The sequence below is a fragment of the Notothenia rossii genome, assembly GCF_949606895.1.
Source record: "Notothenia rossii genome assembly, chromosome: 4".
Lineage (NCBI taxonomy): Eukaryota > Metazoa > Chordata > Actinopteri > Perciformes > Nototheniidae > Notothenia > Notothenia rossii.
Window position 1 is genome coordinate 58,396,303 of NC_136902.1, and position 144,179 is coordinate 58,540,481.

The 144,179-nt window shown below is 40.8% G+C and overlaps 7 protein-coding genes and 1 long non-coding RNA gene across 11 annotated transcripts in view; 4 read left to right on the forward strand and 4 right to left on the reverse strand.

The window, feature by feature from the left end:
• Positions 1 to 3,651: 3,651 nt before the first annotated feature.
• ppp1r13l (protein phosphatase 1, regulatory subunit 13 like) lies at positions 3,652 to 43,115 on the reverse strand. 3 transcript variants are annotated; one of them, XM_079674308.1, is made up of 13 exons: positions 42,975 to 43,115; positions 29,973 to 30,035; positions 29,766 to 29,872; positions 28,918 to 29,440; positions 25,993 to 26,085; positions 25,744 to 25,832; positions 24,008 to 24,380; positions 22,547 to 22,989; positions 21,219 to 21,350; positions 20,534 to 20,667; positions 9,817 to 9,983; positions 5,864 to 6,057; positions 3,652 to 4,721 (listed from the first exon to the last, which is right to left on the reverse strand). In XM_079674308.1, exons 2-13 carry the CDS (start codon positions 30,007 to 30,009, stop codon positions 4,686 to 4,688), a joined length of 2,328 nt encoding a protein of 775 aa, XP_079530434.1. In that variant the 5' UTR covers positions 30,010 to 30,035; positions 42,975 to 43,115; the 3' UTR covers positions 3,652 to 4,685. The 3 variants fall into 3 exon arrangements, with proteins under 3 accessions (XP_079530434.1, XP_079530435.1, XP_079530436.1); XM_079674309.1 differs by having other exon boundaries at positions 29,973 to 30,032; positions 42,975 to 43,069; XM_079674310.1 differs by lacking the exon at positions 25,993 to 26,085.
• LOC307035227 (uncharacterized protein) lies at positions 7,537 to 9,802 on the reverse strand. Its single transcript, XM_079674311.1, has 2 exons — positions 7,612 to 9,802; positions 7,537 to 7,551 (listed from the first exon to the last, which is right to left on the reverse strand). Exon 1 carries the CDS (start codon positions 8,742 to 8,744, stop codon positions 7,731 to 7,733), a length of 1,014 nt encoding a protein of 337 aa, XP_079530437.1. The 5' UTR covers positions 8,745 to 9,802; the 3' UTR covers positions 7,537 to 7,551; positions 7,612 to 7,730.
• Positions 43,116 to 47,532: 4,417 nt separating the features above from the next.
• On the reverse strand, positions 47,533 to 48,440 carry LOC307035811. Its single transcript, XR_013807215.1, has 2 exons — positions 48,057 to 48,440; positions 47,533 to 47,857 (listed from the first exon to the last, which is right to left on the reverse strand). It is a non-coding gene; the product is annotated as an uncharacterized lncRNA (long non-coding RNA).
• A 135-nt stretch (positions 48,441 to 48,575) lies between these two features.
• On the forward strand, positions 48,576 to 51,216 carry opa3 (outer mitochondrial membrane lipid metabolism regulator OPA3). Its single transcript, XM_079675521.1, has 2 exons — positions 48,576 to 48,779; positions 50,326 to 51,216. The coding sequence occupies exons 1-2, from the start codon at positions 48,638 to 48,640 to the stop codon at positions 50,652 to 50,654; spliced, it is 471 nt and encodes a 156-aa protein (XP_079531647.1). The 5' UTR covers positions 48,576 to 48,637; the 3' UTR covers positions 50,655 to 51,216.
• A 2,899-nt stretch (positions 51,217 to 54,115) lies between these two features.
• Positions 54,116 to 73,056, forward strand: hnrnpul1 (heterogeneous nuclear ribonucleoprotein U-like 1). Of its 2 annotated transcripts, XM_079676102.1 has the most exons (17): positions 54,116 to 54,270; positions 54,756 to 54,992; positions 55,534 to 55,733; positions 55,764 to 56,049; positions 56,395 to 56,593; positions 56,702 to 56,775; positions 57,976 to 58,115; positions 59,835 to 59,934; positions 61,308 to 61,420; positions 61,843 to 62,109; positions 66,920 to 67,042; positions 67,129 to 67,257; positions 69,318 to 69,486; positions 70,260 to 70,541; positions 70,940 to 71,082; positions 71,182 to 71,472; positions 72,232 to 73,056. In XM_079676102.1, the coding sequence occupies exons 2-17, from the start codon at positions 54,788 to 54,790 to the stop codon at positions 72,343 to 72,345; spliced, it is 2,835 nt and encodes a 944-aa protein (XP_079532228.1). In that variant the 5' UTR covers positions 54,116 to 54,270; positions 54,756 to 54,787; the 3' UTR covers positions 72,346 to 73,056. The 2 variants fall into 2 exon arrangements, with proteins under 2 accessions (XP_079532228.1, XP_079532227.1); XM_079676101.1 differs by having other exon boundaries at positions 55,534 to 56,049.
• Positions 73,057 to 73,096: 40 nt separating this feature from the next.
• Positions 73,097 to 117,273, reverse strand: rasgrp4 (RAS guanyl releasing protein 4). Its single transcript, XM_079676104.1, is given in 18 exon segments — positions 73,097 to 74,587; positions 75,899 to 76,128; positions 76,219 to 76,350; positions 76,438 to 76,474; positions 76,560 to 76,707; positions 76,826 to 76,935; positions 77,065 to 77,169; positions 77,447 to 77,527; positions 77,653 to 77,928; positions 82,443 to 82,559; positions 82,652 to 82,825; positions 84,335 to 84,476; positions 84,605 to 84,736; positions 84,834 to 84,940; positions 84,942 to 85,013; positions 85,015 to 85,205; positions 86,471 to 86,628; positions 116,787 to 117,273. Coding segments are annotated over 18 exon segments (2,334 nt in total). The 5' UTR covers positions 116,804 to 117,273; the 3' UTR covers positions 73,097 to 74,482.
• LOC307037235 (general transcription factor II-I repeat domain-containing protein 2A-like) lies at positions 103,915 to 106,569 on the forward strand (the record flags this gene model as incomplete). Its single annotated transcript, XM_079678015.1, has 3 exons — positions 103,915 to 104,329; positions 104,816 to 105,595; positions 105,797 to 106,569. The coding sequence occupies 2 exons, from the start codon at positions 103,915 to 103,917 to the stop codon at positions 105,589 to 105,591; spliced, it is 1,191 nt and encodes a 396-aa protein (XP_079534141.1). The 3' UTR covers positions 105,592 to 105,595; positions 105,797 to 106,569.
• A 12,317-nt stretch (positions 117,274 to 129,590) lies between the features above and the next one.
• ryr1b (ryanodine receptor 1b (skeletal)) overlaps positions 129,591 to 144,179 on the forward strand; it is a 145,438-nt gene continuing 130,849 nt past the window's right edge. The window contains 1 exon segment of the mRNA XM_079673789.1: positions 129,591 to 129,930. Coding sequence (XP_079529915.1) covers positions 129,883 to 129,930 — 48 coding nt within the window. The 5' untranslated portion in view covers positions 129,591 to 129,882.

The following is a 144,179-nucleotide window of genomic DNA, read 5'->3' on the forward strand; positions in this document are numbered from 1 at the left end:
TTCCTCTGGGATTGTGATGAAGCGTTGGTGCTTTCCTGATACCAGCGGGGCAGAGATAGTGAGCAGATCAAAAGGCTCGAGTCAGACTTAATAAAAAAAATATGAATAATGTGTGGGCACTGTGTGAGTTTTTTTTCTCATGCATAATAGTGCTGCTAATTGATTCATTAGGAATCACATCAGTCGCTTGGGTGCTCATGGTGTGAAGAAGAGGAGGGGGGGAGAACATGAGAATAAATATAACATCAAAGAAGAAAAAAGAGAATACTAACAAGGTTTAATATACAACAGCAGACTGATGCTGCACTAAACAGCTTGATAAAGAGTGTTTTATTGCATATTTGTTTATATTTGCTGGTGACAAATGTCAAAGTAAATAGTACTGAGTGTTTACTTGTTGTGTAGAGACACCTGCTGGTAAGTAAAGGTAATTTCACAATATTTATTATTCATTTATCTTTTCATTATTATTTTTCTATTTGCTTGTAAAGCATCTTCACAATGTGTATTCTTAATATCATTATATATAGAAACAAATAGAAATCATTCATATTTATTAATTATTTTCTTTATTGATTTAGTGGGAATGGTGTTAACAGCATTCCAACTAACTGTTCTTCTACGGACGAATTTTTTATTATTATTCCGCCGGGTTATTTTGGCCCTCTTCTCCTCCCGCATTGAACATCGCAGAAACTCCGTTCAAACATCAAAACGTTCAGCTCGGTCGGGAATCGATTGTTATTACTTTTCTCATTCATAACTTTCATAATTCCAGAGATACATCCAATCTTTAACATTGAAGTCAATGGAGGAAATCTTCAACTTCAACAAATCTTCATGCGACTTCAACTGCTAACTGTTCATTCATACTTTCACTCAGAAACCTCATTCCAACTTTAAAATGTTACACATCTTTCTGACATTATTCGTGTAGAACAACTTTTAAATCTGATTCTTACTTTTAGAGATATTAAACATTGTTCAGATCTTGTTTTAGAGATTTTCTTCACATTTTAACATTAACTAGAGTGCGTGATGTCACAGCTAGAGTGGAGGACAGCTTGAAATTCACATTCATATATTTTTTTTAACTGCCATAATTCCCAAACCCTACATTCCTGAGACACAATTTATCATGACAAACGTAGGAAAACATCTCGTAGCTTAAAAAATGACAAATAATTAAGCAAAAAATAATTAAACAAAATGCTTTTTGAGGGCATGAAGTGACAAAAACGTTCAACATTCCTCCATTAAACCCCATTGTAATTTCAGGCAGATATTTCCTCACGGTAGCAGCCGCCCACCTTTAGTTAAACTGCCAAAAAGGCCACATTATTAACCCGAAACTACACAAAAATTACACTTCAGATACTCAACTTCCTTGACATACTTCACGTTTTGAAATTTCACATCTGTTACGGTTCTTCCACAAAACGTTCACATGTAAGAGGTTCATCTCCCATTCAGAACAATGAAGCCTTTAAAGTCTAGGCACCTCGTTAGCTCAACTATAAACACCTGTGCAATGGAACACGATGATGTCATCACTCCAACTGACAGCAGTCAGTTCTAACTGTTCATAACAAACACACACACACACACACACACACACACACACACACACACACACACACACACACACACACACACACACACACACACACACACACACACACACACACTCTCTCTCTCTCTCTCTCTCTCTCTCTCTCTCTCTCTCTCTCTCTCTCACAAACTCTCTCTCTCTCTCTGCCACACTGGTCCATGCGTCAACAGCTCTACGCCAAATGTGTGCTAACAGTCCAGCCGTGAAGACATCTACGAGACTGTTTTGAGATTTCTTCAAACGCCGTTGCCATGGAAACGCATCCCTCGCCATAAAACATGATGTTGCTATGAGTCCAATCATGGACACGGTCCAATCGTCCCCCAATCCTCACTTGTATATCACCGGTTCATGCCTCAACAGCTCTACGCCAAATCTGAGAACTCACCATGCCGTTTCCATGGAAACTCGCCATAAAACATGATGTCGCTGTAAATCCAATGGACACGGTCCAATCGTCCCCCAATCTTCACTTGTATATCACCGGTCCATGCCTCAACAGCTCTACGCCAAACCTGAGATCTCACCATATGCCTTTTCCATGGAAAAGGCATATGGTGTAAAACATGATGTCGCTATAAGTCCAATGGACACGGTCCAATCATCCCCCAATCTTCACTTGTATATCACCGGTCCATGCCTCAACAACTTTACGACAAATCTGAGATCTCACCATATGCCGTTTCCATGGAAACGCATCCCTCGCCATAAAACATGATGTCGCTATAACTCCTATGCAAATGTTCAAAAAGTGCTCAAACTTCACAAGTGTGCTAAAAGTCCAGCCGTGAAGACATCTATGGGACAGTTTTGAGATTTCTTCAAATGCCGTTGCCATGGCAACACAATGCTCGCCTTGAAACATGGTTTTCTCATAACTTCAGTGAAAATACTCCAAAAAGCCCAGAACTTCACAGGTTTGGTAACGATGCAGCCATCAACGCATCTAAGCGTATTATGGGGTGTCATCAAATGCCGTTGCCATGGCGACAGACCACTCGCCATGAAACACGATGTGGCTTTAAGTCCCATCGACACGGTCCAATCGTCCCCCATTCTTCACTTGTATATCACCGGTCCATGCCTCAACAGCTCTACGCCAAATTTGAGATCTCACCATAAGCCGTTTCCATGGACACGCATCCCTCGCCATAAAACACGATGTCGCTATAACTCCTATGAAAATGTTCAAAAAGTGCTCAGACTTCACTTGTGTGCTAACAGTCCAGCCGTGAAGACATCTACGGGACAGTTTTGAGATTTCTTCAAATGTCGTTGCCATGGCAACACAATGCTCGCCTTGAAACACGGTTTTCTCATAACTTCAGTGAAACTGCTCCAAACGCCCCAAAACTTCACAGGTTTGGTAACGATGCAGCCATCAACGCATCTAAGCGTAGTATGCAGTGTCGACAAATGCCGTTGCCATGGCGACAGATCATTCGCCATCAAGTTAGTTCAGAAGTTTGCAGTTCAAATATTCTGCTGATTTTCAAAGCCTTTTTACTTTCTTTTCTTCTCTCATCACACATTCAAGCCCCCAGTGTTCATGTATCATTTCAATCTAAATTATTCACTTTCTTCTTACACATTACATTTCAGCATAGCAGTTTAGCATCAGATTTTCAGCACAAAGCATTCCCACTAGCAATTTCTTCAGGAATTGCATTCTCTAGTTTTTTGTTGTTATCTTTTATTTGCAAATCATCTTTAAACACTGTGTATTTTTATTATTATATTTATGATAAGCAAAAAAGTTATTATAGAACTTTTTTACAATCTGTATGAATTCATATATTTATTTTTTAAAACAGTCAATTTGTTTTTTTATTTGTATTTCAGTATATATTATATTTAAATAAAAAGTCAGCCAGTGAATTTAAGCAACATTTTATGTATTTTTTTTTAATCCTTTGTATGATTCAAAGCTCGAACCGTTTCAATTATTATTCTTATTTTATTTGTTTAATTGTTGTTTTTATTATTGTAAGCCATAAACACCAAGCTGTGACAAACAACATCCAAGGAAAGCAAGAAGATCTGAGATAGTTATTTATTTGTCTTTTTGTATTTTTTTTGTTTTGTGTCCCGTTAGAGGGGTTACAGGTTACAGCAGTCCCTAAAAGTGTTGATAAAAATACAAATGCATCAACAAACATTCATTTCATTCTACCCCTGTGAATGTGAAAACACGCACATCCACCAAACAAAAAACACTTTTAATGTCATAGAAAACATCTCTCTCTTCCAAAGAAATACGCTTATTTAAGGCAGGATTAAGAATCATGTACACGACGAGAACTAAGTAAATAAAAAATGAAGTTACGTTACTGCTGTGGCTGATTTAAAAAATGTAAAACTAAACATCGCTCTTTAAACTCTTCACAGGTTTGATTTCTTTCTCTGGATCCATTGGACAAACATTGATATGTACACAGAAAATATTTTAATAATATTATAAAATAAGCAGAATCGTTTTCACTTTTCAGTTTGACGCTTCTTTGACGACTCTCCTCCAGGAATGAGGAGGTTAATGTGTTAGAAGGAGCCCTTTTCTAAATGGAGCCACCATGGCTTGTTAACAGCGTACATTGACCTCTCTAAAGAACATCCACAGTTTGCCTTCTTATTCCCAACCAGGCAATGAGCCAGAAATGTCAACGCGGGACAGCAGGGAATCTGGCCTGCTCTCTAACATTTGGATAATAACAGTTGTACTAGAAATTATTTTCCTACAGCAGAGAGGATACAAACAATGTCTCGGATTTATCTTGGTCAGTGACGGCCGAATAAATACTTCTCCTGCAACTCTTCTCCACTGATGGATCCAAACCATCCCTCTCTCCTTTCGTAACCACACACACACACACACACACACACACACACACACACACACACACACACACACACACACACACACACACACACACACACACACACACACACACACACACACACACACACACACACACACACACACACACACACACACACACACACACACACACATCCTGACGCTGTTAGCTTCATTTTTTACAAGACAGTCCTCTGCACCAGTTTGACCGTCGTCAGCTTAGCAGAGAGATTTAGGTCGAACCTTCGGGAAGAGCTGAAAACAAGAAAAAAAAACGATTAAAGTTTTCTGATATGATTCAGGAAATCAATCCTGCCAACAGAAATAACCCTCCACAACAATTCTCCAATTTGGGTAACTATTCTCACTTCTGTACATACGTTGCTTTGATTTATTTGAAGCTAATGCAGTAATCGTCCAGTGGTTTGGCTTTGAGAAGTCTTATGTACTATCAGGATTTATTATTTTTGGAGTTTGTATCTTCATTGTTGAATGCATTTATTGTGAGTCACCCTCGATAAAAGCAACAACTAAATAAAATGTAATCTAATGTTATTTATTATTCTTAATTTTTCTGCATTATGGCGAGAGAATGCAGAGCTAAAGTCTTAATATTGTTTATGAATTGGTGTCTGGCAGTGCAAGGTGCTTCAGAGCCCATTTCACCAATGCTAAATTGGCCAAAATATTTCCACGACAGCGATGCCTTTAGTGCCTGAAAACAGTCCCCGGCCAACCTTGTCCATATGTTTTGGTCCTGTCCCATCAAACTGTCTTCTGGTCCAATCATTTTAAAACTATTGAACAGGCCCTCAACACAATTGTAGCCCCTAACCCCCTGGCTGCTTTATTCTGTGTCCCCCAATTCAGAGTGTGCCAACTACGACTCAGTGTGCCATCGCTTTCACAACCCTGCTGGCAAGAAGCTCCATCCTTCTTAAATGGAAACATGCCTCCCCCGACATATGACAGGTGGATACAGGAGCTCGATGCATTCAACTTGAAAAGATTCTCACTAAAATGATCTCAGAAATCCTTTCACAAAACCTGGATACTCATCCGAGGTAGCTCACTGAATGGAGAGAGAGACCCACACTCTTCCTTCCCCATGTTCCTTTTCAGCATATTACTTTGTCTTTTATATTTCTCCCATGTTGACTACAATATTGTTTTCTACTTTAGTTAATTGCTGTTTTTAATGTTTTCATTGATTGAGTATTTCATTGCTGTTTGTAATAGTTATTTGCTTTCATTACATGTTGTGACCATGACCAATAATGGGTGGAAGAGTGGATATTTTTAATTCTTTGAAAGATTACAATATAGACAAATGATCTTGTACTGAAAATTCTATGTTCAAATTGACATGTCTGTAAAAAACAGAATTGCCGTCTTACCCCAAAGTAGTTATTTGGAACGAAGCCCTCCCTGCCGCAGAGCGAGGCCCACCACCAGTCGGACCCCTCAGGTCTCTGCAGGATGGTGACCATGTCGGCCTCTTTGAAGCTCAGCTCATCGGCTAGCTGAGCCGGGTAGCTCCACAGAGCGTACAGCACCCCGCTGTTCTCCGTGCCCATGGCCTCCTCCACCCCTGGTGTCACAGGAGAGACAGGAGCAACATGCATTTATTATTAGGATCATTTTTGCGAGAGACAGAGTTGAAAGGGAATGACACGCGCAATGTAATTTATTTTATATATGTATTTACATTTCGGATTAAGGTTATTAATACAAGCTAAACATACTGTATTTCAATATATATAAAAAATATATTGAGAAAGTTTACTGTTGGAACTGAACTTTTTTACTTTTACTTAATGTAAGTATAATTTTGAATGCAGGCTTTTACTTGTAACTTAGTATTCTTAATTTACCATGGGTAAGTCTGTACAAATAATGTCACGATCTGTCTGTGTTGTGTTTTGTCTTGTCTAGATCTGTCTTTAGTTTTCTGTCTGCGTTCTGTCTTGTCTAGATCTGTCTTTGGTTTTCTGTCTGCGTTGTGTTTTGTCTTGTTTAGATCTGTCTGTGGTTCCCTGTCATTAGTTTCCCTGGTGTGTCTAATTTACCCGATTGTGTTCACCTGGTGTCCCTGTGTTTTCTCCTCCCTCATCACCTGTGTCTTGTTTGTATGATTAGTCTTGTGTGTATTTAAGTTCTGGTTTTTCTGTCTGTCTTTGTCGGTTCGTCTTGTGTAATGACTTGGTCTGCGGTGAGTGTTCTGTTCAGTCTTTGTTAAATAGTTTAGCCTTGAAATAAAGGAGTTATTTTTGTCACTTTAATCTGCATTTGGGTCCTGCTTCCTACACACATCGTAACATTACGAACCGACCAAAGATATGGGCCCAGCAGATCCGTTTGAGCAGTAACTATTTGATTATACCTTTTCTTTGTCTGCCTGTGCTCATCGATGGATGGGAGCGGTCAGGGTTCAGAAACGAGAGGCTGCTCTGGCAGATGCATGCAAGCTTACGATGAAGAATCAAGATTTGGTTAAATTCTTACCTGCCTGGCTTTTGGATTACCTCACGGTTTGTTTTCCTGATCCTGATCCCCAATTCCCTTTTTGATACCACACGCATCGGTGTGGTCCGTCTGGCGTCAGCCACTGCTTCTCACCCAGTGTTTGCTCCAGAACCGGTCCCAGCAGCCATGGTTCCGGCCCTGGTTCCGGCCCCAGCAGCCATGGTTCCGGCTTCAGTACTGGCCCCAGTAGCCATGGTCCCGGCTTCAGTACCGGCCCCAGTAGCCATGGTCCCGACTCCAGTTTCGGCTCCATGACTGGCTTACCGGCCAACGCCAGCTCCCCGAGTCCTGTCGGCGTACCGGCCGACTCCAGCACCTCGTCTCCTGTTGGCTGTTCAGCCGACGCCAGCTCCTCGAATCCTGTCGGCGTACCGGCCGACTCCAGCACCTCGTCTCCTGTTGGCTCTCCAGCCGACACCAGCTCCCCGTGTCCTGTCGGCGTACAAGTCCCCTCTCGAGTTCCCTCTCGAGTCATCTCTCAAGTCTCCTCTCGAGTCATCTCTCAAGTCTCCTCTCCAGTCACCTCTCGAGTTCCCTCTCAGGTCACCTCTCGAGTCCCCTCTCAAGTCCCCTCTCGAGTCCCCTCTCGAGTCCCCTCTCGAGTCCCCTCTCGAGTCACCTCTCGAGTCACCTCTCAAGTCACCGCTCGAGTTCCCTCTCGAGATCCTTCTCAAGTCACCTCTCAAGTCAACTCTCAAGTTTCCTCTCGAGTTCCCTCTCAAGCCCTCTCTCGAGTCCCTACTCATGTGCCGTTGGAGGTTCCGCTGGGGGTCCTGTTCCGTTGGAGGTCCCACCGACTACTCTTCTACCGGGGGTCCTGCCAATCCCTTGTCCTGTTCCGTTGGAGGTCCCGCCGACTACTCTCCTGCCGGGGGTCCTGTCAACCCTATGTCCTGTCCCGTTGGGGGTCCCGCCGACTACTCTCCTGCCGGGGGTCCTGCCAACCCTATGTCCTGTCCCGTTGGGGGTCCCGCTGACTACTCTCCTGCCGGGGGTCCTGCCAACCCTATGTCCTGTCCCGTTGGGGGTCCCGCTGACTACTCTCCTGCCGGGGGTCCTGCCAACCTTATGTCCTGTGCCGTTGGAGGTTCCGCTGGGGGTCCTGCCAAGCCTGTGTCCTGTCTTGTTGGAGGTCCCGCTGACGACTCTTCTGCCGGGGGTCCTGCCAACCCTGTGTCCTGTCTTGTTGGAGGTCCCGCTGACGACTCTTCTGCCGGGGGTCCTGCCAACCCTGTGTCCTGTTCCGTTGGAGGCCCCGCCATCTCCTGTCCTGCCGAGGGTCCTGCCAACTCCTGGTCCTGTTCCGTTGGGGGTTCCGCCGACAACTCTTCTGCCGGGGGTGCTGCCAACCCCTAGTCCTGTTCCGTTGGAGTCCCCGCCATAATCTGTCTCGCGGGGGGTCCTGCCAACTCCTGGTCCTCTTCCGTGGGGGATCCTGCCGAGGCCTATCCCTCCGGTTCCTTTTCGGCCGACACCGGGCTCTGTTCGGCCTCTGAGCTGTCTGGTTTTCGCCTTCGAGCCCGGCCTCCTGAGAGCCGCGGTCTTCGCCCTCGAGCCAGGCCCCCTGTGAGCCGCATTCTTCGCCCTCGAGCCCGGCCCCCTGAGGGCCATGGCCTTCGCCCTCGAGCCCGGCCTCCTGACTTTCCCGGCCGCGGTCCTCGCCTTCATGCTCGGCCCCCTGACTTTCCCGGCCGAGGTCCTCGCCCTCATGCTCGGCCCCCTGACTTTTCCGGCCGTGGTCCTCGCCCTCATGCTCGGCCCCCTGAATTCGCCCGCGGTGGCCTTCGCCCCTCCATAACCCCCACCTTGGACTCTGTCTTGCCCCCGGGCCGTCCGCCCGAGTCCCCCTTCTCGGCTTCTGCCTTGCCCCCGGGCCGTCAGCCCGAGATCCCTTCCTGGTCCTCTGCTGTGCACCTGGGCGGTCAGCTCAGTCCCATCCTCCTGACCCCCTCCACCCACCCTGGTGGCCTAGTGATGCGTCCCTCTTCCGGACCCCCTCCACCCACCCTGCTTGAGGTTTTGGACTTTTGTGGTTTTGTTTTGGGACATCTGGGATCCGTCCCTTGAGGGGGGAGTAATGTCACAATCTGTCTGTGTTGTGTTTTGTCTAGTCTAGATCTGTCTTTGGTTTTCTGTCTGCGTTGTGTCTTGTCTAGATCTGTCTCTGGTGTGTCTAATTTACCCGATTGTGTTCACCTGGTGTCCCTGTGTTTTCTCCTCCCTTCTGTCTTTCTTGGTCGGTTCGTCTTGTGTAATGACTTGGTCTGCGGTGAGTGTTCTGTTCAGTCTTTGTTAAATAGTTTAGCCTTGAAATAAAGGAGTTATTTTTGTCACTTTAATCTGCATTTGGGTCCTGCTTCCTACACACATCGTAACAAATAAACAGGGAGACGAGTGGTGTTTCTTGACCAAAGCAAGAAAACAGTTTTTTGAAAAAGCCTCAATCGGTGTAGCTATTTAATTTTCTTACATAAAAAGCCTGCCAGTAATATTTAGCAATATTTTTTTTTTTTTAAAGGCTTTATTTTATATAGGATGCAAATGCTAGGACACCAAAAATGTGCTAAATAAGAATAAAGTGTAAACATTGATCACACTGTGTCCTGTTGAGGGTCATTAATATAAAGTTTATCATGGGTATTTCAGCATCAGCTAATTGATATATTTGAAACTCAACTGTCATATTTACCAAGCAGATGGAAAGTTCAGAGCCCAGTAACTGTCAGACTATGTTTCTTTATGATTCATCCTATTATGTTTGACGTTTAGCATTTAATAGTGCTGTGTCACAGGGTGTGTGTGAGTGTAGGTGTTATTGCCTCACCTCTGAGGAAGGTCTCACACTCTTCATAGCCGACAGCGTAAGGATCACACTTCAGAGAGGAGGTGGCGCTGTCGCTCTCCGTCATGGCCATGACCGCCGCTCCGTTCCTCACCAGGAACTCACACAGGGGCCGGTCGTTACACGAGGCGGCGCAGTGCAGCGGGGTCCTGGGGGACAGAGAGATGGCAGTCAATACATGCAGGTGATAGCTGAGACACATTTTGTCGTCTTGGACAATGTCTCCCACCTACTCCATGACTCCAAAAGTCTCCATAGTGGAAGACTAATTTCACAATGTTGCCCCACAGAGCGCCAGACTTCACCATCAGCAGCTAAACTCCTTTAAAGTGAGCTATTTATTTATATATATATCTTTTCAATACTAATCCAACACTGTATATATTGTAATATGCCGAATGTTATATTTGCAGTATGATGTGCACATTTTAATTTTATATAAATATTTGTTTCTTTTCTAAATTAATTTTCTAGTTTTTGTAGATTTTACTCAAACGTTTATCTTTACATATTTTTATCTTTTTTGTATTCTTTTCTAAAATGAACAACAGTCTCAAAACCCAATTTCCCTCAGGATACATTTTTGTAGTATTCTGATTCTTGACTAAATAATTTTGCATACATGTGGAGGAAAAAAGTACGGAGCCCCTAAACGGACATGAAAAAAAACAGAGAGAAAAAAAAAAGTCAGGATAACGGGTTTGTATCTCGTGCACACGAGATACTAACTCGTGCGCACGAGAAACTAACCCGTTATCCTAACTTTATTTTTATTTTTTGAGAAAGTTACCGATGCACCAAGGAGGAAGTGGAACACACAGGAGACAACCATTTCACTGCAGACTGTTAGGCTAAGTTTACGTGGGGAAATGACAGTGCATACATTATTTGAGATATATTTCAAACTCAGACTTAATTTTATGGACATTTCGGCCAGGGGTGTAGAGCTATTTGTTTAAGCACCGGATTGGCAAAACAGGAGAGTGTGTAAACCAGTCTGCTTTGATCTATGAATTAATGTCCGTGACTCTAAGAGAACCTGCTGCACGCAGCTGTTTTAAAGGGAAACAAACACTCAGAACACACATACACACAGACCCAGTGGCGGACTGGCCATCGGGACGTTCGGGACGAATCCCAATGGGCCGGAACCGAAATGGGCCCGTTGGGCCATTAGGTCCACCGTTTCCCCGCAGCGAGGCTCCCCCCGTTGACAGTTCACTAGCCCCCCCCCCCCCCCGTTGACAGTTTACATGGGCTGGGCTGGGTGAGATTCCCGAGATGATTTTTAGTCCCAGTCCGCCCATCATGCGCCCTGGTGACCGGACATCTCCTTCATAAAACTAATAAAGGAGGGAGTAATCGGGCTGGTGTGTGTGTGTGTGTGTGTGTGTGTGTGTGTGTGTGTGTGTGTGTGTGTGTGTGTGTGTGTGTGTGTGTGTGTGTGTGTGTGTGTGTGTGTGTGTGTGTGTGTGTGTGTGTGTGTGTGTGTGTGTGTGTGTGTGTGTGGTTAAGACGTAACAGCCTGTGGTCACTCTTTATAGCTGTTCAATGAAGGTAAACACAGAGTAGGCGTAAGTAGTAGACCCTCCAGAAAAACGCGATTCTGCGATCGCAGAATTTACCGCATAATCAGCAAAACGGCGCAGATTTTTAAAAGGTCGCATATTTATCAAAAGGCCGCATAATCCCCGCATTTTTCCACACAAAGTTGAGGGGAAAAAAGTTAACTCGTCTTGACGTGACGTCATCAGCTCGCGCATCACAGAATGTAAACAACACTGTATAGAGTGAACGTGTGGAGCTCAGTCGAGAGAGAAAACACCAAGATGAAAAAATCTAATCCATCTCATTTACCGACGAACATTTCTGCTAAAGACCGGGCAAAGCAGTACCCCGATGTCTTTCACGAAAGTGGGGGGAAACTATTCTGCACTCCGTGCAACTGTGTGTTGGAGCATAAGAGAAAATCGACGGTGACGACCCACTTTGATTCATTCAAACATTCGAAAATGCTTTCTGCTGCTGCGGACAAGAAAGCCAAACAACTCACGTTCACCGAGGCATCAACCTCCAAAACGCTTTCGAGGGCTACAAGAAACGAAGTGAGTAGCCTACAAGATTGAAGCTGGTCAGATAACGAACGAGTAAATGAAAACAGAATGAGGCGGAGAAGTGTGTGTGTGTGTGTGTGGGGGGGGGGGTGGCGGGGGGGTGTGTGAGATTAAAATAGCCCAATTGCTTTTACAATAAATAAACATTGAATGTGTTTAATTGAATAGTACAGTCGTTTAACGTTAGTGGCAGGTTGTGTGTGAGAGAATAAATAAGACAGCCCAATATTTTTAAAAATTGTTATTCTTTTTCCCCGCATATTTAGCATATTTCGCAACTTTCCGCATATTTCGCAACTTCCCGCAATTTCACCGCATAAAATCACATAAAAACCCTGCATGTTTAATCGCATAATCAAGGATTTTTGCCCGCATAATCAAGGATTTTTGCCCGCATAATCAAGGATTTTTGCCCGCGTTTTTCTGGAGGGTCTAAAGTAGGTGCGGAAGAGCTCTTTGAGCGCTGGAGCTGCTCTTCTCTGAGTTACACCTCCCGCTGCCTCCTGGAGTGACCACACACCCCTGGCCGAAATGTCCTTAAAGTGAAGTCTGAGTACGAAATATATCTCAAACAATGTATGAACTTTCATTTCCCCACGTAAACATAACTGTCTGCAATGAAATGGTTGTCTCCTGTGCGCACGCAAAACTTTCTCGTGCGCACGCAAAACTTTCTCGTGCGCACGAGATACAAACCCGTTATCCTGACTTTTTTTAATCTGTTTTTTATTTCTTTTCCATGTCCCTTTAGGGGCTCCGTAGGAAAAAAGGTTTTTAAAAGGATCAAACATGGAACTATTAAAATAACTATTTTAAGATTTAAAAAAGTCCATAAATAATGTGAAAAATTACCATGAAAAAGATAGACAAATTAAATAACGTGGCTTTGAACAGAAATGTGTAAAATACACAGTAGAACTGGCAAGGTGAACAGTATTTTTCGCAAGAGGAACAAACCTAGTAGTAGAAGAAGTATCGTAAAATGTGAATACATAAATAGTTAATTACCTGGAATTTGTTCTTAACTACTGTACTACATCACTACAACACACACAGTTACAGACAAATAGCTACTGCACTTCTTTATTTAGTGGGAATGCTGTTAACAGCATTCCAACTAACTGTTCTTCTACGGACGAAATTTGTATTATTATTCCGCCGGGTTATTTTGGCCCTCTTCTCCTCCCGCATTGAACATCGCAGAAACTCCGTTCAAACATCAAAACGTTCAGCTCGGTCGGGAATCGATTGTTATTACTTTTCTCATTCATAACTTTCATAATTCCAGAGATACATCCCATAATACATCAAATCTTTAACATTGAAGTCAATGGAGGAAATCTTCAACTTCAACAAATCTTCATGCGACTTCAACTGCTAACTGTTCATTCATACTTTCACTCAGAAACCTCATTCCAACTTTAAAATGTTACACATCTTTCTGACATTATTCGTGTAGAACAACTTTTAAATCTGATTTTTACTTTTAGAGATATTAAACATTGTTCAGATCTTGTTTTAGAGATTTTCTTCACATTTTAACATTAACTAGAGTGCGTGATGTCACAGCTAGAGTGGAGGACAGCTTGAAATTCACATTCATATATTTTTTTAACTGCCATAATTCCCAAACCCTACATTCCTGAGACACAATTTATCATGACAAAGGTAGGAAAACATCTCGTAGCTTGAAAAATGACAAATAATTAAGCAAAAAATAATTAAACAAAATGCTTTTTGAGGGCATGAAGTGACAAAAACGTTCAACATTCCTCCATTAAACCCCGTTGTAATTTCAGGCAGATATTTCCTCACGGTAGCAGCCGCACACCTTTAGTTAAACTGCCAAAAAGGCCACATTATTAACCCGAAACTACACAAAAATTACACTTCAGATACTCAACTTCCTTGACATACTTCACGTTTTGAAATTTCACATCTGTTAAGGTTCTTCCACAAAACGTTCACATGTAAGAGGTTCATCTCCCATTCAGAACAATGAAGCCTTTGAAGTCTAGGCACCTCGTTAGCTCAACTATAAACACCTGTGCAATGGAACACGATGATGACATCACTCCGACTGACAGCAGTCTTGTTCTTCTTCTTCTTTTCTTTAATGGCGAATCGCTTCCACTTGGAGCATATATCGCCACCTACTGTTGAGTTATTACATGTTCATATTAAATCCTTATCCTCAGACCAGTGCTTTTGAGGAATTTGAAGATCAGCTTGTTTGCTTCATTTCTTGATTTACTTTCATATATTGCCTTGAAATCCATGTCCTTGATGTTAAGTTGTTCCAGTGCAGTTTTCAGAATGAATCTTTGTCTGTTATAATCCGGGCAGCTAAAAAATACATGATGTATTGTCTCTGGTTGTTGGCAACCATCACAATTGCCATTTGGATGTTTTCCAATCAGATGCAGTGATGAGTTTAGTCCAGAGTGTCCCAATTTTATCCTGCTGTTAATGCTCTGTTCTCTTTTACTACTCCCCCACGTGCTTCCTGTTCCTACTTCCCTTTGTATCTGATATAAATGTCTTCCTTTGGTGTTACTGTCCCATAGTTTTTGCCATTGTTGCTTGATAACCACTTTTGTAAAAGATTTGACTTCTGCTCTAGTGATGGGTACCATAATATCAATCTGGTTTGCTTTCAAACCACATTTTGCCAGTTGATCCACTACTTCATTCCCTCTAATACCCACATGCGCTGGAACCCACACAAATTGAACAACAATTCCCAGATGAACTAACCTAAACATGCTTTGTAAAATTTCATGTAAAATATCCTGACGACATTCTGAAGAGAAGTTGTTTATACTCTCCAGAGCTGCACTGGAGTCAGAGCAAATGACCACTCGCATTGGCTGTATTTCCTCTACCCACTGAAGTGCTAGAGAGATAGCCATCATCTCTACTGTATATACTGCAATGTGATCACTTGTACGCTTTCCCACTTTGACTTTTAACTCAGGAACATAAAATGCACAACTAGTTAGACCATTTTCTGGATTTTTGGATCCATCAGTAAATATTTTTATAAACTGCCCATATTGTTCATGTAGAACAGTGTTCACATAAGCCTGTACATTGAATTTGTTTTTCATTGAATGTACCCGTTTCACTAGTGACAAATCTACTATAGGTTGAGGTAGCAACCATGGTGGAAAAGCTGATAACAACACCGTCGGACTAATATTCCATTCTTTAACTTTGAATTCCTTACATATTTCCGAAACACAAAAACTAAAACTTTCTTTTTTATTTTGTTACTTTCCCAACTTGTTTGTACAGTTTGTTTAGTAGGGTGATTATCTTTATGACCCTGTAGATTTGCCCAGTAATTAACAATTAACTGCTTTCTCCTCAAAGAAATAGGTACTTCTCCGACCTCTACCTGAAGTGCCGACACTGGTGTAGATCTTACTGCCCCACAGCATATCCTTAGTGCTTGTGCCTGGACTCTATCTAATTTTTTAAGAGAAGAATATGCAGCTGACCCATACACTATTAGTCCGTATTCTATGGCTGATCTTATTAAGGCCGTGTATACGTTCCTCAAAGCAGCTTTATCAGCCCCCCACTTAGTGCCTGCCAAGCACCTCATAACATTTAAAACGCTTTTACATTTATCTACTACCTTATCAATGTGAGTTCTCGATGTGACTCTCTCGTCCAACCATATTCCCAGAAATTTAAATGTCTTCACTTTCTTTAGATCTTGTCCATAAAGTTTTAACCTAACCTCCTCACCTATCCTTTTCCTCGTAAAAAATAAAGTTTCAGTTTTTTCCACCGACAATCTAAACCCCCATGTCAGAGACCAGCTTTCAATTTCCGTAATGGCTTCCTGAATCTTAGCTACAATATATTTTACATTTCTGCCCCTTTTCCAAATAGCTCCATCATCTGCAAAAAGTGACTTACCAATATCAGATCCTACTTGTGTATATATATAATTGATCATGATAGAAAATAAAAGAGGACTGATGACACTCCCCTGCGGGGTTCCATTTTCAACTTCATGCCTGCGAGAATATGACTTGCCAACTCGGACTCTGATGGCACGGCCAAACAAAAAATCCATAATCCAATTATATACATTACCTCCCAGACCCATAATGTCCAGTTTTATTAATAATCCTTCCTTCCACATCATATCGTAAGCTTTTTCCACATCAAAGAATACAGCTACAACACACTCCTTGTTCGCTTGGGCTTTCCTGACTTCAGACTCCAGGCACAGCAGTGGATCTAAAGTACTCCGCCCTCTTCTAAACTCACTCCGATAAGGAGTCACTAGTTCATTTTTCTCAATATAGTATGTTAGCCTTTATGTTATCATTCTTTCCATAACTTTACACAAGTGCGATGTCAGAGCTATAGGTCTATAACTGCCTGGACTGGCTGGATCTTTCCCAGGTTTCCTAATAGGAATAATGACTGACTCTTTCCATATTATTGGCAGCTTCCCTTTCTCCCAGATCTTATTTTACATCTCCAGCAGCTTTCCTAATGCAAAATCACTTAATTTGATCAACATTATATAACATACATTATCTTTCCCAGGAGCAGTCATTTTACACTTACTTAATGCTCTTCTCAACTCTTGAATAGAGAAAGGTATATTTACAACACTCTGCGACGAATGTCTTTCTTCATATAAATTAGGATGCTCATCTAACACTTCCTGCCTCCTGATCTTACCTTCTTCTGTCAAATTTTCCGAAGAATGAACTTTGACAAAATTTTCAGCTAGAATTTCTGCCTTCTCCAAAGCACCAGTGGCAACTTCCCCTCCAATCTCTAATACTGGCAGGTTACTCTGATGTCTTATTCCCCTCATTTTCTTAATCATTCCCCATACTTTATCTAATGGTGTAGTTCTCCCAATACTTGAACAGAATCCTCTCCAACACTCACTTTTTGCTCTTTTAACAATGTTCCTTACCTGAGCCTTTGCCTTTTTATATTCTAATAAATTATGTAATGAATGTGTCTTTCTTAGCTTTCCAAACAGCCTGATTTTGTTTCGGATTGCATCATTACAGTCTTTGTTCCACCACGGTACCATCTTAACACATTTACCAAGTTTCCCAGTTTTATTCCCAATAGTTTGATTAGCGCTTTTAATTATATTTGAAGTAAATTGCTCATTTATTTCATCAATACTTTCTGCCATATCAATCTGATCCAATTCATTATCGCACAATTTAGCAAACATCTCCCAATTTGCTTTAGAAAAAGTCCATCTCATGATACCGTCTAGCTCAACCACATGATTTATATCAAACTTGATTATAATCGGAAGATGATCACTCCCAATACTGTTATTTGCCAATACTTCCCAACTGCTACCAGAAGCTAATTCACTTGTTACAAGAGTTAGGTCGATCGCAGACTCTGTTCCATCTCTAAAATTGATCCTTGTACCTTTCCCATTATTTAAACAAACTGATTCCTTTGCCTCCATTAAATCCTCCACCACCTGTCCGTTGTAATCTGTTGATCTCCCTCCCCACATTGTATTATGTGCATTAAAATCACCACACCATATTATTTCATTTCCTTGCCAAAGACTGTCTAATTCCTCTATTTTGAGTTTATTACATGGATTATAAAAATTCAGGACACTAATTTTCCTTTTATTAATCCAAACTTCTACACCGACTATTTCTAAATCATGACTGTTCTTAAAAGTTAGCTTACTATAAGACATGACTTCTCTGATAAAGATTGCACATCCCCCTCCCTGGCCATCATTTCTATCTTGTCTTATAGCAGTATATCCCCCAATTATGAAGTCCAAATGAGTCTTCAGCCATGTTTCTTGAATATAAATAACGTCTGGTTTTTCTTTTAACTGATATATATAGGCCTTGAATTCTTGTCCATTTGCAATAAGGCTTCTAGCATTCCATTGCAGAATGAGAAAAAACATTCATCTACTCACTAATCTGTGAATCATCATTATTGGTGGCTAGCATTTCATGTATAATTTCAACGGTTAGATCCTTTATCCCCAAAAATTCACCTGCTGCTTCCACTATTGTTTTCAGTCTTGACCTCTTTTTTGTCTGTTGTAAAGCAACATTCACCACTTTTCCAATAAAGGCCACAAATTTGTACTTATTAACAATCAATGCATCCTCTCCTATCACACACTTATGTGAACACTTTGTGGAGCTTTCCTTTGCCTGTGGAAGTTTGGGAAAATCTTTTGAAGAGAACATACTTGATGCTACTTGGGATTTCCTAGCTATGTTTAGTGAAACCTTTTCTGTTGCTTCAGCATATGAGAATTTATTTTGCACTTTGTATCTCTGCACCTCCTTGGCCTTTTTCTGCACTTCACAGCCCTGATACGCAGCACTATGTTCCCCATCACAGTTACAACATTTCACCTGAGCACCTGCAGTACAACTACCATATTCATGTTCCCCCGCACATGTTGGACACCTGGGCTTAGTTGCTTTGCACTTGTCTGCCACATGCCCAAACCTTTGGCACTTAAAGCACCACAGAGGTTTAGGGATGAATTCTCTTACTGGAAAGCTCATGCAACCGATCATTATCTTCTGTTGTATTGTTTCTTCAAACTGAAGAAGAACAGACAAACTATCCACTATCTTACCTTGATACCTAGTAGGAAGACGCTTTACTACAGTCACTTTCCCCCCTTTAATTTCCTTCTTGAGTTCTTCTATGCCTATTTCTATGGGAACTCCACTGATAACTCCAAGTATTTTCCGATTTGCTCCAGGAACATGGCATTTAATTCGAACTTCATTCAGGGTCTTCATTTTCAGTAACTTTTCCTGTTGTCTTGCATTAATCAACTCAACCAACATCCGTCCTTTGCTCAGAAATCTTGCTTGTTTTATCGATCCAATTTCTTTGTGAATTGCTTTAGTCAGGGCCACTGGATGTAGCTTAGCTGCGGATTGCTCACCAAACTCCACAATCACTTTCCACTCTTCATTCTCAATCCTTTTCTTTACTCTCTTCAATTCATTCTGCGAATCAGATTCACTAAGACATGTCTATCTTCTTTCTTGAAGTCTTTTTCCTTACTTCATTCCATCCTCCTTCAGATGCACTTTCCATATCCTCCTCTCCAGGACTCAAAGAAGCCATTCCACCAGCTGCTCTCAATCTCGCACTCACTTCAACGTTCACTCCTATCTCTATCTACTCAGTCTCAGCACTTGTCCAAGGGATCAGCCGTGTCCCCTGACAGCAGTCAGTTCTAACTGTTCATTTCATACTCACACACACACACACACACACACACACACACACACACACACACACACACACACACACCACACACACACACACACACACACACACACACACACACACACACACACACACACACACACACACACACACACACACACACACACACACACACACACACACACACACACACACACACACACACACACACACACACACACACTCTCTCTCTCTCTCTCTCTCTCACAAACTCTCTCTCTCTCTCTCTCTGCCACACTGGTCCATGCGTCAACAGCTCGACGCCAAATGTGTGCTAACAATCCAGCCGTGAAGACATCTACGAGACAGTTTTGAGATTTTTTCAAATGCCCTCGCCATGAAACATGATGTCGCTGTAAGTCCAATGGACACGGTCCAATCGTCCCCCAATCTTCACTTGTATATCACCAGTCCATGCCTCAACAGCTCTACGCCAAATCTGAAATCTCACCATATGCCGTTTCCATGGAAACGCATCCCTCGCCATAAAACATGATGTCACTATAAGTCCAATGGACACGGTCCAATCGTCCCCCAATCTTCACTTGTATATCAACGGTCCATGCCTCAACAGCTTTACGACAAATCTGAGATCTCACCATATGCCGTTTCCATCCCTCGCCATAAAACATGATGTCGCTATAACTCCTATGAAAATGTTCAAAAAGTGCTCAAACTTCACATGTGTGCTAACAGTCCAGCCGTAAATACATCTACGGGACAGTTTTGAGATTTCTTCAAATGCCGTTGCCATGGCAACACAATGCTCGCCTTGAAACACGGTTTTCTCATAACTTCAGTGAAACTGCTCCAAATGCCCCAAAACTTCAAAGGTTTGGTAACGATGCAGCCATCAACACATCTAAGCGTAGTATGCGGTGTCGACAAATGCCGTTGCCATGGCGACAGATCATTCGCCATCAAGTTAGCTCAGAAGTTTGCAGTTCAAATATTCTGCTGATTTTTAAAGCCTTTTTACTTTATTTTCTTCTCTCATCACACATTCAAGCCCCCAGTGTTCATGTATCATTTCAATCTAAATTCTTCACTTTCTTCTTACACATTACATTTCAGCATAGCAGTTTAGCGTCAGATTTTCAGCATAAAGCATTCCCACTAGTTTGACTTGTTGTTGATATGGGCATGACAGGCTTTTTTTATTTCGTTGTACCTGGTGCAATGACAATAATCTTTTTTTATTATATTCCTTTCTATTCCATTCTACTCTATTCTACTAGAATAAATGTTCATTCCACCACTGGAGAGAGGAAATAGATGTTAAATAATGTCCAGATATTTACCAGCCGTGACTGTCTGGAGCGCTGACATTGGCTCCAATACGAACCAGGAAGTCCACCACGTTGTAATGGCCGCCGCAGATGGCATTGTGAAGGGCGGTGATGCCTTCATCGTTGGGTTGGCTGGGGTCGCTCATCTATGGAAAACATTTCTCATCAGCCTCTCTCTATTGTTACTGACTTTATCCTGGTTTCAAAACGACTTGCTCCTAACCCCCAACTTGCTCAAATAGAAGTATATCTGTTGTACTGCGAGTGACTCTCAGTCGAATGTATTTCTGTATAAATAAGAAGCAGCAGGGAGGTGTCAAAAGAAAAGGAAAGCAGTGTCAGCAAACATTGCCGAAAGATAAATATCACATATTCTTAAGGGCTTCCTAAAGTCGAAATCCAGAACTGGAGCACCAACTTTTGCACTAGAATTTGCTTTCTTAGTTTCCACTGGTTTGAAGAAGTTTGTCCAAGAAAATAATTCCGCATATGTAAAATAAGCACCAATATGTTTCCTGCAATTCTGTTTAAGTTCTAGTGAGACATGTCTAATTGTTGTTTTTTCCTGAATCAGCTATGTTTGTTGCAATGAGTTTAATATATTGGGTACATGTGAGGTATAACTGTGAGTAATAGTAGCAGCAGAGTAGTTCAAGTTGCAGTATTTACAATCAGGCATATTCATTTACACACACACCTCCTGCACGGCCTTCTGCACCGTCTCCAGTTCTCCGACCAGCGACCCGTCCAGCAGCAGGACCAGCGGGCTGAGGCGGGCTCGCCTCCCAGAACTCTTGTGCTTGGGTCGCCGCAGGATGGAATGGTAGAGCTGGAGAGAGAAACAGAAGGAAGAGATCATCAATCACATGGGTTTCAGAACCTAATGCAAAATATGCGGTTTTTATTGAGAATTATTGCAATGTAAGTCCACTAGCATGTTTAAATGCCATTACACGGTGTAGAAAGCGCATTGTTTCAGGGTTATTTAAGAACTGGATTCTGATTGGGCAATTTGGACATTCAGCTGTCTGATTTTTTTCGATAGCAGACTGTTGGTAAGGATCACTGATCAAGTGACTTTGTGCAGTAATATTAATCCGCAAAAAGAAGTATGATACGTTTAACGTCAATACCATAGTTTTCTGTTCCTCGATTATACGTTATATATGTGTGAAGAGCTTGAAACAAGAAAATAAAGAATAACAACAAAACAGTGCAAGAGAGAGAAAGAGTTTAAAGACTTAGAGAGCTGTGGGACAGAGAAATCAGCGGAAGAAGACAGACAGGAAGTAGACACTAAAGGGAACAACAGAAGAAGACAGACAGGAAGTAGACACTAAAGGGAACAGCAGAAGAAGACAGACAGGAAGTTAACACTAAAGGGAACAGCAGAAGAAGACAGACAGGAAGTAGACACTAAAGGGAACAGCAGAAGAAGAGCGACAGGAAGTTAACACTAAAGGGAACAGCAGAAGAAGACAGGAAGTAGACACTAAAGGGAACAGCAGAAGAAGAGCGACAGGAAGTTAACACTAAAGGGAACAGCAGAAGAAGAGAGACGGGAAGTAAACACTAAAGGGAACAGCAGAAGAAGAGCGACAGGAAGCTAACACTAAAGGGAACAGCAGAAGAAGAGAGACAGGAAGTAAACACTAAAGGGAACAGCAGAAGAAGACAGAAGGGAAGTTAACACTAAAGGGAACAGCAGAAGAAGACAGACGGGAAGTTAACACTAAAGGGAACAGCAGAAGAAGACAGACAGACGGGGAGTAAACACTTGAGGGAACACAGTATACATGTAGGCTCTGGTAGTGCTTAAAGAATACATTTTTAAGTTAGGCCGTTGATACACTTAAGCACAGACTATGTTCTTAGTGGAAGCTATACTAGGTTCTGCTCATAATAATGACAAGCGCATTGCATGTTGTCCCTTACATAATTAATTAGGCATTTCTAAAGACAATTTACATAGTTCTACTTGTCCAGAGACTATAACATCCTCAGTCGCTCTAACCCTTTTCTTACTCTGAAATCTTGCTGCATTGTGGCTGCAGGTAGATGTGCAGGAGGTGTAGCGAAGTCCTCTTCTTCTGAGGAGCTGCTGGTCTCACTCCCCTTCTCCCCCTTCTGACGGTGGGCCTTCTTGCGGAAAAGCTTGTCAATTAGGTTTTTGTACTGGTTGGGCTGGTAGTGGGAGGCGCTCTTCAGTGGCTTGGAAGGATCCTGGGAGCCCCGCCGCTTCAGGGCCCGGGGGATCTCTGCTCGGATGCGGAGCAGCTCCTCCAGGTTGGGGATCTGCTCGCTCTGGGCCACCACTGGCTGCATCCTGGTGGGGCTGAGGGGCCGGGGGGCTGGGACCATACCCTCGCTGCTGCCCTCTGGTGTGCTTGGAGTCTCCTGAATCACAGGCATGTGATGAACTAAGTCCAGCCGCTCTAACTCTGCATCTATATCCCCGGAGTTCAGCACTGCAAAGATGGACACATTTGAAATGTTGGTTAAACAAGATCATGTGAAAACGGTGTCAAACCCACAGGAATGCTTGGCCATAATGCTAGAATGATCGGATATATGTTCATGTGTCATGGCAAATGTAATATATTTTAGGTACAGTTATGGTAAAGTTGAGTGAAGCTCACACAGGCCCTTAGGGGATCATAATGTGAGAAGCAGAAGTGGCAGACGCTTCATTTATTAGACCTAGCCAATAGAATTAAGCTGTGATGTGCTTTTTTCTGTTTTCAGGTAAGCAAAAGAGGTAATAAAAATGATAAAAGTAGTACACGTGTATGGTATGGTATGGACTAGTTCCAGTAGTGTTAGCACCTGTAGCTAAATATAAGTTTGTGCTCAGTCAGTGTGCTTTGCGGGTTAATTGCAGCAGACTTATAAGAATGTGCATGAATGTTCATACAGATGCGTAACTCCATAGACCTAGCTGAAAGTATTTAGCTACATTGCATTGATGTGCTTTTGTTTCAGTATTTTCAGGTGAGCCAAAGTGGTGAAAAGTAGTGACACAGATGTACAATTATTGTGTAAGTGTAACATTATAGCGGTAATGCAGATATGAGATTTATATTGCATATTTATATTGTAGATTTACATGTTAGAAGGCGAGTGTGTTGTGTGAAACAATGTGTCACCTGTACGCTTATAAGGACTAATACCAGAAGGGTAACAACTTGTATCTAAATAATGTGCACTGTGTACCTGTGCTTAATGCTGTCAGTCAGTGTGTTTTCAATGCTAGCAGACTTTTCACATTTTATGCTTTAAGCAAGTTTAAGAATGTGTATGTATGTTTATACGGATGCATCTTTCATTAGAACTAGCCAACAGTATGCAGTAGTGGTGCATTTACAAAACATTCAAAGTAAAAGAGATTTATATTTAAACGTATGCATGTCAAGAAGTCCCCTTTGTTTCCATGATGGAAACACATGGGAGAGTCAGAATGTGTATGCAGATAATACATTTGTTTACCGTCACTGTACATTGCCGGCTGTCTCAGCTCAGGTGGGTGCTGCAGTGACGGGGGTACAAGTTGGTGGAAGAATTCCCTCGGAAATGGCACGGTTGGTGGGTAAGGGGCCATATCACCGTCTCCTCCCATGAGTCTGGGGTGGGGGACTGGTCTTCCTCCCCAGCGGGGGTTTTGTAGACGCATGATGACAGAGAGAGGGATGGGCTTGCGCTGGCGGGACGGAGACGATGTTGGGGGGATAGAAATACGGGAGATGATGGGCTGAGGCTGGTATTGGGAGTGGACTGGGGATGAAACATCTGGAGGCACTGTTATACGTATGTTACGCGGGAGAGACGCGTGGGAAAACTTGAGATTTTGAGAGCGAGGATCCTTGAACAGAAAGTAAAAGAGGGATACATGTCATCCTACTCCACTGAATCAAATAACTGTCTAACTTGGAGTTTAATTTATCTAATTATGGATAATCATTGGTGGCTCTTTAAATCATATTTGTAAAAAGAATTATAAAAATTAGGTTGCACCAAGAAAGGTTAACTGACAAATGAAAACGGTCTGAGAAATGTTTTTGCAATCCAAATATATAACATTATTATGCTTAGTATGTATTTACATATTTTAGATTTTGCCCTTCTATTGTGTCATGTCTTATTGAATCCACCACACTGACCCCAATTTCATTGCCTAAAATCATTGACGTGTTTCTTCTCAGCCTTCATTACATGTTACTTGTTAGACGCTTTTATCCAAAGCGACTTAAATACTCAATACTGTGGGCAATCCCCACAGGAGCAATTTGGGTGTGTCTCAGGGACACAACGACATGCTGACTGCAGTGGGGTTTGAACCAGTGACCCCCTGATTCGAAGTCCAGCACTCTATCGACATAGCCACAGCCTTTATGTCCCCATGTTTGCAGATAATCAAGATACCACCTTTGTATCCTCTTTTAGCTTTTTATTTCTATTTAACAGCATATGGATTGTGTCTTTGAGTACAAAGGGGGTACAATAGAACAAAAGTAATTGATGAACCAAAATAAAAAATAAACACTTAACTTAAGCTCAGGTGGACAATGTGGAGGCAAATATTTTCTGAGTCAACTTAACTTAAGCAAGTAACACTGATTCTGTCGCACCACTATAAGCTTTTTCGATTGATGCCAAAAATTGAGAAATCATCTTGTAGGAACTAAATGCTATGAGTTGAGGAGGCTCTTGGTTTGTAATGCCCCGGAGAATTGTCACATACTGTACATTAACATCTCTATGGAGCTTTTAACACTCTTTTTGCTTGTTGTTTTTATATTTTACAGCAAAATACTGTGGTTCAACTATCATTACAAAACTTACCTACCCAGAACCAAAGTGTACAATAATTTAATAATACAAATTAAAAAAACAAAATGAAAATAATCCTTAAAACAAGATTTATTCGATGAATAATGATAGAGTAGGCAAGCCAGTAACATTGTACTTATTGTATTTTTCTGACCCATTGAGTCAAGAATTATATAACTGAGTCTTTTCATTCAACCGGCTTTTGTAACTCCTATCCTCTCCCACATTCACCTCGATTGACCCTGTTGTCATCTGTGCCTAACAGTGCCAGGTGACTTGCGGCTACTCCCAATTTGTGGAACTCTGTAGCAATAAAAGTTTGGGCTACAACATAAGCCAGGCAAATGAATCTATCAGAGTAGCTATTTGAACGCCTCTCTGTTAACACCACCCACCTTTTTTGGGCTTGGGGCCTGAAGGGGGCCATCGAGGTTGGACTCTCTCCAGCTGCTATTTGGCACAGAAGGCTGTAGCCACTCTGTCTCTGTAACAGGAAAGTGTGAAGTTAGAACACAGAGACCACATACGGGACAGGCAGAGCACCAGGGCACCTCAGGCCTTGAATCCAAATAGTTTTGTCCTGGCTTAATTCCAAGACTTTCCTTAAGAAATAGAAGTTGAGAAAGTAGCAAAAATAAACCAACTGTCATAGGTGTGGTGAGGTTTCTTGTCGTAGGACACGTCTAGATCTGTCTCGCTCCACTTGCCTGAGTTCTTCTGCCGGTGCACACCCTCCTCTATGAGAGGAACAAGAGATTGAGAAATAAAGTGAAAGGAACACAAAATGATTGCCAGACAAAGGGTGGTGTTACTAAGGCAGTGTTTCTCAAAGTGTGCGGCACCTCACCACTTCATAAGGAGTTTAACCGTGACACTTTTCAAAATCCAGTTTGTGTCCCCCCACTTTACAAATAGGCCTATGTTTATTATTATTTCTTAACGCAAGCCGTCATCGCCACGGAGGAGCACACAGCCTCTGTGAGCGAGCGAGACAGAGAGAGAGAGCGAGAGAGCTAGAGAGAGCACACCTTTATCTATTTAATATAGCCTAGTTGTAAAAAATAAAGTAAAACTCCTTCCAATGTGTGCTATAGGACAGTAAAAAAAGAAAAGCAGTTTAAAAGAGGAGTGATTAGTAAAATATACATAAATAAAAAGAAAGAATGCTAACTAGGTAACATAAGAGTAAGAATAAACCAGTTTAAATGATTTGTTGGTTGTGATCATATTCTAAAGATGTTTGGATTATTGAAACGTATACAGCTCCCTTTCATCTGAGTGTTGAGAGCTTTACCCATACATTCATGTTGTGCTCAACGTGCACCAGATTGATGCTTTTAACTTCAACTTAAAAAAAATATCTTCCCCGGGCCCCCCTAGAGGATATGAGGTCCACCCCCAAATAAAGCAGGTTAAAATTATTAAATTGAATACATTTTCTTTGAGTAAACACAGGCTAAAGGTAAGCATATAATAATGTTAAAATGTGCTGAATATATACACTGCAAAAAACAAAAAAAAGAGGAGTAAAAGTAGCCCACGACTTGTTTTATGTTTTCTCTCATCCTCATCTCTCTCAGCTCTCATCCTAAAAAAGGTTGGAGACCACTGTTATAGAACGATACATTTGACCATTTTAAGCTTGGCCTACTATTTTATTGGAGCGATGAGGAACAAAGTGGGGAATGAAAGAAAAGGTTTGAGAACCACTGTACTAACGTTCAGTATTGCATCCATTTATAGGCCAGTATTTCTCCAAGACCTTTTATTTGTAGAGTTAAAATATCTCTTAAAGGGAACCGTGACATTGAGCCAGAGTAGTTAAAGTGGACCTATTATGCTATATTGGAAAAATATATTGTTGGGCCATACCTATACAAAACATGTGAAGTTTTTTGCTTAAAATACCAAATAGTTCACCCATTGCAACCATGCCTTATACTGCTCATACCCCTCTTTTGCAGCCCTGTTAGAGAAACGCGGATTTTGGGTCCTTAGCTTGAAAAAAAAAGAAGAGAGGAGGCGGAGCTAATGCCTGATCAGAATTCTACCGGAGATAAAGTTAAATTCGGTTGTAATAAAACGCCATCCTGTTTAGACCACGTCAAGGATTAATTCTGAAACAGTATGGAGCTCAAATGCTTTTTCTTTTGCAGATTTATCAGAAGGTGAGTTCCTTTTTTTATTTCCTCCTTTTTAAACACACGTGCTCTACAGTACAGGTTAGCTCTGAGTGTTGGCGAGGCTTGCTAATGTAAACAAAGACGTCCAAAACACGTCAGGCATTGTTTCTGATAGCAATTTTCTGTGGGTCCGCTGCCGATTTGACGTCAGATCGGCAGCAAATCTGTATCCGCTCGTTGTACCCCCGTTTTTAAAAGATTTGGGTACAGAGGATAGGAGAGAGGGTTTTATTTTCTGACGCTGCGTGAGTTCCCCAACGCACCGGGGACACATATTTATGTATAAAATACATCACAAAGTGCATTTTGCATGATAGGTCCCCTTTAAATTATTTTTCATGGCAAGCTGGAGCGACTGCGTTTTCTTGTTTTGGCCGCTAAAGAAGATTGGAGTTACTCTGCAACTTCTACAGGTGCACCATAGAGAGGATCCTGACCTTCTACAGGTGCACCATAGAGAGGATCCTGACCTTCTACAGGTGCACCATAGAGAGGATCCTGACCTTCTACAGGTACACCATAGAGAGGATCCTGACCTTCTACAGGTGCACCATAGAGAGGATCCTGACCTTCTACAGGTGCACCATAGAGAGGATCCTGACCTTCTACAGGTGCACCATAGAGAGGATCCTGACCTTCTACAGGTACACCATAGAGAGGATCCTGACCTTCTACAGGTGCACCATAGAGAGGATCCTGACCTTCTACAGGTGCACCATAGAGAGGATCCTGACCTTCTACAGGTGCACCATAGAGAGGATCCTGACCTTCTACAGGTACACCATAGAGAGGATCCTGACCTTCTACAGGTGCACCATAGAGAGGATCCTGACCTTCTACAGGTGCACCATAGAGAGGATCCTGACTGGCTGCATCACGGCCTGGTACGGCAGCTGCACCGCCCTCAACCGTAAGGCTTTACAGAGTGTGGTGAAAATTGCACAGCACATCACCAGGACGGAGCTGCCATCCATGAAGGACCTTTACTCCCAGCGGCTCAGGAAGAAGGCCCTTAGGATTATCAAAGACCCCCATCACCCCAGCCACAAACTGTTCTGTCTGCTGCCGTCTGGCAGGCGGTACCGCAGCATCAGGTCAGAAACCACCAGACTCAGGGACAGTTACATCCCACAGGCCATAATACTATGTAACACTCAAGCTTGCACAATTTTTCTATAGTTATTTTCCTCTTTTTTTATGTCTTGTATATATTTATATTGCATTGTTGAGGAGCCCGTGACCTACGTTTTTCATATCATATAGACAAATACACTGTAGTGAATTTAAAAACAGATACAATGAACTACGACGGGATAACGTTTATCTGATAGCATGATCATTTAACGTTTCTATTGGGTTAAGTTGGCCCCATCTGACCCTTCTTACCAGGTTGCCTGACACCAACGTTTCTGGGAAGTGTGCTGGACATAGGATAGTTCGAAGAAACGGGGGAGCGGCTTCTTTCTCCCCGAGGCGACCTGTGGCCCATCTGGCTCCCGTCGTAAGGGCTCAGCAATTTGGAGGATGAGGTGAAGGGCGAGGTAGGAACAGCCATGACACTTGGAGAAGAGCCTCTCTCCATGTAACTGGTGGAGCTTCGTGGGCTCCTGTCATACTGAGAAGGGGAGTTGTGCCTCGGGCTGTTAGGTGCCATCCTGGGGCCCTGCTGGCCGTACGAGTAGCTGTCGGATCCAGCCCGAGGAAGTGGAGAGTGCGCCCTCTGGATCTTGGGGGATGACACCGGACTGGTGTAGAAGACCGGAGGGGATGCGCTCTTACTGCTGGAGATGACGGAGTCCAACACACGAGCAGTTGTTGAACTCGGCGATAAAGGCTTGGAGCTGGAGCTTCCATTACTGCTGCCACTCGACACCCTCTTAGGCTTCTCCGGGGAGACTTCAGAGCTGGTCTAAAGGAAAGATTGATCTGTTATGAGCATTGTTTTTAACAAAGACTTAATATGTTAGAATTCAACAACTGCTGCATCATCAAGTCTTTGACATGCTGCCAATGGGTAAGACTCGTGTTTGTCAAGGGCTTTAGCTTTGACTGACCAGTACAGTTGTGCATTCCATTTTTTCTAGAATATAGACAGATCAACCCCAGAAATACATTTTAGCTTTGAGGAAAGTATGACGTAGGAAGGCTAATGGGAATCCTGGGTGTTAGCAACATGCTGGAGGCTTGCTATGAGGAAAGAGAGCTAGTATTGAGCTGTGTGTGAGTGTGAGTACCTGAGTGTTGTTGTTGGAGGAGGCCTCCTTCAGCAGGGAGTTGAACTCTCTGGATAACTCATCTGCTGTAGCCAGCGATGCGTTCAGGTCATCGTTTATATTCTGGACTGAAATCAAAACACATTATCACCGCAGACAATTAGCATAGGGTATTCCCCCCAACAGCAATAATATACACCAGGCAAGATAAATGTAGTGGAAACTCACACAGCATGCTGCTGCCAAAGCTGGTCTGAGAACTCATGGCTGTGAGGTAGCAGCGCCTGGCTTCTGTCGAAAGAAAACACCACACACACACACACACACCACCTTTTAACTGACAATGTTTTCATAATCTCTCTAATCTCGATTTATTCCCATTCAGCACTTGTAGCACAACCTAAAATACAAGCATGATTCATAGGAGCAGGCCGTGCTATCAGCCCCGCTGGCTCTCATTCCATTCCCCTGAGCCTTACTTTGATTCAATAAATGTCAATCTTGCTGCGTTTTCAAACTGCTAAGGAGTGTTTAACCCTACCCTGTCTCTCCTGCTGCGGGCTCCTCTCCCACCTTCAGGCGCTCTGACAAAAAGCCAACTTTCTACGCGTACTCTGAACTCCATTCCTGTGTTAACAAGCCCCAATTGCCACATACTTTAACAGCTGAAAAAGACTCAAAACATTAAAGGCATGCTGGAACTGAGTTACTGTATGTGACGGATCACACCACTAAATTACATCACAGCCCTTTGAGGACCCTTTTAAGGAAAACAGGAAGTGTCTGTCCTGGTAGCTGACTCAACAATGTATCTGTGTTCCCAGGTGTTCAAGCCTGACGTCACTTATGGCTGGTCTGTTGTAAAGCCAGTTTCACACAGACAGATACTCATGTGGATGGCATATTATACTAAATATCCAGACATCTGTCTAAGCCAACAGGTTGATTAGTCCAGACTAGTTTCTCATTGCCAGACATTTCTGCAAAGTGCTGTGCCATTCAGGAAAAACAATCTGGGTTTTTTGTATTTCTTTAAACCAATCAGATTGTAGCGACCTTGAAAAGCATTACACTCAGATAGCGTATGAGGGTAAAGGCCAAGGGAATGTTAAGTGGTTTGATTTCCTGCTCATTAAGATACTCTATCGTGACTATAGATTGGTGCAGTCATGAGGTTATTTTTGTAGGCTGAACCCGCAAGTTAGCATTGCAAGAGCTCCCTCACCAAAAATCAGAAGCTCCCTCAACAAAAACACACATTAAGACATTTTCCGGGGACAGTCCCCGTTTGTATTGGCCTGTCCCCGGCTGAAACTGTCCCCGGAAATGTTCCCGTTTTTTAATATACGTTAAAAACACATAGCAAGGTGAAATAAAACGTTTCATGTCAGGAAACACTGGGTAAACAGACTGTGGTCAAGCCAGCCCCCACTTCGGAAAACACAGTCAAGCCAGCCCGCACGTTGTATTGCGGTGCGCGAATAGATAGATCGAGGCCTGTAAAAACTGCCTTCAAAATAAAACCGTTTACTCGTTCAATAACAAATATACCTAAATAACACAACAAACATATTCATATACACTTGAGCTTAAATTAAGAAACTAACTCCTAAAATAACATTACTTTCTGAAGCACAATTTAAAATTCATGCTGTTTAAAATCTCAAATTAGATCTATTGTCCATCTATCTTTGATTATTATTTAATGGAAACCGTCCATAATCAAAGAGTCATTCGAAGTCAATCAGATACTTATTTCACTTCAGAGTGATAGCAGGAGACCCAATCTAGTCAATCAGAGAAAATCTGGACAATTTGGTGAAGAATTTCAAAAAATAAAATACTTTTGAAATCTCATATATGGGCTATCGTCCTTCTGTTTTTATACAAGAATAAATAAAAAACTGTCAAATTATCAAAGACTTATTTCACTCCAGGGTGATAGCAGGACACCCCATCTAGTCACTCAGAAAGAATCTGGACAATCTGATGTACAATTTCAAAATAAAAGACCTTTGAAGTCTCATATACAGTATGAGCTATCGTCCTACTGTTTGTATCCAACAGTTCAAATGTTCGAATTACATTAAACCAGAATTGTCCACCTTTTTTCTTTAACAGTGAAGAAAATTGGATATGTTAATGATATATTGACCGCAAAACTCAAAATGTCCCCGGTTTTAATTTAGAAAATCTGGTCACCTTACATTAATGATACTCTCGTGTTTTGTTCAGCAGGATAATCTCCACATTGAACACCACTCTTTTCATTTTTAGAGCATAAATGCAATCAACAGAAGTAAAAAGCCAACGCTAGGCTATAACCACACTACATTACGGTTGCAATTCTGCACGTCCCCACCAATAAGCTAAAGGTGGCTAATGTTTGGGGTGATGACGTTATGTAGTATTATTTAGTCGCTTTTTAGCAATTGACGATTTTAAGGCACATAAAAGCTTTAGACATTCATCAGTGGGGTATTTACTGACGTATTTTAGCTGATAGAACAAAAAAAGAACATTTCCTCAGCTTGTGATAGCCACAGGTCTTTTTTTCAGCCATCTTACTGAAAAAAAAGCAAAAAAAATACGTTGACTTCAAGACGAGCGGACAGGAAGTGATAAAATGCTGACTATTTCAAGGTTGGACCCATTCCTGCACATCTCTTTTAAGCTTTTCTATTTGTGTGCAGCAAGTACGATAAATGTAAGTACAAGTACGCAGATGAATTTCCCAGCATTAATATTATACCTTAAAAGAAACATGAAAAAAAGAAAAGAAAGAAATGCTCAACTCGCCCGGGGGCATCTTCTTTAAGTGTATTTATAATGTGCAGAACATTAGGCGCTTTCACACCGGGGTACTTTTACCCGTACTTTCCCGTTTAGTTCCGATAATTTCTGGAATTTTGCGTTCACACCAAAAAGAAAACTTAGTTCATGAGAACTTTTACCCCCTTTTTAGTGCCTGCTAGAGAGATGGTACTATCCTGGGGAGGAAAAAGTTCCAATTTCTGATTGGCTGGGAGAATTGCAAACCACGCCCATGTAAAACTCGGAAAAGTATTTTGAAGCCGCCATTGTATTTGCTGGCATTAGCATTATTAGCATTAGCATTAGCCCCACGCACCAACGGAGAGAGAATAACTTATGGCAACACAAAAAAAAACATTGGAGCAGTGGAGTGATGAGGAGATTTCGGGGTTCTGGCGATTTACTCGGAAGGCTTCAGCTTCTACTGAAGCCAGTCCCCAACCCCGGGGACTTCCGGCCGGGGACTTCGGGTGGCAGTATACGCCGTGAAGTTGTTTGCGGCCTGCCAGTAAACCCAAAGCAGAAGAAGAAGAAGTGACGTCAGCGGCTTCATTTGCGTAATCTTCCCTCAGGGAACTTACTCCGGTGTGAACGCGATTGGCTCTTAGTTCCATGGGGGAACTAAGTGCTGGCACTAAGTGCTGGGAACTAAGTACGGCAAAGTACTTGGTGTGAAAGCGGCTAATGAGTACTTTTATTTGGAACAGCATTTCCCTCATAAGGTTTCATGTGTCTGGACAATAAATGTCATGTCAATCTAAAGTTAATATGTTTTTCCATTAGACACTATGTGCATGTTAGGGTTTGTAAAATATCTTGAATTGAAGGTGAATCATATGTTCATCCATGTGTAGAGCCATATTAGACACCTGTCCCCCATTTATAATCCTGTCTAGTTTGTGCTAGTAATAGTCATGAAAATGCGATCTCACAGACAGACGGAAAGTGAAGTCAGTCTCTCAGGCAGTGAAAAACAAACTGCCACTTATGATTCAACCATTAGCCCAACAATGTGGCCACTCAACATTTCTCTGAGCTATTTTGGTACGTTTGCTACTTCGGAAAACAAAAGGTTTCTCTGAGACTGTAAAATAACTTGTGTTGTGTTACGTTTTACAGACAGTACTTGCGTTCCTATAATCCCTTAACATGTCTAGAGATTGAAAGGTTTTATTTTCCTTTTAATGGTGTTTTCTCCCACTTCTAACTCTTTTGTTCTTTTGATATTGGTCTTACTTTGGGTAAGACAAAAAAATAACAATTAAAAGCTGCAGTCTTTATTAAAGTTTATTATAAATGTTGGCATATACAGACACAGAAAGGGGACAGTGGTCTTTGTTGTCACCCAAGAGTGCTATTAGGCTGCCTTCCAAATGACTTTAAGCACATGCTGTTGCTGCCCTAATAAATCAAAAAGTATTGCTGTTAATATCATTTCATTTAAAAGGAATATGTTTTGGTGGTACACATGTGTAACATGAAATATTGGGAGACAATTCAAATTATCAAGTGCAAAATCAAGCAACAGAAGAACATTTCAATACAAAACTAAAAAGGTACTTTGAATGTATTTTTTGAGATGAATGGAATTAAAAGCTATGAAGAACTGTTGCATAAAGTATGGGAATATTTTTAACATCATCTATCGTGCTACCTATCGTGACATTGTGCCTTGTGCCATTGTGACACCATGGATGTATAAAGAGAACTTGATTTTTTGGAGGCGGGACCCCGTTCATTCCAAGGAAAGATGCTCAGTGGTGCATAAAGAGCAAAAGTACCCGTGACTGGGCCCATAGAGCGAGCACAAGTGAGTTTTCCATAAGCCAAATCCACAGCCAATCGCAGCTCAGTCAAATGAATGGAGAGCGAAAATAACACTGGATTCAGATTTGAGCACATCTTACAACTTGTAGGCCCTAATGATAAAAAATAAGGGCTGTTCAAGTGTTCGTACTGGGTAGTTGTTTTAGCTAAAAAATAAATTATGCGCTGGTATACAGATGTCTCCTTTCCAATGTAAGTCAATGGAAAAAAGTGTTTTTGGGTCCAATGACATCATGGATTGACAAGGAAGTTGCACTTTGTCAACTACGAACATTTGCTTCTGACAAGCAAAGGATTGTGGGTCAGAATAGAAAAATGAGCTGGCTTGCTTACTGCAAAATGCAACCAGGTGCACAAGGACATCTTGTTCTTTTCTCTCTTTTGCATAATGAATTGGACATATCTATTGGTGCAAATTAAATCTTTTTCTGGCATTGTACAAGTATGGTATGTGTCTTGGAATGTTGCCTCAGGCCTTATACAATAGGTGAACATAATTATTGTGTAACTTTGAAACTAAACAAAGCTAAAACAACTGTTTTCGATAACACACATCCTTCTCAGTCACTGGTTGAACATTAACCATTGTCCGAGTAAAACATGTGTTTGTAAGGTTATCAGGGTGCACTGTAGCGTTGTGTGTGACCAGCCCCACATTCCTCAGCACTCCTCCCAGTGAGCCATTCACCTCTCTCACACACACACACACACACACACACACACACACACACACACACACACACACACACACACACACACACACACACACACACACACACACACACACACACACACACACACACACACACACACACACACACACACACACACACACACACACACACACACACACACACACACACACACATACACACACACACACACACACACACACACACACACATACACACACACACACACATACACACACACACACACACACACACAAACACACACACACACACACACACACACACACACACACACACACACACACACGTAAGCGTCTGGGACGCTTATCTGTGTCACACAAAAAAAGAGATTACACTCTCACTGACTAACGCACAGTCAGGTGGATCACTCACTAAAATCTCATACACACTCTCTCTCCTCCCCCCTGTCATTTACTCTTCTCAGGTTCTAACTTGTTCTATGCTGGTGATGACTGTTACTATTGTTGCACTGTCAGCACACCATAAAAACTACTTATTTTTAGATTAAATTAGCCCATCTTTTTGGACTCAAGAGGTTTATTTTTATTTTTACTTGAGCTTTATTCCACACTGTGTCTTGACATAAACTGAGCAGTGAACATAAGTACTTAATATGAGAACAGGTTACACAGCATGTAATTAAGATTGTTATTGTCAATTTACAATGCACTTTAATCCAGGATAACAGACTGAACAAAGGGTGTCACCTTACTTCCCTATGAGTTTATACTTCTCATATCATCTCTGTGTTCTGTTGTCATTTAGCTTATTTTTGGGCTTTTTGCTTCTCCTAATTATAATAATTTCATTATTATTTTGTTTGTTTTTATCTTATCTTGCATTGGTAATTACCATCTTGTCTTCCTTTGCTTTTGTTATCAGCATATAGCTAAGGTAAACTCAAAGGCTTTGGCTAGAGATTGAGGAAGGCTTTAAAGGGGCCTATTGTGCTAATCTTCAGGTTTAATATTGTATTCTGTGCCTATACTGTGACCAGGGGCGGACTGGGACTACAAATCAGCCCGGGAATCTCGACCGGCCCACTTCGGTACCGCCAGCCCACTTCAGTACTGGCCCATCGGGATTCGTCCCGAACGTCCCGATGGCCAGTCTGCCCCTGACTGTGACATGCCTCCATGCTTTAATGTTCAAAAAGCCCTTTATTTGTCTCATACTGCCTGTGCTGCAGCACCTCTTTTCACCCTCTGTCTGAAACCAGAGCCCAGTCTGCTCTGATTGGTTAGCTGGCCTGCTCTGCTGTAATTGGTCAACTGCTTAAAGATGTCCCTCCCCTTAGCCTATCACGTACAATGTGTTGGAGCGCTAGCCAATGGAAGCTTGAGTGTTACATAGTGATGTCAATATGTTCTGGAAGTAAACAAAGGAGTCCAATGGAGGGGTTTCAGGCAGGGACACAGGGATTTTAGCCTTTGCAGACCATTCACGTGCACAAAAACCTTTACAGGAAAGGGAAGACAACACAAAACATAATTGGGCTCCTTTAATAAAAGAAGAGCATACAGTGAAGCTGTTATTTAATAAATGTGTTTTTAGGACCATACACATACGTAAGTGAGTCAGCTGTTATCCCGAGACAGGAAGTGGGTGTGTATAAGTATTGAAACACAGAGACATTAATCATATGTACATTTAAAGTGGACTGACAGCCAGTGGTCTGTGCAGCGCTGCCTCCTGATTGGCTGTGGCGCTTTGATTGCTTTCTCAAGAGAAGTTTCCTGGAAAACCTCACATGCAATTTCTGTCCACAGTTCCTGCTTTGATTACAATGTCTGCTGGTTATACAATTTTTAACAATTAGCTTTCCCGAGTAGCGGTGTAAGCCACAGGATGAAACCACAAAGGAGGACTCAACTGAGAAACAGCAGAGAGCGGTCCCGTGGGTGGGAGACTTGAGGATTAAAGACAATAATCATTGGTTTTGCAGAATGCCAGGGTGTGTCTGACCAAAGGTGGCTCCTCCCTCTTTGCCCTTTATGTCTTTCAACAACATTTCCCCGATTACAAGTCTAAATGGTTATCTAGTTTCTTCTGAACTCCATATTTCCAACCAGACATGCACTCATTCCCTCCCCCTCCTGCTGGATCCTCCTTCATATCCTTCCTTCAGATCCTCAGTACACTCTTGGCTGAGGCTGAAATACAACAAATCCTCTGACAGAACTAATTGACTCCTTTCATTTTCTTTGTCATGGTTGAAAAGCCTAAATCTGGCAGTATGTCATAATGCAGACAACATGTGAATAAACCTGCTGGTGATTCCAGTAAAACAAGTACAAACCCTGCTATTACATTTTAATCATACAATATTTCTAAATGGCTAAATGGTGTTTCTCAAGTTCAAAGATAATATCCAATGCAGTGTTTACTTTGGCCCATCATTATTTCATGTGATGGGAACATTTTGAAATGGGCTGTTGGCCTTTCTGTATGCTGATAGGAGATCGAGGCGAATTGAGCAAACAAAAGAGGGGGTTCTTGAGTATTTATTTTGTAAAACATGAGTAATCTGTGTCACAGTGCTCTAGGGAGGAGATCATGTGGTGTGTTTTTGGTTTCCAGTATCTGCCAAACCCACAGAGAGAGTGATTCCCAAAAATACTTTTTCAAAGAAACTCACATTTTACAGATTAGAAAACTGTGACAAAGCTGCCATGAAGTAATAATCAGAAGTTATGCTTAGATGCATCAGCTGTTGTGTAAATTCAACAAAAATAAAAACCAAAATAGTGAAGAAAATAAATGAATAAAAATATGTTAGGTGTACCAAACTCATTTGCGTGGAAACGGTTGACACAATAAAAATATGTTAAACTAATTAGTAGAAAAATAATTGTATAAAGAGATGGAGCCCTAGCGAAAAGAAGTGGTACATAGTGATGTCACTGTGGCTCAGTGGGGACAGTGTCAATGTCCCCGGGCAAGACACTTAACCCCAAATTGCTTCTGTGGGGGAAGTATTGAGTGTATTTAAGTCGCCTTGTTTAAAAGTGTCTGATAAGTAAAATTGAATTAAACCTAAAATGTTAAAGTGTATGCTGGCATGCAGCCAAATGGCTCACTGAAATATCACCTTCTTGCTGATCTCATCAACTGTAAGTTTCTAAGGTACAAAACCCCACCCAAAACACTTATTTTCTTAATGATTACAGTAGACCTGTTCTACTTACGAAAAAACACAAGCACGCACATACACACATAGCACATTGTAATTATGACAGGATCTAACATTGTTAAAAGCAACCTCCTTTCACCTCTTCTACACCGCACCACCGATACCGGGGGGAAACGCGTCATCTGCAGGAAACAGTGTCTGAGGGCATCTTAATATACAATAAATTATGAATGTTTTATATCCATGTAACGGGAAGAAACTCAGCTAACTGATATTTTTTTTTTTTTTCATAAAAAAACACAAAGCTAGCGCTGAGCCTATGAATTAGCCACGAGAGAAAAATGCTAATGGTGTTTTGCACAGAAACTCATTCATAACTCCCTTATTACTTATCGTAGCTGCACGTCCAACCCATCGATCTGATCAAGATATGACACAGAATTGATCGGTATATACATAATCACTCCATGATAAAAACTCCCGAGGATATTAACAAGAACAGACATCAAAACATGTGGCGCTAGGTAGCTAAAAACGGCAACATGGCTCACCTTGGTCGTTGTCTGGTCAAAAGTGGTCTTCAATGGCATTACAACGATAAAAACACTGCTGAAGTTAATCCATAGGTTAATCCAATGTGTCTGTGTCCCTTTGAAATTATTTCTGATCATCCATAAGCAATAAACCTGCTTTTCCGTTTCCAGATGTCAGAGCGAGAGATAGGTTCACTCTGATGCAAACCTGCATGCGCAAAGCCCCCACCTTCTTTTTTTTTTACCATGTTTGTGTATGTGTAAATTCCCCTTAGATTCTATTGGCTCTAACGGTCAAAAAGAGATGTCAATCACCAAAATCGACCAATGGGTTCCAGAGAAACGGCAAAAACGCCCATTTCCACCCAAATCAACTCAGAGGTGGAGTTGTTTTTGCTAAACCTCTCTGAAAAAAGGTCAAATGTCACTTGTTTTGCATCAATCTTGATACAGGGTACTTATTATATGTTGTACTTTGGATTCCTAAAGCTTTTAGTCTACCTTACCATCATCCAAGGGTAGTTTTCACTATAAGTAAAAGATAATATTTGGACGGACACTATAATTTACAGTTTTTTACTATGTTCAATCTGAATTTTCTTTAAAATAAAAAACATCTATATTGATTCTGACTTTCCTACATCCAACTCACAGGTTTATCATTACTTTGAGAAAAAAGATTATTAATTTAACCCTTTTACAAGGGAAGATATGGTCATTTGTTCTGGGAATGTCATTTTCGAGCCTGAGACATAAAAAACAGGCTCAGGGCTAAACAGGTTAACAATGAGGCATGATTTATCGTAAATACAGGAGCAAAATAACGAGTCTCTGCTACACCAGTAACGCCCCCTTATACATATTTCAGTTTAAATTGACAATGTTTGGCAAAATAGCAGAGTTAATTAAATGTTTCTCGTATTATATGGATGACGTAAGCATAGCCACTAAAGCCAGTCTGACAATGACAAGATTTAGAGCCAACAAAGACAATAATAATTGAATTAGGAATGACCATATAAAGCTCCTCATCCCGGAAAGCTCACCGGGCTGATGTAAATTATTCCCTATAAATGCTTTGACTGAGTACTTGCTGCTTTCACTGTGGCATTAGCCGCTTTTTACAGAAATATTTTACAGCCGCATCTTTCACTATGATCTATCTTCTGAAATTCGAAAAAATGACACCTTATGTAGCCTATGAATTGATTACACAAGATAGCAGGTACACAAAAAAGAATAGAAAATCAATTTACACTGCCATGCTGCAACCTGTTAAGCCCCAAGGTCCCCGCCAGCGGGGACCCTGTTTTTTTTTTCACGACACTGTGTCTCAGGGGATCTTAATATTTAAGAACCTATTAATGTGTTATACCAGATTAACGGAAATAATCTCAGCGAACTGACGATATAAACCATTTTTACCAAAATAAAACACAAGTCTCATAAGTAGCATCTAAATGACCCATTAGCGAAAAATGCTAACGGACATTGGCACAGAACTCAAGATAAAAGTACTCTTATTACTTATCGTAGCTGCACATACAAGATATCCGATTAAAGCTGAGGTTCCACAGATTATTTAGGTATATAGTATCATCACTGAGCTTGCGACAGGGGAAGCAAAAACAGACATCACAACACGTACCTTTACGTAGCTTCTAGGGAGATCGTCTCACCGTAGCTGTTAATCTGATCAAAAGACGTGTTCAATGGCATTAAAACGAGAAAAAACGCGGCTGAATCGGTTAATCCATAGGTTGATAAAGTTTCGTGGTCATTATTTATAATCCATAATTCCATTTTTATGTAAAAATCGGAGTGCAAAAGTTAGCTGCTAATGGTAGCCACCAGAGTGGCTGCTGCTTCCGGTCTAGGCTATGCGGCAGTCTAACACACACACATGACCAAATAAGGACTATGTGGCTCTGACGGTTGGAAAGAGATGTCACATGTCAAAATCCAGCAGGGGGAGCCAGAGATATGAAAAATCCACCCAAATGGCCCCAGAAGAGGTTTTCTTTTTGCTAAATCTGTCTAAAAAGGTCAAATGTCACTTGTTTTGCATCAATCTTGATACAGGGTACTTATTATATGTTGTACTTTGGATTCCTAAAGCTTTTAGTCTACTAACCCATCATCCAAGGTTAGTTTTCACTATAAGTATAAAATATTTCTTGGACGGACACTATAATTTACAGTTTTTTACCATGTTCAATCTGAATTTTCTTTAAAATAAAAAACATCTATATTGAATCTGACTTTTCTACATCCAACTGACAGGTTTATCATTACTTTGAGAAAAAAGATTATTTATTTAACCCTTTTAGAAGGGTTGTTCTGGGAATGTCATTTTCGAGCCTGAAACCTGAAAAACAGGCTCGGGGTTTAACAGGAACGACTGATGATAGCGAATGTGCTCATGTTCTAGCCACCTTGCGTTTTTGGTGCATCTTTGTAGAATGTTATGTACTTGCCATGAACTGATATTACCAAATGTTAATCCCAGCGTCCAACTTAATCTCCGACGCACAAGGCTTTTGGTTCTTGATCCGGGCTGATAAGATAGTTAGCGCCGGAATCGAACCGATTCTCGGGTCATAGAGACCGCGCCACCATGGAGGAAACACTGAAAAATGGTTTGCAATCTGGCACTATCTTCGAACCCGCCCTGGAACGGCCTACTGCAAGAGAGGTATATAGGTACATAAACTATGGATCAAAGGACATTTCTGAGATGATAAGAACTGAACCCTTAACAACACAACTTCTTTCCTTTTTTTGGATCCTGATGCTACAGATGCTTTAGCACTATCTCAGCTATTGTCTTCTATTCTAGAGCAATACTGTTCTGTGCCTCATGTGACTCAGGAATCTCTCAGTGCCACACAACATAACAAACATTTCTGGTAAATAACATGACTTGTGGTGAGGTGCAATGAGCACAGAGTAGGGCCATTACATAATATGTGTTTGCATGTGTGAGCATGCATGTATTCGATCTATCAGGAGAACATCAAGTGCATCGCACAATGCAGCACAGCTGATTTTTTATTGAGACCCAGAGAAAACAGAACACAACTTGGAGACATGCCATGTAACTCCTGCTCTGACAGGAAGGTTGGGTTTACTGGCAGATTAGAAGCCCTGCTAATACGTGCAGCACATAACTGACACCTGAACGGCTCACTTGCAGGAAACAATGGATAAGGAACTTCAGATCGTAGGATTTATCACAGCAACACTTTAATCACCTTATAATGATCTGCTGCACAATATGGTGAACGTCCAGCATTAACACCACAAAAAAGTACTTTTCACATCATTAAAATACTATGACTGAAGTCACACATTTTAACTGTACAGTAATACAGGGTGCTGTACATAGCTGCACGTTAGTGTATCCATGTCCCGTAGTTGAAGACTTGTTCTGTGGTTTAGAGGCATGCCTGGCAGAAAGGCTAACATCTGATTTCCATTAGTTTGAGAACTAGCTCCTCCTCGCATTCAAGACTCCTCACCGTAGTGGAAAGTAACTAAGTACATTTACTCAAGTACAAGACTTAAGCACAATCTTGAGGTACTCGTAGTTTACTTAATATTTTCATTTCATGCTACTTTATACTCCAACTCCACTACATTTTGCAGGCAAAAAAAGTACTTTTTCACCTTTGCATTTATTTGACAACACCTGCAATTACATATAAATATTACAAAAAAATACAAATAAGCTTATACATTATGATGTTCTATTATGGATTAAGAGAACTGGCAGCATAAGAAGTGATTAAAGTGAGCTCAACCAGCTGCAAAATTACTTATAATGGGAAATGTATTAAAATCCAGTGATTTAAATATTGTTGGTAAAATGGCAATTATGCAATATGAGTACTTTTTTTTTGGTACTTTCACTATCATTTCTAATACGTTTGTGCTTTTGCTTTAAAATGTCAGCTGCAGGACTTTTACTTGTAACAGAGTATTACTACACTGTGGTACTAGGCTACTACTTTTACCTAACTTAAAGATCTGAGTAGTTCTTCCATCACTGCTACTCACAATATACGAGAAAACGAAGGAAAGAGTTATTCAAGGTTCTGAAGCTATACAACATCTCAACCACAGGGCGCGACACACGCGATCTTATAAACAAACTTTCTTTACTTCGTATTCCCAAACAGAAAGGATCTACAATAAAACCCGTACTTACCTCAGGAAATGAGAGCCTTATTGTTCCCCTGTCCCAAATTCCAGAGGGGAGCAGAGCCCTGTTCAGAGTTCCTAGTCTTCCTGTAGTGGGGCAGTGTTTCTCTGTGTTGCTCCAGACATGCAGTCATCCTGCGCAGTCTCCTGACCGAGAGTCACTCCCCCCCCCCCCCCTCCCTCCCTCCCTCTCCGCTGCTGTAACCCGAGCCAGGTGTTCCTGCACAGCTGGCCCAGGTGAGGCATACCATCCACTTCATGTTGACACATTATGTCAGAAAATAACAGGTAGTTCACATGTTGCGTGATTTACAACGCCACACAATAGCTGTAGGTCTTGATATGTATGACCCTGCATTTGAACCCTTTATATACATAAGTCTAAGCAGAGGTGTTGTACTTAAGTAATAGTAGCAATACTAAATTGTAAAATACTTATTGAAGTATTGGCATCAAAATATACTGAAGAACCAAAAGTTAAACTGCTCGTAATGGCCCAATCATATTTAATCATATGACTATTGATTAGTTAATGTGTTAATCACAGCTATATAATGTGGAGATCATTTTAATTACTTTATGTACTGTTGAGGAAAGTCTTTATCTTTAATAATATTAACTGTTGTAGTTGGAGCTCATTTTGAACAATGAGCTAACTAATGATTACTTTCATAATGGTTTAATGTGCTGACTATTTTCTACATTAATAGATGAAGGTCTGGTTTGTTCAAACTCTCAAAATAGTAGGACATGCTGTCATAATTACCCAGAGTCCGAAGTGACACCTTCACAATGTTAAAGCTGTTAGATACATGTAGTAATGTAAAAACTGAAATATTCAAGATAGTGTAGTGGAAAAGAGATAATGTTTTAAAAACATGTTACTCAAACAAAATCTCTTGTTTTGGACTAACAGTAATGATTCAAGAAATAGTAGATCAATAAATACACATACATCAATCTGTGTGCATTTGTTGTGGATGGAACACAACAACTGGTGTTCTTACCTGTGATGCCTCCTCCAAACATTATAACCAGACTGTATCATTCAAACTACAAGTAACAGTTCTAGCTACTTGACTTTAGACAAACAATTCAAAAGACAAAATCAACACCATTTATTGAAAGAACAATCTTTATTTTACGGTGCCTCTGCTTTTTTTTTGTATTATTAAACCCTGTCAATCTAAAAAACTGAGCAACTCAACAGTTAACTTTATATTTCTTATTGTCTAAACTAAAGCATCTATTACACTATTCTTCCCCTCTCATATTCACAGTATGGATGATTAGAGACTTTGGGGGAAACCTCAGCTTTATGTCTTTTATGTCTGTTGGTTTGGCCAGAGAGAACCGAGGTTCTTTCCCTGCGAGGAGGACCAGGCCTGAGGGAGGAGGACCAGGCCTGATGGAGGAGGACCTGCACCAGCTGCACCTACAGAACTTAGCCCATGCTGGGCATAGCTGTTACCACCTGCACAGGCCTAGCCTGTCAATTAACAGATTAACATTTAGTTTAACTTATGAATATTATTTCGTTTTATTTAAAAAAAAAATGGTGATGGTTTATGCTTGATAACTTTTAGTTCACATTTCAATAAATTGTTGTATATGTACTCCTTTTTAAGCCTGACAATAATCACACTGTCTCCGAGGTGCAACGTAAAACCCAAAACAACTAAACTCAAAACATTCATTAACGTTAGCTTAATAAAAACACCAGTAACATAACATAAAGTACGCAGGGTTGACTTACCGAAGAAACTGCATTCATGGACGGTCTGTTTTAACCGCAGATAAATCCTATATTTGCATGACGAATAGTCCACCAGGTACCAACACAACAAACACGGCCGAGTTCAAGTAGTGTTCTCCTCATGAGCTGAGCCCTTGTAGCATCACGGAGCCAATGGAGCTAACAGAGCTATCAGTGAGACAGAGGAGCTAGGAGCAGCAGTCCCGTTGTCATGAAGGGGGAATCTAACTATATACAGAATATGTTTTTGTGGATCCGGGCTAGAAACATGTTCATTCTCTGATGTTAAATTGGACATTTTAACATAGGGAACAATAAGGGAATTGCTCCCATCTGCATCCATCGCCTACAGTTTGCAGCATTGGGCTTCACCGCACTCTGTCCCGGAATTCGCCGCTTGGCTCTGATAGGCCAGAATATGGTTTGATTGCATTCGGGCTGGATTGCTTATCCTTTCTGAGTAGCCCGGATGATGTTGCATCGCAATTTTGGACATCGAATTTTAAACACCAACATTTTTTACGTCAAATTTTAAACACCGAAATTGTGCCATCGAATTTTTTTCACTTGAATTTTTGGGATCCGAATTTCACTATTCAAATGATTTTAACTTGAATTGTATGGGCTCAGAACAGTCTCATAATACACACATGCACACAGAAGGATTCACACTTGTATTTCATGATCCGCAAAAGGATCCACACTTGTGTTTTTTAATGCACACACAAATGTGTTCGCTTTCATATACATGTAAATAAAATCCAAATACAGAAAAAAGTTTTACATATGTATTTTTGATCCTCACATATTAGTTTTCCGTTTAAATCCCCTGAACCTGCAAACACAAACCGCTTTCTGTGCACGGATCGCTGTGCATTCGTGTGTGGGTTTTTTGAGACTCCCCTGACGGTCAGCCGATTCGTACTTGTAATTTCTCTCATCTATAGCCAATCAGATGTCTCCTCCAGTCTAAGCCAATCACATGAGCGCGCCCCCACGAGGGTATGATTTATTGCGTTCATGACACTTCATGTACGCATTTTGCGCTGTCCGGTCAGCTCGCTAAACAGAGGGCGGAGCTTCAGGTGATCATGCAGAGCTGCTTGTCTCCGTCAGACTCAGCAGCTGATCTGATCTCTCTCTCGCGTCCGGTATACTTCACTCTGGTTTATGTCCATATCGATCAGATCCAGCTCTCCTGATCGGCCTTTAGAGCACCGATCAAACTATTAAGAGTGAATATCGGCTGATAATGACCGGCTGGGCTCCCCCCGTTGACAGTTTTCTGTCTTCGTAGTGCACTGATCGATTAGGCTATGCTAACCTGTAGCTGCTCCCTCCACACTCACAACAACTTCAAACAGACATAAATAAAGCAGCTGTATTCACCATACAGGAAACACACATTTAAAACGGTTTTGCCTGCCGTTTTTGTGTACACAAGCATTCATCAATGGTTCGGAAAGTGGCGCTGTACCTTAATAAAATAAAGGCTTGTATTTGCGTGAATTTCCTGTTCGGAAAGTGGCAATGTACTGAGAGTGGAGGTGTCCTGAGATTAGCAAGCTGAGGGCAAGCTTTGGGACAAACTCCCCTTTGGGACAAACTCCCCTCTCTCTGGCAGAAACAGGAAATGCCGTGACTGTATGTAACAACGGTTTCAAATCAGCATCTCTTAGACACAAAATAAAAATTAATAACTAAAATAAAACTCCAAACATCTTTAATTAGTTTTAAACCTGATTTTTATAAGCTTCTTAGTTTTTGCAACAGTCTGTAAATATACACAACTTTATAATAAAATGCACACATTTACCTTTTTCTAGACTAAACACAGGTATGATCCTAAGTTAAAAACATATGAGGTTATCATGAGGTTGTTAACATCGCAATTTATTAGTGGATGTTTGCTGGAACTACTTTTAAACAGCGTGTTTCCTGACGGACACACAAAGCGTTGAGACCGCTCAGGTAGAGACATCGGCCCATTCCCAAACCGCCCCCTACACCCTACCCCTCCGTTTGCGCGTTCACGCGGAGGGTCGCCATATTGAGGGCTGTTCCAAAGCAATGAGTGTGGAGCGGTGTGGAGAGGGAGTGGGCTATCAAGCCCTCAAACAGCGAGGCCCCGTCTCAGGTCGGTTAGATTAAATCCTTGCTTCCCTCACTTGCGTCGTTTCCCTATATTTAGTCCCTCCCTCCAGGGAAGCATGGAGGGACGCAAGGAAACCACGAGAAGCAGTGAAATGAGTTTTAAGAGCAATGGGACGTCCTTTCCTCTGGAGCGTCACGTGAAGCGACGTCCGTTTGTGATGACGCCGCACAGCTGTTCGTCTGACAGCAGCTCTGTCCCCGTTATTTTCACAAACACCCCTGCCACACATTTACTGACACAAACATTTGTATCATCTGTTGTAGACCCCAATAAATAAATCAAATAAGAACTCATTCTCAAAAAAGATAAACGCCATTCTTAAAATGTATAAACGAACAATAGTTTGATTAATATTGATTAGAGTGCACAATAGAAATAAAATAATTGAGAGAAGAAAAAGATATCACAACCCAGTTAGATTAACATTCATTGGATTGTACACTTTCTTTGTTTGTGTGGATATGTAGCACATTAACATTTGAATAGCACTTAATGACTGACTGAATGGAAATGACAGTAAATGAAAATATAAAACGAAAAAAGCAATCATGAAAATGTTTCCAATAAATGAATAAAATGATTTTTGACTACTTTGTTGTTCAGATATATCACATATTTGTAACTAAATGATACATGAATTGAAACAAAACACAGTTTAAACTGAGGAGTGACTCTCGTGAGTTTCATTTATTTTCTTCACTCCGCTGGGATACTGCTCTCATGTCAAGAACAAGAAGCATGAGATCAGTGCATGCACTGGATCGTCCAATCAGTGAGCGATACACAGTAAGGGGGCGGGGCGAGTATCTGAGGATTTCATAGGAGGATGGAGTGGTGGTTCCTCGATTATCGCTCCTCCATTATCGCTCCTCGCTCCTCAATCCTCGGTCCTCCGGCAGAAATAAGAGCCATGGGACGGTACTCAAGATGGCGCAGACAAATCAACTTCCGGTGAGACCGGATCATACCTGTGTCTAGTCTAGAAAAAGGTAAATGTGTACATTTTATTATAAAGTTTTGTATATTTACAGACCGTTGCAAAAACTAATAAGCTTATAAACATCAGGTTTAAAACTAAAAGAGCTTTGAAACACAATGAAAGATGTTTGGAGTTATATTTGAGTTATTAATTTAAACTTTTGTCTAAGAGATGCTGATTTGAAACCGTTGTTACATACAGTTACGGCATTTCCTGTTTCTGCTGGAGAAAGGGGAGGCCGTCCCAAAGCTTGCTGCTGTATTCACTCCCTCCATCTGACAGGAGGGAGCCTCGTTGAGCTGCGAGTGTGGCTACAGACGGAGTTCACTCCGTCACGGAGGGGTAGGGTCGAGGGAGTGGTTTGGGATTGGGCCATCCATAGATATGGAGACATCTATGGAGACAACTGTCCTCAAGTCAGCACCGCTGCAGACTCGCTGTTTGATGGATTGATAGTCCACTCCAGCGCCATATAGATAGAAGCATATATTCTATTTATTATTATTATTATATATATATATTATACATATTCTCTCTATATGGCGCTGGTCCACTCCCCCTTCACACCGCTCCACACTCGTTGCGAACAGCACTTGTGTGTGGCGGACCTTCCGCGCGAACGCGTAAACGGAGGGGTAGTGTGTGTAGGGGTATGTTGTAGGCCCTAGTTGTTGTAGGGACGTCATAAACACGTGGTTGGGTTTGTGGCTGTCAATCATATAACGTCACCGCGTCATCTCTACGTGCCCCGCCCTACGCTGGTCAAGTGTTTCCGCCAAGATGGTTGTCGGTGCCTTCCCTATTGCCAAGCTCCTCTACCTCGGAGTGAGGCAGTTGAGCAAGCCTATAGCGAACCGAATAAAGGCCGGAGCCCGGAGAAGCGAGTTCTTTAAGAATTACATCTGTCTGCCCCCGGCACAGAGTGAGTAACCGAGCGTTATAACGGCTACCAATGACCGCTACATTGCAGTGTCAGACACCCGGACGAGGGATAAAGCGAGGAGGCTGCGACGACCAATGAGATTGTAGCTTTTCAAGACCGCTTATCGGTTCGACCAATAGAAGCACGCCAAGGTCGAAGAGGGCGGGTGTTGTGTGTCATTGAAATGTTGCATGAAGCTTTCGCTAAATGACAGTGAAAGGATTTTGCTAAACGTCCTGTTCAAAAAATGAAAAGATTCAAAGTAGCCACTGTGTTCTGTTGTTTAGACACACCTGTGTTTATTCGTTTGGGCATGTTTAGATACATTGCTTTGAATTCATTTTTAAAACATACAATCAAAACGAAAGAAATAGAAACCAAACAAAAAATGTGTCACAGAGCTAATTTTTAAGGAATGACATCGAGCAACATTGGATTTGTTCATTCATAGAAATATGTAATTGTTCATAAAAGACAGAGGGCTCAGTGAAGTTTTAAATATTGTTTAAATGGACCATAACATAGACTTGACAACTGATGATGATTTTATTTTATATTCTTTTGTCTTATGTATATGCCACACCTGATATTGTTATACTATGTTACTGCATTTCACCTTTTACTTTATCTCATAGCCCATACTATATCATAATTTACCCTTTTATACTACGATATTATGTTGATATTTTTTGCATCAACACTCCTGTCACTTTATCTGGTCATTTTTGTGTTGAATGACTTTGATCTATTGTTTTCTGTCTATTTTTATGTTATATCCCTCTTATTATTTATTCAGAAATAGGTTTATTTCAGTGCATGTTTACACATAAAATAAATTAGCATTGCTGTATAAGGGTGTTTACATAAACTAAGTATCAAAACTAGAATATGGCATTGTATCTGAATTGTAGGAAAAGAGCTGTGCACTTTTTCAAAAGAGGTAGATGAATTTGCAAATAAACAGAGATGTGCAAGGTTTACAGTATGAACATGGATACTTGTCCATATTTCAATAATAATGTGATTAATTGTGCAGCTCTTAACAAGGAGTTCTTACATGATGTGCATTCATATGAAGTTAAAGAGTCAGTGGGGGTCCTGGGCCTTATTGATGAAACACTTTAATACACATACATCTGTTAACAGTCCACATATTTATATATTACATCAGTAGATTCTATTTTACATGTATATAGTTGACCTAGTTCTGCATTTACTTGCACATTGTGTCACTTGCAACATTCTCTTGCACTATTTTTGACTTAATGTCTTTAGTACGTGTGACTGTTGAAGGACCCTGGTACGTTAGATTTGTATTGTCAAACTACACTGTAGCGATTGTGCATATGACATAAACCCTTTGAATCTTGAATAAGGCCAATAGCTGACCGGAAGAAAGTGTACATGGTGCGAGGTTTTGGTATAAAAAATCGGTTTAAACTGTTATTTTGAGATAATTTGAAGAATAAGTGTAAATGTGAGCTACATCATTAAAAATATAAATACTGAAAGTCTAACACACTGGAACTGCATCTGCTCTTCGCAGTTTACCACTGGATCGAGATGAGAGCGAAGATGCGGATCATGGGTTTTCGGGGGGCCACCATTAAGCCTCTGAACGAGGAGCTGGCTGCAGAGCTGGGCGCGGAGCTGCTGGGTGAGGGGATCATCTTCATCATCGGGACTGGCTGCATGGTGCTGGAGTACAGCAGGCAGGCCGCCAACTCCCGCCACAAAGAAGAGGAGCAGAACGAAACCATCATCAGCCTACAGACTCAGATAGCAGAGCTCGCTATGACCACAGAGACTCTCGACGCTCGGCTCAGAGAGATGAATAGACAACTTGTGTCATTACCTCTTCCCAACCAGAAGTGATTCAATGGGTTATATGCTACAGTATGTGACATGACCCAACATAGTGCACAAACATAGTCCTGCCATGTGTACAGCTTGATATGCCCATGGGTGGAAAGGGTGGATACAAATCAGAGTGCTGTGGATGTGGGTGCTCGAGCTGTAAAAGGAGATTGCTATGATATTCATAGTGTATTCCTGTGGTTGATCGTGCATGTTCATTATTAAGTTGTAAATAAACATTGACAATAAATTGTGATGGCATCCTTGAAATGTAATATATTTTAAAGCAGCTCCAGCAAATCCCTTTCCTCTGAATTCCAGTATTTCAATGACCTTAATCATTTTCATGCTCTATTTGGTGCTTCAATTGTGGGATTATTTGGCATTTTGTGCACTTGATTGAAGGACAAAAACCAAAACATATATATTGGGCCAATATCGGGATTTCATTGAGAAGGGTGCCTGTTCAGGTTCATGAACATGTGGTGTTGTATTTACGCTATAAATCCATTTCATGGTTCATGTATTGGATGTGATGAACACTGTAAAAGGAGGGTGTAAAATAAAATGGTTCCCTGTCTGATAAGAGTTTTTGTCGCTTTTGCACAAGCAGAATAATTGGAAACCTTTAATTAAGTACTAGTAACATATTGTTTTAAAAAAACTGGTGGAGGACCTTTGATGTAAAGGTCCTCCATTGAAAACCCAATTATCCGGAACATGTACATTACATATGGTAATCGAAGTAAAATGCAGAAAATGTTCTGTGACTATACTATTGAAATTTCTGAAGACATTTTTGTAAAAAATAATATCACATATATAATATTCATTTTTAGTTAAAGGTCCCATGTCATGCTTTTCCGGTTATTACCCGTCCCCTTGTGTGTTATGTAGCTTTTTATGCATGTCAGGTCTTCAAAGTCACAAACCCTCAAAGTACACCCTGTAGCGAGTAAAACTCTAACACAGAAAAGACCTGTCCCTGCCCCAGAACGCCTCGTTGGGGATTTCTCTTTTTCCATTGTTTTCTTCCTGGGCACAGTGACGTGCCCATACCGAAATGGACCAATCCGCGGACTTCCTCACACACTCAATCTTTTTTCAGCTGGCGCTCCGCCGATTTCTCCTCCCTGAGACGGCGGGACGTGGCGAGGCTGTGTGTTGGTGTGTGAGCACACACACAAACTCCCAGCCAGGGTGCGGATGTGTGTGTTCGGGCTGGGTTTTGCTGTGTCTCGCTGTCTCGCAGACGGCCACTGGGCTCATAGGGAGGGGGGGGGGGGGGGGGGGCAGGAGCTCCAACAAGCCGTGTAGGACAGAGTGAATACACATACTATACAGAGATGCTGTATGAGAAACCAATGTGATTTTGGAAAATTGCACAGTATAAATCTATTTTAGAAATGGCCATGACATTGGACCTTTAATGCGGCATCTGCTGACTAGCTTTTTCTCAATTAACTAGGCTTGTATAAATTCAGAAAATAGTGACTTATGCAATCACATTACTAAAAGTCTAGACAAAACTGCTTGTTTGTCCAACCAACCATCAAACCTCTCAATCATTAAATAAAAATACTTTTTTTTTTTTTAAACCAGCAAATCCCCACATTTTAGAATCTTGGAGCAGTTTTTTGTATACATCAAACTAAATAACCAATATATTTCTGTCCAAAATCCAGTGGTTCCAAACCTTTTTCCTTGGGTAGTCTTTTTGTAATATATTTAAGTAAACTGACGACCCCTGACTAAGGTAAAGTGAGATTTTACTGATAATTCACAAAAGATAAACTACAGTCAACCCAGACAGGGAATCACAGCAGGGAGTGTGTGTTGAACAAGCAATTTGTATGCATTTTCTGTGAATATTGAATGAGAGATTAGTTTTTGTTCTTTTCTTTTGTTCTTTAGCATTAATGCATACTTAGTATGCTTTTTTTTGGGACACATTTTGTGTTTTATCCTCTCTTGAGGGAAATCCTGAGATATAGGCCAACTGTATTTAAACAGTTACAACCTTTACAAAATAAGTCTTAAAACTGGTAGAGTGAAAAGCACATTGTTTCTCAATGAAGGGGCATAGAACTGGAGTGTGGCATAATATAAAAATACTCAAGTTAAGCTTTTTCCCCCCCAGGAGAGTACCTGCTCTCAGCAGGCACTAAAAATGGGGGTAAAAATTCCCGGCACTAAATACTCTTTTTGGGTCATTCTACAGAAAAGGTGGAAGTACTGTCACTTACTTTTGCAGACACCAAAATACATGATGTTGATCTAATACTCACATTCATTATATATGTTGAATAAATAGAGATTGTCTTTGCAATGGTACTAAATAAAAAAATTGTTTTATACATAAATTGCTATTTATTTAAAATGCCAAGTTCAAGGAACTGCCTTGTCACTTTGATCATACATGGAAGTGGAGCCTATAGTTTTCATTTCAAAAAATGTTTTTTCAATAAATAAATCTCATTCATATTTACATAACATTACATACATTGATTATAACACTGAAATGGTAACAAAAAACGCAAATTATTAGTAATAATATCCAATAAATGTCAGTCACCCAAAATTACGTCATTGGTGTTACTGCTACACAAAACGCTTTTATTTTTGAAATAATGTACTGTCTCTGAAGTGCTTCCTGTAACAAGAGATCATTTGAGGCAGTGCAGTGGACAAAGACATAAGGAAAGTCAGATACTTCTTACTTTGTTTGTAAAAGGTGTCATTTTATCTTCAAATGTTACGTGCGTCTTTCAAGTCGCTGTCATTAGTGTTACTCATTGCATAGCCCTAGGGGTGAACATTTGAATTGGAAAATGTATTGTATTGAAGAGTTAAACGATTTTGATATTGACTGAAACCACATTTGGTCTGACACATTGCAGCCATTTTGTTAAAATGGTAGTGTTTTCTCCAAATTGTCACTGGTGTCACGTTCCTATGTAAATAAGCATTGTATAATGTATACAAATAATAAAAATAATAAAAATACTTTAAGCTCTACTTGTTGTGGATTCATCTAGTTAAGAGTTAGTTATTGCTATTCAACAGGTTTTTAGATGTGTTTAGAAGGAATATATTTCAGCAGATTTGTATCACCCAGATTCCACCTTTTCTGTAGAATGACCCTTTTGGTGTGAAAGCGACATAAGGGGTACTAACGTAACTGAAAGGGGAAAAGTACAGGGGAAAGTATTCCGGTGTGAACGCGCCTATTGTAAACTGCGAATGTATTAGACCTCAGCTGTAGGCCGAAGAGATAACGGCGGGGAGGTTTTGAAACTACACTACCCATAATTCATTCGCATGTAAACACCGCCTCACTTCCTACTTTGGAGTGTTCCAAGTGTTAGACGAGAACAAACACACAAACTAGTCTGATATGTTGGCTTCCCCTTTTATTTTGGCTGTTTAACTTCAACTCACTTTAACAAAGTTGTATTTAGCAAGCACAACGTGGGCACCTCGTAGGTTAAATAGTAGAAGAATTAACCTTTGAATATGCGCAGGTCTTGTTTACTTCCGGTGGTTGGTTTCGGTCTGGTTTCCGCCCCATAGAGGGCAGCAGCGACACTCCATCTGGTATCACAACTGACCCGCGCAACTCGCATGAGACCAGGTAGGCCTCAACCTTATTTTTATATTATTTTTGCATTACAACCATATTATAAAGTGGGCAAACTATGCATGGACAACCTTACTTGCATTCAAAATAGAAAAACGCGTGCAACTTGCATAGTTTTTAAGTTGTATTAAACATTGCTTGTCTTGCATCGGTTGTCGATGCGTTAGCGCTAGGCTAAGAAGGTTACCAACATTAGCCACGTAGCGATAACTTGAATCGAATGCTGCAGTAATATGTTTACTTTTCATATACCTATAAAGGTAAGGGTAGTAAAGCTTAAATTACTTAATGGTTTATAGATATTTTTAAACCAGGTACAATGGGTCTGTATATATCCATATCTGCTAGCCTAGCTAACCTGCTAATGTAGCCTGTTTGGCTCAGACACAGTGCCGCCATCATATATTGATTTGAAAGTTGTAGACGGTGTTGTAAGCTCTAGCGTTACTTCAGCTTGTTTTACTGTCTGTTTTTGTTAGTAAACTAATAAAGGAAACACACATCTGACACAATGAGTTTCGACGTGAAGAAACTGAAAGTCAACGAACTGAAAAAGGAGCTCCAGCGCCGCGGCCTGGACAGCAAAGGCCTGAAGGCTGATCTGGTGGAGAGGCTAAAAGCCGCTCTTGAGGCCTCCGAGCCGGGGGAGCAGGAAGAGAACTTCGGCCAGGAGTACCAGGACAACGAAGATGGAGAGGATGTCCCAGAGCAACAAGGTAAGCCCCATGCATGCTGTTTATTTAAAAAATAAATGTTCTGTTCCATCAGACTTTGATTAAAGATTAGATTGAACTTTTTAATTGACAATGTACAGTTACCAAGGCAACGAAATGCATTTTAGAATTTCACCAGAAGTGCACGAAAGTAAAGTGCAGTGTTATGCACTAGTGCTGCACGATTTGAGAAAATATATACCAATAAAAATTAAAAAAAACGGATGTCTCAGTTACGGCATAGGAGTGATAAGAAAAAAAGTTGAATTATTCTCATTTATTATTGAAAACATTTGTATTATGTGTATAGAATACGTTTTTTACGCCTTTAACAGATATAGTTATTCTGCAATTTGAATAGTCCATGCTTACGTATTGTCGTTTTCAATAAAATGTGGATTAATGGTGCAGCACTATAATGCCCAGATCATTATATGAATTAAACTGTCATATGTGAAGTAGATGAATATGCAATTTCCATCAAAGTGCTTTATTTTTCTGTTCTTATGAGCTTGATGATTTTGAATGTTCATTTTTAATGTAGATGAAGATGGAGCTGAGGACTCTGGTGATGTCGATGAGGGTGGGGATGATGATGATGATGATGTTGAAGGTGAAGTCGACAGTGAAGGGGCCGCCGATGTTGTAGCAGACACCAAAGAGGATGACGATGTTGTAGCAGGCGCCGAAGAGGATGGCGATGTTGTAGCAAATGCCGAAGGGGATGGCGATGTTGTAGCAGAGGCCAAAGGGGTTGGCAATGTTGTAGCAGAGGCCAAAGGGGTTGGTGATGTTGTAGCAGACGCCGAAGGAGACAGTGATGGGGATGTTGAAGGCGAAGCTGGGGCCCCCCAAGAAGAAGATGAGGGTCGGGATTCAGGTGGTTACTACGAAGATGAAGAAGCAGAAGGCGAGCCTTTTGAAAGCCAGCCGACTTCAGACTCCTGTCACAGCATGCCTGACTTCACAGCAGATGTCGAGTTACACAAATCTGACGCGGTGCCTGAGGAAGAAGCCAAGCCTGTGGCCGAGCCAGAGGAGAAAGTGGAGAACAAACCAGGTGATTTTCCATCACCTACATAATAATGAATGATGTGTTGTAATGTGATTTTGCCCTAGTTATGGGCAAGAACTGATATGGAATATGAAAGGGGATGAGTCAAAATGTCGTATTTCAATGGAATGCTGTAGCTCCTTTTATTAATAGTTTGGGGCACTGACCACATTAAAACATAGTTAGCACAAGTGTTTAGTTCGGCCTAAGTTACAGGCACCAGGGAAACAGAATGTAAGCATATCTTTAAAACATCTCCAAATATGGTTTATTGCAAAGCTGTTATCTTAACTAATATTAGTGGTACATTTGTAATACTGACTCAAGCTCACTGTTCATGTATTATTTCAGAAGTCGAAGTGAAGATGGAAGATGAACCCGAGGCTGCTGGGAACACAGAGCAGGAAAGTCAGAGGACAGAGCATCAGGACGGAGCCGTTCAGGGAGAGCAAATCAAAGTGGAATCTGATAAAGCCGGAAACAACAGTCGCAAGAGACCGCACGAGGAGAGCCGGGGCTACAACTACTACGAGCATCGCGAGGAAAAGAGGTATGCTCACACCAACACTATGTTATTAAACCAGCAGTTGATTGGTGTGGGTGGGAATGTTGTGGTTGAAAGTGTCCGTCAACGTCATACTCTCCTGATATTGTACAGATCCCGCACACCCCAGCCCCCTGCTGAAGACGAAGAGGAGAATATAGACGACACTCTGGTTACAATTGATACGTGTGAGTAAGAGGATAATGCACATCTCTTCACAGTGATAACTTTTGAGAAATGTAGTCAAGGCCATTCAGTATGTAATGTTCCATATTATAGTAATATTTGCATTAACCCAAGGTCTACAGTGCTGCTTGTCATGAGTTGGAATATTATAGCACACTATTGAGAGTTGATCACCCAAAAAGTAGCTTTTTAAATATATTTTTCTGTATAAATCAAATCAAAACTTACCTTCTCCTGGCTACTTATAATGTTTTTTTAATTATTATTTTAGGTGGGTTGTTTTTTTTAATGATTTTATATATGACTTTTTTTTTCAAAGTTGGTATATACCAAACACTAAGGAGTCTCCTGAAAAATGGATTATGAGGATTAAGGTTGCAAAATTCCGGGAATTTTCTAAGATGGAAACTTTCCACAGGAATTTATGGGAATAAACTGGGTATTTTCAAAATTGAAGGTTGGCTCTTCATAGGGAACTTAAACATAGTTGGGGAAAGTATGTTTTTGCATAATCTTGACTAAAACAAACGGATTCCATTTAAAGTACACTTGAATATCCATGCCATAGCACACTTGTTTGTAGTCTTTGTTTAACCAGGTGAAAGCCCCTTGAGATCAAAAGATCTCTTTTTCAAGGGTGACCTGCAGGACATTAGTTATACATGTAACATAAAAACAACAGAACAACAATAAGGATGACATACAACATAATGTACAGTTTACAAACTCTATTTACAGTGACAGGTACCATGGGTATCAAACAGCATGTCACCCAAACACTGCTTACTGCATGGCTATTGAGACCACACCCCCTACAGGCACTGTGCATTCCTCCATCAAATGCACAGATGAGTAATGTTTAACTCAACATTCCTGTTTTCGTTCTTCAATGAAACAAATAATTGTTCAATAAAATAATTAAAACTTGTTCTGTTCCACTTAAAAAAAAAAGATTTGTTGAAATGTCATGTTTTTTGTGTCGAATATTTCCAAAATTCCCCAGCTTAACTTCCCATGGAAACTTTCCGCCCCTTTGCAACCCTAATGAAGAGGCACTGATTTGATCATACAAGTGCTTTTACTGTAACAAATGACACATTATCTACTTTCTTAAAACCTTTTCAGACAATGTCGCTGAATGTTTTGCAGGCATGTGTTGGATCTGTACTAATGGACCCAAACAAAATTTCCGCTCTTTTCAGACAACTGTGACCTGCATTTCAAAGTTTCCAGAGATCGCTACAGTGGTTACCCTCTGACCATCGAAGGCTTTGCTTACCTGTGGGCCGGCGCACGAGCCTCACACGGCATCACCAAGGGCCGCGTGTGTTATGAGATGAAGGTACTACATTAAAAGTTTTTTAACTCTAAACAAGTGTGCTTACAACCATCAGGTGGCGCTGTTCACGTTTCATCAGGTGACCCTGGTTCTTGACCATATGTGACCCGCTCTATCGAAATCAGTCGGAAGTCACAAGGGCTAATTTCAAAATAAACGTGGATTTGAGTAAAATATATAATATGAAACTTTATAAAATCACACAATTAATACATTTTTGAAGCTTGTAAAGGGAAGAAGACGGCTCTCACTCGCCACTCTGCTTTTCCTCAGCACCTCCCTCCGGCTGAAATTATGAATGTAAGGCGTATAGTAATCATAGATAACACGGCAGGGTCCGTTACAGTTTGTTTTTATCTGATTTCAATTAAACAAAGTCTTGGCTTTCAGAATATTAAACTTGTTTCAGCAAATTCAGATGATAAATACAACTTTGAAGCTTGTAACGGCATAATTACAAGCAGAGAACGGAGTAACTTGACGTCACAGCAGGCATAACAACAGCCTGTGTTTCTCGTGAGGGTTTTCCCCGGGAAACAAACGCAAAAATACACAAACACACTCACACGTATACACACACACACACTCGCGAGCTTCCCCCAGACCAGTAATCCAAATGAAAATATCTTCCCTCCGTAGTATTTTGATCATTTGCTAATAATCAATCAGATCGATGGATTCCAGAGAAGAGGAAACTTTGAAGGCCTTTTTCTCAAAACGATGACTCTGTGACAGTCATTATATAATGTGACATATTTGGAGTACAACAACAATCCTGATATCATTAGAGAGCTAGGAATCTCCTCTTTCCAACAGTGTATACTAGGGATGTCCCGATCACCTTTTTTTGCTCCCGATCCGATTCCGATCATTTGATTTTGACAATTTGCCGATACCGATTTTTCCCGATCCGATCTTTATGCAATGCATTAAGAGAAAAAAAAGCATTCAAGTTGTCCCTTAAGGTTATTTTTTCTTATTTAAATTGGATATTCTATCAAACATGGATATAGCTTCTTTCTTTCAGCATTGGATCAAAACAAAATAAAGCTTTCAGTACTCGTTAGCTTACTGCTACAATTAGACACTGCGCCCTGCCCACTCTGTTGCCAGATTTGAGAGAAATAAGCAACCAGGTCTTTGAAAACAAGCCCCAAAGAAGCAACACATACATGATGTTCTGTAATTTGAAACCAAAACTAAGGCCTCAGGATGACTTTAAGACTTGAACATGGTCATTTTTGTTTTGTAACATTGAATACAAAATTTAAAAAAAAGTATTAATACATTTTTTTTTTTTTAAATCCCAATCCCCGATTTTTTTTCTCCCGATTCCGATCTTTTGAAAATCACGTGATCGGCTCCGATCCCCGATCACGTGATCGGATCGGGACATCTTTAGGGTATACAACTCAAAATGTGTCTTCGACTGATTTCTATGGAGTAGGTCACATTTGTATTCATTACTTCTGAAACATCAGATGAACAGTTCTTTCTTTTTGTCTTTTTTGTTCTTTTTGTTTGTTTGACAATATAGATTTTAAAAGCTCTATACTGCCTAACCTTAAGCCAAGCAATGTTATTTAATGTAATTTAGGAGATTTTACAACCAAAACATTCATTATTCATCAACTCACTACAAATGTGATGACTTGTTGCTGTTCTATATTTCCAGACAGTCCTCTCTAGATATTTTAACCTGATCCATGTTCCGCTCTTTAGATCAATGAGGAGATTCCTGTAAAGCACCTGCCCAGCAGCGAGCCGGACCCCCACGTGGTCAGAATCGGATGGTCTCTCAACCACTGCAGCACTCAGCTCGGTAAGACGATGAGGAACTGCCCAGTGCATGACATTAAGGATTTTGGGAGATGGCCCTGTGGGCCATCTAAGCTAATTTACAGATGGCCCTGAGCCCAATAGAGATTGCCCTGAAAAATGTGCGTGGACGAAATGGCACGAAGGGTTTGGGGGGCCTCCCCCTAGAACATTTAGATTTTTGCAGGTCTTAGATGCTGTCTGGTGCATTCTCTAGACTGAATTATAAGATGAACCATCACAATATTATATCGTACAATTTCAATTGTATTCTTCATTTCACTTGTTTGTTCTTGTTTGTGTTTGCTCGCTTGCATGCCCTGCATAGCTATAAGAAATACTTAAGTTGTTGGTCAAGACACTTTCCATCTGTTGAAGGCAAATGCCTTCCCAGATGTAAAAAAGTAGAAAACATAACATTCAGTTGTAACTGCCAAAACAAACATTATTTACACTATTATGGCCCCTGTTAAAAATGTTTGTAATTATCTACTGTAAGTTGGTCGAACGAATGCCTCCTCATCCGGAAGCTGACCGAGCAGACCCGAGGAGCAGTAGAGAGGAGCCGAGCGCATCCGCGAAGCATACAACATGGTGACGTCGGAGTTCCCGTTAGCCGGCAAATCTAAATCTCTTCGGTCAAAAATAATTTCCCTTTAGCACAATACCGCTTCAGTTGCGCCACTTATGTGACAGACAAGAAGAGTATGTGACAGACAATAATAGTCAATTCTAATGTGTAACACTTAATGTGGAGAAAGAGATGTCCTGTCTGGGTTGATTGTGCGTTGATCTGTTGGTAATGCCTCGGGGTTCCGGTGGGCATGTAAACAAATGCATAATGCTGCGCTATACTTTGTGGCCTCACCCGGTTGCATAGCGACACTTATTGTTTAGGTCTCTTTTAATAAGCAGGTAGTCATATCATTAGCTAGAACTAGCTGGATCTGATCGATATGGACATACACGCGAGTGAAGTCTAATTTGACGGGAGAGAGAGATCAGCTGCTGCTGCTGACGAGTCGACACGCAGCTCTGCATGATCACATGCAGCGGTGAGCGGACAAAACACACACTTCAGGTTAGAATATCACACGTAGCTATTTTAATTACCTCTCAAACTACCTAAACTACTTATAGATATGTTTTAGTTTTACTGTCGGGTCACTCATTACTGGATCCGCGAGCTGCATGATACTGGCATAATAGATTGCCCGATCGGGCAACCAGCAGGTGAGGCTTCATGGCCCGAGCTAAATACTAGATGGCCATCGGGCAGTCCTTAATGTCGAGCCCTGACTGCCCAAACACTCAAAAGTAGGCTTGACATATCGTGACATATAATATAAACTAAATATTTTGTTCCTGATTTTGAAGGTGAGGAGCCCTTTTCCTTCGGATACGGAGGAACAGGAAAGAAGTCTGCAGACTGTAAGTTTGAAGACTTTGGCGAGAAGTTTGGGGAAAACGACGTCATCGGCTGTTACATTGTAAGTAATGATCTTATTTTAATTCAAACATATGACAAAAAAGAAGCATAAAGCACTTTTTGAGTTAATTTAGGCCTTGTAACTAATTTACAAGCACTTACAATCGTATGATCTTGCTTGAAGTGAACATATCTACGCTTTCCTCGTTGTTCGGAGTTTGAATCTTTATGGTTTTCTGCACTTATTGAAAGTCCTTTTGGATAAAGGTGTCCTCTAAATGATATGTAATGAGGATACTTTCAATCACCTTTCATGGTACAGATGTATTGCAATGTAGTAAAGAACTTTCATCTTGATGGGTACTTATTTGATGTTATTATGTTATTAATGTGTGCCCTCGTTATTCAAGAATCTACTCTTATCTATGTGTTTTTCGCTGCTGTGGGACAGATGAGGGATTTCTGATTAATTTGCTTTTTCAGGACTTTGACAGTGCTGATGAGGTGGAGATGAGCTATTCCAAGAACGGAGTCTCCCTAGGAGTGGCTTTCCGGACAACCAAGGAGGCGCTGGAAGGTCGTGCCCTGTTTCCTCACGTCCTCGTGAAGAACTGTGCTGTGGAGTTCAACTTCGGACAGAAGGCAGAGCCGTACTTCCCCCCGCCGAGTGGATACACCTACATCCACGAGCTCAGCCTGGAGGACAAGATCAGGGGCACCAAGGGGCCCGCCAGCAAGTCTGAGTGCGAGGTATGGCACCTTTTTTTTATCTTACACAGTATACACAAAAAACTGACAATAACAATTGACAAATCAGAAAAAGGTAAATTGTGTGTGTGTGTGTAAGAACTGTCAAGGATACATTATTAGTTGTAATATCCAACTGGGAGGTCATTAGTTTTGTATACATCACACGTTTTCCCCCATCTATTGTATAAAGCATGAACTTGATTTCTCATCATGGTTATTTTTTCTATTCCATATTTTCATTGACAAGATCCTTCCATTTACAGTTTTCCAAGTTATCATCTTTAAACCTATTTGATTCTTCTTCTTTACTGTTCTGGTGTTTTCGATTAGTTGGATAACTGTTTTTTCTAGAGAGAAATATTTGACAGTTCTTTTATGTACACACTCAAAGCTTTGCATTACCAAAGTATATGATATGGTTTACCTGTTCCTAGGCCTGTCACGATAATTACTTTTGTTGGACGATACATTTTACCGGAAATGATTGCAATAAACGATAATATTGTAGCGTAATATTGCACCGTTGTAAGACCATTTTAGACCGCGGACATAATATCAGGGCTCTCGACTAACTTTTTTCACTATCCTCCCGGAACCGTCCCGAAATACAATCTAAGCCGTCCCAAAATTAATGTGGACCGTCCCGAATTTAAAATATTAGTTTTTCTACTACTTATCATTAGTTAAAATCATTCAAAGTGACCTTTAACATAAATAAAACATCATACAAATCATTAGATGATCATTCATCAACCTTTTTATTTGAGTAAATCAGTCAATCACATGAACAAAGGCCAAATATATTTAAACAAACACACAAACGAGAAAATTACTAATATTGAATCAAATCAAGTCCCATCCAATTATCAAAAAAAAAATCCAACACTCTGTCCTGAAGACAGAACCCAGAGTAACCACTAACCAGGAGGACAGTCTGTAACACAGTCAGGAGACCTTTACAAACTGCCCCGCCCCCTCGCACACAGACGGGAGAGAGAGATCTCGTCTGGATTGGAAAGCTCGAAAATACATCATAGACGCATGTTGTAGTTTTATTGCATATTAGAAACGGAGTTGGATAAACTAAAACTGCGATATAATGTTTATGTAGCAATACTACATATGACATATATTTTTTAAATGTCTCCAGTACCGATAAAAAGTCAGATAACGTCGGAGCTTAACGTTACCACTGTCTTTAATAATTCCGGCCCGGGTGGAGCCCGTTTAGGACCGGGGCTCGGTACCCATCCATACATGGGGAGAGGCGCAGCATATTGCTAAGGACTAAATACGATGGAGGGTTCTCATCTCAGCCTTATTACCCATAGGGGATGAAGAGGAGTAAGTAAATAAAGAGGCCGGCGCTCCAGGGTCTGGTTCTGCTGTGCGTTTTTGTGATGTAACGGTAAAACATTTCAGAATTCCTCCACGGGATACCATTGTCATTTTACATCACTCAACCCGCGAAATACACACACTCAGTACATAGCCTACTGTAGATAGACCCGCGAATTTGCGGGCCAGGAATTCGCGGGCACAGCCAGCTGTGCGGCTGGCTGACAGCACATGGGCACAGCTCACGTGTGTGTGTGTGTGTCTGTCTGTCTGTCTGTCTGTCTGTCTGTCTGTCTGTCTGTGTGTGTGTGTGTGTGAGTGTGTGTGTGTGTTTCGCGGGTTGCTAAATGTTTTGTGTTTATGTTGACAAGGAGGTTTAATAATTGTGTGCTACACACAACGTGCAGTCGATTTCATTTTCATCGCCGTTTGTAGTAGAGTTAGCAGGGTATTTTTATTTTAACTCTCGTCCCAAATTCGTCCCAAAATTATTTTTTATCCTCCCTGACACTATTTTTTTCGACGACGGGACGTCCTTAAGCTCGAGCCCTGATAATATATATTAATAATTCAAGTACATCCTTTCAAACAGAGCTTTTTTATTGAACATTCAACATTGCAAATGAAATGTGAAATAATATTCAAATATATATATAATAAATAAACAAATACATTAAATTGTAAAACATTTATTAAATCACACACAACCAAAACAATAAATTAAATAGACTCAGGCTGGAAAACAGAGCTCGCTTTCTCTCTCTCTCTCTCTCTCTCTCTCTCTCTCTCTCTCTCTCTCTCTCTCTCTCTCTCTCTCTCTCTCTCTCTCTCTCTCTCTCTCTCTGTCTGTCTGTCTGTGTACAGCAGAAAAAATTATCACAAAACATAAAATATTTTAGGGGTTTTTTAAATTATTTTTAAACTGTGAATAATGTATTCACTCAAATAAATATAAACATTAAGGTGCAGAATTTCGATGAACTGAAATAATCTGTATTTGAACTTTACTGTACTAATACTCACAAAACATAAAATATTAGTTTTGGGTTTTCAGTTATTATTAAACTGTGAATATTCACTCAAATAAATACAAAATAAAATAAACATTAAGGTGCAGCATTTTGATGAACTGAAATAATCTGTATTTGAACTGTACTGTACTAGTACCTAAGCAGCCAGTTTGACATTATGACTTGCTTGTCATTGTATTTTCATGCTTTTTTTTAAAGAAAAATTAACTTGTCCACATTGCTTGCCGAAAGGACAGATCTGCTGGCACTAACAATGTCTCCTGCTGTGGAGAACACCCTCTCACTAGGGACAGAGGTAGCAGATACAGCCAGGTAGCGCTTTGCTAACATGGCAACATAAGGATACTTGGCGTTTGTAATAGCTTTGGTTCGGTCCACCTGTCTTTGTCCGTCATCCTTGTACGTAACTGCCAAACCAAAATGTTCCCAAACCGGAGACTTCAATGATTATTTTGACCCACAGTGGGAACTTCAGTCTCATGACAATTATGAAAACAGAGGAGCGGCATTTCGCCGACAACTGCGCCGACACACACACACACACACTTGAATTGAGGCGAATATTTGTAATGTTCAGAGATTGTGTTTAATATTCATGAAAATATTTGTCATTGTTCAAATGATAATAAACAAACATTTGCATAAAGCATATTTGTCCACTCATATATTGATAAGAGTATTAAAAACTTGAAAAATATCCCTCTAAGGAACATTTAGAACAGATAAAAAATGTGCGATTAACTATGGACAATCATGCGATTAATCGCGATTTAAATATTTTAATCGACTGACAGCCTTAATATATATATATATTAGACAGCCCTAATATATATATATATATATATATATATATATATATATATATATATATATATATATATATATATATATATATATATATATATATATATATGGGTACGTTGTGTTTCAGGTACATTCAAGTCCGTAGGTTCGCCTCATTGATTTGGCTTAAATCCAAAATATTCCCACACCCGAGATGGAATTAGGTTTTGCAACCACTTCCATTTAACTTCAAATTCCCCTCAAGTAAGTCACACGTTGGGTCCTTCTCAGGTCGATTATTTTCATTTCCTCGCTCCTCGGTCTCACCGGAAGTTAATTTGTTTTCTCCATCTTGAGTAGCGCCCCATGGGGCTTATTTCTGCCGGAGGACCAAGGAGCGGGGAACGATAATGGAGGAGCGATAACCGAGGAATCACCAGACCATCCTCCGATGAAATCCACAGATACTTGCTCTGCCCCCTTACTGTGTTTCGCTCACTGATTGGACGATGCAGTGCGTGCACTGATCTGATGCTTCTTGACATGAGAGCAGTTTCCCAGCGGAGTGAAGAAAATACATGAACCTCACGGGAGTCACTCCTCAGTTTATACCATGTTTTATTTCAATTAATGTATCATTTAGTTACAAATGTGTGATATATCTGAACAACAAAGTGGTCAAAAAATGTTTTCTTCATTTATTGGAAACATTTTCATGATCGCTTTTTTCGTTTATACATTTTAAGAATGGCGTTTATCATTTTTGAGAATGAGTTCTTTTTTTATTTAATGTAATTGGGTCAACAACAGATGATACAAATGTTTGTGTTAGTAAATGTGTACTAACAGAGGCGGGGGTGTTTGTGAAAATAACGGGGACAGAGCTGGCTGCTGTCAGACGAACAGCTGTGCAGCGTCATCACAAACGGACGTCGCTTCACGTGACGCTCCGGAGGAAAGGACGTCCCATTGCTCTTAAAACTCATTTCACTGCATCTCGTGGTTTCCTTGCATCTCTCCATGCTTCCCTGGAGGGAGGGACTAAACGCAGGGAAAAGACGCAAGTGAGGGACGCAAGGATTCCATTTAATCGACCTGAGGTGGGCCCTTTGTCTCCTGCTTGTCTCTATATTATTAATTTGGCTGCGACACAGCTTCACGTGGAGTGTCCTGACCTGGCTGTGTGTGAGCCTCGCCCCTCACGGCGCCGGCAGACACAGCGTGCCTGGCTAAAATGCTGGTAAACAAACACGCATGTAAACGGCAATTTATCGAAGACAGGCCTACCTGTACCCTCGCCTACTGACCACATTCTGTCCATCATTTGTTTACTTTAGCTTTCTTAAGGAAATGCTGTATTTCAGTTCTAAAAGTAAAGGTGTACTTGACATGTATAGACAATATCAAGTCTTTTCTTTTTAGAGATTAAGAAATTCTACATATTTTTATATAATTTTAGGGCTGTAATTGTCGAAAGATATGAAGCAATGTTGCTCACTTACATTTGTGATTGATATGTATACAGAACTCATGCAGCCCAAAATACTTCAATATTATTCAGAAGAACTCTTTGTTGTTAATTTTAGATCCGATTATTTTCTATTGATTCTCAAGAGGATTTGTTCAAATGGAGTAAAGCATGATGTTCTTTGTTTCAGATCTTGATGATGGTCGGCCTGCCTGCCTGCGGAAAGACCACCTGGGCCACAAAGTTTGCACAGACTAACCCTGAGAAGAAGTACAACATCCTGGGCACAAATGCCATCATGGACAAGATGAAGGTCGGTTGAGAGACCCCCCCCTGAAACTACACAAACATTCACACGGTTTTCCAGTGCATTGTATTAACTGAGCGTTTGCTGTGCAGGTGATGGGTCTGCGCCGGCAGAAGAACTACTCGGGCCGCTGGGACGTTCTGATCCAGCAGGCCACGCAGTGCCTGAACAGGCTGATCGAGATCGCCGCCCGCAAGAGACGCAACTACATCCTGGATCAGGTACTGCCCTCCCACCCACACTCTGCTCTGATAGTCGCCACAGTCAGTCTATGTGCCCTGATGATCACTCTCTCTAATGGACTATTTATTTATCTTTCAGGGGGGCTGTGTGTATTATAGAGTAGAAGATCACCCTCTTGTCACTTGCTTGTCATGTATTGTAAAGGAAAAATTCTGAATGGCTCTCATAAGTGACAGAATACTCCATGTTTTTCATCTCTCAGTATATCTGCTACCTCTTGTCATAATACAGTATTGTTTGTGTTGTGAATTTCAACAATGTACAAGTAAACCATGACTATGTAAAGATGTTGAGAAACAAGTAAGCTCTGACTGGTGAGTAAGAAAAACACCTTCCGTTGCTAATTTAATAAGACAGGCTTTGTTTAAAAGCTATTTTGAAGTGAGATACATGGAACTGTTGAGTGTGTTTTTTAATAAATTGACCCAGAAGGTAAGTAATGACTAACCATTTTCAGATTTTTAGACGCTTGTGTTCTGCTAATGTGACAAAGGTAGGTGGGTCTCATGGCGGACATTCTTTTATCTGAGGACAATGTGAGTACAAGCAGGTAGGTTTTATCTGTGTGTTATTGTTCACTGGGACTAGAGAACGTATGAAGATCAGGTAAGTGCGGGTAAGTGTGGGGGACCCTTTAGAAAAGCAAGGTTTGGACATAAGCTACTGTAGATAAGTGTTGGACTCTCCGTGCTAAAACCTTTGCTTTTTTCTATTTTTAGAAAGAGAAATCTTCCTGTAAAAAGTAAGAATTGTCAGAAGTTTGTCGATGTTATGAAAGAAGTATTTGGCATTACTTATACTGTATTTTTCTTATGTTCTAATATTATTATATTGTTTTAAGTCGTTTTGCCATTACTAAAGATTTGCTTTTCTGAAACCCTAAAATGCTAAATGTTGGTTAGTGTTGCAACCAGCCGTTCCTTGTGAGGGAGGCAGTGAGTCTGGATAACGGCTAGTGTTAGCCAAGTATCTTTTTCATGGACTTGATGCTGACTTTACTCTTGTACGAAAGGTGTTTTAAAGTCTGAATCTAACCTTTTAATTAAGGGTTGTTTTAACACGCTGTTCCCAACTGCACATGTGAAACACCTGAGGATTTGTTAAAAGGTTTCATTCCACTTTCATTTCTTTGTAGACCTCCTACCAGCCAGTACATGTCATTGAGCAGTTTTTACAGTAGGCTCTACAAGGTATAGTGATTTTAAAGTGAGGCCAAATCACTGTAGAGATGGAACCAAAATAGAATCATAAATCATGTTATGCATATATTGCGTTTTATTCAACATATTTGTTCCCAGTTATCATATTCCCCAGTAATGGACAGTATTGCATGAAAAGATAGTATTCATAGTTTTCACAATGTGACCAGTAAAAATCATCTAATGGCAAAATATAAGTTTAACACCTAAATTGCATGTTTTGTTTTTGCTTCAGCCATATTTCTTCCTCTTTTATCAAGTGATATACGAAGAATTTGAACAAGTATTCTGGTTCTGAACCTGAATTACTGAACTATGTTAATTTTTAATCTTTACACGTTCTGCAAGTGCATGGCACATTTATTTAAATTGAGGTAGTGGGCAAAACGCTTACATGAGTAGTTGCTAATCATATAATACAGTAATAACTCTTAAACATAGTTACAAGAAGAACATTTTCACTGCACAAAGGCATTATTAAGTAAGCACTTGAATATCCATTTGACTATTAATTTTGTATGATTGATCTGAAACTTGTACGTCTGTTGTTGCGTAACTTGAGCTAATGAACGGGACAGTCAGGATATTGTGGGGTCCCTCTTTGTGTCAGTATGTCGTCTTCCCCCAGAAGCCACTGTGTTGCTGTTTGGCAGAGTGTGAGGTAAGTCTGTGGAGTGACGAGAGGCCATTAGAACTTTCAGTAAAAAGCGTAGACTTGACATCCAAGCCAAACCTCTCTCACTTCATTATTGCAGGGTTCCAGCTTCCTTCCAGTGGAAAGCCAGTACAAGTAAACAATAACAAACAAGCTTCTACTTCTTTCTTGTCACCATTGCTAGACAAATGTATATGGATCAGCAAGGAGACGAAAAATGCGTCCTTTTGAAGGTTTTCAACGCAAGGCTATTGTAATTTGTCCCACGGACGAGGATTTAAAAGAACGAACATTAAAGCAAACCAATGAGCAGGGGAAGGATGTGCCCGATCATGCTGTTTTAGAAATGAAAGGTAGGAACGCTGTGGAAACAACAAAACAAAAACACCAGATCTACTTTTTTTACTTTTCTATGTGTTGTCTCTAAAATCAAACTTGGAAGATGACCCTCCCTTCCTCCCTCCCTGCCTCCCTCCCCCTCCAATCATAGCCTTTGGCCAGATATCAGACCTTGGACATTTTATTTATTAACAGTCCACGTGAATTTGATTCTTCCTTATTTTTGCCACCCGCTTACTACTGACGCACTGCAAACTGAGCCGCGGGCCTCGTAAAGGTCATGTAATAGCTAAACGCTAACATTGCACAATTTGCTTCCCCGAAAAACGACATTTCCAAATAACAAACTTACAAGCAGTCACGTGCTGAAGTTGTTGGAAGTTCATTTGTAACAGCATTACATCAGCTGTCCTTGGTTTGCAGTGCCGTTTCCTCTTTACCTACCTTCTAGTGTTCCTTTTTGTCCCTCCTCCCCACCTCTCCTGAGCTCCTCCCTCTCCTTCGTCTGCTTCATCAAATGTGTCCTCCATCTTCCCCCGGAGGTCATGTTAGTCCCCTTTACCCCCCGCCATCTGCTGTCATCTACCTGCTCTGAATTTCTCTGAGTCCTGCTGCCTCTGTTCGGTCCTAATTATTTTCCGTTTTGTCTTTCGGTGGTGTGGCTGCTCTGGTCTTCACTACAACCCCCTCCCCCTCTCTCTCTCTTCTCCTCGCCTCTCCATCCGTCCCTGTGCCGGATGGACTGTCTCTCTCTCCTCCTGTGGTCACCTCTGTCACCCCCCACAAGCCAACTTCACTGTCCCCGAGGCTTGCGACTTCCTGGAGGATGTGACGTTTGCTGAGCTGCAGCGTGAGGAGGCAGAAACTCTGCTGAAGCAGTACAACGAGGAGGGCCGCAAGGCCGGCCCGCCCCCTGACAAACGCTTCGACAACAGGCCGGGTGGGTTCCGGGGCCGCGGCGCCACCGGGGGCGGGGGCGGGGGCGGGAGCTTCCAGCGGTACGACAACCGCGAAGGGTCCCGTGGCGGCTACCAGAACCGCAGCGGGGACGGAGGCAGCGGATACAGAGGTGAGCCGAGCGGTGTGTGTATGTCCATGAAGCTGCAGTCTGAATGCTGTGATTTGAGTTCATTGATACACAAGAGGCGAAAGCGTGAAAAGAGAGTGGTGCAGGGATTATGATGCATTTCCGCTGGGGTATTTACTGATGTATTTAATGTCGTAGAACAAAACTTGAAAATGTCTTCAGCTTGTGTTAACATCAGATGCTTTTTCAGGAATCTAAAAAGCTGATGGACCGTTGACTTGGAGACCAGGGAACAGAAAGTGGTCAAATGCTGACTCATTTTTGGGTTTTAGGACTCATTCCTGTACCACTCTGTACAAGACTTTGAAGGATGGACTTTTTTGTATTTTACACTAAGATATGTATATTCCTATAGTAACAGCATTTTTGTGTTTTTGCAGGCAACAATCGTGGCAGCTATAACCAGAACCGTTGGGGAAACCGCGACTCCGGCTCTGATGCACGTAGCAGCTACAACCGTAGCCAGCCTGCAACAGGAAGCTACAACCGCCCCACTCCGTACAACAAGGGAGCATACAGCCAGGTAGCTAACGTGAAATGTTATCTATTCGATCTAAACAACAATTTACACTTAACATTATATTAATGTATTCTCCTAAATCTAATTCTCTTTAACTTCCAGGGCTACAGCCAGAGCTACAATCAAGGGTACAATCAGGGCAGCTACAACCAGAGTTACTATGGCAACTACAGTCAGTACCCAGGATACAGCCAGAGCTACAGCCAGACACCCACCACTGCACAGACATACAATCATCACCACCAGCAGCCCCCACAGGCTGCGCCGGCACAGCAGCAGCAGCAGCAGCAGCAGCAGCAGCAGCAGCAGCAGCAGCAGCAGCAGCAGCCGCCGCCTGCGCAGCAGCCCCAGCAGCAGCAACAGACGCAGAGCTACAACCAGCAGTACCAGCAGGTAGGCACCAACTCCACCTGCTACACTGTCTGTAGTCGAGGAGATGGGGTACTAGAAAGACTGTTGGCTGGATACCCATTTTATAGTAACAAAAAGAGTAGGGCTGCACAATTGGACTATGGACTAGTGCAATATTCAAATTGCATTAAGCAGAATAATTGATAACAAATATTGATTATTCTAGGCCCACAAAACCGCATTCTACACACTTAATAAAAAAATCCTTCTTTTGTACACATCCACTTTTTACAATATCACCCTGTGATCATTTTAATATATTTTAAAATGTTATCATAATATGCAAATGTTTAATTCCCTATAATATCCGCATCATATCGCAATTGCAATAAAAATTGGTTTAGGTAGTATAAGATAATGTCTTGCCTTCATTGACAGCAGCTGTGGGCTCACAATGGATCAGTGTGGGGACTTTATGGTAACACATTCTAAATAGTTATGGCAGTACAATACAGCACACCTTTCCATTTTCTATCCTGCATTTTTTAAATATACATGTTAACAAAAGATTATACTACATCTCAAAAGCTTGAATTTGGGTATAGCAAGGTTAGCCCTGCATGCTAATCACAGGATACTGGGTTTGGTTAGAAGACATACATCTGAGGATTATACAACTGACCTTGTGAACCCAAAGGGAGTTAGGAACACAGGGTCAGTAAGTGTCAAATATGGGGTCAAATAAAATAAAAAAGCAGAAAGTAAACATGTTCTGAATACTGTTTCTATTCCTCCCTGCAGTATGCTCAGCAGTGGCAGCAGTATTACCAGAACCAGAACCAGTGGAACCAGTATTACAGCCAGTACGGAGGCTACCCTGGACAGGGCAGCCAGGGCTCCTCCGGCTCCCAGTAGCTCCACCCTGCATCTGTCCTGCATCCACCCGCGTCCTAAACACTCTGACCTCTGCAGCTAAATGGATTTTGTACAGTCCCACAAATCGAGTCCCCAAACATCTGTCTTCATTCCACCAATCAGTGTACACCTAAAACTGTATGCAGTTTGATGTCTTTTTTTTACTGAATGAAGTCTTACTCTACGCAGTGACCGTGAGTTGGTAGATGACAGGTATCCAAACATTTAATGAATGTTATCTATTATGAATTTAATATGGACGTCCACATTTTCCAACAGATCAGAGAGGTAATTGTATACTTCTAGGATGCATCGTGTGGCAGGAAAAATACAGCAAGGCCTAAATAATTTCGCTTGTTTTGAGAAAGCTTAACAAAGAACAAAAATGCATGCTTTTTACCTTCACCACCCCTTCCCTCCGTCTCGCTCTATCTTTTTTCAGTTTCCGAGCTGGCACATTTGTATTTATCCCGATAAAATCCAAATATTTTTTATAGGTGTGATACTGTAGTATTTAATCCAGTCTTTGATTGGGAAGAATATTTGGCCACTCTTGAGTAGTTTGTGCAGTTTTCTTTTTTTACCCCTTTGTGATTGCTGTCCAGTAGTTTAAATCCAGTTGTGATTTTTTTTTCTACCTGAAAATCTGATATTGACCAGTTACCCGAGCTGTCTTCTTGTCTTTATACAATAAAATGCCATTGTATACGCCTGGAGGTGTCATTTTGTCACTCAAACAAAACACACTGCATCACAGTTGGTGTATCTTTCTTATTTTCAACAAGATTTACATTTTGGACAAAGGACAAACAGAAAGCATTTAGTTAATCGTAAAATGCACATTTTGCAGCACACACATAGTCCCAGTGCAATCCTGCTGAACCTTGAATGAACTGTTGACATTTGAAAGTCAAAAATGTCGTCAGGGCAGGAAATAAACGTCTTCCGCTGCTAGTTTCAGTGCTTTATGGGTCACACTTCACAAGGTCTTTTTGCTAACCAAACAAAGGGTTGGCGATATGGACGAAGTCTTTCATAGCATACATCGTTTTACATTTTGCTGGTAGCAATTAAAAATGTTGATCAACTCTTCCTGAATATGTAACCACAAAACGAACAGTACTTCCGCAGTTTATTTTACTAAAACGTTAGGATTTCTTTGATCATGACACACCTCTTAATTGGAGTGTTGTCCTTCTATTTTATAATAAATTATACGTTTTTCCACCTTAAAGAGTTCGGCGTGCAAAGCTTCTTGGCGTGGACTACTAAAACACGTCACGTTTTGTGGCAACTGCTCCATGTCCACTGGAGATAACAGCAATATTGGGTTTCACGGCGAGTAATGCGTCGCCATGGAAATGGCATATGATGACGCTTCAGATGTGTTGTAGAGCTTTTTAGGGCACAATGTTTAACAATCATTTGTTGGGCTGTTTGGAGCATGTCCACTGGAGTTATGACATCATGTCTCATGGGGGGGGGGGGTGGTGACATGGTCACCATACGAGTCATTTTCTTATCTCTCAATATAGCAAATGAGCCTCATCCACTAGATTTTACGGATATGACCTGTCTTGACATTTCCATTTCATGTTAGCTTCTTGGTTTAGTTTCCAGGAAGTGAAATAGATAGTAACTCATACACGGGATAGCAATTTCCGCACAAAGTCTCATGTATATCCTTTCAAATCACCCAACCTGAGGCTCAACAAACAAATGTTAATGTTTTTCTGGCTTACTTTCCGAATTCATGAGCAGAGTTGTAGTAAAGTTGCCAAATGTAAAGCTTAGTGTTCATTTCCTACCCTGTGTATATTTTGTGTAAATAGGACCCTTAGGCTATGTCTGTTATCATAAGTGGCCTTATACAGTCTTAGCACCAGTGAAGGAAGGCACCTATTCTGAAAACAAAATGAATTACAGTAAGATGATCAAAAAGCAAAACCAACAAGGCGGACAAAAACAAATAATAAAGACAACCATATTTGATGGAGTCCATTCATATGACTGCTGGTATTCTGATGCTAACGGACAGTTCATCAGTTCAACACCATCAGACAGCTTAGTCAGAAAGGCGGTGCTGTCTGGATGTTTTTGTGTCCATGAGTGGGAAATGTTTCTGGAGGTGGAGCGCTCAGTCTGGCTCTCTGCTCTTGTCTTTGTAGAGATGCATCTCCTCCATCTTCTCCTGCAAGAAGGAAACAGGCATGGAGCACCCCCGGGTTCTCTGTGAGTTCACCTGGAAAACAGATAAGGCAAATAAAGACGTATTTAATTGCAGAAACAACATTTCTCTTTCAAGTGGGATATCAGTGTCTCATTTGGCACTAGTTGAGACAGGAACTCGTGATATCAAAATCATTTGAAATGTGTGATAATGATACAAATATTTGACAAATACACAGTGGTGCAGTAATGAGTCCTAAAACTCGGAAATGAGTCTGCATTTGACCAATCCCGGACTTCATCATTGTTTTTTTTATCTGATTTTGGTTAGATGTCTGCAATAAAGGGTGTTGTGGTGAACACGGCAACTGTGTCACAAAAACGGTTGTGACTAAATAAGACTAAATGTGATCACGTTGATCATTAGCTGCCTTTAGCTTAGCAGTGGTGATGCACAGCATGCAACAGAGTTTGTTTATAGCCAAACATTAGCTTTTTACATCTGACGATTGCATTTACTCTTCAAAAATAATGCTGTTAATATGTGGAGCTTTTTTCCAAAATCCAGTGGATAAATCCCATTACATTTTGTGAAAAGAGCGCTTGTAATGCTAACTTCCAGGTCGGTCTACCAAAATACGTCATCACTACATCACTCTGTTTCACGCTTTAAATTACTTTCAAATAACAGCAAAACTGTTCATTTCACCAAATGAATTTAACCTAGGCTACATATTTTACAATGTGCTCGACAGTAAGCAGTATTGGTGATCCGCATGTATATCTCCTGTAATAGCAGCTTAAAGTGAATCACTGCTGGGAGCTCTAACGTTGTAGCCCCTAGTGATGGGAATTACGGCTCTTTGAAGGGAGCCGGATCTTATGGCTCCACTCCTTTGCGAGAGCCGTTCAAAAGAGACGGTTTTTTTTAAGGGGGCGGGGTTAATAGGTTTATCTGCGAAATATACCTTTTATAATTCAATGAAATGTAGCCCTGTTTTGACTAATGATTTATATGCGTACACATATATCACTTAAATCATTGCATTTACAGACCCTTGTAACTCTCTGATTGTAGAACCACGCAAAAAAAGAAGAAGATAGCAACACTTATACAAACTGACAACAAATCTTTGCTGAGCCTAAAAATAATCATAAATAAATATCATAATGAAAATAAATATATTGCAATGCTCAAAACAGCAGCATCCAACAGTCTCTAATCCTTGGATATTACATGTCACTGTATGACATGCATCACTCAATGTTGAGCTCAATACATTGAGCTCTTTGAGCCGGCTCACACATTGAGTCAGTCCAGAGATCTAGACTGACATACTGACATGCTGACATTTATAAGCTACACAAAAACAGAGAAACCCACCTTGCAGGGACTCATGTCCTGTCTCCTCTTTCTCTCTGGGGATGCGTGAACAAGCGAGTTGTGGTGGACTCCTCTCCTGTCCTTCTTCTCGGGGGTCCAAACTCCAGGGTCCGTCTGAGTGGAGCAGTCAGACGACGTGGAATCACTGCTGTTGCTTTTCCAAAGAGCGGTGCCCTGGTGGTTTTCTGTCTCATTACTTTGGGGGAAGACAAAGGCCTCCTCTTCTATATCTGCTAGGGAACAAAACATAAAGACTTCAGTGTCGAGGTCATTTTATAGAGAGGGAATGTTTTTGTGCCTACGATAGAGAAAGGACTTACTCCAGGTGTTACCCTTGATTCTGGTGTCGGGAGCTGGGGTGCAGGGGCACGACCCGGTGGTGTTTTTATGTTTCTTTAAGCAAGCTATTTCCACCAGATCTCTACAGTGCCTGTGGCAGTTTATCCCACAGTCTGAGAGAAGGAAAAAACATGGACAATACAAAAAGCAATACAGCTGATAACTCTGTGGACATATGAAATTATGGATTTTGATCTTACCTTTACAATGGTATCCTTGTTTGATGACTCCCCACAACTACAAGAGAACAGACAGGACACATGTCACACTTCAGTTTGATTTGGCCATTTAAAAAGAAAAAAAGGATATAACGGATACTCACAAAGCCTCCACAATTCTCGCAAAACGTTGGCCGCTTGTACGTGGTTTCGTGGAAGTTATGCGTATTGAAGCTGTAGCCCAGCTTGGCACATATCGACATTCCCCTCATGAAGTAAGAGGTGATTTCTTCATGGCTGATTTCTCCCTCCCTGGGCAGAAAATTCCCCAAAATGTAACAACAAAAAGTGAGGTAGTTTTTTTACAAACAGCTCATGCTGATTTGTGGTTTTACATCCGACCGCGTCACCGCGAGATGCCCTTCCTCACCTGTCAGCTTCGTGAGTGCAGAAGGAGAAGGGGAAGTTGGCTGCTATTTTCTCAAAGTCGTCCAGCGAGATGTATCCATCCTGGTTCTGGTCGTAGTTTTTCATGATGGACTGCAGGGGGCGACAGAACAATCAGACAGTCAGTTGAAACAGTAGAGGAGCAGTTGGTTAGTTCTGCTTTGTCCTGCCATGTAATAAGGAAGTGAAAAACAGGAGGTTGTAGCAGAGTCACACACTCACATCCACCATCTGTTTGACGTGTTTAGATATGGTGTCAGGGTCGAGCCTGGGGGTGACCCCTGACCCCCACTCGGCCACCACGGGCGCTTTCACCGGAGCGACGGGCTGTGGAGTGACACATGCAGTGGTGAGACACGAAGAACTGCACATGTGAAACGAAAAGAAAAAGAAAGAGCACACCCACCACATAACACGCTTCCCTAACGTCTGCAGCGCTTTGATGTGGCTGATTTTTGATGTGTTTCAGCAACGAGTCTGTGCTTTTGTTTTGACGAAGATTTTACTCCCACTGAGAGCACACCCTCTTCTTGTGAAGAGAGAAGTGTGAGCCTGATGGCGTTAGATAAAGCTTCAAAGAGAAGGAGTGTGCAGCTCTACTGACCTGGATCTTGGTGTTTCTGGGTTCCTTGTTGTATGAAAGTTCATATATCTCGTCCTCGGTGTAGTATAAATCTAAAGAGAGCTGAAGCAATAAAAGAACATTACATTACACGGCATTGAGCGCTTTTGGCTACATGCCCGTCCTGATCAAATGTTTCAAATCCGAATTCTATAAAAGTAAATTATCTCTGGGTCTCTGTCTCGTACCGTGAGCAGATGCAGGAGGTCTTTGTTGGCCTCGAAGGGAGGCGTGCAGCTGTGGATGGCCACCAGGTCACTGATGTTGCTGTACAGGTGCTGCAGTTTGCTCAGGTTGATCTTGTCCTGGTCGATGTAGTCCGGCAGGGCCTCGTTCAGTGAGATCAGGTCCTTCAGGTGGACGCCCAGGATGGGCACCTTGAAACCGCTGCACTCGTTGTAAAGCCGCCGGTAGTTGATGTAGTTGCTGCGTGAGGAGAGCAGCTCCGTCATCTCGCTCAAGGCCTGAGAGAGGAGAAGGGTCAAAAAGGAATGACAACACACCAATACAGACTTACACCACTGCAATATGACTGACTTTTACAATAGGAACTGTTGATGTACACTTTTATGCATTTTAGTATTTTTATTACTGGATGCTATACTCTTTAGGTTCAAGTTCTTCTTTATACTGCATAAGGACATAGTTGTATGGACAATGTCTTTATTGTATGGCATACTGTTTGGAAATGTAATTCTAATCCTGTTTTCATCAGTTCATTGTTTTAGTAAAGGCAAAACATATATATACATTTTTAGATATGACAGAAAGAAGTTGGAAGTAATAAAAACAACTTTCTTTGTTCAGAAATCTTTTGGTAGCTCACATTAGCTAAGTAAGTAGATAGGGCTAGTTTAAAGGGGACAAGTAGAAAGATGTAGACACGGACAGGGAACAGCATGATTTTTAGTTGTCGCTAAGAACTGCATTTATTTTTTATTTTTAATGGGACAGCTTTAGTCCCTTCATCAGCAAGTCTAAGGTTGAGGGCACAGAGTACCAGAGTTTTGGTGTGTAGTGGCTAAAAGTAGCATTAACACTAACAGGTTAGTGTGTTTTAATCCTGTCCTGTTAGCAATGTTACGTCCTCTCATTTTATTCTCTGTCTTTGTTTTAGTCTTTTACTGCTTATTCTTGTACCCATGTAAGTCTGTTTACGCCAGCAAGAATATTTGCTGCAAGGCTGTAGCTAACGGAGTACAAAAAAACTAGCCTAAACTACACACAAGGCTATAGGGCAGGGGTGGGGAACCTTTTTCCTCTCAAGGGCCATTTCAATTTTTTCAACATCCTCCGAGAGCCGTACGAATGATTGACCTCTGCTTAAAAGTACTAAAATCACAGCCCATTAATTTGGCCTTTCTTTCATGCTGTGCAAAGAAAAAGTAACCTCTTAATCCAGATATCCTACCATGACTCGCGCATGCATTCACGTGCACGGTTGTGGCATGACCACCAGAACAGAAAAGATATTGGACACAAGTTATGTGCAAATGTATTTAGTTTGTGGACATGATTTAAATGTGGGGGGGGGGTACCTAACCTCCTCTAGGGGGTCCGGGGGGCATGCTCCCCCGGGAAGATTTTTTTTTTTAAATGTTGAAGTTAAAAGCATCAATCTGGTGCAATTTGAGAGCAACATTAGGAGATCTATGGATCCATCTCTCAACACCCATATGAAACAGACCTGTAAGCATACTTACTTTTTCTTTATGGATATTTTACAAATCACTCCCCTTTCAAACTGTATTCTTGTTTATTAATAACAACTTTTTTTTACTGTCATATAGTATTTTATACCCGTTTACTTTATTCTCTTATTTTTTTATAACTATAATGATCATATGCAGATGTGCCTTTACCTCACTGGTTGGAGAAAAAGCTTCTTATATTCGTTAGCATAGCTAGCTAACCAGATGCTAATAACAACAAAGTTGTTGACTGTATGAAAGATGAACAGATTGCCACTGGGCTAACAACTAAAGACACAGCCACGCAAAAACTGCAGCACGTGCGGCTCCTTATGGGTACTGCTTGGAGGTGCTGGAGTGGCGTTCTGGTGCTCTCCGTCAGAACTGCACCCCTGTCAGACGAGACATCTACCACGTGATGACACGTTAGGCTCGTGTTGTGTTCAAGGACCCTGACCTTGGCCAGGAAAAACAGGCACTCGCTTTGTTTAATTTGTTTGCGGTCTAGATCTCTTTAATTTTTTTCTTTTTTGCGTGTGTTTATAAATTACCTCGAGGGCCGTACCAAATGGTCTCGCGGAGTCGCGGGCCGTATACGGCCCGGGGGCCGGAGGTTCCCCACCCCTGCTATAGGGGAATGGGGCTAAGGATTACCTTACATCCTAAAATCGTTGGGGAAGATGGGCTCTTGTTTTTGCGGATGTATGCCCAGTAAAGATGGGAGACCCTAAATCAGGGGTAGGCAAGTAAGTTTGGCCGTGTTGGGCCAATCCAGAGCCTCTGGCTAGACCCGCCCAAAGGGAGACTCGTCCTCTCTAGCCCCATTTCAGTCCCATGTTAAAAGCCAGGGCTATTATCTGTATTTTAACAGACTTATCTTTTAAATTGAGGTGTATTTTATTGTTCTCTTCAAAGTTTATTTTTCTCTGAAATCTTAGGGAGGATGGTCCTCCCTTTCCTCAATGGACAAGCCTCCACTGAGTAAAGTAGATTTATTAACTAGGTGGCCGTGTTATTTAACATACTTTTATTGTCAAGTATTGTCAAGTTCTCTGGGTTTTTGGTATTTATTTGAGTGTTTGCCCACATTTGAGAGGCTTGATGGGCAACAGAGGACGCATGGACGACTCGAATCCTTTTTCCTTTTCTTTATTTCAACTTTTCAAGGACACATTAGGATTCTTTCAGGTTGAAAACCTTTTTTTTTTTAAAAGATTACATCATGTTTTGCTTTGCAATTTAATATAATATAACCTAAATTAATCAGTAACCAAGTATTTTACTCAAACTCAATGTATTTAATAGTTAAATAAGTACTTTAATGGACCTGCTTCCCCACAACCACACATTTGCCTTATGTGACCCGCTCTATCGAAATCAGTCGGAAGTCGCAACGACTCATTTCAAAATAAACGTGGATTTGCGTAAAAAACTAGTTTTTCGGGGTTTGGGTGTTTTGTTTGATTTAAATAAACAAAGTCTTGGCTTTCAGAATATGAAACTTGTATTTCCAAAATCACACGATAAATACATGTTTGAAGCTCGTAAAGGGAAGATGACAGAACTCCCTCGCGCTCTGCTCTTCCGCAGCGCCGCCCCCCCTCCCTCCACTGACATTATGAATGTAGGAATATAGTAGGCTAATCATTGATAACACGGCAGGGTCCGTTACAGTTTGTTTTCATCTGATTTCAAATAAACAAAGTATTGGCTTTCAGAATATAAAACTTGTTTCGGCAAATTCCGATGATAAATACAGCTTTGAAGCTTGTAACGGCATAATTACAATCGGAGAACGGAGTAACTTGACGTCACAGCAGGCATAACAACAGCCGGTGTTTCTTGTGAGTGTTTTCCCCAGGAAACCAACACAATACACACAAACGCAAAAATACACAAACACACACACACACACACACACACACACACACACACACACACACACACACACACACACACACACACACACACACACACACACACACACACACACACACACACACACACACACACACACACACACACACACACACACACACACACACACACACACACACACACTCACGAGCTTCCCCCAGACCAGTAATCCAAAGCAGTAATGTCACTCTCCAAAGGTCTAAAGAGGAAAGTTGACAGTGAAAACAGGGCATTTAAAGAGGACTGGACAGCGAACTATGCGTTTATCCTACCTGGTTTCATCAATGCAAAGCTATTGTGTCTTATCTGCAATGAAGTTGTGCCTGCTTGTAAAGAATACAATATTAAGCGGCACCACGAGACGAAGCATGACACCTTCAAAGTGGCCTTTCCACCCAAGACAGAGGCACTAAAGCGCAAGATTGAAGCACTGACAGCAGGTTATGCACACAGCAGCAGGATCCTTGTGCGAGGCCTCACAGCCCAACAGAAAGTGACAACTGCGTCCCTAAAGGCGTTGCGGGTGCTCGCAAAGCACAACCGGCCATTCACTGACGCAGAGGTTTTCAAGGAGGTGATGGTGACCGTTTTGGAGGAACTGGCCACCGACAAGTCCAGTCAGTGTCAGTACACTAAAATCACAGTCACTGGGACAAGTGACAGAGCTGATGGTGGACTTCATCAAGCAGCTACGGGCCAACTTCACGTCAAGGTTTGAGGACTACTCCATCCCAAAAGACATCATTGCCTTTGTACGCGATCCTCTCACAGTCCGACCAAGTGTGGACTTCACCTCCCAGGCGAAACAAATGATCCCCTCCTTAGACGAGGCTGCATTAGAAATGGAGCTAATTGATTTTCAAACAAGCTCCCTGGTCAGCGATGCGCTCAGAAGTGCGGAGTCTGTGAGTTACTTTTGGGTGGGAAGCTCAGAGGAGTATAGCACGATCGAGAGACTCACATTTGATGTGCTCACAATGTTCCCTTCCACCTATACATGCGAGTCGTCTTTTTCTTCAATGAATGCGATAAAGACGCACGAGAGGAATCGATTGACGCATAAAAACCTTAAGAACCGCGTCCATATCACCAGATATCCAAAAAATAGCGACCGATGGGAGATGTCAGTTTTCACATTAAGTCAGTACCAAGCCTGTCGTAATTGTATTTAATAGCCTAATTATATTTTATCTATTCGGACATTATAGCCTATATGTGCGACTGTCGGTCCGATGTTAAAAATATATATATATATATATTTTATTCTCAAAATTACGGGCCACATATTATTGCTGGCGGGTCAACAATGGCCCGTGGGCCGCCTGTTGCCGACCCATGCCCTAAGTGATATAGGGTTGTTTTGTAACTACCTTAGTGATGTCGGGGGTCAGCAGGTTGGAGGTGTCTTTGAGGCGGGAGATGGAGCTGTGACAGAGGCCCCCGGTCACTGCCATTAGAGTGTTAAAGTTTTGCAGAGCTCGAAGTCTCTGAAGAGGAAAGAGGAGAGTGAAAGTCATTTTTGATCAGTTCTTGGTTGTCCAATCCCCCTTGTGATGTTTGAACCCCTGATCCAGTTTACCTGAGCCACGTGGATGAACTTAGTGAAGACCTGGGCTCTCTGCTGGGCCGTGTGTCTGCTGAGGATCATCAGCTGCACCCACTGGGAGACCCCGTTACACATCATGACGGAGCGCTCCAGAGCAGGGTTGTCCCTCACCGAGCCGCGCATCACATAGCTGCGGTAGTCCATGAACTGGCCAATCAGAGAGCAGCGTTTATGCGGGAAACAACTGTTTTTAATCAGTTTTTCAAGCAGAAGTGTAGAAATCTGTCACAAATTCAACCCGATCACCATTTACCAACCACCTGATTGTATTATGAATAACTGTTCAGTGCAAGAGGAGAAACAATGTATTACTTCCTAATGCTTTTACTCTTCTCTTCCATAAGAGAAAACTATTCTAACATCTAGAAGGAGCATTGAACCTGACTTATTAATTAAAGAAAGCTATTTTGACATCGTGCTACCTTTACATCGACCAGCTTTCCGGTTTCTTTCCTATGTATGTTCTGAGGGGGTTTACAAAGTGATTTGGTCATATATCATTCATAGGCTGTTTTCTGATGAATAGAGTGATGCCCAGAATGAGTCCTAAAACCCTGAAATGAGTAATGAAATGGTTCAGCACTTCCAGTTCCATAAGTGTTTTTAGTTAGAGGCCTGATAGAAGGTCTGTGGTTAACACAAGCTGAAGGGATTTGAATGTTTTATTGTACAAAATCATTTTCAGTACATATCCCTCCGAAGATTCTATGTGTCTTAAAAACAGCGGTTGCTAACAATTGGCTGAATGAGAATACTAGACGTCATCATGCCAAACAGTTGCTGCTTTTAGCATAGCAGTGGTTCAATTATTTATTTTATTTAATCGTTTATTTGAACCGGGACAGTGCACATCGATGAACAATTTAAGACAAAGCAATGCTTACAAGTGTAAATGAGCCGGATTTGAGCTTTAAGCTAATTTCCATCCGCAGTCCCCTCACATACAACATGAACATGGCATTTATATACATGGCAAAAATAAATACATGACATGCAGCCTACCGTTAGTTTTTTTCTTGCCTCTATCTAACAAATTATAAAGGTTGTGATAATATTTGAAGATTATCTTGCTGATCAAAATGTTTAACTTTTATAAATGTGTGTTTGCCACAGATTTTATTTTCTGCAATATTAGGAAATCTAATTGAGAAATCCCATTGCTTCTAGTCTTCCGGGTTCAGCCTACAAACATACTTCCTCACTGATCCACTGTGGAGTGATACAAAGGAAAACTATTCTAAAATAGCACATACAGTTTATTTAATTAGATAATGATAGTTTTTGGTTTAATGCTCATAAGCTCTTTTTTAGGATGTAAGTAATGAAACCGTCCATTGGGTCTTGCTGGAGAAATGCTCAAATTTGCATAAACAGTAAGTAATGCGGCAGATAATATTCACCAATCAAAAGGTATTCCTCACAATCTGCTCATACTAAAGCTTTTTTTTAAAGACTGGGCCCTTTTCATTGTGTGGCCGATAAACCCTCAGCAACAAGGAATGGATTTGACTCTATATATTATAAGACATTTAGCATTTGAATTGGGATTTGGTCATAAAGTGTCTTAATTAATCTATTTTGTTTGTCTTGGTCCTGGCAACCTGAAAAGGCCTCATTAAGCAAAGTAAACAGTTCTAAGCTGTTGCCTGAACTCACTGAGACGTTGCAGAAGTTCTTGAACTCCAGGTAGCTCAGGTGCTCGGCCATCTCATGTGGCTCCATGTGGTCGAAGATCAGAGACACCTTCCTCTTCTTCACAGAGGGCGAGGGTGCCTGGAACATGTTTGCATGAGGGCCTCTGGGGACAAAAATAGACGTGAATTTTTCTAAAAAAAACTCTATTTTCTATTTTTAGTAAAACATGTTTGGCTAAATAACGCCATTCCTTCATGCAATAGGGGTGAATGAAACAAAAACACGGCTCACAAGCAGGAGTTGTCGACAAGTTGGGAGTGCGTTTCAACTCCATCGGACCGCACCAGCGCCCACAGGTCCCCCATGGTCTGCTCCAGGAGGGGGTCCGCCTCAAACACCGCCGGGAACTGGCTGATCCACTGCCTTGCCACCAAGCAGCACAGGAAATATGCTTACTACCCGCACAGAGAGCAGGATAACCAGTTCTGTCACACAACATGTGCCCGGTGCCCTTACTCACCTGATGAGGTGGCAGATCTGAGTCCGCTTCAGGCCCCTCTTATCCGAGGGACAATCCTTATAAGTGAGAGAAAGAGTCAAGGATCTGAAACACCCTGTGCAAGAAGTGGCAGAACATTACACTAGCAGGGATATATATTTCAAATCTGCTTGTGGACAAAACAAAGCCACGGCTGTTTCCCTGATCTGATTAAAGGACGTGGACATGTGATCAGGAGCAGTACCCCCGTGGGACCTGCACTGAGAGACAGCGGAGGATATAGAGTGAGAAGTTTCTGGGCGAACATCTGAGATGGCACCACCCAACCGTGCATCATCAGGGTCATATCGACCAGCTGGGACCCCCTGGGGCTGGTGAGCTTCCCCTCTGGATCTGCAGCCAAAAAACAGCAGAGGATTAGTTAAAACTACAAAAATAACACCAGGAAGTGGACAAGCAGGGTGGGTCAGTGGACAAGTTCAGCTGGTTTTAGACACTCAGCTCCATTTGAGTGGGCTTTAGATTGTCATAATGCTCTTCTCCATGTGCTTTGTTTTTCTGGCTGATTGGACTTCAATTTCCTGTAGGAGTGAGTGTGTTACCTTGCGATAATATGACCATCCACCATTGGAGAAAAATCCAACTGTATATTAGGGTAGAAATAGGCAATTGAAGGAAAAAAAGACGTGGACAATTGTGTCTTATTTAGTTTGAAGTGTACCTTTTCATAAAAAGAGCAACCAAGTGAAAGTCAATGTCTATCACTGGGTTGCTTATGGCAGTTGGTAAAAGAAGGGCTTTATTGAAATGGACTGGCATGTGGGGGTTTCACCACTTGTGGACGGTTTTCTTCTTCTTCTTATTATAAATATTCAATCTCCAAGACAAGGTGATATTATTATTATTATTATTATTATTATTATTATTATTATTATTATTATTATTATTATTATTATTATTATTATTATTAATTGTAGTAGTGGAATACTTTTTATTGTTATAATTAATATTATATTTCCCTGGATTAACCCAGATTGACCAAGGACCTTATTATTATTATTATTATTATTATTATTATTATTATTGTTATTAGCATTAGCATTATAATAATATGAATAATACATTATTATTATTATTATTATTATTATTATTATTATTAGTAGTAGTAGTAGTATAAGTAATATAAGTATGTTTATGTTATTTTTCATATGTTTATATTACATTATTAATACATTTGTATATGCATTATTATTTCAATTATTCAAGTTAAAACTTTAAGCACCACAAAATAAATCTAATTGACCTCCTTTAGTGTGGCAGGAGGACCTCTGCCAATCAGGCTGTGTGTGATCTGTACATCAGTATTATATGACAGGTTTTTGTGATGTTGATGAATTGACCAATGAGAAGAGACAGACTGGTTCAGCGCAGCATGGGAATAGCTGGTTGGCCTCAGCGGTCCAACAGAACAAAGCTTGATTGTATGAGACTGCCCTTTGTCTCCCCCCCTCCGCCCCCTCCCTGTCAGTCTCTCTCAGCCTGCACCGCCCCCCCCCCCTCCTCCTCTCTCCCTCATCCCTCATTTATATAACCTGCTTGTGATGAAGAGTAAAGACACATGACAAAGTTGGGGAACACGCTGACACGTAGCGACTGACCGAAGCAGTTCAGGCAGCGCTGGATGAGCTCATCCAGGCTGGCAGCTCCGGGGTTGGGGGCCGAGCTGGGGCCCTGCAGGGCCCTCGTGATGTCCTGGGGACTGGGACATGTGTTCCTCCTGCGCTGGACCAGCTTCCTGCTCTCTCCATGGGGCTTCCTGAGGGGGTGAGAGACCAGTCTGACTCAGAGGAGAATGCAATGTGTATCTGACCCTGATGTAGAAGAAAACCTGGCTGCCAAAAGAGAAGTGACTGTGCCAAAAGGGCCAAAAACAATGAAACATAACCGGCAAAATGTTTTCCCCAATTCTCAAAAAAATTCAAACAATTTATTTACTCAGAGAATGAAAAACTAAAGGATCGTACTGGGAACATTTAAGAAAGCTGCATTCGCACATCTATTTTCCTTCTTTTTTTATTGATGTATTAAATGTATATGTTATCCTTCATAATAATCAATCATTTGCCTATATGATTTCAGAAATGGGACTTTTTGTTGAATTTGTCAGGGAACAATTTTCCCCAAATTCTCTAATAGACACCCAAAATTGATGAAATCACACAATGAAAATCTAGAAATCGTACTGAGTATGATGTATGTATTACCAGTTATATCTTGTTTAATAATCAAAATACCGCCTATATGATTTGAGTTTTTTTGGCTACTATGAGGGGTTATAAATGGGACTTGGGTGAGTTTTTAGTTCAATTAGTTCATTCATGTTAAAAAAATAACATTGTTTTCCTTGTAAAGAACAACATTCGCCTTAGTTGAAAACATACAAATTCATATTGTGATTGTAATTTTTTGCACAATGCTTTGGCAGTACTGAGAGAGAAAGAGTCAGACATACAGGAGGATGAGCAGCGTGGAGATACAGTTGCAAGAAAAAGTATGTGAACCCTTTGGAACTACCTGGATTTCTGCATAAATTGGTCATAAAATGTGTTCTGATCTTCATCTAAGTCACAACAATAGACAAACACAGTCTGCTTAAGCTAAAACCACACAAATAATTATATGTTTTATGTTTTTATTGAACACACCATGTAAACATTCACAGTGCAGGGTGGAAAAAGTATGTGAACCCTTGGATTTAATAACTGGTTGACCCTCCTTTGGCAGCAATAACCTCAACCAAACGTTTCCTATAGTTACAAATCAGACCTGCACAACGGTCAGGAGGAATTTTGGACCATTCCTCTTTACAAAACTGTTTCAGTTCAGCAATATTCTTGGGATGTCTGGTGTGAATCTCTCTCTTGAGGTCATGCCACAGCATCTCAATTGGGTTGAGGTGAGGACTCTGACCGGGCCACTCCAGAAGGCGTATTTTCTTCTGTTGAAGCCATTCTGTTGTTGATTTACTTTTGTGCTTTGGGTCGTTGTCCTGTTGCATCACCCATCTTCTGTTGAGCTTCAATTGGTGGACAGATGGCCTTAAGTTCTCCAGCAAAATGTCTTGATAAACTTGAGAATTCATTTTTCCGCCGATGATGGCAATCTGTCCAGGCCCTGAGGCAGCAAAGCAGCCCCAAACCATGATGCTCCATCCACCATACTTCACAGTTGAGATGAGTTTTTGATGTTGGTGTGCTGTGCCTTTTTTTCTCCACACATAGCGTTGTGTGTTCCTTCCAAACAACTCAACTTTGGTTTCATCTGTCCACAGAATATTTAGCCAGTAGTGCTGTGGAACATCCAGGTGCTCTTTTGCAAACTTCAAACGTGCAGATCAGAACACATTTTATGACCAACTTATGCAAAAATCCAGGTAATTCCAAAGGGTTAACATACTTTTTCTTGCAACTGTAAGTAGAGCAGCATGTGGTGAGGTGCTGCAGGTCAGCGTCTGAGGAAATGCAGCATCTGATAAGCTGTCTGACTCTGAACCATCACACACTCACACAACAAACATGTGTTTCTGCACCTGAAGCTGCCAGCATCATCAGGCCCACTTTATGGTGAAACAATCCAGAAATGCACATCATCTGTCAATAGCTCACACTCTTTACTACATTGATAATTTATTTAATTTCATTGAGTTGTACCTCATAGGTTGTGAAGGATATTTCAACCTACAATTATTTGTCAATGTGTATCCATTAGTTAATGCATGCATTCTATTTTTTTGTAAGCTGTCATAATGGCTTTTTATAATGTAGTGCAGTAGAAGTAAAAAGCACCATAAACTAAAAATACTAAAGTACAAGTACCCTAAATTGTGTTTAAGTATTATACTTGAGTTAATGTACTTAATGCATTGTCAGAGTTTTCGTTTCAATGGATAATTCTAATTAAGTGTGGTCATGTTCGAATCATGAAAAACTATTTTTTTCTGTTTGCCAAACAAATAGTGCTTTCAAAAGCTCAAATTCCTTTTAATGCAATTGCAATTAAAGAGACGATTGATGTGCTATTAGTTAATAGGGTATATATAATCATAATGACTTGTACGGTGGCCCTGAAGTGCAAGTCAAAACAACATTTCAGAAAACACCACAACATTTCAGAAAACACTACAGCATTTCAGAAAACACTACAGCATTTCAGCAGCTCTGAGTGCTAACGGCTAATGGCTGATGTGTTGGGACATGTTGAGCTGTCGGGTGCTGACCAATCATGAAGCGTCATTTCTTGATTGGCAGCAAAGACAACCAATCACAGCAGTGCTTCTCTGGCTGGCTCTGTCGAATCACAAACAAGAAGTGTTCTCCCTAAAGGAATACCCTTTCCGTAAAAGTTGAAATGTTGAAGCGTTTTGTGAAATGCTGTGGTGTTTTCTGAAATGCTGTAGCGTTTAGTGAAATGCTGTAGTGTTTTGTGAAATGCTGTAGTGTTTTCTGAAATGCTGTAGCATTTAGTGAAATACTGTAGTGTTTAGTGAAATGCTGTAGCGTTTTCTTAAATGCTGTAGCGTTTAGTGAAACGCTCTAGCCGCTAGAGCAGGGGTTCCCAAAGTGCGAGGCGCACCTCTCCTTGGGGGCGCCAGAGAGCTTCAAGGGAGGCGCAGCCGCCAGAAGAAAATAAAGAGAATAAGTGAAATCTAGCTAGTTAACTTCAGCTAAATGTATGCGAGCAGCAAAATATGGATAGATTTTTTGTGAAGTTACCTAAAGTGAGAGAGGAGACAGCGTCTGTCAAAAAACGGAGGAAGTATGACAATGATTATTTGAAGCTAGGATTTTCATGGACCGGTGCTGATGACACTCCACTGCCACAGTGTGTTATCTGCAACGAGGTGCTAGCTAATGACAGTATGAGACCATGTAAACCCCGGCGTCATATTGAGGCGAAACACCCATGTTTGGTGACCAAGCCACAGGAGGTTTTTGACTGGAAGCTCAAGGAATTGCAGTCACAGAAAAATGTCATTGACACATTTAGCACTGTGAATACAAAGACAACCGAAGCATCATACCGAGTGGCGTTACGGATAGCTAAGGCAGGTAAACCTCACAACATTGGTGAAACGTTACTCCTCCCTGCTGCTAAAGACATCTCCGTCTCAACTATTTCTCTCCGAGTGCAACGTATGAGGAACCTGCCATCCTTAACCTCAACATGTTTAAAACATAAAGATAAAGAGGTTTAAAAAAGCTATTGTTTCATGTTTTAAGGAGGTGACGCTCAGCAAAAAGAGAAAGGAAGCGAAAACAGAGCATTTTATGACATTTTCTCTCACTGGACCTCTTTGAAATGCAATTGAATACCCCTGCATTATAGCAACAACAACAATAATAATAATAATAATAATAATAATAATAGCAATAATAATTGGGAGGGGGGGCGCGGCTGTGATTATGTTCTCTGAGGGGAGGCTCACCTTCCCACACTTTGGGAACCCCTGCGCTAGAGCATTTCACTAAACGCTACAGCATTTCAGAAAACACTTCAACATTTCAGAAAACGCTACAGCATTTCAGAAAACACTACAGCATTTCACTAAACGCTAGAGTATAGCGTTTAGTGAAATGCTGTAGTGTTTTCGTCCAACTGATATATATTTCACTAAACGCTAGACTCTAGCGTGAAATGCTGTAGTGTTTTCTGAAATGCTGTAGCGTTTTCTGAAATGTTGAAGTGTTTTCTGAAATGCTGTGGCGTTTTTTGAAATGCTGTAGCGTTTTCTGAAATGCTGTAGCGTTTTCTGAAATGTTGTTTTGACTTGCACTTCAGGGCCACTGTAGACTTGAACCTCTCGCATGAATTTGAAAACCAAAGTCAACATAGATGTGTTTATTAGTTGAGAGTTACCGGTCAAAGTTGCCATTACATTGCCTTTGTGGTATATTGCATGATTTCCAACGATAGTTACATTAAACCATGACGATCTAAACCAAAATCTAAATTTGAGATCTGTACTACAATATGTAACGTATCTACACTGGTTTACAAACCTTTGTAATTTCTATGCGTTTTCTCAATAAAAAGTATCTTTCAGTGCCTGAGTGTATAAGAGCAGCAGAGTTTGAGTCTTGCGCTGCAGCTGTTATTGACAGCATGAAGGATATGTTGTTTTAGAGTTCATCATTCCCTCCAAAGGTTTGCTTCCACTGGACAGTGTTGATTGTTAACTGTCTCCTTTGGCTTTCAATGGCAAAACTTTTTCTTGGTAAGATGCCTGAAAAAGGTTCGTGTTTACTGAAAGCTAAAAGCTGATTTTCACATTTGGTTCTACGACATAAAATGCATCAGTAAATACCCCACTAGTGAATGTCCAAAGCTTCTATGGGGCATAAAAGTTAATAAATAAGACACCCCGACTTCATCTCGTTAAACATTAACCCCCTTTAGCTTGCGGCGGTGACGTGAAGTCATGTACTATAAGCGTAATGTTTCCTTTAAAGGGTATGGTTAGCTTGTAGCTACTGGCAATGCATTTACGCTTCAACTATTATAGTGTTAATATGTGGAGTTTATCCTGCTGAACATAACATGTATCATATATGTGTGTTTGCAGACCTTGGCAAACACAATGTAAAAATACTATTGCTTTTGGTCAGAGATCCTTGGTAACTTCCTGACGGGCATACACGAACACGTCATCTCTGCACCGCTCTAAACCCTACAGTAAAGATGTTGAGTTTGGTCAGCCAACATTCAGATCAGGTAGCAGCACTTATTTTCTAATATGAAGTTGTTCATTTCGCACGTATAAGTTGCTCTTATAAAACAAAGGACACTTGTTGGTTTATGATGTGATTAATGCTTCCTCTTCAGATCAGGGTCTCAGTTTAGCAACGTCTGACTTTATTTCACAATAATCAGTAACACACCCTGTTCAACCTCGGAAAGTGAAGGCAAAGGGATTGATCTATATGCCTCCTCCCAAATGTTTAATGAGACCACAGTTTAAGTAAACCATGACTATTGTGTGTGTGTCCTTTAAATTGTGTCTGTAGAAACGGTGTTTTGCACCGCAGTGAAACTGTGTTGCTGTGTACTGCAGCTAATGTCATGATATTACCAGGAAACACTCTGAGTTCAGAGAACTGGCGGCTACAAGTTCCCTGAATGACCAGACCTGCATCCTCTTCTCTCAGCCTGTGTTTGTGTGTGTGGCTCACACACACATATCACTCAACATGCACATGCTGCTTTATGTACAACACATGGATGGACACTCATGGATGCTTAGTTTCATAAAGTTCTGACATTCACTGACCTATTTACACCCTGAGCTGCCCTCCTGTCAGTACGTGCTGGCACAGTTATCACAGCACATGTCTGAAGAGAACTGGATACAGCGTTTGAGACGAGGTGTCGTTCATTCCTTTGAAAGTTACTCAGTGGTGCATGAAGCCAAAATTGGCTGACTCTAGAGAGGAGAATTACCCAGATCTGGGCCCATAGAGCATGTGCACTTGCATTGTTTTCCTTAAGCCTGCCTCCAATCCAAAGCGACACAAAGTAGCCCAACGGAGGTGGTACTTGATGTCATTTGGGCCAAAGACTTTTTTTCATTGACTTATATTGGGAAATAAAAATGTTCAGTTTTTTTACGAAAATGAAAAAAAACTTGACTGTACCAACACTTGAAAAACCTTTAAAACTTGTAAAACAAGCTAAAAGCTGAATCCAGAGTCATTTTTGGTGCTGCTGTGAGGGAGCGACCGGGAGGTGGGGTTTGGATGGATGTGGAAGATCCCGGAAAGATCTGCATACTTTAATTCTTCGAGAATCAAGCCGTTTTGGCTTCATGCGCCAATGAGCAACTTTGTAGGAATTAACGTGGCCCTTCCTCCAATGCTGTATCCAGTTGTCTTTATACTTGTGGTCTTTGGCTTCATTAAATGAATGGGGAGGTAAACAACTCCAATTATTTTAATTAGGGCTATTCAAGTACTGGGCTATTTAAGTTTTTACCCAAAAAAATATGAAAATACTCTGATTTACAGACATCTCTTTACCAATGTAAGTGAATGGCAAAAAGTATCTTTGGCCGCAATGATGTCACGGACTGACATGGAAGTTATTGCACCACCGTTTGGTATGGAGTCAGATTTGGGTCAATATTCTAGCGCGCAAAAAACAAGCTACTCACAAGCGGAAAATGTGCTTTTACACACGCATGAAATGACCCTCGCGCGCAGATTAAACCCCCACGAGCAGAGACAGCCCTCTTGCTCTCTCGCGGGAGTGTCAGCCTCAGTCGCTCGTGGAGTCTGTCTGCGCGCGCTTGAAAAGTTTCTGACACTTTGAGGCGGAGCCACTGGACTTTGATTGACAGCTGCCAGGAAACCTGGAGTTGCCAGGTTTGATAAATGCCTGAACTACCAAGAGCCGAGGAGTGACAGCAGCAATATCAGTTGGATGAGATTGAATGGTAAAGATGTCCATAAAACACCATTATATTCGTAAAGTGTACAGCTAATATATATATATATATATATATATATATATATATATATATATATTAATTCATTTTATATAAAACAATATATTTTTTGAATGGGCTGTATCTGTCGAAAACTGCTAGCTACTGTCTGCTGGATGCACCTCTTACGAAATGAACTATAAATGAACTATAGTATTACTATAGTATACTGAAAGAGTTGTATAGTGTCCTATAGTAAGTTTGTAGTGTTCTGTAGTATTTTTCACCTGCTATCGTATTACTATAGTTTTTTCTGTAGTGCCATTTTATTAGCTATAGTAGCCCTATAATATTTCAATAGTAATACTATGTATCTAGATCTTTGTAGTATTCCTTTATTATTTTAAATAGTATAACTATAATATAATAGTGTTTCATAGTTGTTTTTTAAACACACTATAGACCACTCCTAGTAATATCATGATATTGTCATAGTGATATTATTACTATAGTGTTTGTAAAAGTACTACTATAGTTTTTTTTTTTGTGTTTCCGTATTAAGACTATATTATTTTAAATAGTAGCCTAATACTACAACACACTCTCACTCCATAATCGTCCAGGAGCGACGTTTGGTCAGGGTCCCGTGGCGTGCAGTAGTGACACTCCTAGGCTCCTTCAGCTTCATAAAGGGACGCAAATAGCTTTCAACTGATTGCAATGTATTCCCATCTGCGGCGGGATTTGACGCTCATGGAAGCACGGCATTCGTTTGTGTGTAGTACCCCTCACTGCAGTGTGCAGTACCACAGGCCCCTCCTTCTCGACCTCAAGATCGCCCCTCCTTCTAAACCTTTGAGCACGTGACGGGACGCCCCTCCTTCTCAACCTTTGAGACACGTGACAGGACGCCCCTCCTTCTCAACCTTTGAGGCACGTGACGTCCCGACTCCCGTGTTGTGTACTTACCCAGTCACAAAAGTAACATATTATAAGGCACGTGACGTCCCGACTCCCGTGTTGTGTACTTACCCAGTCACAAAAGTAACATATTATATCTTATATTATTAATATATATATAATTCTGATGTCTGTGGTTATTTAAACATTCCCTGATAAACGTTATTTCAGCGTCAATAAATGAGTGTTAATCCCAGTGTGTTTAGTGTGCAACATCACATGTCATTTCACCTTCAATTCACGGTTTTCAAAACGTTAGCCACATGCTAATGCTAACCGGAAATGAAGAATTTTCTGAATAAAATTGTTAAGTTAATAGCTAGTGTGAACTTCCGGTTTTTTCAGAATAAAACTGCTTTAAATTAAAACCCTGTATTTAATTTAAATTACGTCATATCAACATTGATTTTAATTTCTTACAGTAGGAGAGGTTTTGGAGTTTAGGTTTGGGAGGGAGGAAGGAAGATTAGGATTAGGTAAAAAGGTAGGGAGTGGTTAGGGTTAGGATGGGGGGAAGGGAAGGGTTAGATTGAAGGGTTATGGCTAGAAAGGATCCGTCTTGTGTAAAACTCTCGCGAGAGTTTGGCTGAATGTCACATGGCTGAATGTTTACGTTTGACAGGCAGCCTTTCAGTTCGTTAACATCAGTGGGCCACAGCAACTGATGATGAGAAGCTAAACTATCTATTAATTATGTCAATTACAGGGAGTGTGGTTGTTGAAATAGGGGGTTAGCGGTCTTGCTGGTGTTCAAAGAAGAATGACAACACTGTAGGTTAGCAACACTATGGTTTATTTTTTATTCACAGGCAAGTCAACGTTGTCGCAGTAAAAGTCCCAAGATAGCTCCTGGTGCAATAAAATGTTCCCTTGCAGAGTTTTACTATTATGTCTGATGTTTCTCTATTAATATTGCTGGTGCATTAATGTGTATGTTGCATCATGTTACTGCTGTAGATGTGTTTCCGAGCCGCTCCGATTACAACGAGAGTTACAACGAGAACGTGACGTCATATTTACAGTAGACGGATCCTTTCTAGCCATAACCAGATTGAAGGGAGGGAAGAGGGTTATGGCTAGAAAGGATCCGTCTAATGTAAATATGACGTCACGTTCTCGTTCTAACTCTCGTTGTAATCGGAGCGGCTCGGCTGTAATCGGAAAGGGTCGGGGTGGGCGGGACGCGGGAAGATCGAGAAGAGACGTCGTTCAAACTCTAGGAAACGACAGCAGTGTGGGACCTTATTGCAGGAAATTACTGAGCACACATACCACCTACAGGATGAGACGTTCATGTGTACAGTGATATCAAGACTAAATGATCTTTTGGAGGACGTAAAGCAACACACCACACATGACAGTAGTCTTCCTCTCACCTTCACGCCCCCCAAACACAAAAGGCAGAAGAGGACCATAACACCTCTCAGTACCAGCCATCGTAGACACCCTTTTTCAGGCCGGGTGGGTCATAAAGCTGAGGTCATGAGATCCAACTACAGAGTGGACAGCTTGAACAAGATTTTAAAAGCTAAGTCCCCAGAGTCTAATGCGGGAGGAGCAGGCAGGGGTACGAAGAGGAGGATAGATGCTTTAGGTAAGAACAAAGTATACTTTTGCCATCTCCTCTATATTCATAAAACACAGCCAATCATCCATTCCAATCCTATGTGACATGGCACAGTTCATTTCACTCCAATAGAAATTGGTATAAAAGAGACCATTAGTCTTCTCATTGTGCTTATTGCTGTGGATAGGTGTTAACTATTGTTGTTGTATTGTATAATCTCAAAAGTTGTTTTCATCCAAGGCACCACCGCCAGGTGAATGTTGGAAGCTTGGAGATGAATGGAGCTGTAAAGAGGTGGTAAGTAAAACAACGTTTTTAATCCATTGCATGTGATTGATGTAGTTATAAAAAGTATATCATAAGCTGCCATTACAGTCTAAATATCTAACAGCAAAAGGAGGAGAGTCTGAGGAGGAGAGGAGATGAGGAGAACAGAGGAGAGGAGACAGCAAAAGGAGGAGAGTATGAGGAGAAGATGAGGAGAGGAGAACAGAGGAAACAGGGAAAGCAGAGTAAAGAGCAGAGTTGAAAGAGAAGTTGAAAGCAGAGCAAACAGTAGCAGGAGAAGTAGAGCAAATGTAAAAGTAACTTTGAAAAGTATCAGCAAGAAGATCAGAGTTGCATAATGTTATTTTGTTTTATTCGTTACTGTTATATTAATGTTGTATGTTAATTTTTGTACATAGGATAAGATGATCTTAACCTTGAACTCGATTCATGACCTCATTTCATTATTAAAACCTTAATATCAAATTACAGACTGGATTCAAATTAGGATCTCCAAATGTGTTGATGTAATGTTTGTGATAAACTGAAGGATAAACTGTTCCTTTATGTGTTGAGAAAATTCCCCTCCCTCTTAAGCCAAGTAAGGTGTTTAAAAAGCCTCTTGGATCAGCTGGAAAATGCATCATCACAAAGCTGAAAACAGCTGTTTCACTTTACTTTTGAAAGATACGACAGAGACAAAGCTACACATATATGATGATATTATAGAATATGATGCATTGCTGCAGATTAAACTACCCAACGGGATATAAAAGAGGTAAACACATCTACAGCAGTAACATGCAACATACATTTTATTGCACCAGGAGCTATCTTGGGACTTTTACTGCAACAACGTTGACTTGCCTGTGAATACAAAATAAAACATAGTGTTGCTGATCTACAGTGTTGTCATTCTTCTTTCAACAGCAAGACCGCTAACAAGTATTTACATACCTAATATAGTTTAGTTTCTCGCCATCCCAAACGTAAACATTCAGCCACGTGACTGCGCTTCCGAGCCGCTCCGATTACAACCGAGCCGCTCCGATTACAACGAGAGTTAGAACGAGAACGTGACGTCATATTTACATTAGACGGATCCTTTCTAGCCATAACCAGGGAAGAGAACTGCTACCCCGGAAACAGGATGCAACGCGTCATCAGTGAAGCTCGTCACGTGCCTCAAAGGTTGAGAAGGAGGGGCCGTCCCGTCACGTGTCTCAAAGGTTGAGAAGGAGGGGCGATCTTGAGGTTGAGAAGGAGGGGCGTGTGGTACTGCGCACTGCAGTGAGGGGCTTCTCGTTTGTGTCGGCTGCCCTTAAAGGCAATGTGAGCCTCCATTCCCATTGGATAACGGAGAATTGTACACCCGGAAGTTAGTATTCCCCTTACTGTCGATTGATTTTACAGTGATATCTGCACTACTCATCGACTAAAAAACACCAGATTATCCTTGTTAATTACACAACATTGATTGGTTTAAATTGTGTGCAATGCTTTTGTATTTTTCCCCTTCGATTCGGAGAAACAAATATTTTTTCGGAGTAAAGGATGGCAGAAGACACTACACTACCCAGAATCCCCAGCTATCGTTTAGGACTACACCTTGTGCTCTGTTTGACAAACCCCTTTTTTTTTCACCATTCAGTGATCTTCAAATTTCTCCATGCAGAAAAAAAAACATGGCCGAACTTCGTTTTATTCTCGGTGGAAAATGTCTATTTTAAAGTTAGTTTGGCCATTAAAATGCGTTTTGATGTCATTTGATGCGAGAAATATGAGTTTTATTTCAGATTATGTGTGCAGTGGATGTACATGATCTTTAGTTTGCTTGTTATTACGAAGATTACTTCAGGAAATTGCGTCCATAGAACGTTTTCATTGTTACCAAGGTGGTTGCGAGGGACGCTACTATCGATATTATTTCTGTTATGTTGTGCAACCTTTTAATGGTGTTATCTTTATTGCTACCCCCTTCCCCGTCAATGTATTGGTCCACAGCGCAAACATATCAGTTTAAAGAGCCTGTGACACGATTTTCCCCCATCATCCAAACCCATCAATTTGAGTAAATATTGTCCCCTTGAAAACCGTTACTGAACTGATTTTTGATATTTGTACTTTGATAACCATTAATCTGCACTTCAATGTTGACCATTTCCTGGATCTTCTCTGGGATTCTTCAAGTCCCGCCAAATTATGGGTGACGTCAATGCGGGCACAGCGCTCCAGCTGCACCGTTCAGGATCCCAGCATCTGCATGTAAACGCACGATGGCGCACACAGCAGCAAGCTCAGACAGCGATGACAGTTTAATTTTGAACGTGTCTGAGAGCTCATATGAGGCTGAAGGATCGGTTTATTTTGTATAGAAGTTTAGGAATTAGTTGCGTCAATATGGGCGATCATACGGTCATGTAGCCAGTGGTGGACTGGGACTAAAAATCAGCCCGGGACTCTCGACCGGCCCACTTCGGTACCACTAGTAAATTGTCAACCGGGGGAGTGGGGGATGTGCTAGTGACTTATCCGACCGGCCCACTTCGGTACCGGCCCATCGGGATTCGTCCCGATGGCCAGTCCGCCACTGCACCCAGCCCAGCCCGCGTAAACTGTCAACGGGGGGAGCCTCGCTGCGGGGAAACGGTGGACCTAGTGTCCCGATCGGAGTGGGAATAATAATAATAATAATAATAATAATAATAATAATAATAATAATAATAATAATAATAATAATCGGTGCATTTTATCCATTAATTTCCCCAACATTGTGGTAAAAAAAAAACACACGTTTAATCCATGTTGGTGTAGCCTACTACTACAACCAGTGGTGTAGTGGGGATGTTTTTACTGGGTGGACGGGGTGGTGGGTGGACGGGAGACACTATGGACGCGCTCGTGAACTGTCAACGGGGGGGGGGGCTTGGGGACCTCTGTGTCGCCTGTCAGCGCAACTTACATTATGCCGTTTAGACAATATAATACTAAAGGGCGGTGCCGGCTGTCAGCGAACCGATCCGGCCTTTCTGCGCGACTATCACTCAAATGCGGGACATAGTCTCAATGTGTGGGACGCGGGACAAATAATAAAAATGCTGTGTGTGCAGGGACACCTGGTCACCCTACACACACAGTTCTGCCCCTCACACTTCAAGTTGCATAAATGCTTGAGCTACGTTTCTATTATAATTACTGTGAAATCTGCCTATTATGTTTTCGTCATTATTACAACAAACACACACTTGCAACTGATAACACTGGCAATGATTTTAGATGTATTAGACTATTAAAAAAAGAAATCATGCTTCAAATAAGTCCAACGCCCACTACACCACTGACTGCAACTACAAAAAGCTAAGGTTTGTTTTCTCATCAGGAAATGCAGACCGGCTCAAAGAAAAGATTTTTAAATCATCAGCCTCACGATCATTTAATGTATCATATGTTCGCCAAATTGACATGAAAGCAATAATAAATGTAGTTTCATCCACTTGAGTCTACAAAAATAATCGATTTGTTTTTATATCACATCCGACGGGAGGAAATTCAGCAGCTCTCACTACCGATTTTTAATCCTAATTTAATCATCATCTTCACCACGATCATTTATGTTTATGTTCGCCAAATTGACATGAAAGCACTGACAAATATGAATATACTGTAGTCAACTTCATTAAAACGTTATTAACGTGCCTAAACTCAGTAATTTACCATTTCTACGCATGACAACACACTTTGTCCGTGTTTGGCTCTCTCGCCGCACAGTGAAGCGTTCCCGCATTGACGTCACTTCCGGCTTCCCCCAAAACCTCAAAATGAGTCGACGGAATTTTCCCGCGATGTTCGAAATTATTGATATTTATCGGAACGGTATCGCTTTTTCTTTTTTAAACTGACGGTTCGAGATTACTAGTAGCCCACTATTTCATTGCACAACAGTTGTTGGGTTCGTGTCACAGGCTCTTTAACAAAGTCCGCATCTACAGATTCGTTATTTTCCCCTGTGCAATTCCAGTCTCACATCTCACATCACATCGTCATTAACAAATAGACCGAAAACATTTAAAAAAAATTAAATAATACTTTATTCCGAGTGTGCTTGCTTTTCTCTTTGAAAGTCGTCACATAACGGCATTGTAATACACGGTTCGGCTGCATTAAATATTACATATCTGCCGTAGTTCTCTATTTATAGAGCCCTGATGAGAGGACTTCTCGACAAACATGAGGAACTGCCGCCAACACTGAAAACGTGACGTGGATCATAAATATATCAGCAATTAAACAACATCTTACATTTCTTTTCACACAATACGTCTCTTTGCAGGATCAACACTAATTCGGCTGACTTTTATATTTGATCCAATTGGTAGATAGGCTGTATTTACACCATAAAGGTGCACAGCTGATAGAAAGGGACACCTGGTGGTTAAAGCATGTTATTGAATTTCATTATTTTTATTATTAGATATTAATAGGATCCCTATAAAGTATTCATTACTCGTTATTCTCGACTAATAGTTCATTAAAGACTGTATATAATGACTATTTTGCACATCCCTTTCAAGATTTCAAGATTTTCTAAGGTTTATTGACATTTCATATTCACAAATGGTGTAGTTATGCAATGAATGAAAAACTTGGGTCGCAGGTTCCTCAATAGTGCATTACAAGACATCTATCAACATTTGTGCATACCTCCAGCAATGTTAACTATGTTGAAGCACTTATTTTAACTGATATTATACATATGTATTATACTCTTATAGGATGTAGATATTTCATCTCCGGCCTTGTCAGGTATTGAACAATCAATAAATAAAGAACACAGAATTATTCAATATAAAACACAGAATTTGTGTGATTATACTAAATGATTTACAAATAAACACCACTGCATATTTACAACTGTTACACATGCTGATGTAACGCAAATGTTTCCAACTTGGGATCAATAAAGTATATCTTATCTTAAAATGATCGATGGCTACTGCCATATTTGCAAAATTTGCCTCTGAACCTTGTCAAGTGCATGTTTTAGGCTTATCAAGTAATGTAATGCAATGTAATGTAATGTTATCAATTAACAACAGGAGGGGTCACAAACAGAAGACCAGCTGTTAAATAAAGCTTTTCTGACCTTAGTTGGCATGTGGGTTTATATATTAATGCTGCCCATTATGGGCACAAGCAGTTTTCACCCATTTATTAATTATATGTTTTAAATTTGAGTGTTTCCTATACCATAAACCTCCAGGGATGTACACAGTATACTGGCAATTTCTTATTATGGGAAATACGAAAACATATTTTAAAACTACAACTCCCAGTAGAGACGTGCCATAGATAGAGAACATGTTGCGAAACACAATATCGATAGCAGCGTCCCTAGCAACAAGTACAAGTAGTTAATAATAATAAAATACATTAAGAAAAAGGCATTTTAAACAGTGACTAAAAAGCAACACAATCTACCTGCATTGCATTACTCTAAACGTGTAATAACGTGCTTTAACCAGTAAATGGTTTGGGTTAAAAAGCTGTCAAGTTTACAGTGTTAACAAAATAAAATATACTGCTGTTTCTGGTTTAGTTTACGACGGATATATTTAGTTATTGTTTTGATATTTGTAACACATAAGCGATGGAAAAAACCCACAGCAACACAGAAAAGATCGTCTTAACATAACCCAGCGGTCTAGTAGTTAATAAAAAACAATAATATCAAAACAAAATATTACTACTAACTTTATTGTGAAATTCAAACTGAATGGTAAAAGAATAGTTTCCGCTCTATTCTGAGCCCGATCTCTGTAGATAAATAAAAATAAAGAACTACGACAGATGTGTAATATATTTAATGCAGTCGAACCATTTATTACATTGCATTCATGTGATGACTTTCAAAGAGTAAAGCAAGCACTGCTGAATAAAGTATGATTTGATCTTTTACGAAACATTTTTTTTCATATGGAATGCAGTTGGAGGTCAACCAATCACAGAGCTTGAGAACTAATCACGGGGTTTGTCAAACAGAGCACATGGTGTAGTCCTAAACGATAGCTGGGGATTCTGGGTAGTGTAGTGTCTTCTGCCATCCTTTACTCCGAAAAAATATTTGTTTCTCCATATCGAAAGGGAAAAATACAAAAGCATTGCACACAATTTAAACCAATCAATGTTGTGTAATTAACAAGGATAATCTGGTGTTTTTTAGTCGATGAGTAGTGTAGATATCACTGTAAAATCAATCGACAGTAAGGGGAATACTTACTTCCTGGTGTACAATTCTCCGTTATCCAATGGGAATGGACGCTCACATTGCCTTTAAGGGCAGCCGACAAAAACGAATGCCGTGCTTCCATGACCGTCAAATCCCGCCGCAGATTAGAATACATTGCAATCAGTTGAAAGCATAGGTTGAAAGCTATTTGCGTCCCTTTATGAAGCTGAAGGAGCCTAGGAGCGTCACAACTGCACGCCACGGGACCCTGACCAAACGTCGCTCCTGGACGATTATGGAGTGAGAGTGTGTAGACTACTATAGTATAATAAATAGTGTTTTTGTAGTTGTTTTTTGAACACACTATAGAACACTCCTATAGTAATAGTATGATATTGTCATAATTAATGCATATTATTACTATAGTGTTTGTAAAAGCATTACACTCCTAGAATTAATGGATAATTTTTTTTATATCAAATTAATTGATATATTTATATTAGCTGTACACTTTACGAATATAATGTTTTTTTATGGACAACTTTACCATTCAATCTCGTCCAACTGATATTGCTGATGTCACTCCTCGGCTCTTGGTAGTTCAGGCATTTATCAAACCTGGCAACTTTGGGCTTCCTGGCAGCTGTCAATCCAAGTCCAGTGGCTCCGCCCCAAAGTGTCAGAAACTTTTCACTCGCGCGCAGGCAGACTCCGCGAGCGAGTGAGGCAGACACTCCCGCGAGCGAGCAAGAGGGCTGTCTGCGCGCGAGGGTCATTTCATGCGCGTGTAAAAGCACATTTCCCGCTCGTGAGTAGCTTGTTTTGCGCGCTAGAATATTGACCCAAATCTGACTCCATAGTTTGGCCAATACTAAAATGTGCTTCAATGCCCGTCTCACTCCTCTACAGCAGGGTTCCCCAGACTACGGCCCGCGGGCCGCATACGGCCCGCCACGCCCCTTTGACCGGCCCTCCACGTCTCTGCACCTCACCATTTGAACTGGCCCAAAGAAGAAAAAATAAATAAAATAAAATTATAAAATATTTTTTAAAATATTTTATTTTAGTTGTCCAACTTGTTTTGTGAAATAATAACATGACTCTCCAAACGAGGGCGGTAATCGCTGTTCATTCCGTCACCTGAGATTAGAACTCGAGGCCGTCAGTATGTAGTGGCCAGAGCGGCTCTGGTAGTGGCCATGAGCCAAACAGTGGAACTGTCAATCAGATCGCCAGCGCCTCTATCACGCTTTAAAAGCAACGTTATGTAACGTTCTGGTTGACATCTGTTACATTTGCATCTTGTTTTTTTAACACTAAAATATTTTTTTATTAACCATTTATATTTTATATAATTTAATATGTGTGTCTGTATTATTTATATGACGTATGTTTATGACCGAATTTCCGCCACCTTACAAGCTGATCGAAGTCATGCGCAGAAAATATTATGCTACAGTTGAACAGCAGTGTAATGGCGTGCAGTAAAGTGAGGAAAATTGACAGAGAGTGTCAGGTTTTTAAAGAACAATGGACCAAGGATTATTTTTTTTTTCCATGGAAGGACCGTGCCATTTGTATTATATGTAAAGAAAATGTGGCCATGTTTAAAGAATTCAACCTTCGCCGCCATCACGAAACCCGGCACAGAGAGTATGCTAGCTTGAGCGGGCTAGCGAGAGATGATAAGGTTCGGCGTCTGAAAGGCGGACTAGCTGTTCAACAGGATGCCTTCCTTCGTCAATCCCGGGTCAACCTGGCTGCTGTCCGAGCTAGCTACAAAGTAGCTAACCTACTGGCTACCCACGGCAAGCTGTTCACAGACGGAGAATTCGGGAAGGCCATGATGCTGGCTGTGGCCGAGGAGGTGTGTCCCGAGAAGACAGATGCCTTCCGTGGGGTGAGTCTCTCAGCACAAACGATGACGAGACGAATTGAGGAGATGGGGGGAAACGTGTTTGACCAACTGAGAGAGAGAGCCGCAGAATTCAAGTGTTTTGCTTTAGCCATGGATGAAAGTAATGACGTACAGGACACGGCACAACTGTTGATTTTTATTCGTGGAGTCAACACACGTTTTGAAGTGTCAGAGGAGCTGGCATCACTGAGAAGCCTAAAAGGCACAACAACTGGAGAAGACCTTTTTGTCGAAGTGTGCAAAACAATGGGCGAACTTGGTCTGCAATGGGCTAATTTTGCCAGTGTCACTACAGATGGTGCGCCTAGCATGGTCGGATCTACGAGGGGTCTAGTAGGGCGCTTGAACGGCGAGTTCGAGGAACGAGGTCTCGCCCCACCGATTCAAGTCCACTGCCTGATTCACCAGCAAGCGCTGTGCTGCAAAGTTTTGAAGTGGGCGTCTGTGATGAAGGTGGTTGTGCGCTGTGTCAACTACATCCGGAAAAATGGGCTGAAACACAGGCAGTTCCAGGCCTTTCTCTCCGAGCTGGGGTCTGCTCACCAGGATGTGCTGTACTACACCGAAATCCGGTGGTTAAGTTGAGGCAAAGTATTGCGCCGTGTCTACGACCTGCTGCCCGAAATCAACACCTTCCTCCAGTCTAAAGGTGAAACGGTACGGGAGCTGACCGACCCGGAGTGGAAATGGGACCTCGCGTTTTTAACTGATGTGACTGAACTGTTGAACCACCTCAACCTACAGCTCCAAGGCAAAGGGAATCTCATCAGCGACATGTATTCCCACATAAAAGCATTCGAGGTGAAACTGCAGCTCCTTGTGCGACAGGTCCAAAAGCTGGACTTCACACATCTCCCTGCCACCCAAAGCTACTGCGCCGAGAAACCAGCCGCCCCTTTCCCAGTCGCGAAGTGCAAAGATGCCCTGGAGATGCTGCAGCGAGAGTTCAGTGTGCGCTTCCGCGAGCTTCATGTCAACAACAAAGACATAAGTCTGTTCCAGAACCCCTTTGCTGCTGACATTGACGACGCACTTCCCTCTCTTCAGTTTGAACTAGCCGAGCTGCAGAATTGTGATGTCCTTAAAGACGCATTCAAGCCTGACCACCTCCTTGAGTTCTATGCTGAGCTACCAGAGGGCACTTACCCAAACATTAAACAACATGCTCTGAAGATGTGTACCGTTTTTGGCAGCACCTACACCTGCGAGCAGACGTTTTCCCGCATGAAGCAAATAAAAAATCCAACGAGGAACAGACTCTCAGATGAACATTTGCATCAAACTTTGAGACTGGCAACCACTAGGCTACACCCAGACATCGGACTTCTCACCAGCCAGAAGCAAGCACACAGTTCACACTGATATGGTAAATATACTGATTTTAACTATTACAATTTTATATGGCTGTAAACATGAACTATGATTTTTTGATGACATATGATTAATGTTTTTAATGAATTTTAATGAATAATGCTACACTGTATTTGTAAAATCACATCACAAGGAACAACAGGCAGCATATTTATGTAATTTACTGAATGTGTCCAATGTCATCCCTTTATGCCAGGTTTCCAGGCAGCAAGAGAGGGGACTGCAACTGCTGACCTCAAAGATCACTGCCCATCCATCCTTCCTTCCACCCTGGCTACAAGTACCAATTCAGTTCACCTACTGCACATATTGCTGACTTCCCATTCTGTTACTCTCTTCTAGTTTAACCTGCCGAGGGTTTACTGCTCAGTCTCTCCTCCCAATCTCTTCTCTCAGCATCTGCCTCTCCATCGTTGTCTCTCTCTCTCCCTCTCTCTTCTCTCTCTCCTCTCTCTCCTCTTTCTCCTCTTTATGCACTGCCTCTCATCTCAATCTCCTATTTCAAAGGGATGATAATTGTGCTGTAAAAGTGTTTGGGTGCTCATTGCATTTTCACCTTGAACAAAAAAAATCTCACCTGAATATACAAATAAGAGTTGGTTAGTTGATATATTGTTCACCAAGTTTCTTGTCTTGATGATTTCTCATCTCACTGTAATATAGGCCTACCATTTCTATTGTATCACTCATAAACTGTCAATCACCATGTTTTTCTAACCTTTCCTTGCTATTTTTACATGGTTGTTATTAGAAAATAAAAGGAATACCTGTGGTATTTCAAATTGAAAAACATGTGAAGTACTCACTTCTTTTGCAAATCACTTGTAATGATGAACTATTTTGTGCTAGAAATTATGGCTATAACAGGCAGTGGCCTAGTATACAGCCCACATGATCGATCCCGGCCCCTCATCACAGTCAGGAACGATAATGTGGCCCCCAGAGAAAAAAGTTTGGGGACCCCTGCTCTACAGTATTGTCCAATGCAGTTACCCACCATGAGAGATCAAATGTGTCTTTTTACCCTTGTGTGTTTCTGTCCACATTCTAAAGCCACTTGAGGCCAATATGTCATTTGTGACCTTTGGCTTATATAAATAGCATTAACCTAACTTAACTTTATGTTAGCCAACTGTATACATGTCAAAAAGGCTTAAAGTGCTTACAGTTTGTTGTTCTCCGAATCTCCTTAAAAAGGTTTTCATCTGACGACAACACCATAGCATAAGTCTCATATAAATTACAATTAAAGGTCACCTATTATGCAAAATCCACTTTTTTTTAAATACATAAACATGTGTCCCCTCTGTGTAAAGAGACTCTGGAAGTTTCAGGAACAAAGATTCTCTCTCTTTTTTTCCTGATCCATTTACATAAAAACCCGTCTGAAAATGAGCTGATCGGATTTTGGCCGCTTTATGAGGTCATAACGATTTATTGGCTTGTGTAACCATTAGCCAATCACCAACCAAGGTAACCCCCCTTCCCCCCCCCCCCCCCCCCACCTTATCACCTGGATGAGTGTGTTATTTTTAACCAAATATCTCTCAGAGGGGCGTGGGGAGGGGCTCCTTATTTTCATCTAAAGTAACAGACAAAGAATCAGCACTTTGGAAACAGGGCTGAAACAGAGGGGATTATGGGATGCTACAATGATCTGTTTGGTATTTGGAGCCAAACACTTCAGAGACATGTTTGTATATATCTGAGACCCATAATATATTGATGAAAAACAGTATAATAAGGGACCTAGTATAAACCATACTCATCCCAGGTGGTTTGAACACACAATCCCCAGCCCCGGATCCATTCAGGTCACACTGTTGTTTTTTTTTGCATTTTATGAGCGAATTAAGTAGGTGGGCTATGTTGAAATAAAGAAAAACATGATGACTCATTCATTATCATACATTTGGCTTTCTTATCTTGGTGCCCTTTACCTGTCATCTCTCTGTCTGACTCAAACAGCCGCACATACGAGAAGCCTGCTACAGGCAGGAGTGCTGATGGGGAATTTTTTTTATGTCATGACGTCTGTCAGGGAATTTCCCTCTGACAGCAGGTAACGCACGGCAGTCAGTGGTTACTTTCTCTGTGCAACTTTGGAGAGACACGGAGCTGTTGGTAAATAGAGTCAGCGTGCCGTGGGCTCCCATGCAAATCTGAACACAAATGGAGTTAGTGTTTGTTTGTTTGGACATTTGCATTCCTCTTTCCCTAAGAGGCAGATACATAATAATTACCCCACTATATTTAACAGGGAAACACATCACCGCAATATGGGAAAACCTTAATAAACCAGTTTGAAGTATATATGAGTCTAGGGTTCCAGGCGATCAGTCTGTTTTGCTTCGGAAGGTTCCTAAAGAAGTGAAATGACCCAAAAGTACCTAAGTGGCAGCCATGCTTTTGTAAACTCTCTGGATAATAGGAATGGAGCTTCAATGCTTCTTTTGTGATCTCATTTAATTTAGGATTGACTGGACCATCCTTACGAAAGGAAAGGAGAAAATGCTGTCCCACAATACCTTTCGACCGCAACATTTATTTCGACCATTCACGGAAACAACCGACGTGACTGACACATCTGGAGCTTATCATTTTACATCTTACGCTGTAACTTGAAAAAGTGCTATGTTTTGACCTTTCACATATTAAGCCAAAGGCGAAATATGAATGTTACGCTAATTACTGTTAAATTATCGAATAAGGTTTCAGAGTGTTTACAGAGTTGGGTGGTGGTTAAGCATCTTTTATAAAACATTTTTTAATGATGATATGCACAGTAGTAAATGTGTAGGCCTAAGAAGTAATGTCAATTTTGCATAACGTATTATATATTCAAGCAATCATACTGATAGGGATTCATGTTTATTAATACAAGTGGGCAGGAGTGCGCACAGCCATTTAGTTTCACATTGGTAATGAAGTAATATACAGCATTTTTCAATGTTGCCCTTGTTTATAAAGCCTGCATGAAACAACTTGATAATGACGCAGGGGGCAAAGTATCTTGATTTTCTTTTAATCAGTCAATGTACGGAAATAATTGATCTTCCAAAAGCTCTTTATTTTTCTCATACTGCCTGTTTTTTTCACCCTCTGCCGGAAACCAGAGCTTAGTCTGTTCTGAATTCAGTGGCGAGCTGTCAGGGCCCTCTAGGCCCTCTGTGAGGGCCTAAGATATTCTACAAAATAATATTTATAAACATTAAAAAATATATATATTTTTTAAAATATATTTTTTTAGTTATATTTTTCATTAGTTTTACCAAAAATAATTAGATTTAATTGTATTTAAAATAAAATGTCCAAAGAAATAAATCCTTCGAATCTGCCTATTCAGTTTCTGTTGGAATGTGAAGGGTTCAATTAAAGAAGCTCGTCTCTGCGAGTTGTGAAGAGAGCTGTTGGACGTCCAGGCGGTCCAGCTATGAATTCACAGAGGGCCCAGCCTGGGCCCAGCTATAGTAACTGAACGAGAGAGTAATGTCAAATGACAGTAAAATTGACCAATCATATCTTCCCTCTAAATGGGTGGGTGTTATTATCGCGGACTTTATGACAAGTTCCGCCCGCTGTGAAACTTTTCTTGTTTCCATAGCAACAACAACTTACTGTCAACAGCGATAACTCGCCATCAAAATAAAAGCATGCCAAATTACACTTAAGACATACAACTGCAACGAAAGTAACAAACGCAATGCAATATCCTTTTCAATTTCAAAGAACACAAATAGGGTTATTTACAGGTGTTGTTTTGGGTGGTAGAGGGTCGCTTTCATTGATGCTTTTTGCACCCCGGGCCGTTGTTTTGATATTCCGCTGAAGTACGCTGTGACGTAATAACTCGAGGGAAGGGGTGGGGGTCAGAGGGCCTAGGTATAAAAATCACGGCTCGCCACTAGCAGCGCCATATAGACTGAGAGTTACGTCATCTCCGTTCACGCCAATGGACCACTTTTTTACAGCAATGGCGGATCGTGGAGCCTCTCGATCGTTCCCCGGAAGTTAGCGCCAAGGCTAACAGAGCTGTAGAGTTGCAGCATAATAGCCCGCTCGTGACGGACTTTTAAAGGTAAGAAGAAGTTTAAAGATTTATATTGCAGATATTATCAGTACATCTGATTCAAATTAACATGTGTATTAAAGGATGTTAGTGGATTATCCCTAAATTAGTAGATTTAGGGAACGTTTACAGATAACAGATTAAGCTAGGATACCATACCATAGTACCGGCATACACTATACCATAGTGGTTGAATACACAGTATTAGGAAACACTTTATACTTACTGGACATGTTATACTCATTACATACTGTATATAAAATATGACCAAGAATGTGAGACAACTTTATAGAAATTCATATCACATCTGTTACTGATGCCATTTGTCATACTTTGTTAAACTCACAAATAATAAAGTTCCATAACTTCAGTTGGGAACAAAGACCACACCTTATCTCCCCAAGGCAATTTCCCATCCAATAGGTGTGTATAACCCTTTCTCCTGTCTGTTACTCCCTCTTTCAGCACAAGAACCAGAGGGGGATTCAATGGAGCCTGAATACCTGCATTGAGACCCTCACCCTGAACCCTGAGTCTCAACTCTCGGTGTTTTTCAAGCCTTTCCCAGTTTTTTTGGATTAAACAAAACATTAAGCTTTCCCAATGGTGTAGTTTTCGTTTTGTGAAAAAGTGCAAATGCAGTGTTTGTATATAATAACCTCACATATTTTTTGCTGTTGGTCGTGAAATTGCTACTGCTGACTTGAGCCAGCCATTTTTTCCTCCGCTCTGTGTCAGTGGGGAAGCCGTACATTCGTACTCCTTTCTCGGAGTGATTTGAGCATCCCCAGGCAGCACAGCAAACCATGGTGGCGACTAGGAGGCAGCACAGCAAACCAGGACAACACGGAGGAAAAGGCACAGACAAACTGCATGATATGCTATTCAATGTTTATTGAATTCCATGTATTTGCAATGGATGTTCCTAAAACAACACATTTAACATCATCATTATCATCATGCTGCTGCTGCTGCTGCTGCTGCTAGTCCTTTGATAGTCACCTGTCGGTCTCCTGTCCTTTCTGAAAGCCATAAAGATGACATTAGTCATTTAGATAACGTGTGTCCTCAATTACCATGGGATTACTGAAACTACCATGAATTTAATAAAATGGTAGAAATGAATCTAATCTGAATTTTGAAGCATTCCTTTAGATCCCCTCCCTCTAAATATATCAATAAACATTAGAAAGTGATGCTCCTGACTACCATACAAGTTTAAGAAGATAATATTGGTTTTAAGAATTCAAAGCTATAAATAAACCGCAACAGGCTCTTTAACCAAGGCACTGTTAGCCTAACATGTAAACTAGTTGTTCACACTAATCCTAATATTATCAATTAATATTAGCAAATTCTATTTTATTTTTAAAAACATATTGATGTAAATACATACACATATCGATTTGTTGTATAAATATTGTAAATCAAAACCTTTATTCACTAATAATTACCAAAAATCGTAGTTCTATCTCCTGTTATCAATGCATTCACATTGCCCGCCATGAACTTCCGGGGAACGATCCTCGTCTGCATGAACCACGTGACGATAACCGTTTTTGGACTTCCGCTGTCGTAACTCTTCTATCTATATGGCGCTGGCCACTAGGGTGACCAGGTCCCAACAAACCAAATGTGGGACAAGGAGTATGTTTGTGTGGGACAATGTGGGACACCCTCTCAACAGCACCCCGGGAAAAAAAATCTCTATTTCTATTCTGTTTCATTTGGTTTATTCAACAGCATCCAATAAACAATGACAGAAAGTGAAGTCAAAATGCAGTAACAATTTAGTATCTTGATAAAGAAAAGTAAACTAAGGCTAACCAAGGCAGCAGGCATTATTCACTTCAAGTGTTTAGAGATGCATCTTCCTAATTCAACTAGTGTATTACCTGTAAAAGTAGGTACAACATAAATTAATAGATACAAATAAAACCATAAATACAAATCAAAACTGGCCAGGAGGGAACAAAAACATAATAATACATAAAATAAAATAGCTTTCAGTTTTGTCCATCACAGCAACAACAGGTGCCCCCCCGCCCCCACATTGTGTGGGCTATTTTGTCACCTAGAACCACTGGTGTCTTTAACTCTGTCAAACAACTCTCCACAGAGGCAGGGGCAAGCACATCTGTTATTATGGACGCTGCTTTTGTACGACCACATGACATTTTCTTTACTATCTCAGAGTCTGGAAAAATGGTCGGCGAGCTTGTTACCACAGTCATTTGACCGGTATGATTGGGAGTGTTGCATAGTATGGTAAACACTGGTTATTTCTGCTGCTGTTACCTTGTCTGAGTGGCCATCATTTTTTGGTTTGAGTAGGAATGTCTCCATAGAGTGTGATGTCTCTTTTTGAGCGATACGTTTCTTATGAGAATCGCATTCTCTGTGTCTTTTGACGTCGTATTCACCGCCATGTGAAATAGAAAAAATTACTCTTGCAAAGATTGCAAAAAAATATGCACTGGCTTCACCCAAGGGTAAGTGTCTTTCCAGTCTTTGTTGTATGTGCATCTTCTTTTCTTCTTAAGGCCCAGATACACCGGCCAGTCACCTGAGAAGTCGCCGACGCCGACACCGACTGTTGCGTCGCCGGACTCTCTTGCGTATTTGCCGACTCCGTTTCAGTTTCCTCCATTTTCCATAACCTGCTGCGTCGCCTTGCGTTATTGACTGACTTTCGTTGTTGCTCCCGCGGGGGAGTGTGTGTGAGTGAGTTACTCTCATTGGTTAACACTTGACCAGCACCCGCCGTGTGTTACAGTTTGATTGACAGCAAACACACCGCCGTCATGATAGCCTTCCCTGCTTTCTCAACAGCCATTGGATAAAGCTGATTTTAGAAAAGGGTTTTAGCCAATCAAAATGAAATATGCGGGACATCGTCTCAATTTGCCGGACCCACCAAAAGTCGTTAAAATGCTGTGCAGTCCCGCCCAATGCGTGACATCTGGTGACCCTACTTGCCACTGGTTCTGATTGATCAACTCTAGAATTTTTAAATAATGATGTCACTATTTTACGAAGTAAACAAAGGAGTCCAATGGAGGCATTTCAGGCAGGGGGGAGTGTGTACAAGAGAAACTCTGATTGGAGGGAACACAGGGATTTTAGACTTTGCAGACACGCTACACAGAAGGGAAAGCCCGAAAAAGCATAATGGGCCTCTTTAAATCTCCCACTGTCAGTGCTTTAAGATTTTCTTATTTACCGCTGTCTCCTTCCCATATTTATTTTACCCAATGACGTTTTTCTCTGATGTAAAGGAAAAGTGGTTAGGAAAACACAAAAGGCATTGATTTTTTGAAAATCCAACTCCAACCCTGGTACATCATATCACTGATTTTTGTTTCAGGAAGACCTTCCACAGCTTCTTTCCCCAATTGACTGCTCTTCACCAACTCTTTTCCTCTTACTCCATCCTTGCCCTATTCAAGCCATTCAGGAAACAGTGTTTTTTTCTCTGGAAAGCCCACTCTCACTCCCTTTCCCATCCATGTCAAGACTCCTGGCTACAGACCCAGTTCCCCCTCCCCTCCCTCCCACCACTCTCTCACTCTCACACTGGCGGGGGGATATGCAAATTCCTCTCTTTCTTCCCTTAATTGATTAATTGAAGCCAGGGCCCTTTGAAGGCCTTGTTTGTGCGCTGCTCTTTTTCTGCCTGTCCCCTCTCACAACCTGCGTTCTTGTTCCCTCTGCATCGACTGCAAGGAACCATTCATCCATTTGCTAACACAATAAAGACACTGTATCCACCATTGTAGTTAGTATTTGGAAAACTACAGCAAAAGCATTGAGTATAAGTGTTGGGGAGTGCAGACGGGACTCTGTCAAAGGTTAATACGGTAAAATCATACCTGTGCACACCAGCTGTACACACCCTAACACACACACACACACACACACACACACGCACACGCACACACACACACACACACACACACACACACGCACACGCGCGCACACAAATCTAAATCAGTAATTCTTTAATTTTCTTAAAATACTCCATTACTAGTAGAAGTCCTGAAATCAAAATGTTGAAAGTCAAAAGTATTAGCATCTAAATGTACTCAAAGTACAACAAGTACACATTTTGCACAATGGCCCATGCTATGGTGGCCAACCTGTGAAAATGCGCTACAGCAGCCCAAAACAATTACATTAGGAGAAAAGCGTTGCGCTTTCAAAAACGATATATTATTATAAAAACGAAAATGTGCCGAAACAAATGCAAATGAAGAAACATCTTCACCAACTTCACAACTTTCTAAAAAATTCACAACTTTACGAAACATGCACAGTGTGCACTAAAACTCTGCATAAACGAAACGCTACATAAAATGGAAACCAGGGGACACTGAAAAGTGACGCACATACCTGGGAACGAGCACTTGTTGACATTTAGGAATTATAAAGTTGGCCAACACACACAAAATGAAATGAAATGATTAGGTTACGTTAGCTATGTTAGTTAGCTTGCTTAGAGCAGATAATATCGGAAGGAATCATTTCATCATATTGTTAAAACAAGCCAATAGATTGTTTTAACATTTTAGGTAAGCTTCAACAATGACAGTTGGAAAACTTTATAATCCCCGAACGTAAACAAGCGCTCTGGTCCCAGCTGTGTATATCCCTCTTGAGTGTACCCGTTTCTGTTGTGTTTTGAGCTTCTTATTTGCAGTGCTTTTGGTTAAACCTGCTCGGGTTTCATCAAGTTAGTAAAGATGTTTCTTTATATGCATGTGTTTTGGCACATTTGTATTTTTTTATTTGCATCATGTTTGAAACTGCAGTGTGTTTCTATTTCGTGTTTTGGGCTGTTGTTGTTACGTGTTTGCCCCCATTGGCCACCGTACATTTTAGATCAATATAAAGTACACAAGTTTTATCAGCTAAATGTACTTCAAGTATAAAAATCTAAACTACACGCTGGACGAATCTTTGCACAGTTTCATGTTATTATGGTTATTATATGATCCTTTTCGTATACACGTAAAAGCATATAAGTATTGTAGCTTTTGATGTGGTCCAACTGTATATATGTGAAATATTGATTTGATAAGTACTATAGCACCGCGTTCTACAAAATTGGTATATCATGTGTTTATATATGTACAAATAACTGTCTGTTAAATACATTTTGTGAAGTAAAAAGTAGAAGAATAAAGTTAAATGGAAATACAAACTACAATCTAAAACTAAATCTGACTGATGTCCAGGTGTTTTTTTTCATATATACTGTATATAATTTGTCACCCAGATATCTCTGATATAATGAGTTCACTTTTTCTAAACTGATCAGACAGTTCTCGTTATGTGCAGGTCAGGACCACAAGTTAACCTGACAACCAACATACAGTCACGCAACCAAAACAGTAATACGCTGTCACTCATCACAAAATAACCCAACCCCCCCTCGCTAACAGCAGGTAGCATTACCATATGTATCAATATTAGGTTAGATGTATTTATTTATTTAGCAAAAACCAGGATTCCATTACAACAAAAAGGTCTCTTTTGTATCGCATGGATGTTGCTACCACACAAAATGTGTCACTTAAAATAATCAGAAATGCAGCAGCAAGAGGCTTTTTGATTTGTTGCCATTATTGCATGTGCACAAATAAAATGAAAGCAATATAAGCAATGCAATTTGAAATAATACATAATAACATGTTTAGCATAGCTGCAGATAAAGAAACGCACATCTTTCCCTCTCCTGAAATGCACCTGCTGAAGAATATCTTTTGCAAGCCTGATCCATCCCTGACCATCTTTATCACATATGCCCACACATCTGATGACTCCGCTATGGGATGGAGGAACAGACAGGTGGAGGGACACCATTCTGGGATGAGCGAGGACGAGAGAGAGGACGATGTGCCGTCAAATCAGCTCATACAAATACAGACCTTCTGAATTCTGCCTCCTTTTTGAACTCAAGTCTCATGAAGGACATGTATTAATAACCAGCTCCGTATTTGGGTTTTCTTTTTACCTTCACAGCGTTTAACTTGCAGTAACCCTCAACAATTTGTACATTTTGTACTGGAACTCTACCTCAGTGCATTTCATATGTATGATTTATTTGGTAGAAGGTTAGTAATTGTATTTAATTTATTTTGTATATTTCATATAATGTATTCTATGAATAAATTATATCTGTCAATTGTTATTATGTATATATATATATATACATTTTTTTTCTTATTTTTAATTCATGTTTTTTTACATTCTGCTGAAACAAAACAATTTGGGATCAACTAAGTATATCTAATAATTTGTTTTTAATGTTGTCTGTTGCAACAGTATGTTTTCAAATGTCTTTTTAGAGCTATAGCAACATGTAGCTTATTTAGCAGTCATTTCCTGATATGGTATTTAGATGCTTTTTTTGGTTTTGAATATCAATACAAAATTATAATTTAAAAGATGAAAAAGATGTGTCTGCCTATTGAATTATGTGACCCTCAGTTTAGTACACGTTGAATTATGTTGACTTTTGAAAAAAGTGAATCAGTGCATTGGGAAATGCTACGAGAAGGTAAGCAATGTTAAAGCAGTAAAATAAGCTCCCCACTGAAGGGGAAGCACAGTCCACCTTAAACCTGGCTACAACACTCACTCACACACACACACACACACACACACACACACACACACACACACACACACACACACACACACACACACACACACACACACACACACACACACACACACACACACACACACACACACACACACACAGCACAACACATTTCCATGGAAAGGTGAGCAGGCGGCTCAGCAGGCACGCATCACTGTTGACTATCAGAGCGCGCTTGTGTGCAGTACACACACACAATTGAAGGTGTTGATACTCTCCACTGATAAACAAGTCGAACACATTAGCTGGGACTGTGTGTGTGTTTTTTTCCCCACTGTCTCAAAAAGAGTGTCAGAAAACACAACTAAATGCCCTCATTCCACTTTGAATTGTCAAGAGCCCTTTTGCACAAACCACACTTTCACAACCTCACACATCTCTGCTGCACACACACTTGCTCCGAAACTGCTGCAGACTCTCAGTTTTGGTTCTCTCTTCTTTTCTAATTACCTCTTGGTCTTGTTCATCGCAGAGCTCTTCTCCTCAGCAGCACTCCTCCTCCTCTGGGAATCCACACGGGCATCTGAGCGCGTCCCCTACAGCTCCATGGATGACCCCGCTCCTCCTCTTCCTCCTCTTCCTCCTCCTCCCTCCTCTGTGTCCTCTTATTATGTGTTCAGGATAGCAAGAGCGGGCACAGGACGAAGAGCTGCCCACCCACCAGTCATGGACTAGACCAAACTTCCCGCCTGCTGCTTAAAATCCACTCTGTGTCCCAGTCAGCCTCCCTCTCTGCTATCTGAAGGTATCTATCTACCACAACTCAGCAACAGAACACACTTCATGCTCTCATTAAAAGCGGAGTAAAGCGCTGTAACAAAGCTCCAAAGTAGAGAACAGTCATTCACTTGCTCTCTTCAACATAAACAAGTCAGCATCTTAAATGGAGGAACTGGCTCTGACAGATAGGGGAACTCACATCAGTTTCTGTGTGTGCAAGGGGGAGGGGAGAGGAGAGACTATGAGCACCGTGAAGTACCCATAGAGGAAGGAGGAGGGTTAGAGATAGTGATGAGCAATCATCTGAGCACCATCGGTGTACTCCAGGAAGCGACATCTGCGGTTCTTTTTAGAGCATCAGAAAAAAGAAACAGGCCACACCTCATTGTTACTTTTTCGTGCAGATTTGTTTGGCAAGGAATCAGTTCCTGAAAATAAATCATTAGATGTTTGTTGAATCATGACATGGGTGTATCTCCATGGCCCACCAAATCAAGTCTATCACCCTTATTTCTCCCTTCTCTTCTTTATTTAACTCCCTCTGTCATTTCTCAGGGTGGCAAGTGATTACACAGGGAGGTAGTGTTTGTGCTGGTGAATGTGGCCGTGCAGCTGGACAGGGAGCCTCAAAGACATCCTTGTTTGAACACACCAAGAGGAAGAGGGGACCAAACAGGGGACATTAATGTCCCCCGAGTCTGCAGAGGTGGCTTCTTTGCTGCAGGAGGAAGCGGACTGGCTGGCAGAGAGAGGGGGCGATATGGCATTGAAAAGCAGGGAAAGATGCACCGAGCAGGAATCCTGCAGTCCATGCACGCCGAGCTCAAAACCCCAAAAAATGCATTGGGATTTGCATCAGAAAAGAGATCATTGGAGGACTTAATCAGGGAACATAGAGGCGGCATAGAAGGAAAAAAAAGTTCAAAATTCTATCTCCGAGCAACATGTGGTAATCTTACTGTAAAGTTATGCAATAGTCCTGTAAAACAGGAAGAGTTGCAATCTAAACAGCTGGTTAATATAAGACACATGCTGATATAACACAAGGCTACCTCATTTTGACTATAATTCACTATAATTCATCAATATAATTACATTTGAGCGTTTGATTTTCCAAAAGAAAGCCGCCATATGTTAGTTATTTTGTGATTAAAGTTTGGGAATTAAGTGCATTTTGTTTCAAGGCTTTATTTTGTTATTTTTTGTCAAAGCGGAAAGTCTTAAACAAAAACGGAAGTTATTTTTAAATATGATATTGAAGCACATTGACTGTAACGAAAAGTAAAAAAGGAACGCTCAATAACTCCGTTCAGGCATGGTGAGATAGTAAAGCTTGGAGTTCAATAGTCCTTTTTCATATATTTGTAGAGATTGTAACGTATTTCATGGTGTGACAAGTTCGTAAATGTTGTGTCGTTGTTAGCAAAGTCATGTAACAAGCGAGCCAAACACTAGCGTTACTTCAGGGTCTGTTGGATAAATCACTCACTTTCCTACTTTTGTTTTTAATGAAATGCCACGGAAGCAACAAATACACGAACCCATCAACCAAACGTACCTTTGTTTGACTGTGATGCTTCCGTGACTTTATTTAGAGCTATTTATTTTAAAATTACGAATCATTTTGGGAAAGAATGAATTGTAAATAGATGTTAGTTGAATGGTCAGTAAAATGTCGCCACCTTTCGGCGCTGCGTCGCAAATGCACTTTCTTGCGGATTCGTGAGTTGGCAAAAAACAGGCAACAGCAGGTCATTTCTGTGTATATATATCCAGGACTCATTCTCCCAGAATTCATGTTAGTTCTGCTTCAGTGGCGTGTCACCTCCTCCGCCTCCTCTCCTCTCCTCCTCTCGGCTCTAACCGCCGGACAGAGTGGTTTCCCGGCGTCCCTGAACACCTCCCTCCGCCGGCTGCTGCAGGGAGATGGGTGAGGAGCAGAGCCTGCTGGAGGATGCCCGATGGAGACTGAGCAGGTATGTGAGAGCTGAGGCACTGCACTCTGTCTGGAGGAGGGTTTCTGTGAGATGCTCTTTTTTTCTGCTCAGGCTTACACCTTTTCTGTGTGGTGCATCCTGCTGCCTGATAAAGAGGGGTGTGCCACTGATCCTGCTCTCCCCTCAGGGAGGCATCAGGCTAAACTGGTACATTGTGAGATAATAGCCTTTTTGTCCTTTGTCAGCACATATTCTGCTCCATTGTCTTATCATAATCTATTTGCAATTATGTTTCAATGTATAGTAGATCTTTTTAATGGATAACAATGCTTTATTTGTCATATGCACAATAGCTACAGGGCAGTTAAGCATATGAAAATGTTAAGTCTCTGTCTCGTCTAATAATGCAAACTACAGAATAACTAGCAAAAATCAACTTAAAATAGTCCAATTAAAGAGTGCAAAGACATAATTGTGCAAGTGGGTTGCAGGAATAAGAACAAAGATAAAGGTAAAAATGTAAAATAGTACTAAGGGGATTTATTGATGTCTGTAAAGAGAGTGAGAGGTAATCTGGTTGGACACCTTTCAGTGAGATTAAAGGTGACCTCCACAAAATATTGTTATGTCCAACAAACAGTCCAAATAAATTGGATTTACAAAGATAAATAACAGTGAAAGGCAGCACATCCTTATACATATCATATCTGTAGCCAGCACATTTTATTTTCTTACTTTAGTTAGTTATTAAGAGTGCAATTCATTTTCTAATGATAAGACACTTTTTATATTAAAAAATGTAAATAAAATAGAGAACTAGGATCATTTCATTTCATACCTTTATTTATCCAGGTGTATCCCATTGAGATCATTGATCTCTTTTTCAAGGGAGACCTGCTCAAGTAGGTTCCACATGAAACTTAAAAACATACAAACAAACAAAAGGACATCATACAGCATCATTACAGGGTTTACAATTTACATAACTATCCAAATGAGCAGGTACCAACAACTTCCGATTGAGTAGCATCCAACCGAGCCGGTGGAATTGTATTATCACTGGCCCCACCATTGTAACCACTGGCCCGGAGCATTCGTCCAAAGAAAATCGACTAATAATGAAGAAAATGAACACATTTGTTGCAATAGTAATGTATGTACTAACTACATTACTACTTGTACTACAACTTTTGAATCATCAGTTCCTCCTCATTTTCCTCAATTGTTCATATTTGGTTTATTAAAATAATGATATTGTGGTCATTGTTAAAAAATGTCTGCTATTATTTAAGAGTATTATTATTTGTATAATGCGCTTTCTGCCTTCCTGTCATTAGGAGTTAGAAATGTAATGGCTATGTAATAGATTAGATTAGAACCTTCATTCTCCTAAACTGCTGGGACATTTCCCTATAGCCAATACCTTTTATATTGTCTACTCTTCACTTACTTGTCAGCATAGGTCGGCATTGATGTACAGAGCCAACAGAAGACCTTGTTTATATTGGCATCATATTGAGAGGTGCAGTGACGCGTCCTAAAACCAGGAAGTAAGCTGCTGGTTCCCTCGACAAAAAAGAAATGGGATTTCTCCACAGGGTTTTGGAATATAGCTGGAAATAAGGTCTGTGGAAAACAAACCTGATAAATGCACGTTTTGTTCAGCCGGATAATATCCACATGTCTACCCTACTTTTATAATTTTCGAATCATAAATCTAATCAATAGATTATAAAAGGGTTTTAGCAGGGCTGCCAACATTTGAGTTCAGCTTGGAGTGAGATTTCTTTTTTGGTGAACCGAAAAAAGAAACGTTCATGTGTACAGTGTTACAAACTAGGGTTTCCCATTAATGTACCGGGCGCTACAGTGGAATACTTACATACACAGTGTACCCACGACTCTTACAATGAAGGCTCAATAATTAGCTCACAGAATATAAAATAGCATATAGGTGTAAGCAGAGGTAAAGTGCTATTTTATAAGTGTGGGGGTGGGGGTCCTCACCTCCTCTAGGGGGGTCCGGGGGCATACCCCCGGGAAGATTTTTTTTTAAAATATTGAAGTTAAATGCTTCTACCTGGTGCACTTTGAGAGCAAAATGAATTTATGGAAAACAAATTTTATTTTTCTTTATGGATATTTTACAAATCACTCACCTTTTAAACTGTATTCTTGTTTTACTGTCATAGTATTTCATAACTATTTTTCATTTATTCTCATAAATAGTGACCAAAACATTTGAGACCCACTGAGATAACTAGACTAAAGTTAACTATCCAAACAGAGAGTCCCTTACCTCACTAAGCTGTAGTTATCTCTCAGTCTGACAGAGCTCTCCCTTTCCTTGTTTTAGAAACAGCTTTTAATATCCGTTAAGCTAACCAGATGCTAACAACAACAATGCAAATAGTGATTTTAGTAGAAATATACTGTATAATAGTAAAGTTATTGAAGATGATGCCATATTTATTGAAGATTTTACATTATAAATATTCCCCAAAATTATTCAAAAGCATATTCTTCCAAACTCCTTGTAGTATGACACACATGAGACTATTGATGTGTGTCGTGAGTTTGGTAGTAATAAGCTGTAAAATAGTGATTGAATATTATTGTATTCTCTTTTTTCGGAGTTGCACTTTGCAGACGGTCCCTGAGCACTCGTTTCTTCTCCGGCTGCGGATAGAGACCAATGTAATGTGTCCAGCTCGGAGGACGGCGCGTATTGGCTTTTTTTGATCAAAATGTGATTGTAGTTCGTTGTCAACCTTACCACGGTACTTAGGAGACGTCATTTGTGTCTGAATAACGTTTTGTTCATGAGTTATTGATCAGTGAAATCTCGCAATATCGTCGTTCCAACTTTACTGAACTAAGCCAGAAGACCGTCTCATTTCGTAGACCGCTCGGTTTGCTGTTCCTTCACTTTATTTTTATATTTATATACATTTATTTTTGGACGAAAACTTAGCGTGAGGAAAGGCAAGTGTGGCGTGAGTGCGTGAGATATGGGTTAATTGCGTGACTCACGCTCAATGCATGAGTGTTGGCAGCCCTGGTTTTAGGACGGTTTTAGATGCCAACTCCATCGATCAAGCTGGCTGAAACGTTCTCTCCCTCTTCTTCTCATACTCCCTGTCACTCTCCTTGACTTTCTTGTGTTTGAAGATTGTTTTTCGCCCGGCGCTTGGTCGGTTACCGCTGGTATTAAAAACATTTTTGGCGAATGGTTAGGTGGCGCGATAGTCTGGCGCTAGGAGGAGGAGCCTGCTCGCGCTGCGCTCCGCAGCAAACAGCTGTTTGCTTTTCACCCAACAACGACAACCGACTCACGAAACGCTATGTTGTAGCGTTAATAAACGAAACAATTTAACTAAATTGCTACTCAAAATACCAATACCACAGGACAATTTTTTTTATTAAAGCAACATTTTTAGTGGCCTGAGCGGTCAAGTGAAAAGTACGTTATGCTGGCCCGGGGTGTCTAAATAGTGCTTCCGGACCAGCGGGCAGTGTTTCCGCCAGACCAGGGTTGCGTTCCAATAGTCCATTTAGCTTAGGAACCTTCCTGTCACTACCCGATCCGTCCCCCTGCCCGATCGGTACTGCGCATGTGCGAGATGGTCCGCCATATTGGACAACTCCAGACGGCAACCCAAGATGGACACTTGACACAGTGGCTTTTAGCAAAGCTCAAAAATAAAACGAGTGAGAGATGAGTTATTGTTATTACAACGTGACTTCACTATTATTTAACAACTCTTTTTATTGGGTTCTTTTATTTGGGGTTAAGTACATTGTCAGAATAAGTGAGAAATGAATTTAACTTCTGTTAGACAGCTATCATACTGAATAAATATTTACTGTGAATGTATGCAAACATGTATGGTATATGGCTGTCTAACAGAAGTTAAATTCATTTCTCACTTATTCTGACAATGTACTTAACCCCAAATAAAAGAACCCAATAAAAAGAGTTGTTAAATAATAGTGAAGTCACGTTGTAATAACAATAACTCATCTCTCACTCGTTTTATTTTTGAGCTTTGCTAAAAGCCACTGTGTCAAGTGTCCATCTTGAGTTGCCGTCTGAAGTTGTCCAATATGGCGGACCATCTCGCACATGCGCAGTACCGATCGGGCAGGGGGACGGATCGGGTAGTGAAACTTCCTAACCGAGTGAAATGACCCGGAAGTACATCAGTGGCAGCCACGTTAAGTGCCATTCCAATTCTCTAAATGAAAGGAAATGAGGTTTCAAGCCTCCTTTATAACCTCCTTTAGCTTGGACCTCCCTTGACAAAAGGAGAGGAGAAAATGCTGCCCCACAATGCATTGCAGCCGCAGCATTTGCCGTCACTCAACAGTCGGCCGTTCACGGAAACAACCGATTATGACCGAGAAATGATATCATGAACGTTACGGTGCTTATTAAGCTTTTTAAACGTATGTGGTAAGTTGCCAAAGTGCTCTGTTCTGAACGTTCATCAGTATTATAATCAAAAAGAGAAATATGAAAGTTAGTTTTCACTGAAATGATCAAATAAAGTCAACATTTCACAGTCTTTACTGAGCTGTGTGGAGTTTGTTCAACTTTTAAAAGATGTTTGAATGGTGATATACACAGTGATAGATGTTAAGGACTAACATTTATTATAAATACATTTGTATTGATTTTAAGATATTTTCATGGTTCATACGTATTGGGATCATTTGTATTAATGTGGACTGGAGGGAGAGGGTGACGAGCATAAGTTTCACTTTCCTTTTTTATTTCAATTCCAACTTTGGTCATGAAGAATATGTTTCTCTGTTGTCCACGTTCATAAAGCATAAAACAACAGCATCAGAGCATGGTGCAGAGTCTCTAGATGAGTCCCTCGTTCTTATTATACATCCATGTTGTAGTCCGCTGTATAGAAAACTGTAGTTTCCATAGTTTCCGCACAGCAGCAGACGCACATTGATGACGTCCGCTGGCGCATCATAAACACGTCAGATAGTGAAAGTGCATTCGGATTCTCTAAAGCACCGCAGTCTCTTCTCCTAAGTCCTTTTGGATTCTCCTATCCACTATCCCTTAACCCCGTGACGTTTCACTCAGAGGTCAAGGAATAGGAGAGAGGGTTAGAATTTAGGAGCTGATTTTTGGATTATCGGAACGCAACCCAGGGCTGAGAAGGCGTCCACCCCGAGAGCTGGAGGGGGGGGGGTGTTTTGAATTTTGACTTGAGCCGTCCCTTATAGATACTGTCTTTTTACGTCAGTGAGCCGGATCATTTGGCTCGGCTCTCTTAAAGCTCTTTCGGCTCCCAAACGGCTCCCAAACGGCTCTTCATGTTACCACAGTTTACGGAGCCTCAGTTTCGCTGCAGCAAGGCTCTGGTGCTCGCAGCTCACGCACGTGCTCCACTAAAAACCCCCGGTCATCGCGTCCAAATCGCGCACGTTCCGTGTTGTCCTGTAGCAGCCACCTTCGATGTCGGGGAAACAATCTTCAATATTCCGAAAATAGTCCCACCAGACTCCTTTGCCCCTCCAACAGAGGGATGTCCTTGTCCTTTTTCCTTTTCGTCATTTCAAGCAATAAAAACTCTTGGTCTTCTCTCGAATTAATAATATTTTTGGACGCCCTCGGCTCGCGTTCAGGGCGTCCCGAGCTGAATAAGGGCGTCAAATGAAGGCAAGACGGCCCCCTGGCGGAAACGCTGCCAGCGGGCCATTTATAATGTCGAGCCCTGCTAAGACAGTCCTAGCAGTTGGCACATTTAATAAAACTACAGCCTGCGATCTCAGGCAGTAGCCACTTACAATTCGGCGTGAGATCAGGGAGCAGATGTAGGATGGAAGTTTCCCTAACATGGCTTTGTATATAAAAATGTGACAGTGACTGAGCCTCCGTACAGTTAGCTTAGGCAAACCAGCCCTTGCATACAGGGTACAGTGATGGGTTAATGCTTTACAGTTTGTCACAAATCTCAGTGCACTGTGATATGCAGCATCTAACTTGATCAGGTAATTGGTAGGTGCATTCATATATAACAAATCACCATAGTCCAGCACAGGTAAAAAGGTCACAGTGAATAGCCTTTTCCTGGCCTCAAGCGAGAAACATGACTTGTTCCTGTAGAAGAAACCTAGCCTAACCCTCAGTTTTTTAAGCAGGTTATTGACATGACGTTTAAAAGTGAGACAATCATCAAGCCAGATACCAAGATATTTGTAACAGGTAACCACTTCAAGTTTTATTCCTTGCGTAGTTACAATATCTACAACAGGCTCTGGTGTCTTTTTAGCTTTTGAAAAGAGCATTACCTTGGTTTTATCAACATTTAAAAGAAGCTTTAGTTCAGAGAGCTGAGTCTGAATAATGTTAAAAACGGCCTGCAATTCAACAACAGCCTCCTTAATGGAGGGACCTGCACAATACATAACGGTATCGTCCGCATAAAAATGTAAGTTTGCTCCATCAACATTTTCACCTAGATTATTGATGTAGATGGAGAATAAAAGTGGACCTAAAACAGGACCTTGAGGAACACCATTTGTAATGTTTAACCACTCAGAAGACAGCCCATCAAAATGAACACATTGGGACCTTTCAGAGAGGTAGTTCACAAACCACCCTACTTCATGGCTGGATATGCCAATACTGACTAGCCTCTGCTTCAAAATGCGATGATCGACGGTATCAAACGCTTTGGACAGGTCAATAAATAGAGCTGCACAACTCTGCTTATTATCTAAAATACTCGCCACATCATTCCCCACTTTCATTGTGGCAGTGATGGTGCTATGTTGCTTTCTGAAGCCTGACTGATGTTTAGACAGGATGTCATTTGTACATAAAAACACCTTTACCTGTTCACTCACTTGACGTTCAAGAACCTTAACCAGAACTGATCATTTAGAGATGGGCCTATAATTATTTAATAAAGTGGCCTCCCCATCTTTTAGTAGAGGCAGGACATACGCTGACTTCCACAATTTTGGAATTGCATTTGTGCTGAGGGAGAGGTTAAAATGAGAAGTGAGAGATGGAGCAATAAAATCTGCAGCTATCTTGAAAAAGAAAGGTTCTACGTTGTCCGGACCGGCCGGTTTCTTAGGGTCTAACTTAGATAAAGCTTCATGAACAATATCAACAGTAAAAGGAGTAAAGCTGAAAGGGTTTTCCAGACCACATTGTTCAGAGTCACAGACTGTGGTGTTCACAGAAGCAGAGTTAGAAACAGAATCAAACAGAGAGCCACAGGACACAAAATGCTCATTAAAACAATTTAACATAGTAGCCCTGTCCGATATAGTGCCAGATGCTGTGGTAATGCACGGAGGTAGCTCATTACGGATATCACCGGTGGATATCGATTTTATGGCTTTCCAAAAATATAACTTCCTTATTAGATCAGATTAAATATACTTTTGTCATCCAAAGTTTGGATTTTTTTTTCACAAGAGTTTTTTAAAATTGATTGAAAATATAGTGAAACATTAAAAATATACATATAAATATAAATAGTGACTATATAATCTATAAGTATTGAAAGAAAACATTTAATTAAATATACAGAATATTATTTTTTAATAGATCTACTGCAAACTGAAAAATACATAAACATAGGATATTACATATATATATAAGTATCTCATGCAGTGAGACAACATGTGATTACAACATGTGATTATAACATGTGATTACAACATGTGATTACAACATGTGATTACAACATGTGATTACAACATGTGATTATAACATGTGATTACAACATGTGATTACAAATGTGATTACATGTGATTACAACATGTGATTACAACATGTGATTACAATATGTGATTACAACATGCGATTACAACATGTGATTACGTGTGATTATAACATGTGATTACAACATGTGATTACATGTGATTACAACATGTGATTACAACATGTGATTACAATATGTGATTACAACATGTGATTACATGTGATTACAACATGTGATTACAACATGTGATTACATGTGATTACAACATGTGATTACAACATGTGATTACAACATGTGATTATAACATGTGATTACAACATGTGATTACAACATGTGATTACAACATGTGATTACAACATGAACAAATTGTTTTGGGTGAAATGTCTGCACCTTTTTGGATTTACGCCCAGTCATTCATACACAGGAAAGGCCCGTCCCTTCAAATAGTATGGTAATGAATAAATAAATAATGATGTAATTACTGTTTAGCTACGATATTTGTCAACCAACACTGAATCAAAAACTCTGAAAATGTAAAGGAAGGTGCAGACTCCGAGCTAATTAAAGCTGATATATGTCTCCTCCTGCTATTGATCCGGCTGTAGGAAAGACATCTCCCACTGCGCTGAAAGAGCCAAGCTGCAGGTGAGGAAACAGGGAATGCATGAACAAGAATTGTATTTTGTATTTAATACGCCCTAACATAAAGGTATGCAGCTTTTCTGCGCATCAGATCATTAGATCGTTAGATTATTGCTAAGCTGTTGTCCAACGACATTAGCAGTATTTGGACTTCATTTAGGGCTCTGAAAACATGCATTTTAGACATTTATCTAAATATTTCATCTAAAAGTAAAGGAATCATGAACACATTCACAAAGTAGGAGGTTCCTTTATTTGTGTTTTGTCTCACTATAGTGAGACTTTCTCCTACTTTCTTTCAAGAGTTTGACACTTGATGAATCTGAATGTAATTATAGTCACTATCTATCAATCAATCAATCAATCAATCAATCAATCCAACCACACCCACACAATCCTAACAGAAGACCATTTTGAGAATTTATTTTTGATTAAATAAGAGTAATCTTATCAGGCAACAATTTGTTCATGATTTAGCAATTTTTTATCAATGTCCCAACAGTCAGAAGTCTGAGATGAAAGTGTGGTTCTCCTCCTGCGGGACTCTCTCCCTAAAGTGTTTATAGGTATTTCTATGAACAAAAACTCTGAATTCCAAAAAAAGTACTCAGAACTACATTTTTCCCATGTGGACCTATTCGTCTTCCATATCAAGGAGATGACCAGACTTTAAGATTTCTAAGTATTATTTTTATCTTTAACTTTGGCTTGGATTGTTGTTGAAAATGTCACAGATAGTAGAATATTTAAAGCAGAGATATTGCGCTCATTTCCAGGTTCATATGTTTTGTCTCTCCTGTGACATGTCTCCATGCTTTAATGTTCAAACAGCTCTTTATTTTTCTCATACTGCCTGAGCTGCAGCACCTCTTTTCACCCTCTGTCTGAAACCAGAGCCCAGTCTGCTCTGATTGGTTAGCTGGCCGGCTCTGTTGTGATTGCTCAACCGCTTAGCGATATCCCGCCCTTTAGGCTATCTCGTAAAATGTATTGGAGCGCTAGCCAATAGAAGTAAGAATTTTACATATAGTGTTGTCACTGTGTTACTGAAGTAAACAAAGGATTCAATGGAGGCATTTCAACCAGGAAGGGGGAGTGTGTGGGAGAGAACTTTATTTTAGCCTTTGTAGACCATTTACATGCTAAAAAGCCTATATAACACACTACAGGAAAGAGAACACCCCAAAGAGCATCCAAGTTTCCAGTTATTCTTACACTTACATTTGTTCATGATGAGTTCATTCTTATGAAAGGGGCTCAGTGCCAGAAATGGCCTGAAAGAGGAGTTCAAATAATCCGGGATCATCTGGGGATCTGGCCCCGGAGGGTTTTATATTAGCCCCGCCTCCCATACATCACAACTGGTCTTCGAAAACTATCTCTGGGTCGGCTTTTAGTGCATTTTGCAATTGTTGTACCTAATGATCGAAATAAGGTCTATTCTTATGTTCGTACTGTGAGGTTGTTAGAGTAAAATAAACGCTGATTTACAGACGTCTCCTTTCCAATGTAAGGCAATGGGAACAAGTATTTTTGGCCAAATGACATCACAAACTTACACTGGTGATGTAGTACCAGTGTTTGAAAAAGTATGAACATTTCCAAGACTCACTTCCTGGGGGTTTTCTGTCAGAGACCAGGATAACCTGACCATGACATTAACCTCATCAGCTGAATGTCAGGTCAGATGTGTGGGTCTGCCACACAGCTCCCATTGGAGCTAATGTAATGTTAACGCCCCAATGCTTCATTTTATACAGTGCAGTTGACTTATTCACTTTGAAGAGTAGAGGTGTGTGTCTGCTCTAACTGCACACTCCCCAAAGACTAGACCTCACCCGCACTTTCCTTTTATAGCCTCAGACATGTAGAGGGAGCTGTGTGTGTGTGTGTGTGTGTGTGTGTGTGTGTGTGTGTGTGTGTGTTTGTGTGTGTGTGTGTGTGTGTGTGTGTGTGTGTGTGTGTGTGTGTGTGTGTGTGTGTGTGTGTGTGTGTGTGTGTGTGTGTGTGTGTGTGTGTGTGTGTGTGTGTGTGTGTGTGTTGGTGGGGGTCAGCCCTTTGTGAAGGAGTGGCCCACTTCAACAAACATGGTGGACCAGTGGGATGGGAGTCGTGTAAATGTGTAACAAGGTGCCTGCCCCTCCTTCCCCCCCTCCCTTACTCATCTGTGGTTGGGGGGGGAGATGCAGGGCGAGAGGAGAGAAGAGCCTCCCGTCACTCTCTCTCACAACACCGTGAGAGCCACAGGACTCACGCTGTCCTCCAGCACACACACACACATACACACACACACACACACACACACACACACACACACACACACACAAGCACTGACAGTGTGTGAGAGAGAGAGGAGGGTACAGCAGGAAGAAAGCAAGGAGAGAGCGTGGAGTGCGAGAGGGAGGGACGTAAAAAAAAAGGAGATTAAAAAAAAAAAGATCCTGAACAGAAGGATTTTCTCTTTTCTCCCGAGGAGCTGCCAATAACCCTCGGTGAAGGATGGCAGAAGGGGGAGAGGGAGAGGAGGAGATCCAGTTCCTGCGCACGGTGAGTCCCGCTCACTTTCCTGTTTGGGAAACACACTGCACTGGAGGAGAGGAGTTTAAAGACATGTTTGATTTGTACTCTTGATTGAACCCTCGATGTGAAACTGACACCTGATCTTCCAGCATCATTTCCTTCAGTCTCTTCACTTGTGCTTTCCTGGCATGGGATATTTCAGTAAAATGTGTAGTTGCAGTTCTCCGAGCCAAGCCTCTGTATATATAGTTGACTATTTTCGCAGTGCCCTGAATGTACCATGACCCGCTTATAAGTCCTCTTTCTCATTGATCATTATAATCTCATGCGAGCGCTGGAATCTTAAAATCATATTATGATCTTTACAGCACTGATCCCCTAAGCACCTTATTATTATGTCAGAGTATTCTGGGCTCAAGCGTAGGTGTGTGTGCGTGCGTGTGTGCGTGCGCGCGTGTGTGTTTGTGTGTGCGCGCGTGCGTGTGCATGTGTGTGTGTGAGCCCAGATAGATAGACAGGGGCCGGTGCATCTGTTAGCATCGTTAGCTATTTTTATCTGAGGAAAGTAGAGCTGCGGAGCGGGGTGAGGAGGCAGCAACAAGCTGCAGGGGACAGCTGCTCTCTGTGGGGCAGCCAGCACACACTCAGTGGAGGGGTGTCCACTTCACTGGGGCCAACTCAGTGGGACCCCCCCCCCCCCTACCCCTTAAAAAGTGACCTAAGAGCTGAATTGCTGACAATGTGTTTCCTCAAACTAGAGGTAGATACTGTAAGCTATGGCCAGGCAATGTGAGGAAAATCACCAAATCTATGGATATTGATATTCTGACAATATTGTAAGGTTGACTATCGATTCTTCCACAAAATATTTACACAATTATTTAAAAAAAACTATATATCTATTGACTTTTTGCCTCATTTTCAGAAACCCATTAATGCCATAATACCTTCTTCTACATAGAAAAATAGCTCAGATTTTCAGGCATTTTCGATATTTGTTAGATATTCCGAAGTACCTTACTTTAACTGATGGGGGCTTATCACTAGTCCACTGTAGTAACTTGTTTTGCCTCTCAGTAAATCGGTTTTAAATAATCATCAGTAATGTGGATGTAAAGATGAAGTAGGTAAATCAACATAATCAAATGATAAAGCAGTCTGGAAATTCAGAACATTGCATCACTTTATTCTTATGCAGCTTAAACATCAGGAAAAGAACACACTTTTAGCAGTTTTAAAGAAAAATCCTAAAATAAAAGTAAAGTACACCTGAACTGATTAACTATAATATTCTAAACCATTTGAATTTGGATTTAACTTTTTACATTATTGAGACCAATAATAACCTTTAAAGTAAGTTTAATGTGTTCCATTGTGTGATATTTTAGACTCTCAGATCAAACTTATTGGCTATAAAAAAACACATTGTTTTGGGTTTTTTCAACATAAGCTTGGAAGAAGTAATTTAGAAAAGCCTTTTTCTAAAACATGACACAATTCCAATGAAAGCCTATATGCAACAATACTGAATGAATGCCAGGCTTTGTTTCTGTGGGGTATCATGTGAGAAACATCCTTAAAATGAGTTGAAGATGAGCATCAACAAAAGCTCTAAAAATAAAAAAATATATTTCTGTGGAGCTGTAATTCAATGTTATGGATTTATGCAATGTTTCCTCCATGCCACTTGAATCTATCTAGGTGTGAAATATTATTCCCAGGCCAAAAGAGCCCAGACATTGGCATAGAGAATTGTATTGATGTCCAACATCCACCTGACGGCATAGCAGAGCTACAGTGCTCTGTCTCCTTCCCTTCAGAAACTGGGGACACGCAGGACACATACTCTGAATGCTTTCAGTGGGTTTGTCCTTTAGTTCAGCAACACTTCAAAAGGAAAAACAATGCAGCTCCATGTGAATTATTAATGTCTTATGTGTGTACTTCAATGGCTTTATCTTTGATGCTATCACAGTCGGGGTCAGGGTTCAATCCCCGGGGCTAAAAAAGGCAAGTGTTTGTGTAGCTGTGAGAGTCTTTGGATTACTGCATTCAACAAACGCTCCGTGTTATCACTCTTTTAATTAGAGGCCAGTGATGGGAGGCATCTTGTGAGTCAGCTGTTTCTCTCCGCCGGGGTTTCCCTGGTTATAGCGGAGGTTCGGAGGTGTGATGACACAGAGTGGCAGCACAGAGGAGTGACTGTAGGCATACTGCATATTCACCTGATATCATCCATAGTAACACCATCTGCCAATCAGCCAGAACTTAGCCCTTCAATATACCTCCTTCAAGACATTATTATTATGAAATAGTTAGAAAATGAACAAATGTTTATTTTTAAACTGCTCAACATTTACTCTAAATGTCAACAAATATATTCTAAATATACATTGTGTTCCAAAAAAGTCTGTGCAGGTGTTTCTGAGTCTCTGACAATGACACATAATGATGACTTTAAAGATGATTTGTCACAATAGAAGCTCACCATCCAAAAAATGGGTCTTCTAAACGGCTAATGCTAGTGACAGGCAACCTGTTAAGGCTGGACTCCACTAAATATCTTTGTGGTAAACGTTCATGATTTGAATAGGATTTTGTTGATTTATTGAATGGTAGAAAGAGGACAGATCTGTAAAGCTGAGTTTCCACAGATACTTAAATCTTCTGTTCACCAGATATTTGCTCATGAACATTTTTGAAATAAGTCATTTATCTTGAAAAAAGCATTACAAAAATGGCAGATGAACTCAAGAAATCTTAGCGAAGTAAAACCAAACCAGCGATTGGTCAACTAATTGACCACACAGGGGTTGTCTCAGCTTTTCAAATACTAATAGTAGCGTTGATTTTAACTGCGTTACATCAGAGCTCACTAAAGCTGCATTGTGGGAAATATAAAGCAATTGCCTTCGCATGTTTTAACAAATAAATAAATTAGCTATACGAAATTCACTAGGGCTGCAAATAGCACATCTGAAAAGTGACCTTAGGTGGTTTTCAGGTTAAGTTTACTTAATAAAAACTTAAAGTGGTGTTTTAACCCTTAGGTGCATAAGTGGGTCTTTTTTGACCCGGTGAGGTGGTTTTCTTAGAATTTCGTTGTAATAACATTTTTTTATCATTTCACATTCCAGCTATTCCTCAAAAAACATGTTTTGGACATCATGCCATTGACATTTAAAATGTAAATGTTATACTTTTTAAGACATTTTAGTTTTTGTATTACTACCCCAAGCTTCCATAAGTGGGTCAAAAATGACCCACACGCATTTTCTATGGAATTTCGTTTTTTTCAAAATGTAAAAAAAATGTCTAAAATTATAAATAGTGACAAATTAAATATAAAATATTTATAGTGTGAACCAAAATATAATACTTTTATATTATTAAAGTTATATATCATACAAGTGATTTTTCTTAACCAAAATGACAAAAGTGGCATAAGAACACATATTATTCTAATACGGGTCCTTTTTGACCCACTTAAGGAAGAGTGTGGGTCCAGTCACTCTAAGGCAGTGGTCGCCAACCAGTCGATCGCGATCGACCGGTCGATCGTGAGTGTGGTGCGGGTAGATCGCAGACCGTTAAAAAAAAAAGTAACAAAAGAAAGAAAAATTAAATTAAAATAATAATGTTTGAAAAATACGTTTTTAGATGTAAACCTATCATCCACCACCCCGTTAGCAGGTGCCACTTGATTGACATATATTTGAGACACCTCAATAATATAATACATTAACCGTGCTTTACGTGAACCTCATCATGAGTCATGACACAAGAGAGGACGGCAGGACTGTAATTTCCCGTGTTCAGTGAATGCAACAGAGGCAAGTCACCAGACCAATCAGAGAGTTGCATGGAAATACACGTGTGCTTGTGTCATTCAAGCTCGGCTCTGTGTGTGTGTGGCAATAGCGCATTTAGGGAGAGAGGGGCAGAGAAGGCGAGAGAGGGACCGGTGCTAGCGGGGACCGTGATGTTAGCATCTGGTTAGCTAGCTGCACTAACGGACATAAGGAGCTGTCTCCACCACAAGCTGGAGGAGAGTCCTCCCCTGTCAGACTGAGGGGCTCAGGTGAGCTAAAGGACTCTCTGAGTGTTTAGAACGGTTTTGTCACAAATTATTCAAAAGATTATTTCCGCGGCACACCTTCATGTGATCATTATAGTTATACAAACAATAAGAGAATAAATGAAAAACAGGTATGAAATAGCCTACTATAGGGCAGTAAAACAAGATTACAATTTGAAAGGGGAGTGATATGTAAAATATCCATAAAGAAAAATAAAATCTGTTTACAGTTCTGTTTCATCTGGGTGTTGTGAGATGTATCCATAGATCTCTTCATGTTGCTCTCAAAGTGCACCAGATTGATGCTTTCAACTTCAATATTTAAAAAAAAATCTTCCCGGGGGAGCATCCCCCCGGACCCCCCTAGAGGAGGTGAGGACCTAGAGGAGGTGAGTACCCCCCTAGAGGAGGTGAGGTCTGCCCCCCACTCATAAAAAATAGCACTTTACCCCTGCCTATATGCCTTGAGCTGATTATGGAGCCTTCATTGTAACAGTAATTCAGATGCAATTAGCCTGTATAAAAGGCCTCAAATTGGAAGCATTGTCTGGGCCGTCTTTTTCACTCAATTCTGCAATAGGTAGATCTCGCCTTTCACCTAGGCCGAGGTCGGTGATCTTGGGCTTAAAAAGGTTGGTGACCACTGCTCTAAGGGCATCTAAGGGTTAAAGAAGCACCATTATCCCATCATTGACTTCACTGTCAGCTCCTCTTCTTCTCTCTAATATCATGATTGAAGAAAGTTGCATGAATATTGAGAGGCATTTTGTATTCCTAGGAAGTTTTCCACTGTTTTACAAGATCAGAAATCACTAGACTCTTGAATAGTAGTGTGCAGGAATACTTGTGTTCCTGCAGTTTGAGAAACCTAGTGTTACCTATTTTAAGAGAGGAGCTCAAAAGAACTCAGTGTGATCCCTTTAGTGTTATCCTTTCTTCTGTTCCTCATCCCTGCTGGGAATCCTCCAAACAAGATGAGAAGCTGTGGAGGTGTGAGTGTTAGTAAGGCAGTGTCTTACTGGATTCACTGCTGTTTCACCCCCATGGAATTGTTATTTGATAGTATAAGAGGAAAGCAAGAGGAGGTATGATCCTTTAAATACTGAATCTAGTTTAGTGTTACACATGGGGGACAACGTTACGCACTTTGGTCTTCTTCAGCACATCTCCAGTGATTGTTTTCACACACACACACACACAGATTACTGAGCAGTGCTACTCGTTTCTATTCTGGGTTTGATTGTGTTGTTCTCATATGTGACTGTGACTCACACAGTGCTTGCGTGTGGCTTGCATAGTTGTACAGTATAGAGTAATACAGGCACGAGTCCTAAAACCAGGCATTTTGTTAATGTTTTACCACTTCCAGTTCCCTCAACTCAAAGTCAATGTTTTTATAAATGTGTTTTTTGTGAGTTGTCTGAAATAAGAGCTTTTCACGTTTTGTTCTACGACATAAAATACATCAGTAAATACCCCAAATCTTTGGTTATATAGTGGTGCATACACTAGTCCTGAAACATGGAAATTAGATAGCATTTTAGACATTTCGGTGTCTTGTCTCTTTTTTTATCTTGTTGCCTGAAATAAGGTCTGTGGTTAACACCAGATTAAGAGATTTTCACATATTGTTGTATGACATAACATTGTTAGATAGCCATATCCCTGGAAGTATTTGGTTTATAGCCTTATGATTGCTTTTTACTTCTAGTGATTGCATTTACGCTTAAAAAATCCGCAAGTGGTGTTAATACGTGGACATTATCCTGTTCAACAAATCATGTTAAGTATCATAAATACAGCATGTGTATCCTATTTGCTTTTTGCCCTTGCAACGCTGACTTCTAGTTCGTCCTCAGCATATCAACACTGCACCACTCTATACACACTAGCTGGTGGGCTATACAGTAGCAGGTTACTTCCACTCAAACAAAGTGGATGTTGAACGTTATAGAGTTTCAAAACTCCTCCCTAAAAAAACCTCCATGCAAGCACTTGAGCCCCCACATTGCTGTCAAGAGATCGGAATCACTCGCAATAGCCTTGGTCTGGTGAAAAAGCCCACAACAGCAGCCACAGTGCTGAAGTGTCTCACTGTGCATTAACAAGAGAGTCTATGTCAGGTGACCCTCATTTGACACAATGGCGCCGTGACTCTTTTTGTACCGGTATAGAAAAGCTTTGTCACTGTTTCACGATGCCACCTTAGCAGTGTTATTCAGCCAGACTAGATTGAACGGGTGTTTGAGTTCCAGTCTATAGCAGCAGATTCTTTTTATAGTGTGCCACTATAAGTGTACACACTCTGCAGGGAGAGACCAGAGTCAGTGTCCTACTTCCCAGCATCCTTCGGGAAACGTGGTGTGTAGATGTTGGAGTGTGAGTCTCTTCACGTGAACAGAGGTCATTGTTGGGAATGTCTGTTGTGACAGGTTGTCATAGTAACTTCAGTCAGAACTATAGGGCGTTACTGTATTATGAGGCTAAAAGGTGTCCTGGTTTAAATTAGGCTGCATTTGTTTGAAAGGTGAACGTCTTTCTATATGCCAAGGTTACAAACTATTTTTCCACAATCATATTTCAATGTCATACAGTTCCCGCTTCACATTGAAGTAAAGTCTACGGAAGTCAGGCCAACAACGCAACTCAGTCCGTTTTAGTGAAGTACAATGTGCCCTTGGTTGTTTTTTGGCGTACTGAACAGGATTTCAGATTTTACAGAAAGCGATGTATATTGGGTTTTCTTCAAGTACAACTACATGCACTGGGAACGTAAATGCATTTATAAATGTAAGGGAGAAAAGTATTTGAGAATAACACAAAATGATCTTATTCAAATAATAAATACAACTTTGCCCTGTAAAAACATATTCACTTTTCCTCGCAGGGAAAACGTGTTTTATAATATTAAATATTTCAGAAAAAATACATACGGTATTTTTTTCTGTTTCTAATTCAGTCATCTTTATACCAAAGCCTATTCATGTCGTACTCAATAATGACGTACGTTTGACCAAATATGTATACAGTATGCTGACAGCTATTTTACTCTTATTTTTACTCATCTCCTATTTCATAGTCTTTTATTATTATCATTATTATTTTAATTAGTTTTCTTGATTTTATTTTGGATTTTATTAATCTGTGAATCTGTGCTGTCCTGTTTTTCACGCTTGCCCTGTTGCTGCTTGTACAACTGAATTTCCCCACGGGGATTAATAAAGGTCCATCTTATCTTATCTTATCTTATATATGCATACATTGGTTATTTAATATCTTTATTGTAACATTTTTAACTCCATATGCTGCCAGAACTGGAAGTTGATCTGCAAATCTTCAGATAGGGTTTAGAATATTAAGGTCCATTAAATAGCATTATTTAGGCAGTTATGTTTGTATAAATATTGTTTTTATTTTATCTATGTATATTTATTTACTGCACTTACTTTAACTTCTTCGCTGAACAAAATGTGTAGGTATTTAAAAATCAGATTCCGCCTACAGAAATACATTGTCACTGCGCCACTCTATTTGTCCCATCTTCCCGATTCTACACACACACACACACACACACACACACACACACACACACACACACACACACACACACACACACACACACACACACACACACACACACACACACACACACACACACAGACACACAGACACACAGACACACAGACACACAGACACACACACACACACACACACACAGACACAACACACACACACACACACACACACACACACACACACACACACACACACACACACACATTGAGACTGAGTTGTGTCACTTAGCTTCTGGAGGAATCCCCCCCCGCTCTGTGTTTATGTCTGGTCTCTGAGAGCAGACCACACCACCTGTTTATTGTATAAACTGCTGTGTGTGTGTGTGTGTGTGTGTGTGTGTGTGTGTGTGTGTGTGTGTGTGTGTGTGTGTGTGTGTGTGTGTGTGTGTGTGTGTGTGTGTGTGTGTGTGTGTGTGTGTGTGTGTGTGTGTGTGTGTGTGTGTGTGTGTGTGTGTGTGTGTGTGTGTGTGTGTGTGTGTGTGTGTGTGAGTGTGTGTGTGTTGATGACCCACTGGACATGTTCATCTCCAAGGCTCAGCACTTCTAAAGCCCTATTTTACTCCAGCCCTCCACACCTCCTTCCCCTCGTCCATCATCTGCTGCTGCTGTAGCTCACTGATGTTGTGTGTGTGTGTGTGTGTGTGTGTGTGTGTGTGTGTGTGTGTGTGTGTGTGTGTGTGTGTGTGTGTGTGTGTGTGTGTGTGTGTGTGTGTGTGTGTGTGTGTGTGTGTGTGTGTGTGTGTGTGTGTGTGTGTGTGTGTGTGTGTGTGTGTGTGTGTGTGTGTGTGTGTGTGTGTGTGTGTGTGTGTGTGTGTGTGTGTGTTTGTGTGTGTGCAACAAGGCTTAGTTCCAACATGGACAAGAGAGGAAGATGATATAGTTGACAGTGTATAGTTTAAAGGAAAATTAGGCTGTCAAACTACATTTGGCGCTAGGACTTAAAGGTCCCATGTCATGCTTTTCTGGTTATTACCCGTCACCTTGTGCGTTATGAAGATTTTTCTGCATGTAAACGGTCTGCAGAGTCACAAACCCTCAAAGTACACCCTGTAGCGAGTAAAACTCTAACACAGAAAATACCTGTCTTTGCTGCCCCAGGACGCCTCGTTGGGGATTTCTCTTTTTCCATTGTTTTCTTCCGGGAATCCAAATGGACCAATCCGTGGAGCTCCTCACACACACACACTCTCTGAGCGGCAAAACTGTGCTAGTGGAGCCTCGCAGATGGGGGGGTGCTGCAGCTCCCCTCACCGCATCCATGGTGCTCAGGCTGAGTTTCGCCGTGTCTCGCTGTCTCGCAGACCCCACGCAGCAACCAGGAAACGACACCAGTAACCCAGCTCACACTGTCCGCTCCTCACAGCAGCGAGCCGCGCAACGTCCCACCAACACGGCACCCAGACCCCACGCAGCATTCTCATCTGTTTGTCATTGCTGGTATAATTTTCTGGTTGCTAACAAATGCCATTGTAACACATAAACACTGATGTTCCGCTGTAACGGTGGTGGACTCATCAGAACAGAGTGGGGGCAAGCTGACCAATCAGAGCACAGTGGGCTCACAGGGAGGGGGGGCGGGGGTCAGGAGCTCCAACAAGCCGTTTAGGACAGAGAGTGAATACACATACTATACAGAGATGCTGTATGAGAAACCAATGTGAGTTTGGAAAATTGAACAATGTAAATCTATTTTAGTAGACCTCAACAATGGAATTATGATCAGTAGAAATGGCCATGACATGGGACCTTTAAGTTAAACATGAAGTCTGTTCCCCTTTAATAACTTGTTGTGTAAGTCAATTAGCATACTGTTTCTTTAATTGAGTAATCATAACCATAATATAACTCTGTCAAACACAATGTGGATCATTCCATTTCAAGAATATCTAATAAGGTTTCATACTGTCTTCGTAAATGTTTAAAAAACAGCAAACAGCAGCATGCTTTTACTTGATGTGATTATGACTAAATGCAGAACCACTTCTACTGTTCTTTAAAGCCCTTTAGAAGCATGAAGTGATTCTTGCTAAACAAGTCCACACGACCAATGTTTACTACATCGTTTCTCACTGACAATGCTATGTCGGAAGTCTTCCAGAAGGTGTGTTTGTAAACAAAATGTTGGCAGGGAGGAAAATGTTCTGGATCCATGGTGCAGTCATTTGGATTGGAATGGAAGCTGTCTGCAGAAATCGCACAATATGTTCTCATTAAGTTTGGGCAAAGTTGAGATGAAACCATTAAAACTAGATTGTGTGCTTTGTGAACTTGAAGGTCCAATGATATTCAAGTTTAAGGTTCAGATTGAATGTAAGTTGGTGGATCGTTTATAGTGGGATGCATGCTGGGATATTTGGGTGTTTTTCAATCTTTTTCCCAGGCTAGTGTGCTATACTTGTCTTACTCAATAAATCACACCTGCTATATGCACATTTTTCATTACACGTCTGTGTTTTAAACTCCTGCTGCTCAGGAAAATGCTTTGCTTATTCTAAAGGCAAAATAACTTTTTTTAGAAGAATAGATTTTGGATTCGGGCCAGCGGAAATCATTTATTTATCTCCTCTGAATTACTGCTGTCGGCCAGACGTATCGTCTTTCAGAGAGCAGAGGCTGTTTGATGTGCGTTACTTTGTAGCAGTTTAACTGAGCCGGAGGGGAGTGAAGCCTGTGTGTGTGTGTGTGTGTGTGTGTCTATGTGTGTGTGGGCTGTCAAAACAATATGTGTCAATGAAATGTATTGTCAGTGTTTCCTCAAGATTGATTTGTGAATGAATAGCAGAGACAAGCTTAGTTGTGAGTGAAAATCGAACAACCAGTGTTGGGAGGGTTACTTTAAAAATGTGTTCAGTTGCAAATTACTCGTTACCTGTAAAAAAAACAAGTTTATTCAGTTACCTAATCTGATTATCAAAATATAGAAATACTCTAACCTGTATACTTTCCGTTACTTTGTATTACCTTGAATTCAAGGTAAATAAATGCAAGAGAAAGGCAATATCAATCGGATGTAGGGCTGCTCGATTATGGCAAAAATCATTATCTCGATTATTTGCGTCAATAATTTATATCACGATTATTAAAAACAATTATCCATTTACTTTGAAAACATCCATTTATTGAAAAAGAAAATGTGAACAGTATGTTTTTAACAGTTGATTACCCTGAACTTTAAGTATAATTCAACTGAAAAACCAATAAAAAACCAATAATAAAAAAGAATCGTTTTATTTCGATTATGTTGTTTTCATAATCGTTGCAAGCCAAAATCGTAATTGCGATTAAAATACGATTAATTGAGCAGCCCTAACATGATGTTTTTCTACTAAAGTGTGTAAGACAACAGAGCGATGTGACCTTAGAAAAAGAAGATACCAAGATATTGAGGATCAAAATGGTGTCCTCTGCTCAGAGATTTTATTGATAGGAAAACCTGCCTTTCACTCAGCATATTCAGGCAGTGGCCTATACACCAAGAATGAAACACATGAGCACATACTACAGTTTAAAAAAGCAGAAATAGAATATGAGCTGACAGAAAATGCTCTGTTTTAGTTTAATACACAACGTTAAGCTCACACACTATTTTACGAATGTAAAGGTTTACCTGCTGAATTAAAAAAATAACCTATGAACCAAAGAAAGTGAAAGCCATTAGGCAGTTCATTTTCTTCGTAACCTGACTATGTAATCCAGTTACATGTCATCTCTTACTCCCATAGCCTGATCAACAATATGGATCTATTGCATTATCAACGTTTTTCAGTGTTGTGGAAATGTATTTAGCTAGGGCTGCACATTTGAAGAAAATGTTATCAAAATTGCAATATGGACTTGTGCAATATTTCATTTACAGGGTGTCCAAACTACGGCCCATTGTCCATTTTGAATTGGCACTCAGCAAATTCTAAACGTATAATGGAATATGGCCCAAACCTGAAATGTTTGCTTTTCTTATATTGTACTTCTTAAATATATGTGTAAAAAGATATTACAAAGAAGTATTCATGTGTTAGTAAACCCACTTTTCAAATAAATGCAGTCAATTCAAGTTGAGAACATTTTATAACAAATGTTAGTTGATAAAAGTTCCTATTTCCCCTTATTATAAGCAATCTGAGTCTCCTGCTTTAAGGAATGAGCTGCCAACACTGTTTGTACAAAATAAATGAAACCCTATGGAAAGCTGTTTATTTTTCTTAAAGCAAGTATCAAGAATAACTTACATTTGATTGATTTTGCTAACTTAACCTAACCTAACTCATGAGACAATTGACCTCACCTGTAGTCATGGGCCCAGCCCTTCGCATGTTCTGTGTGTGGCTCTTAGTGAAAGACGTTTGGACACCCAGGATTTACAGTAAGGACATTCATTGTTAAAGGCTTCATTTTTGTAAAATACAATTTTGAACGATTTTTTGGGGAGCTCCAGAAAAATCTGAACTACGAATAGTATTCTACAGACTTAAGAAAAAAACATTTTTATTTGATAGAGATTCTCTTAAAAAATCGAAACATGATATTTTTCTTTTATAATGAAAATGATGGACCAAAATAATGATTCCATCCAATACCGTGAATCATATCGCAAAAGCAAAATCATTCAAAAATGATCGCAATTAATTATTTTTTCCAAATTGTGCAGCCCTGTATTAAGCTTCACCAGACTTTCAAATGGTGTGTGAACTTTTTTATCTTCCTAGTATTAACTTAAACCTGTTTCGGGGGAAGTTATTGGTTGTTTTGATTAGTTTTCCTGTGCTCGATGGCCTGTGAGCTACTGTAAAGAGTGTTGCACTTTCTCCAAGTTGCAGTGTGCTTCTAAGTATCTCCAAGTGAGACCTTGAAGTATCTGCCGGTCAGCAGAAGGAGGGAATGTGATAGTGACAGGTGCAGACACCTAAAATAGGAGAGGAGCCGAGGGGGAAGGCCCAGAGCGGAGTGGCAGCAGTAATGGAAAAGTAGAGAGAAAGAGGACTGCAATGGAATAAAAAGAGAGAAACACAGTACAGTACATAAAGGGATATCATGTGGAATGAGAAGGAAAGAGACAAGAGCAGAGACATTGTGGGAAGATGTTGAGTGTTGACTGAGTGCTTTTGAAACATTTATCGGCAAAGATTCAATGCATCGCAAACATTTTTGTCTCAACTACCTATACTTATCTCTTCATAACTAATCTGCATAACCCAGTCATCCATACCACTTTATACCAAATATAACACATGCACATAAACACTCATAGGGCTGTAATTAGTTCTGCAGCAGTGTTAAACATTTCCTCATTTATTTAAAAATGGAAAAACGATTGGTTTTGTTGTTTGGTGTCCCTGTGTCGTGTTGCTGTAGTGTTGCAGCTGCACAAATAAGCAGGTTGAAGCTGGGAGCAGCATACATTTCATAAATAGTCTTTTGAAATGTAGTTAAACCCTTTCAACATGGATGTATAAAGAATACTGAATACTTTGTTGGAGGCAGGGCAACGTTCATTCCTATGAAAGTTTCTCAGTAGCGCATAAAGCCATATTGGCCTGATTCCACAGAATAAAAATAACCAGATTATTCAGGAGGTTTGGGCTCGTAGAGCATGCACACTTGTGTTTTTGTTAAGCCCCGCCTCCAATCTGCTCTTTCACTGCTGTTATTGGCCAAGCCCACAGGAAGTGCTCCCGAGATTGAAGCCTTTTTTTCGTAATGGCCCAATGGCAGTACTACAACTTCAAATCTACTACCCAGTATGAATACTTTTATAGCCCTGGTTGAAATCTTTAGGTACGCTAAAAGCGTAGTGTGAAGGAGTGAAGTTGGAGTATACCGTTTGGCCACTACAAAAATGTGTTACAATTCCCAGCTGACTTCCTTGTTTACACAGTAATCAAGCAGAAATGAGTTAAACCTGTATGTGATGCTAAAGCAGAGGGAAAGAAGCCATAAGCCGCGTTCACACCGGAGTACTTTTCCCACTTTAGTTCCGATATAGTTCCGAAATGTCGCGTTCACACCAAAAAGAGCCGGAACTAAAATGTGTTCATGAGAACCTTTTTACCCCCTTTTCCGTCCCTGCTAGAGAGCAGGGACTCTCATGCGGCTCTCTTGTGAGAAAAGAGCTATATTTCTGATTGGCTTGGCGGATTGCAAACCACACCCCGTAAAACTCAAAAAAAGTGTTGTGAAGCCACCATTTTATTATCCTCGCATTAGCATAATTAGCATTAGCATTAGCCCAGCGCAGAAACGCAGAGAGACTAATTTATGGCAACACAAAATAAAACATGGGAGCGGTGGAGATGAGGAGGTGTCGGCGTTCTGGCGATTTACTCGGAAAGCTTCACTGAAGCCAGTCCCCAACTCCGGGGACTTCCGGCCGGGGATTTTGGGCGGCAGTATACGCCGTGAAGTTGTTTGCGGCCTGCCAGTAAACCCAAAGCAGAAGAAGAAGAAGTGACGTCAGCGGCTTAATTTGCCTAATCCACCCCCAGGGACTTATTCCGGTGTGAACGAGATCTGTACTTAGTTCATCAGAACTAAAGAGTTCTGATGAACTAAGTTCTCATGAACCTTTGTGGGAAAAGTACTGCGGTGTGAAAGCGCGTATAGATAGATAGCTTTTTTAAACTGAACAT

Excerpts from the sequence above, each read along its gene's own strand:
- LOC307035227 (XM_079674311.1), bottom strand. The coding sequence starts at position 8,744 with ATGAGGGCGAGGACCACGGCCGGAAAAGTCAGGGGGCCGAGCATGAGG.
- ppp1r13l (XM_079674308.1), bottom strand. The coding sequence starts at position 30,009 with ATGAGTTCTCAGACCAGCTTTGGCAGCAGCATGCTGT. Across the intron at positions 29,441-29,765 it reads CCTCCAACAACAACACTCAG|ACCAGCTCTGAAGTCTCCCC; the intron begins GTACTCACACTC and ends TCTTTCCTTTAG. Across the intron at positions 20,668-21,218 it reads TGCAGAAGGCCGTGCAGGAG|ATGAGCGACCCCAGCCAACC; the intron begins GTGTGTGTGTAA and ends TGTTTTCCATAG.
- opa3 (XM_079675521.1), top strand. The coding sequence starts at position 48,638 with ATGGTTGTCGGTGCCTTCCCTATTGCCAAGCTCCTCTACCTCGGAGTG. Across the intron at positions 48,780-50,325 it reads CTGTCTGCCCCCGGCACAGA|TTTACCACTGGATCGAGATG; the intron begins GTGAGTAACCGA and ends TGCTCTTCGCAG.
- hnrnpul1 (XM_079676101.1), top strand. The coding sequence starts at position 54,788 with ATGAGTTTCGACGTGAAGAAACTGAAAGTCAACGAACTGAAAAAGGAG. Across the intron at positions 58,116-59,834 it reads GCGTGTGTTATGAGATGAAG|ATCAATGAGGAGATTCCTGT; the intron begins GTACTACATTAA and ends TCCGCTCTTTAG. Across the intron at positions 71,473-72,231 it reads ACAACCAGCAGTACCAGCAG|TATGCTCAGCAGTGGCAGCA; the intron begins GTAGGCACCAAC and ends TCCTCCCTGCAG.